Source organism: Pipra filicauda, unplaced genomic scaffold, assembly GCF_003945595.2.
Source record: "Pipra filicauda isolate LSUMZ 115617 unplaced genomic scaffold, ASM394559v2 scaffold342_size772408_pilon, whole genome shotgun sequence".
Lineage (NCBI taxonomy): Eukaryota > Metazoa > Chordata > Aves > Passeriformes > Pipridae > Pipra > Pipra filicauda.
The window spans coordinates 1-109,976 of record NW_024104468.1 but is presented as its reverse complement, the minus strand read 5'-3'; the positions used below and the strand labels follow the sequence as shown (position 1 = coordinate 109,976).

General features: G+C 38.4%; 2 protein-coding genes across 5 annotated transcripts; one reads left to right on the top strand and one right to left on the bottom strand.

Moving 5' to 3' along the window:
* Nucleotides 1-10,719: 10,719 nt before the first annotated feature.
* On the bottom strand, nt 10,720-58,485 carry CNST (consortin, connexin sorting protein). 4 transcript variants are annotated; one of them, XM_027729751.2, is made up of 12 exons: nt 58,372-58,485; nt 56,558-56,654; nt 43,071-43,508; nt 36,704-36,909; nt 33,275-33,305; nt 31,215-31,301; nt 30,628-30,742; nt 28,084-28,105; nt 27,811-27,907; nt 23,599-24,467; nt 16,612-16,747; nt 10,720-15,034 (listed from the first exon to the last, which is right to left on the bottom strand). In XM_027729751.2, exons 3-12 carry the CDS (start codon nt 43,456-43,458, stop codon nt 14,829-14,831), a joined length of 2,157 nt encoding a protein of 718 aa, XP_027585552.1. In that variant the 5' UTR covers nt 43,459-43,508; nt 56,558-56,654; nt 58,372-58,485; the 3' UTR covers nt 10,720-14,828. The 4 variants fall into 4 exon arrangements, with proteins under 4 accessions (XP_027585552.1, XP_027585556.1, XP_039240179.1 ...); XM_027729755.2 differs by lacking the exon at nt 56,558-56,654; XM_039384245.1 differs by lacking the exons at nt 56,558-56,654; nt 58,372-58,485 and adding an exon at nt 46,382-46,468.
* A 132-nt stretch (nt 58,486-58,617) lies between these two features.
* On the top strand, nt 58,618-69,325 carry TFB2M (transcription factor B2, mitochondrial). Its single transcript, XM_027729757.2, has 8 exons — nt 58,618-58,921; nt 59,697-59,785; nt 60,686-60,839; nt 61,247-61,395; nt 63,017-63,106; nt 65,471-65,533; nt 66,770-66,921; nt 68,392-69,325. The coding sequence occupies exons 1-8, from the start codon at nt 58,633-58,635 to the stop codon at nt 68,576-68,578; spliced, it is 1,173 nt and encodes a 390-aa protein (XP_027585558.2). The 5' UTR covers nt 58,618-58,632; the 3' UTR covers nt 68,579-69,325.
* Nucleotides 69,326-109,976: the final 40,651 nt, after the last annotated feature.

Genomic DNA, 109,976 nt, shown 5'->3' with positions numbered 1-109,976 from the left:
TAACTTACTTCCTCCTTGCATTGCCTCTGACGCATCTTAAAGTGCCAAATGTGCAGAAAAAACATGGATCTGTGATCTTACACTTACCTACATTTTACTGATGGACAAGAAGGGAGAGGACATCTCCTCAGTTTGATGTGGCAACATATTACCAAGAACTCATTTTGATTCTGCACAATATCTTTCATAAATTGGAAGCACAATTTCTTGCTTGCAAATAACTAAGAAGTCGTCCTTTGTGCATGGCATTTATCTTCCTCAGATCCTCCAAGTGGAGGAACTCCCACAAAGACTTTGGGGTTAGGGTTGGTTGCAAAACATCTTAATAACCTCTTAAGCTTTGCAGTATCTGTTTTGCTGGCTAAGAGATTGATTCAACACTGTTTTATGTATATAAACAACTAGTATCTGTGTACACTCTAATGGACAATATTACTGACCCTGAAATATTAGAGTACAATGAATAGTTAATAAAAACAATCTAGTGAAGATGAGGTTTTTATATTTTACTTTCAGTTTCTGAGGCTTCAATCTTCTTAAAATATTTCTTTCTCCATAGCCACAAGGGACAGAAGTTTTTATATTAAAAAATGCAGACTCTAGTAAGAATACAGACCCATTAGCTGAGACTACAAAACCACTGTTGGATCTGGGATAAAACACAAAGGCTTGAAAACACAACAGAGGAGGCCCTTAGCTCTGATTATCAGTCTCCTAGAAAAAACTGATTCTATAAAATGCCTGAAATCTCAACTAACATATTGTATAATGGCTTAGCAGCAGGTAAGGATTCTGGACTGCATAGAGGATATCCCTAAATGACCCTTACAACTAAGGCCCATGAGGAGTTTCTCCCTCATTCAAATCCAAAAGCTGTGGCTGTAATGTTTTCAGTTTTATTCCCTCCCATTCCCCTGGGCCCTTTTGCTTTCTCCCAAGCTGAGCTAGCTTCACTATTAAATGTAGCTGCATCTCTCCCTCACTCATATAATTCCCTATGGCAGACAGAAACAGAATGGCAAAGGAGTCTGGTAGGTATGGATGGCACAAAGGTCTCCATGGACTGTTTCTAAATCCATGCTTAGAATGGAAAACAGCAGAAACATTTATAGTGACCGTATTATTACAGACTTCAGCATCAATCACGGAGCAGCTCCAGGAATGTTGCTCTGTGGAACCTGCCACCCTAGAAACCTGGAGTGCCTGGAGGCACTTTGGGAATTTGTCCAAGATTCCATCAAGTTTCTGGCCAAGCAGCAAAACCTTGGACCTGCATCCAAATCTAAACTGTAGTCAAAAAAAAAGAACTTACCTTAGGTCCACTGGAAATTATAATTAGCAACAATTGCATTTTCCTTACCTACACCAGAGGTTTATGTTGACTTAAGCTGTCCAGGAAATGAGTCATTCACTGATGGAACTAGGACAAATTCCCATTCTAGGTGGAACCAAAAAAAGTTGTAGTCATCACCCTCACAGCTGCAACCTTTTCTCCAAGGTCAGTCAGATTCAGCTCCTCCCCAAAACCTGTCAGAAGTCAGAAAAAATTGCCAAAAAGCTTTGAGAGAACTGATTGCTCCTCCCAGGACTGCCAAAGTGAGAGTAAGCAAGCGAGAATCAGTCACCTACAGGGGATGGCAGGACCAGCAGGGAGCTAGCAAGAATCACTCGGATAACCTGCTTTTTAACCTGCTTTTCTGTCTTCTTCCACTTTTGAAAAGGGTCACTCATTCTGTGCAGTGTAGCAGAACCAATTACACAACATGGGTTTCCAACCTCTAATTACAGCGGCTGCTTCTGCCTCAATATCGCTGGAGGGAAACATTCATGCAATGAAGCCACATCATGTGCTATGCTGATCAAATACTAGTTCATGACTAAATTTGAGTGTCACCCTTCCTGGTGGTAATTACACCTTACAATTAAAAAAAAAGAATTATCTAGGCTGTGTACAAAGAAAATGTTTTCACATGAAACAAGAACCTCAATAAGAAAAATATTGTAACATTTATTAATAATCTATAGCATATATTTTTTAAAAGTCTAATTATTTTAAGGGCCAAAAGATGAAGCTTCTGTGATAATGAATAGTCTAATTTTTCGTAACTGGAACTAGGTCAACAACAAATTAAATTACCCAGACAGCATGAAAAAGATGAATTGCAGGAAAATAAAATCTGCCATTAAAATATATTTCCAGACTCTCTTGTTAACCAGGAAGGAAAAAACCGGTAATATCAGGATGTAGTGTCATGAAAAGGAATTAGGCAGTGTCATGAAAAGGAAAAAGTCATGCTGCTTTCCAGTTTATGAAGTGCAGTGTTAGAAGAAGCAAAGAGATAAAATTTACACCAGGATAGTAAGATATAGAAACAACAGGAAAGTGGTAGCAGACAGTTATGGGATTCTTTCAGTATGTCTTTTATTGAAAAAATATGAGATAGGTAGCTTGAAATTAAATCCTATTGGTGTCAAATCATAACAGTAAGATCTTTTTCATTTTTTTAACAGTTTTTATTTTTTTAAAGTCAAGAATGTCTCAAAGCATTTTAGTAATTTTAGGTATGTGTCAAATGTACTTGAAATCAAATTCCTCTGTGGGGTTCGCAGAAAGAGTGGGAGGGAAATTAAGCACCCTTACACCCCAGGCATGTCCTGTCAAAGTATGGGGCAGAAGTGCAGTGTCTGGGGAGCTAGGCTGCCTTTACAGTGCTATTCCCTGTAGGCAAGTACAGCATATCTAGGGGATGGAAGGAGGTCTGTCTGTGTACTCAGCGCCCCTAGTTTGGGGAGATACAGACATATACTAGAAGTAAAGCATATACAGAACCCTCATGATACCAGGACCTGTGCATTGCCAAGTAGTATGACACATACTGTGTTTTAAATGCTAATTACAATAGTAATAAAATACATACCTCCAAGATTCAAAGACCAATGACAACTCTGTACAAGAATATCTGTGCAAGAACACTTGTGAGAGTATACAGTTCTGGCTTTGTTCTAGCTAGAAATGATGTTGCAAGACTATCAAAAAGCCTTTTTCCATTTTGCTATGATTTTGTTCTGGAAGAAAATAGCCTAATAGAGTGTTCTGATTTTGATGGAGCTACATATTTTAAAGTAATGCAGCTCTGTTGCTGCTTCTCTGAAGAGCACAGTTTATTCAGATTGTAAAGTCAATGCCTCAAATCCCAGAAATAAGACAGCTTGGACTTTGTGATTTGGGCTTTTGGTACTTACGTATTATGATGTTGTCTTTAATTACATTAACATATCCTGTTGTTTCTAGGATTCCTGTTCATGTAGTCACTGGGAAGCTATTCAGTATTCCTTTTGCCTTCCTTACTCAATGAGAGGATTCAGGTCTTAGTTGAAATGCCTCCTCCACATCAGGTTCTGTTTAAGAAACTATTCATTTGAAGTGATGGATTAGCACTAATTTAACTACAGTGTTTGAAGGCTTTCTTGTAAACATTGGGAAATTACCTTACAAAGATAGAAGACTTGATCTGTGCCAACAATTTTGCATAATTTAAGAGAAGGCTGCTCTACAATTCACATTAAACTAGTGCAATTTGAGCCAAATACAGATATCATGCATGGGCCATGGGCTGGTTTGAAGTGATTTTGAAATTCAAAGGTAGTTACACTGGAAATTTGCAGTACACCTAAATAAAATTCTTCTTCCAAAGGAGAAAAACTCAAAAGGAAGCAAGTAACTTACTGTAATGACCGTATGCAGCTCTGGTGACATTTCCAGCATAGTCTATCAGTAATTAAAAAAACAGTGCTTCTCACAGTAACAGAAGCAGCAGCAGGAGTCTGTGAATTTTTTTTGTAGAATGAGATATTTGAGGTCGAGAGACAATGAGAAACAAGAAATAGCCTGAAGAAAGGACAATAGTCACATCCCTTGCTCCTCTCTCCCTCCCCAGTTTGAATAAATTGGCAGCAATGAGTATTTCATCACAAGGAAAATCCCAGTCATGTGACCTATTTTCATCTAATTACATGACCTACCTTTCCCCTCCCCCTCCTGAAGATTTTTTTACCATTTACTCACGTGTGCCTCGGAAATCATGACTGCTGAAAAGCCGCACCTCGGTGAGATGTGCTGAGATAAGTACCCCAGCCCACAAAGGCTAACAATGAATTTTAATAGGTGCTGATAAGATTATTCATCTAATGTCCATTTCTGGTTTTCCTGTGTGACACAGGGATAGATAGCATTAAATAGTGGCTTCTCTCTATTTAGTACTCCCAGAATCAACTGAAAAGAATAGGATATGCATGGATTTGAAAAATGTGTCCACAGAAATGTACCAATAGCACCAAAAAATGAGTGCTACCTGCGGTGATCATTATCTTTTTCTATTTCTGTAAGAGATTATGATAACATCACTCTTCTCTGCCACCACCTGGGTACATATTTGGAAGAAAATGGGCAAAAGCTATAACCTCTACCTTCTGCACAAAAACCTACAAGGAAGTCTCTTCTAAAAGGGAAAAAACCCACAGAGCCAGCAGGCAAGATGCACAAATTTCTCTGCAGTCAAGAGCAGTTTCCATAGCTAATACCTGTGACAGAAGGATGCTTCTGGAGGTGGCTGCACTAGGGAATTTCTAGGTTGTGTTTGTACCAGAAGGTGTAACTTAATTTGGCTCATTTCTTCCTTTATGTGAGCCTCCCCACATTATTTTCAAGATTTCCAGCGAATAGCTTGTGATGAGCAATTTCTCAGTGAACTTGAGATCTAAATCACTAAATTTATCTAAATCACTAAATCCCAACTAATCCTGACACTCCAGTGAGTCACAAAGTAGCAAAAAGCTTAATTGCTATAAATGCGAATAGTATGGGGGACAGACTTTCAGATTCTCTCTTAAAGCTTTTATTATGAACACTTTAAAAAACAGCCTGATCATTATTTTCCAGTCTGTTTCTGCCCACACCCCCCCCTCCACACATCTCAGAGACCACTGATAATATTAAGACCATTAATAGCATAAAGTGGGAAGGACCAACAAGTCTATGCTCCGCAGATACCAGAGTCTGAAGTCCATCAAGTAACTGGCTTTACCCCTCACTCCCATAGGACAATGCTAGGATGCAAAACCAGTTTTACACCTAGCTTAAAATTAGCTGTAAAATCTCACAGTATATGTGAGATGCTAAAGCCATCCCCCCAAAAAATTAAAACATTAAAACCTGTTGCAATTTCTTCACCTGATGGCACAGCACAAAAACTGGCAGGAATACTAAAGTGTATCTCTCTATTTTTCAATACTTCCGTCCTACAGCCACTCTCAAGCAGCTATCATATTCATCAGCAAGTTCCTGATACTGCTTAAAGTGTTTTACTTCTGAAATTACCATGACTCCAGTCACTATAAGGATCATTAGAATGTGTATTGCTACATAAGCCACAGGGAGCATTAAAGGAGAATTGTCCCCGTTACATGGACAGGGTACTGAAATACAGGAGAATTATGTGATGTGCTTAGGACCATATAGAAAATTTGTGGGAGAGCTAACAATTAAATGAAACTCTCCCAAATTCCAGTTTTGTGTTCTTATCACTTAATCAACTCTCTCTCCCAATTACTTCAAACCTACTTCAGCCTTTCTCAGCCACAGCCTTTTTCTTCTCTGGCCGTATCAAGAAAACACTGAACCAATTAGTTAAATGGGATGTTGTTCAGGGGCAGAAATAAAGATTTGAGGAAAATAAAATAGAAAAGAATATAAGGGCAGACCTAGAAAGAAAGTGATCTTCTATGTAACACTGCAGTTCAGAGCAGAGACAGAAAAAAATAGTTTTAAACTTGCCCTGTCTGTGTCCTAGTGTAAGCTGTTAAACCATATTTGAATTCATGATTGTGATGCCAAGTGCTCTGTGATGGTAAGTGCTACAGAATGTAGCATTTTTTCCTTAAGAAACTATTTGAAGTCTGTCCTTGATCCTATTTGAATGATATTGAAATCCCGAGGCAGTCTCAGCAGCACTCTTTCCATTCAGAACTTTCTGCAAGTATTTTCAGGGTTGCCATGATGTTCCTGTTCAGGGATCCTAAAGCCTTCAGTCCTCATACTACATATTTCTACTTGTGGAAGATCAGCAGGTTTAGATTCTTATAACATTTTTGGGAGCGCTTGGGATAGCGCTTTGAAATACTCCTGAAAGGACCACAGGACACAGTGTACAGTCTCTTCTATGCTGAACTGTAGGCAAACCAATTTCAGGCTCAGATCCTGAAGAAGAACATTTGATCTGCAGTTTTGGAGTTTCATGACTGAAACTCCAGATGTCTTTACAGATGACTCTACTGTTCCATTTGGCTTTGAGAGATCTGCAGCTGCTGGCCATCTCTGTGATCAAAGGAGCAAAGGGAAGAATACTTGCCTCCCTGGTTGCTCTGTACTGGGACAATGGTAGCTGCGAAAAGTCCCAGTACAAAGACAAACAAACTGCCAGACTGAGCTGGCAGTGCGGGTGGGCTGTGCAAGGCTTGCTCTCCATTGCAAAATTCAGCTAATTCCCTGAAAATAGTTTCGTCATCCTACTGCATGAGACAGTGGGGATGGTTCCTTTTAATGGAGCTGTTTTATAATACATGAGTCATTTATTGCTAATGGCCATCTATTTTGCCTTTGCAGGTAAACCATGGGCTATTACCCAGTGAATTGACTCAGAAAAGTAATGCTGTATTTATAGAAAAATATAAGAGAGAGTACATGCCAAAAAAAAACCCAACCCAAAACATTGTGTAATTTTCTTCTTTGCCTTCAACTAAGAGAAAGCTTTCAGCAATACAAAAATTGAAATGAAAAAAGGGTTATTAAAGGCATTTTGAGGGACACCAAGAACATTTGAAATTATTTTCATCTTTCACATTTGCAGACAGTGATGACAACATCCAGTTCATGGTCAAAACATTCCTGTGTCTCACAAGAACTTTATTTCTTCTGGGCTGGGAGGCAGGGTCGGGTGACTGTGACTTCTTTCCACATCGCTTTGTTTCCTCACTCTTGGCACAGGGATAGGTATTGTGTGAAGCCCAGCAGAGTTGCAAGATTGTGGCCTGATTAGGATTCTCAGCAGGGCTCATTCTGCTGAGCATTGTTACTTTCCTGGTACTTAACAGAGTAAGGGTTAGATGGTGAAACATGAAGTGACTACAGACAGCTTGAGCCTCATTTTCTGATAATAGGAGTTGCCATTATACTTTGTGTTCCCATGTGGTCTGTTGATACCATTTGCTTTAATACACATAAATAGCAACCAGCTACCATGGCTATGATGATATCAAGTACTAAAAATATGCTAAAAAGGCATTTAGACTTAGTGCTGCATACTAGAGAGGAAATTCATCCCTTGAATAAAATTGATTCCTTAAGATCACCACAAAATTTATGAGAATATAAAAATATCTTAAAGTCTTAAAAAATACCATGACCAAAAGGTACTCATTTATCTTCCCTAATTTGTGTTGTCCTAGAGGGAACTGGTAACAGACAAAAGATCAGAAGATAGGATTTATAAGCTCTGGTCCTACTCTGCTTCTTCCTGCTACATGACCTTGTACAAACCACTTTACTTGCTCCTAAGGAGTCCTACAAAGAATTCAGCAATATTTTAACCCTTAGTCCTTTTTCTTCCCCGATGTCATTAAACAATTGTGTATTTTTTTCCATTTCTGTAAAATCTCATGAAAAAAACCCCATCACTGATGGGGGGTTTCATTATCAGAAATATTTTTTAACCTTTACAAAAAAAAAATTACCATATTTGATCTAAGGTTGTTATTATATAATTTCTGCAGCCCTTTTAGCCATAAGATACTTGGTATTTACCTTTGTACAACCTTGAGAAGTTGTTTCCCCTTATTTAACTTACTAACTTCTACATAAAAGTCTCAATCTTCGAAAAGTCAGTGAGAAACCTCAGTATAATTTTTTTTTTCTTTATAACTCTTTTCAAATATAACCTTTTCTATTATTTATGGTGGGTCTTTTTGAACCAAGCTTGCCAGTTTCTCTGATGGTAGATTGAAATTGACTGTACAGATCTTTAGTGATTCAAACGTTTTGCTCCCTTTTTTTGCTGCAAGTCCTTTCTATAGTGCACTGAATTCAGCTAGCTCAGGAAAAGTAGTGTGAAAATATTCTTGCTACTCTCATAGCCTCAGAGACTATCTACCAATTTCATTAGAAATTCTGGCAGAAAAGCTGTACAAGCATGAGGATTCTCAGCATCACGTGGCAAGATGTATATTTTCTCTGGCATAAAACCCATTAATTCCTATTTCTGGGGAAGAAACAGAGGAATTGGCTTAATGCTGTCTTTCTCTAAGAAAAAGATATGAAAAAACCCTGATGAATGGTTCCTAGATGAAAGGGGTTTTTTAAAAGAAAGTATATTTTTAGATGAAAGGTTTACACGGAAGTAACAATATCCTCATGCTGCTCAACTTCTAGCGCATATATGCTTTCACCACTTCTGATCCAGCCACTACCTTCTTGTGCAAGGCTGCCAGCTCAGGAGAACAGACTGACTTCTGGCCAGCTTAATGCACTACTGGAACCACTGCACGAGCTTCCATGCATTGCAAACAGCAGTTGTGGAATCTGGACATGTTTTAGCAAAACTGGGAAAACCGGTCAAGTTTTCTCATCACAGTACTTGGCACATGGCACTTTCTGAAAAACATACAGCTCTCACTCTGAAAGTTGTTTCTGGTAACAGCTTTAAATTTGATCAGTCTATGAAAGCACAATGGTGGGGCTTAAACTCATTTTCACTGCCAGGCAATGAAATGGGACACAATCATTAACTGTCACTTGACAGAAGTGCTACTGGAAACTTCCCAACAGCCTAACAAATGAGTCCTACATCAGGGGCCCAACTTGGATAAAAGATGACACTTTGCCAGACAGTTCCTTGGCAAAAAGCAGAGGGAGAAAGCTGATGGATCTGTTGTCATGTGAAGATGAATTCAAACTTGTTTTCAAGAAAGAGCAGCCTAACAATTTTAGATTAATGAAGGACTTTGGTCTAGTATTGAACATGCCTTAGAAATGTTGGATGTGCTTCAGTGCTGTCTCTACATTTTTTATTTTAGAATATTTGGCATATTAAAAGTTCAAGCTGAACCCAAGTGCACAATTTTTGCTGAAATTCACTGGTATCAATTCTGTAATAGCTGTCAGAACATGCATCTACTCCCCATCATCATTTTTTTCAAGAGATAACCAAAATTTTTGGACATTACTGAATGCAGTAAACCCTGGGGTCATGTTATGACAAACAAGAATTACCATGAGATTTAATTCAAAGTAATACAAATCACAAATAATATAAAGGAGCCTTAAAAAACCTCAAAGTCTAAAAAATTCATTTTTAAAAAAGGACTTTATACTTAAATATTTTAGGCTTCCTTGGGTAGCTGTTTTAGAGAAAAATATTTAGATGATTTCATTAAGGCACAAGGATGTCAGCATGTGATCCTTTAAATACCAGCTATTTAAGAGTAGTACGAGAATCAGCAGAAATTCTGAAATCCCTGCTATACACTAATGAACCAGTGATAGTCATCAATAGTTTTTAATGAATAGTAGTTGTACTTGCTATTTCAGTTTTGCCTGTGGCCTCATTTCTGATTTCTAAAACTTAATATTGAATTTGAGAGTGTAAGGTGAAAGAGGAAAGGGAGAAGCATAGAGGATCCCTATTCTAATAGAAGAACACTGGATCCCTTTAGGAAAGAAGAATCTGTGGACAAGAAAGTGAGAAGGATCAGAGGGACAGTGTTAGAAAACACAGTGTATAGCCTGGAGAAGGGATTGCTTTTATGAAGATGTTACTAAGAAGCTTTCTCACAGCAGTGTGTATCAGAAGAATGAGAGACAACATACTGAAAGAGAGATTAGACAGGGTATAAAGAACAACTTTTTCACTCTGAGGACAGCCAAGCAGAAGAATATGCCCAGGGAGGTTGTACAATCTCCATCCTTGGAGGGTTTCAAGACCCGACTGGATAAAGCCCTGAGCAATTTGGTTTGATCTCAGTTGACCCTGCCTTGTGTAGAAGGTTGGACAAGAGACTTTCTGAGGTCCCTTCCTAACTCAATTACCTTATGGTCCAGTGAATGATTAAACACATGCTATTTCATACTGGGAAAGAAATGGTAAAGGGGAAGGGAGACCGAAGGAATAAAAGCGGGTGGAGGAGTGTTGCAGAACGTAACATTGGCATGCTCCCGTTCAAATCATAGGCTTCTGGGTTGGGTTGCATTGCAACCGTTTGGGTTTTTATTTATTTAATTGAGCTCAGAGGTCAGAATGTCCTGTGACCACTATTCAGGTCACCCCCTAATTACTAGGAATTCTGAAACTTACCACCTGTCCATTTGTTTTTATGATGATGCAGTAAGGCAACATTTTAGTACTTGAAACCCACCTGTCTAGAGGAACAAGGCTCTGTGAGGAAGCTAGGTTTTCATTTAACTATTGAAACAAAGACAAATCAACCAACCCAGGAAAACTACACCAAAAACCAGACCAAACCTTACATGTTTTATCCTCATTTTCCATTCTGGTTTAGGCTTGACCATTAAATTCTTACTGGAGGTACTGCTCATTTACTTCAATTTCACAGAAAATCTTCTCAGTCTTTCTTGACATTTAGTAATCACAGTATCCAAAAAGGTTAATGTATTTTCTTTGGGACAGTTTTTATTTTTTTTGCTACAGTATTTAAATTACAAGCTTGGGTGATGATTTCAAAGACAATTACTTACTCCTTTTGCTAAAGGAAGCTTAAATTAAATTTGTTACAAATAGTTTTGATTCCTTTCAGATGTTCTTGGTTTTACATTACAGTACAAAGCAAGCAAACATTCCTTTAGGAGGGTAACATCCCTTTAAGTTATTAAGTGGAACAGTACCCAGTCACACAAGAATCTGGACTTCCAATGTACTCTGCTTATGTGATAGTTCAAACTTGCCCTTTAATACCGAAAACCCTAAACAAAAGTTTCCCTTTTCGTTACACTACTTCTTACTGCTTGTCACCAGGGCTATGCATTTTGCAAGTATGAAAGCAAAGATAATGAAAAAAAATTAAAACACAGGCTGTGTCTAGATCACAGACTTCTGCTGGCATATCTGGGCTATGGAATCTCTGCTTTCTTACACTATCTTGAAAACAAGCCTGTAGTATAGTGTGGCTATGCTACATCACAGTGCTTTTTTTTTGGTGTAGTCTAGGCTGTTTGGGGTGAGTGCCTTACTTCTCTTGTCAAAAAGCTCTTTTTTGGCAGCATGTGCTGAATCTACATCAAAAGTCTTATTGTTTTTTCTTTATCACAAGAATCTCTTCAAAATAATTATGGTCAAAGAATAAACAGGAAGGTGGGGGTTTCTAGTAGAGTTCTGCAGGTGATTAAGTGGCCACAACTTCTCTGAAGGTACTAGCAGCCTAAAATCCAGTCATATTTTAAGAAATTACTTTTAACTACTGTCAAGTACAGAACCATTCTCTGAATTTTCCTACCAACTACAAATGGTTTTATGCCAGCATAGTATGTTTCTCCTACTGCCAAGCAGAGCAGCATGAAGACAGTGTCAGGGAAGGAAACAGAACAAATAAGAATTTGTACACAAAAGGCTTTTAAATGCACCAAGTACGCGTGAGGGAGAAGTCTTTTTCCTCTGTTTTCTTCTTCCTTAAACAATCTCAGCTGTTGCTTGCTATTATTTTACCTCAAAATACTCAGAAAAGAGGAATAACTGCTCAAATCCACTATTCCTTTTCACTTGGATTTACTTGACTGTAAGATTCTAAGCCCTGAGGTCACCCAGGTGGAAGCAATGTCACCAGTAGTCTGAAGGACAGAGTATATAGGAAGGCCAATATCAGGCCTACCCACACACTCTTTGGAGTTCCAATGCAAAGCAAATTTTGTTGTGTTGGTAAGTACAAGTTTGATAATGTACTATAAACCATGCAATCTATTTGCTCCAACAGAATTGTCACACGAACCAACAATTTATATCATCAGCTTTTTATAAAGGAATGCCAACAGAAACTGGATACTTGGTTGCAACTGAGAAGTGAGCAGCTCAGATAAGGAGCTGGACAGCCTATGTGTGTGTGCCATTTCTGCTCCTCCAAATCCTGAGAGACTTTGCAGGTGTGGTACCTTGGCATAGGTTGGGAAGGTTGGAGAGGTTCTCCAAGTAACAAGTATAAGGTAGCTAAGTTACACAGAACACCTGGTCACTCATTTTTCAAGGGGCACATGTTGGTAAAGTGGTGCCCAACCTCCTCATGATCTTCTCGGAGGCAGTTCTGCTGATATTACTGACTGTGCAAGGAATATAGCACAAAGCGAACATACCAGGATTTGGACTACTGATTTGAAACTGAAATGCTTATTAAAAATTGCTTTGACTTTAAATAGCTTTAGAGTTTTAAATAAAATAATTATTTTAAAATAGTTTTAATTAAATGAACCTAGAAGTAGAGGATCCTTGGCCTCCATGTCTGATAAATTTTTGAATAAATAGATATATATATACTTCTTGATCTTTTTGGTGATGAAATGCACAAAAAGTTTAAAAGACTTTTTTACCCTGAAATCAACAGTTGTCTCCTTAGGAATAAACTTAATATCCTGAAACACTCAATGCAAAGTTACAGAACCCAAAATACATTCTAATTACATAATCACTATAAATACATATTTTAACTGAATGCATGCATTTTAATTACTCTGTAAGTAAATTACCAAAAAAGAAAATTAAGATTCTCTTTAAAAGATGAACTAAATAAATAAACAAACAAACCCAGAATTCAAATAATAAACTGAACCAGCCAGTAACACTTTAAAATACAAAAGTGTCTTTCCCTTTCTCCTTGAGATAGCCCAGCATTATAATACTCTGAGGACAACAAACAAAAAAATATATCAAACTACTGTTCTCAAGTTTCATTCTGAAAGCAAAAGTTTTCATTACTTTGGGCATTTTAAATTTGCTAGCTTAATATAAAGCTGCACGCGAGGCTCCGTAGGGTATAAATAAACTAAGCCTTCACAGTGAAAACAAAAAGAGAAATCATACATGCAGTTTATTCTAGAAAAAACATGATTTTAAATTTCACTTTAAAAACCCGTTAAGTGTAACAGTGCGTTAGGAACAATCAAGCTCACTAGAGGGACAATTTACTTGCGAATGCCAGAAAGCATGATCATTTAACGTTATAATTCTGAGTAGCATTTTGAAGATTTCACTTCATAGCATTTTACAAAACAATATCCTAAACCTGAACACACTGCATCATACAATGTCAGTAAGCATGAAATCACGGAGTGGAGTGAAGCGGATCCCTCAAAAATGCTGTTTCCTGAGGTGTAAAGGAATTGTTTCACACTTCAGCAGGGCTAGACCATTATGCTCTGTGCAAGGAGAGTTGCCACATTTTGACCAGCGTGTAGGCCAAAGGCCTGTGTATCTAATTCTCACCTTCACTGTCCTGTCAGTGTTTCTTTCACATACCACCACGCAGGGAGGGCTGAGCACCAAGCAATAGAAATACCCATTTAAAATGACTCTTTGTATTGATCTAAATTTGTTTGTATAGCTAATAGAAAAAGATCAGATTTTACAGTACAGGTCTCAGAACTGCAGGGCAAATAGATGCAAATGTGCTTTATCTGCTGGAACAAGTGCCCTAGACCACTAACATACTCACCACATCTGTGGTGAGCCTCTGAATCTTTTCTGTTGGATCAGTCGCACTTTACATAACATTCATTCATTGAGAGAGGCTGCAGCCACACAGTTCTGTGATTCTGTGCACTCATTTGGGATGAATCAGACATGAGCCCTAATTGCAATAAATATTCATAGACAAAGGCAAGGATCATTATTCCCCATTTATGGAGGAGAAATTGAGGCACAAAGTGATTACTCAAAGTCAGTGACATGGCTGGACAGAAAAGCCAGTTAGCCCCACACCTTCTACCAGGTGCTTTAAAATTGGCCAAAGACACTTGACTATTTAATATGAATAATTTACTAAACATCCTACTTTTGTTTCTCTGTTTAGTGAAACTACTGATTTCTTTTTTAACCCTCCATTTCTAAATCAACCCATACAATACTGAGAGTAGAGGTCCAGGAAATTTAGTGAAATCTGCCAGCAGATTTATCCCACTCATGATATTCACTGTAAGCTATAGATACAAGGTCAGCCTGGTAATCACCAAATGAGGGCTCCATGAATGCTGCTGCAGTCTTCTCACTCCACCAAATAATTACATGGCTCACCAGGAGAAAAAATACGGAGAAAAACAGTAAGACTTAGAAGAAAAATAACGTTTCCATAAAACACAGACTTATTGCATGATAGCTGGAGGCAACACCTTTGCACAAACAGCTGTAAATTAAAGCTGTCCTTTTGCTAAGCTTCCAGAGATTGCTTACACAATGTGTGGCAATGGGAGAGAATACAGAAGATAGTTAATTTTCTTCTTTCTTCTTCACTTGCTCAACTTGATGAAAAGCGACTTGCCTACTCTCAAAAGGGTGAAGGTATGCTCCCATACCACACTGCTACAATTGTGAACAGATGTGAACATTTTGCCACCTGATTGCTAAACTAAAATTTTCTTGATTTCTAAGTAAAAGTGAAAGTATATCAACAAATACACATCACCCACAGGTGGCAAGTGTTAGAGAACTTGAAATCACAATTTTTTTCTACCCTCTCCAGTAACCATTGGTGAGCTCTTGATGTGCTGTCCCTGCTCATTTCAACTATGAGAAGGCTATCCAGTGTTTAAGTTCTTCCATACGCTGCAATATCTGTGTATAATAGAAATCCATGTTGGCAGCAAAGTCAGTACACACAGGGGATTCCATGTCACCAAAGGTACAGTACAATGCAGTTCCTCCAATGCTAAGGAAAACAGTTGCTATGCACAGCAGGATCAGCAAAATACAGGAGCCACCAGATACTTCATCTGTAAATAAGAGCAGAAAAGGTGAAAAAGGATGAAATACAAAGCAATACAAACACATGCGAGAAAATCTGAGAAAAGTTTTTACCACAAATGGGTCAGGAGGTAAACACACTTAATAATGCTCAAAATACAGAGCAGTAATTGTATGTTTCTCAGCCTTTTCAGAAACCTAATTATATAGCTTCGTTTCTGCAGTCTGTGTACCTGTCCTTGATCATATCACTTGTGGACTCGTTCCACACAGAAGCAAAATGCACTCACCTATGAGAATGCCACACTGCCAAAGCCTTCCTTCATGGAAATAGTTGAAATGAAATGAAAGCTTTGAAACTAAAACAAATAGAAACACTCTTGCTTAATTTGTAATGACACTGACTGTGCTACCATGAACTGCTTGTGTTTCCTCTCACATTTTGGCTGTAAGGATAGAGACAAAACCTTCAGGGTAATGTGAAGGGTTATTTTACATTTCAGTTATTCTCTGCTACCTCTTTCCATGATTGTTTATTACAGAGTAAGAGCAATACCAGAGGTTGCAGAGATGCTGCTACATCCTCACAACCTCATAATTTTACTTTGGGGTCAGATTACTTTGGTAGTCTGCACGTAAAAACAACATCTGCATCTTCTGTTAGATTGATGTGGCTCTACGAAAATTTCTGAACTCCCTTCACTCTACATCAGGGAGAAGAAACAGTGCAAAAGAAGAAAAAAAGAAGAAAGATTCATGTGCTTTTTTGTGCGTTTGAAATCAGATTTGAAATAATAGCAATAGTAGTATAAAACAACTTTCCTTTTGAATCACTAAATCCTTGGGGAAAAAATCATAGAAGAAATTCTAATTGAAATTTTATTTAAAACATAAATACTTTTAAAATAATTTCAAGGAAAAGAAATTTAGTGGCTGGCATACACGGTAGATATAGAAAGTACTATCATTAGCAACCAAAAGTATTTTTCTTAATATCTCTTTAGTTTGAATAATAGAGAGCTTAAACTCCAAGAAAAGCAGAAGAAAACAACATACTGTATTTCTCATGAGGCTATTCAGCCCATCAAAAAGGTGGTAGGGTGTAAAGCCAAATTTAATGATGGCTAGCAAATATGTATGGATATTAAATTATAAAGCAAGGTTAAAATCCTGGTCTACTAGAAAGGGTTGGAAAGCTACTGGTGGAAGAAGGACAACACATTGTTTCTTCTGCATCCCTCTTTACCCACAGGGTAAATGGATTTATGGAGAAAGCCTACACCTCCCACCCTCTAAGCAATAAACATTAATGAAAGAACTTCCATTAGCTGCCACTTGCAAATCATTCAGTCAGATGAAAAAAACTGGGACTTCATTCTCAGACAAGCTTTAAAATGGAAGTGTGCTTATTGTATCCTTCTGTAGTCTTGTTACCCAAACCTGGTAGAGATTAATAATCTTTGATCAATCACCTTTACTTATTAATTAAGTTGGAAAAAACCAAGACAGTATGTTCAATGAATGCCTGCTTTACTCTTGTGAACAAAAAGATCGACATCATTTGCACCTCAAGAGTGCAATCCATGAATTAACAGCTTTAAATTACCTTGATCCAATGTGTCCTCCATTTCTTGGAATCGCACTCTTCTCTTTGTTTGTCTTTGCTGGACTTGAGAAATTGTTTTACCATCTCTGTCATCTCTCTTCTTTAGTATAGACACCAATCCTTCCGCTGGAGCAATCTATCAAGAAAGTCAGCGAGTGGCACAACAGATGTGAGAAATTGAAGCATGAGCTCTATTTAACAATGACTTAGGGAAGAAATGAGCTAAACGGTTAATAAATGTTTTCCACTCTACTTTTCTTAAACATTGCAGCACTCGTGAAACCTCCTTCTTGAAAACATCAATTCCTTAACACACAGGACAGCTGCAGTATCATTCCACTGTTCACTGACGCTGTTTGCCCTTAAGTGTTACCAAAGTTAAATACACACACATTTACTATTTGGATCATCCTTTGTGTTCACTGCAACAGTTCCTTTGTAAGCTCACATGGGTTGGGGCAGTGATGAGGCAGATTTGTGTCAAAAACACTATCATCAGAGGGCAATAAGAAGTCAATGACACACTGCTGCTGCCTCTCCAAAGATATAATCCTGCAGAGACCATCAAATACTTATTGCAAGATTAATTTTCCAGCTCTGCAATTGGTTCCCCAGAGTGGACAAGCAGCTACAGTGGAGCTACAAAACCAAACAGAGAGAACAACAGGGAAAAAGAAAGCTTCAACGCTCTGGATAGATTCCAGCTCCACATTGTAATAAGCTCTCTGGATACAGCAGCAGTTCAAAAATCCTTCTCTACAGGCTGGTCATCCAAACAACGTGCACGAACAGCAATACAGTCAACAAGTCAATAAACCATAACTTCTCTTTTGTTTGCTATAGCATTTGGACTAGTTGCAAGAGTATATGCTAAGCCATACTGGCATGAATGAGCAGTCTGTAACTTCCTAGTTATTAGAGAAATGAAAGTAGGTGAAGTATCAGGAGACAAATGCTTTCCTAAGCAAGTAGTTCCCGCTGGGCTAGAAATAAAAAGAAATTAAAATAAGAAGCATGTTTAGACATGCTCTTTTTTTATCTTGTGAGCATCTTTAACTTAAAAAAAAAATTAATAATTTCTTCCTAGAACTCAGTAGGGCTTTTTAAAACTCATTCTGTAGATCAGCAATAACATTTGTTAAATTGAAAAGTAATATGTATTCATTTGTGCCACAGATGAAACATCACATTTACAACTGAGTTTGCAACTCCTCTATAAGGAGATGACCCCAAACGCCTATAATTTTCACAAATACTCAAAAAACTCCAACTTTCCAAGTAACACCGTAGTTGCAGAAAACTGACTGCTTAACTCTACCTGTAACAGAATTAAGTTAGAAGAGCACCCATAAAAACTTGTTTGCATTGCAATTCCAAGAGCTGTAGAAAAACTGAAAAAAAGTGACTTCATAACTTATGCCCTTAAACATGCTTCATCCTATGAGCTTATATAATGCATTGATGCTTGCTGTAGTAAGACTGGACTGAACACAGCAAGAGACAGAGCACAATCCAACAGGCACCAACTTTGGTATTTGCAACATTTTAACTGATAAATTCAGCAATTACACATACAAGTCTGTAGTCTGGCAGTACTTTGTAGCCCTCAAACGGACAAATGAGGTTACCCTGCACAACTTACAGAGCTGGATACTGTGGGTGTATGCCTACACGTCTAATAATTTCTCCCAAAATTCCAACTGAGAGGATAAAATTGATCTCTGCCACACTACCACTTTTGATACCCACTTTCCTTTTTGATTATCTTCTCAAGAGCCTGAATGGATTATTTAATGAATATTTAGTGAAAGTGTGGAGGTGGCAGAAATAAAGTCAGTCAACATACAGAGGACCAGTATTTGGCACAAATGAACCAAAAATAATGGTCTGCAAGAGTCTCATCACAACAGACAAGCACACTGAGCTGAGGCTTCTACAGGTAATGTCAAATTAGCCTTGCAGAACCACTACAAAAATTTAAGAGGCCAGCAGGAAAAGCAACACTCAAACTTCCTTGTTGTGACAATGAAGGGGGATCATGTAGGAGTGCTTTAATTTGATTTATTTATTTGGGAGGGTGAAGATGAAATGATGTCCTTTAGAAGAGTAGATTATTTTAAGCTTCTGCTTACATAAAGAGGATCAATGGCTCCTCCCACACCACCCACACAGCAGGCTAGCTGTCGCCTGGCACGCTTGTTCCCAAGTGGCTCGGACTGCACTAGGTGGGAATGTCACCCAGGGACAGCAGGGCATTCATACCAGTCTGCCCTAAGACTAGATGTGACGGTCTAGTCGTCATTTCAGACTAAGGCACTTCATTTCATCTGTTGGCTCGTGGTAGTTTCTGAATTGCTGTGTCACTAACTCGGTCTTCTCCAAGCTTAAAACCAGAGGACTATCCTTGACAGGATTATGTGGAAATGTGTTTCAGTGATTACAGTTACATAAAAGGCTTGTGGAGGAAAGTCTTGCTACAATGAGGTTCATTTACTTTTCCTGTCAGCCTACATGGCTATGTTTCAGAATTTACTTTAAATGTATAAAGAACTAATTGACACAGCGCAGGTTCCTCTATTCTGAACATTTTCTTTTGCTTAAAAAAGGGGAGCAAGTGCTTTTGATTTTGCAATAAACAGAGCGAGGTTAGTGTTACTCTCCTACCCCAGCAAAAACCATAGGCTGTATTTTGAAAAATGGCCCCTTTACATGATATGTACTTCATACCTAGAATACAATCATAGAATATTCTGAGTTGGAAGGATCATCAAATTCCAGCTCTTGGCCTTGCACAGGACCATCCCCAAGAGTCTCACCATGTGACTGAGAGCATTGTCCAAATGCTTCTTGTACTCTGTCAGGGTTGGTGCTGTGGCCACTTCCCTGGGGAGCCTGTTCCAGTGCCTGACCACCCTCTGGGTGAAGCACTTTTTCCTCATATCTAACCTAAACCTCCTCTGACTCAGCTTCATGCCATAAATATACTTCATCTGCCTTTGAATTTCATGAGTCATGTAATTAAGGTTTTTTTGTTTTGTTCTGCAATATACAAAGTGATTATATTAGATCCATCTCCCATTAATTAAACATCCAAGGAGAGGGACTTAGCTGCCACACAAGACGAAGTTTTAAATCCCAGTCTTTAGGAGGCAGGAGGAATTTAAAAAGACAGAGTATATTATGTAAATTGAAGTTAACAAGGGAACTGTGGTTAATACAGTTGACCACAAATCAAGCCTCTTCTTGACTTGAACTACGGGAGGAAAAATGTAGACCTGCACAAGACTGCACTGAAAACATCTCTTACATGAAAGAACTGCATAAAGGACCTATTGAAACATAAGATATGTTCTTAATTCTAAGCTAGTTAATTAACAAAAGATGGTCTTGGAGCATCTGTGTAACTGAGCTTACTCTCTCAGCTCTGCTGGCCTTCACAAAATCTTCTGACTTTTATAATTACTGTACAGAAACTGAAAATGGCATATGGGTGTGTGGTGGCATTTTGACCAACAGTAAAAAGGAAAGCAGCAATGACTGTTGGTTAATTGAAACTCTTTTAAATATTTTAGCTTTTTGTTTTTTACCACCATTAACAGAAAGTAATTCTGCTTCAATGAAAAGTTTTACACTTTTTGGACAAAGTTTAATAACCAGGTTGCAAAATTAGAAAAAATAAGCTTTATTTAAACTACCTGTCTCTTCTCTGTTTAAAACAGTATTTGCTAATAAAATATTAAAAAGCTTCTTGCACTGTACATATATTCAAAAAATATGATGTATACATTTATATATTTATAAACATACTGGACAAAACTAGTAAGGCCTTGTGCTTCAAGCTCTTAGAGAAAACAGATTGCACCTCACTATTAGAATTATTTGTACCATATAGATATAAATAAAAACCCAAAAGGGAGGCACTGCAAACTGGGAACTAGAAAAAAAAGTTCACTGTATAAAGTATTTTGGTCTGAATGCAGAGAACTACTCAAGAAGCTGTTTTGTTTGTGTATTCTCCCGTGGACTGTATTCCTTATTCAGTTACTTGGCAAAGGACTACAGTTTCATTACTAGCAAAAGCAGATTTTTTAAAGCAGTAATCCACAACTGTATGACAAACTGACAAAAACCAAGACTACCCTGGGTTACAATAAAACCAGCAGACAAACCCTTTTGCTAACAAAATAAATTTAATACATGAATAATTTGAGTTGAAAAGGAGCTAACTTAGCAGATTCAGTATTATACCACAGTAACAGATTTTAACTATTTTTTCTGCTGATATACTTGCCATGAAAGTACCAGGGCTCCTTTACATAGCAACAAATAGCTCAGATACCACATAAGCATTTCAAGCAGAAGTGTAGTTCTTGCAAACTCAAAACTACAGGACCCAAGCTATAAAAGAGAACAGGGAATCCGAAACATTTTCTCCAAACCTAGTACAGACAGGTGGAGACTTCATTTCTTGGTGTATAAACAGTGCCAACCAAAAGCTGTATGTTGTGGTTGACAATCTCTTTATCTTTGCTTTATAAAAATAAATTTCAAATTATAATTTTCTAATCAGAAAAAGCAGTAGGATTTTACTCATTTCCCTAATTGTCACTCACATAAGAAGTTTGTGTTATAAATTTTTACTTTATACAGCAAAATGAAACTGATATTATTAAGGTCACAATTTGTTTCACTGTTGCTGTGTCATTTCATGCTCACAGAAATGATAGCAAAGATATCTAAGAAGAGGCTATACACTTCTGATATCTGTTGCTGCCAACTGCTGACTGTGCTTCAAAGCTCCTTGTTAGCTGTATGAATCTTGTTTCTATAAAATGACAGTGATTTTCCATCATTTGCACGTTGTTGTACATAGTTTGTACTAGTGATGAAATACGCAGTATAAGGGACTGTACAATATGCAAAGTACTATTTGACTTTTGCAATTTTTTAAAGTCAGAGTCAGAATTTGGTGGATTTTCACTCTTGGAATGAGTTATTGTAAATGACAGACTAAAAGCAAGCGACAAACTATCTAAATTAGAAAACTAGAGGAGATGATTCTTGGATCTCAATATGGGGTCAAACAAGACTTCCTAACTGTAAATACATGCACAACTATTTACCTTTCCCATTATCAATAAATTAGTATTACATGTCCATTGAAGAACATTAATGAAATTTTGTTCTACCATATCATTTTTGTATCTAGGTTATTTCAAAATTATCTTTACTTCTGCCTTCCATTCTAATTTGTTTGTGGCAGGTTTGTAAATATTCACTCCATGACAAGTTTTATCACAGTCAAATTGATTTTTTTTTTCTTTTTTACTGCCACATTGGTACATTTCATGTGACTCATTTCATTCATGAGGCTACCAATGCATTTTCTAAATATTTCATTAACAGCTACTGTATGAAAACACTGTTATCTTCTTAGGTTGCCATAGTCTGAACAATGCAATTTCAATGGCTTCAAAAGGACAAGAAAGGAAGAAGTCTTACAGTTACAAAGATCTGGTTACAAAGATCAGTCTGCTTGTCAAAACATCAGTGCAATCTTATTTTAGCACTAAAACAAAATCAACGAACACAAGTTAACAATGCTGCTTTCTCAGGGGTGGCAAACTCTTAATGTATCTCCCAGGAAAGCTGTAGGTGCTCACCACTTCTGAAATGAAACCCCAAGGCCAGTGATGGGTGGTAAGATTAATTGGAAAAACAAAATATAAGAGTATAATGAAACAGTACAAGCTGGTGTGCTGTCCTTAACTCACCCTGCTGCATCTAAAAATTTCATGTATTGCAGAACAACCCCAGGTGCTGCATATTACAAACTTTAACTGTTATTGAAGTTAATCCTTCTTCTCTTTTCCAATTTAAACCCATTGCCTCACACACAACTCAGGCCTTTTGTTAAGAATGATTCAAATGGACTCCCACCAGTGCAGCCAACATTAAGCCTTATATGGCCAGAAAAAGTACTGTGGAAAAACTAAAGGTACTTTTTCCTCTGCAGAGGCTCAACTCTGCCATCAGAGTACTGGCAGTCCCAGCATCAGAGGAGCAAACTAGAAATGAAATTAGATTCCCAGTAAAGCATCATCACTGGTCACAGAGACAATAAGTCTTTTGCTAAGCCCATATACATGTATAACAGAAGAGTAATTTAAACATCATCCCTCAGCATTAGATTTCTTTTGAGCTCACTGAAAGTTCAGCATTTTAACAGAGGTGTACTGTTCTATTTCACATAGATAAATCGTAAATTAATCCTATTGTGACTATTTTTAAATTGCTCTTAAGGTCCCATGGATGCAAAATCAGAAAAGAAATAAAGCAAAGATGTCGTCATGCACTTTCCAAAAAAGTCCCAAAGCAATAAATCTTCTCTATTTTCAGAAGAGCAACCTAGCTTATGAAGCACTCACTCTTGTTGTGGCCTATCAGCAGTGCTTCAGAAAGGTGGGTTCAGGATCAGAAGCTTTCTTAGCTTTGGTCGAACAACAAAGCTATATAAACTTGGCAAAATTAGAAGCCCATACAGTCATATACAGAATTTATACATATGTAGTTCTCACCTCTACAGAATAGGCATAAAAAAGAAAATTTTGTTTTTTTGAATAGAAATGAATCACATTACATCATAGGTATTATGTACATCTCTGACATGAAACTTGATTTAACAGGAATTATGAGAACACCTCCTAACAGTCTCTGTCAGAATAAAAAAGTTAAAAAACACCAGCTGTTCATACTCATATGTAAAAATCAATCTAATTTTTAGAAACACTGTGTGGTGCTGGTCAAGAAGGAGACAAACAGGCAAACCCAAACTTTTTTCTCTAAATAACTCAGAACAATTAAATATGTATAGATTTCAGATTTGAAAGTGATATATTAAGGAATATTTAACACATTTTGGAGTTGGAAATATCTAAAATATTTTGAGACAAACATGAAAGATTTTATAGAATTCATAATCTTTACCTCAGCAATCTCTATCCTTCTTGCAAGTTCATCAAGAGAAGAAAAGCTGTCATCTAGTGATAAAGCTTCCAGTGAGTTATAAGATGCTCGTTCAGGTGAAATATCTGGAACAGTGTCTGAGTCCTCTTGGTTTTCTAAGATTGATTCCTCAGTGTCTATTATGTTACCATTTAAAAATCTGAGAAATAAATCTTCTTGTTCTTCATTATTTACCTTCTCCTCCTGTCCTGCTGCTCTCTGTATTTCCTTGCACACCTGTGAATGGGCAGTACTCTCATGCTCAGACACTTTATGGCACCCAGAGCATACATCTGATGCAGTTCTGTCCCGTGAAGACTTTTCATCATCGTCATCAGGCTGTATCTGTTGCTGCTTTAAATCATTATTTTCAAGCTGGGCACTAGCAATTTCTGAAGAGCCAGCAGCATGTTTTGATCTGAGCAGATTTCTATCAGCTTGCACATCTTTATCAGAAGGAACCAAATCAGTAGGCATATAGTCACCATCTGTTAAAACTGAAGCATCTACCATTGGCTCAAGAGGGAGTTTCACTCCAGGCTCCCCAGTCCCTTCTGTTTTTTCTGCATCCTTTGAGAGCTGTCTTTCTCTCAGCTGCAAATTGTTATCTTTACCGGCATCCCCAGATGATAAACAGCCCGAAGAAGGCCTGCCCACTGTCCCTGTGGACTGGGTGTGTGGCTCCAATGTTGATTCAGCACTGCAGTGCTGCTCCTCCATGTGGTCCTTTCCTGCAGCTACCCAAAGACTTCCTGCCTCTATCTGTCTCTCAGTTTTGTTTTCATCTGGGGAAACAGTGCTCAGCTGTTTATCTTCTTTCTTTGGTCCAATGCCAGGACAAGTTTCAGTACCTAAGTGCAATAGGAAAAACAGTTTCAGAGTTTTTAAATGATTCAAAGCATCAGCCCAGGGGGGAAAGAGTATACTGTGATTTGATAACATTGTAACCTAATGCTTCAAAATGCACTCCCATAAAGGGTAGGTATTTTATGCACCAGTCAGAATAACTTTTATTAGTAGTCTCTGACTCCTGATTCAGAAGAAAAAAAAAGTATCTGCAAACATTCTTGAAGGCAAAGCACATGACTCACTGCCCTTCTGACAAGAGTTACTCCCTATATGTATGTAAATATCTTTCTGAACAGCCCCTTTTCTTCTAAAGGATATTTTATGTGAGTGCATCTCATGAAGGTCTGGAATTCAGACAAATGCACTTAATTACACAAAACTATTTTGATGCTGGTGTATCTGTCGCACAGGAAGATATCTGAATTTCCTTTAAAGAAGCTGAAATAATGCTAATTTAATAAATATTAAATTTGCAGGTCACTAGCTCCTTTGGTTAATGCTAAATGAAATATCCACTATTTAATGTCCCATAAAGGATAGCATAAAAAATGCTGCTTTTTGGATACATAAGTTAGTTTACATATTAAAAATGCAATTTGTTTCAGCTTATTTCTGTATTCACATTTACAATACATATGAAAATTATTTTTTCTTATCTAAAATTTCAGAGAGAAACATGAGGAATTTTGCATAGCTTGTGAATTCATCTACTACTGACATGATCTGCTGATGAAGGAGTAGATGGTTAGCCCAAATTGTCAATAAAATCACTAGATATTAGCCATTACAAGAAGCTCAAAGCCAAACTCCGTTCTAGGCTTATGAAGAGAGAAAAGGATGTTAAGAATTAGAATAAAAAAGTAAGCTAGCTATGACAGAAACTGCCTTTTATTCCATACTTGAATAAAAACTAAGTTACGACTATGTTATAATAGGACTACTGTTACAGTAATAGTAATAACCTCAAAGAACAAATTAATACCTCTAGAAAACACTTGTTTGCATTTTTTGTTCATAGCAAAGAGCAGAAAGGTTTTATGATCAGATTAAGGAAAATATCAAACAATGCACTTATTAACTGTATGAGTTCTTACAAGAACAACTGAAGATCTCTACGCAAATTTTATCCTTCCTCCCTTGTTAAAACCTCACTTAAAATCTGAGGAATTTCCTGAATTTGTTACATGAAATAGGGTCACATTCATTAAAACAAATGTTTGCATTAATTCATTGTATTGAACAATTTTATTAAATTCCAAACTATCCCCCTTTAAATGGATAATGAAATACAAGGTAGTACAGAAAAGACAGGCTTGGAAATTGAAAAAGAGAATATCCAAGCAAACCAAAACATGGAAAAAATATCAGAATGATGTTAACAGATAGAAAGGGTACAAGGAACCTAACTTCTGTAAAGCACTGAAAGAAGAAATAGGTGTGACACAGGGTCTTTTTGAAAATTAGACACAGATGAGTTGACAGCTCAAGGGATTTGTAACGGGATACTGAGCCCTTCACATATAGGTCATGAGTTCAAACACAGCCTGGATTATTGGTACAAGATTTTGTTACCATCTGTCAATTTTTCCTAGTGGATACATCCCATTACAACAGGCATCTTTGTTGGCAGCCCCAACTGTAACAAAGATTAAATGGAATTGGAAATTAAATCAAACTCTTTACTGTGAAAGGTGGCCCCTTGAGCTCAGGGCTCTGTTCCTAAGAAAGTAATAAATGATCCTAGCACTGTTATCTAACCACAGATGTACAGGAACTGAGATGCAATTATCATTGTTACATTCCACATCAAGTTTTCAGCAGTGTTCAGTATTTTTTTTACACCTACTTCAGACAGCCCCTTCCCACCACAAACTAAAGGGAAGTTAAGACAAACACTCGAACACTTAATTAGAAAAGATGCCTTTGCTTACTAAGTTAAATGAAGACATACCCACCCGTGGCAGTAATTTTTAGCTGACTGATAGAAATACAATAAAGTGCCTACTGAAAATTTTTTAGCAACAAAAAAACTTATGGTAATTTAAGAAATGCTTTTTCCCCTGACTGAGTTGCTTTAAAATAAACACTTGTTTTGTTCCTCCCAGAAACCACAGCCTCCACTTTATCCTGTTAATCCATGACAATCTAGCAGACAGAGTACTGATCTACAGTAATCTACCAATAGGGAATTCACACTTCTCCATCTCTGCAATTCTTGCCAACTGATAACAAATCCCATAGAACCTGAAAGAAAACAGGGTATAAGGAATTCCTCCCCACCTTGGAAACAGGTCTACATGTACACGCTGCAAACTTATGTTAAGGGGCTTATTAAATTCTATTAAATTCAGTATTTCATTAGAAAAGTTTTCATGAAACACATTAATCTTTAGTTTACACTAAGGCTATTAAGGCTTTCAGTCAGAAACGGAAGAAATTCATGGGTACAGGATGTATCAAACCTCATCTTTTAATATACACACACATAGCTGTAAGGGCTCAGTTCTCTCTGCTGGAAGACTCAGAGTGAAAATCTGTCAGAAAGGAAAATGTAGTAGAACAGACCATTCACAACCTTTGCAGAAGGGCAGAAAACTAATTCAGTGACTGTCCTGGGAACCCTGACTGGCTGACTACTTATAAAGCTGTTTCTCGGTCACTGTATCCCCACGATACAGGAATTGTGAATTCTTAGGATCAACTGCCTACAGAGCCTCAAACTAAGTTCCCAAATGTCTTCAGCAAGTTAATGCAGTAATTTTTGCTTTAGATTACTAAAGAAGTTTTATTTTACTTCAAAGATGCTACCATAGTACAGTGCAACAATCTTTACAATGTAATATAGCTACCTCTACAATGGATTATACATATTCTTATTGATAATTGGAAATTATCTGTGCTGTTTCAGAAAAATGCATCTCAAAATCCGTACATTGCATGTAACTTAAAATAGTTACTAATACTGTTTACTATATTGAATTGCCACACCTCAGAATATTTATTATCAGATTGTTTACCTTGTATTTTACACACACCAATTATGTATCTTATCTCTAGTTTCATACAATTTTGTAGTTTATGTAAGTTGCTATAAATGCATGCACATTTAAGACTTTTTTGATGGAGGTTAGAATTACTTTACAATTCTGAATATCAATAACTAATTAAAATTGCATAGTACATCCATTGTGCAGTCATGAAAAAAAACCCAGCTTAATCCATTTGTGGAAATCCAATAAATGCTGTAGATTCAAATGAAATAGTTTCACTGCATTTATAGGAATTTATCATTATAGTGTAACATTTCAAAAAAATGTATGCACATGTAAATGCATACACACATACCTGATTTAAAAGCAGCAGCTTCTCTTTCCTTTAGATTTTTGGATTCCATTAACTGAGGCAAACAACTGCTTTCCCATGTATTTTCTGCAGCTAATAACTGTAAAATATGATAGTATTTCCTGTAATTTTTGGAATTAAACAGGAATGTTGTGACTTTTTGAGACATTCAAACTTTAAACAGCTTCAAAACTTGAAAGATTTTATCAAATAATTTTTGAAATATATTTATTACCAATCTTTGACAAAGCAGAATTCAATTAAACAGCTGCTTACCTTATTTTTGGATGACTGTGGCCTGCAGGAATAAAGAAAAAAGAATAAATTAACCTAGTAGCAACTTTCTTAATAATAAATGTAATTGAAATCTTATAAACTTTTTACTCTGCTCTAAAATTAGCACAGAATTTTTCTTACACTGAGACAGTGTTAGCATGCTAGCATACATCTGTACTTGTGTGAATATCATCAGAAGACCAACTTGCCCAAACATTGCTCCACCTAATCGAGAAGGCGTCAGAAAAAAATTTACCACAACTTATCAGGAAATGTAAATCCCTGTAAAAGTTTATGCTCAGAAGGAACTCTACCAACTTTAAAAATCATTTCAGGACTTGATATCTATTTATACAGATAGTATATTTAATAGTATATTTAATATACTATTAAAAATACTGATCACTATAGCAGAGATTGAAGAATGGAAAAAAATCCCCACAAAACATATTTCCCTTTTCACAGACTGGGACACAATTTCTGGGTACTGTAAGGTACAGCAGCTCCCACTGATTCCACTCAGATTCAGAGGTGGATCAGCACTGCTAACAGTCAGTGTGGACTTGGCAAACTGTGTGGAGATTCATGCACACTGTAATCTATCACACACAGTCTATCTTGCAGTCTTTCATACAGCAATGAAGATAAAATGCAGAGCCTTTTATTTAAATCTACTGAAAAAAATAAGAGAGAGATAAGGGAAAAGTACTGATGTTCATACTCTAACAAAAACTTTTAAAAGGTACATTGACTTTTAAATTTTACCATTTAAACTTCAAATAAGGGACACTCAAAACTATCTTTAAAGAATAAACATGTCCAGTATGTAGCTGTAAATGCTGACTATCAGAAAAATTACTTTCAATTACAAAAGCAAAATGTTCATATTTTCCAAGACCTGCATGTTATTCATTCAATATTAAAGTGTAATTTTAATTAAAAAATAAATTGAGTTTAAAGCTTACGAAAAAAACCCCATATGAAACAACAAAACCAATCAGGTTTTTGCCTAGAGAGTTTCAAAGAGTAATAATATTAAAACCAGAATACTAATCATGGCAAATGAACACAAGTCTTAAATTTTATCAAATTGCACTTCAAATCAGGGACACTCAAAACTATCTTTAAAGAATAAACATGTCCAGTATGTAGCTGTAAATGCTGACTATCAGAAAAATTACTTTCAATTACAAAAGCAAAATGTTCATATTTTCCAAGCAACAGACTTGAATCTTAAATCTTTCTGTGGGTTTGCAAAGTCACATGTAAGGAAACGTAGGCTGAGGAAGCCTGCAGGCACTCTGAGTGCAATCTCACAGTGGCAGCACACTGTGGGTGTAAACATGCAACCACGGTGCTCGACCTGCCTCCTCTTCCTGCGGAAGCTCAGGAGTGCGCTTCCAAGGGGCTCCCGCCCAAAGGCATTCAGACTACAAATAAACAACATCACATCCCTGCCTGAGTTCTGGCAATCAGCCTGGGTGTTTTCAAACTTCACTATCATCACCCAGAATAAAAAATGTGATAGCCAAATCATACTCTCTATGAAAAACAGGAGCATTTTGGCTTTTGTTATATCCAGATTGACTAAGTCAGTGCAAATGTACTTGAAAATGTTTTCTCTCCCCATCTGATTGAGAGCATCTCTCTTGTCACTGGCAGGTCTTTTCACAGTCTTTGAATGTGGTTAGTTTCCTTATGGTCATTGGCTGATCATTTTTCAGTGGCAGCTCGCATAATTTTTTCCATTTGTCCCTTAAAATCAATGTCTAGGTGGTAGGGCATTCACCCATGACATAATAGATCTTCTCCTTCCTGACAGGTATAATCCCATGTTACTATCCAGAAATGCACCCTAGGCACTGCCACAAGTTTGTTATACTGTGATGTGCTAATTCAGGAGGCTGATGCATCAGGCAAAGCAGGTATGAACTAAGATTTCACAACTTTTCAGAATACTGTACAGAATTGCTGCTTCATAATGTTAATGCAACCTATATGAAATTAACATAGAAGATAACAAGAAGTACTTATAGCATTAAGGAATTGTCCTAAAATGTGGGAAAATTGAGAATAAAATCGAGGGAAAAGCACTGGGTTAATAAGGGTACTGAAGGCAGAGATGCTAGGCAATTGCACTTTAAAACAGTGATTAGAACAGTAGGTATTAGACAAGAACATCCATCATCACGAACACCCATCATCAGTTCTACAGCCTCTCTTCCTAAATTAACACTATTCAGATTTTTTTACCTTGGCTGAACTACTAAAACTCAAAACTCCATTTCTGGAAAACTAGTGATTTGCTGAAAACATTTAAAATCTAGTCCCCATAGATTCCTCAAGCCATATTAAAACAATTGATGGTAACAAAAATATTTTAGTTACATATCAAAAAGAACCATGACTTTATAACTAAATTCAAGTCAGTGCAACACAACTTTTATTTTGACACTGACTATTTTAAAACACCTATACCAGCAAGGAGACAACAGCTGCACTAACACTAGTACTTGGAAAGTAATAATATGTTCTAATACTTACTGTAGATGCAAAGAGCAAACTCTAGTAAGCTTTTCCAGCTCTTGGCCGCTCAGTTCTTTCGCTGAATTCCTCAGTGTTGTAACGGGACTAGGAACTGCTGTTTTCCATTTTCTTTCTAAATGAAATCAAAATAATTGTTACTCAAAATATTATAAAAGTAGTATTTGCTTAACATAAAACATATAGTGGAAACTAATTAATTGAGAAATATTGACAACTTTTCTGTGTATGCTCTACAATCTTGTAACAGAATACGCAAAATGGCATCCTATTCTTTCACAACACACTTTATTTTCATCATATCAGACTCACCAACCCTAACCCAAAAATAAGCTCAAAACAACTGTGGATCAAAGTTTTAATTAATAAAATAAAGAATTACAAACTAATTGCACCTTTACCATAAAATATGTGCAAACAAATCCAAAACAGGAATATTTTTCTTGTAACAACCTCAAAGAAATTCTGATAGAAATACTGCTTTTGCTATGTAACTTTTTTAATCTGGCAATATGTATACTCTCTTGTTCAGAAGTACAAACTAAATTAACTCTTTCTTCTACCATATTAGTTTAGCTGGTACTCACCCCACTGCTCCTGTATGGAAGAAAGATTTGCAAGCAGCCGCTCATGATACAGTCGTTCAAGCTGAATGAACTTCATTGCCTTCTCATCTGAATGGAAGGTTAAAGAAAAATGGACACATCTGTGGATGTGTTATGGTTTATTTAAATTTAGCATCATATTTGAAAGGGAGGTCATTATGCACTCGATATTTGAAATAAGTGAATCAAAATGAATAATGGCTAGCATCTAGATATCTGTGCAAGAAAGAAAAAAGCAGCAGACATGAAAACAGCAGGTAAGAAGTAAAATAAGTTGAGAAAAGTTCCAAAAATGAAAATCCTATTCTTTTCAGCAGCTACCTCTTCCCACATGCCCTAAGACCAACAAATGATTTTTCTAGAAACAAATTAAATGTTATTATGCTGATAACGCTTACAAAAAAAAATGAAATCTCTGGGAAATGAAAAGCAAAACAATTACACAAATACCAGCAAGTATATCTCAAGAAATACAATTATATGCCAATAACCATGTCTAGCTGAAAATATAGCTCCTCTCTACTGACCAGCTGGAGACAATATTAAAAAAAATTTCTCCAGCTTAAATTTCCGAAAAATAGCCGCCCCCTTTTCAACCATTGGATACAACACTGTTGCACTGCTGAGTTTACCTTTAGTCTTCCTGAAGATTCTGCTTACTTTTCTTCTATATGAAGAAGTCTTTCCCCTCCCTTTGGGTTATCAATATATTCACAAAGGTATACTGATAGTCACATATTTTATAATACTCAGGATAATTCTAGCTCCGCCAAGCCTAAGTTGTTAGTTGTGCTCTTTAAAGCTGTTTTACCAGCTATTCCAAACGAAATTCTACAATACAATGAGGATAGAGGTACAGTGAATGATGTTCTTAGTCACACAAAAAAACTACTTTCCATTATTCATGCTAATTAAAATAGTGGAGTAATTATTACAAAAACACAACCAGTACTTGTTATTCTTGTTAGCCTCATGCAACATATAAATAGCATGGCTTATGAACAACAATATTAATGGAAAGAATATTCCCTGCCTTCAAGAAATCTGTTATTAGAAACAGAATTACAGATCAGAGAGATAGCCTTAGAGGATCACAGCAACAAACCCTGAATTATTGTTAATATGAAGTTCCATGCTGGATGAATTAAAATGTCTGTCATGGATAATTAATACAGTGCAACATGATCAAGTGAGTTCTTTATTAACCTCAGGAAACTGATGGCTGCAAGTACAGAGGAGATATCCTTCATAAATATGTATTATATAGTGGTGTTGAATTCCACACATCAAGTGTACATTGCATTAAAAAATACTTTTTTTATCAGCTTTAAATACAGTGTCCTTCAATTAAAGCAACTTTGATGAAAGAGGAACTGTCTTTCTATCATGCTTTTTAAATTTTAAATTTACTGTATTTGCCCCTGCATTGCCATAATTTACAACAGAATTTTTCCATGCCTTTATCTCGAGCAGTGCATTTTGGATTTTCTGATGGATGCTTTAGAATTAGGATGACCAAGACAAAAGTGTAGTCTTCTAAGACAGTGATGGATACTGTATTTAAATATTGCTCTTATAATACTGCAACAGTTAGTTCTCTGGTTTTGTACTACAGGCTAAGATAATTTGCCTTGTTATTTAGCCATTACAATTGCCTATTTGTCATATTGTGTATGCAACAAATTGCATAATAAAGAAATAATCTGTATGCACAAATTCTGTAATTTATGATGGATCTTAATGAATCACATATACCTTAAGGGCTTACCACTCTTGCTGCTTCTTTTTATAGCCTGATCATTTTCCCTTAAAAGCAAAGAGGAAATCCCAGTCCACTTTTTATAAAACTGTAATTTAACTTTAATGGTTAATATGATTATTCTCTCCCAAAATTACTGAAATATATCAGAGTAATTATCAGAGGTTTAACTATTAAAACTTTTACCAAACATGTGAGTCAACAGTAAAGCATTTGTCTTTTATGCGTTATCATGCCACATAATTTTAGTATTGTATAACAATTTCTACAAGTAAAAGGATACATTCCTCCTCTTGAAAATAAGTCTCGGCTATCTGCAAAGATAAAAAAAATAAATTAGGAATCTATAATTTTCATGAGAGTGCTAAGGATCTTATGTGAATTTTTTTATCATAGTTTTAAATATCTGGTGTGCAGGTTCATATTTAGTTTAGGTAACATTTGAATGCTCAGACAAAATACATGTATTCTTATTCTAGGAAAAATGTTTTAAAAGAGTATCAAAAAACAACGAAATATTAAGTCCTCTCACATAAATGGGTTTGCTCCAATGTTAGTGAGTTTTATGTTGCTACAACAAGAAAAATTATTTCAGAAACGTTTTTAGTTATCATATTAAAAAGCTTTAAAATGACATAGCACAAAAGTACTGTGTTTAGTGATACGAGTTCAAGAGTTTATATTCTGTCACTTCCTTATCTTTGACCAAATTAAGATCATTGCTGTGCTCTCCTGAGCATTACATTGAAATGCATTAAAATGGAAAAATGGAGGTTTCCTGATCGATGAGAAAAGAACATCTTTGGATAAAAGACACTAAAAATATTGCCTATCACCGCATCAGAAACATAACAATGAGTTTCCCGTTTATATCCTTTTTACAATAGATAATTACAACAAATATTTCAAATTCTGTGTAAAATAGGAATATTTGAAATTAATGAGATAAATATAAAAGCACTCAAGTTCTGAACTTTTTTCTGTATTACTCCTAGCCTAGCCACAGGAGCCAGGTAATACCACTGCAGCAGCCTTGTGCCACTTCCTTTCCTGAAGCTGCTCTACTGTGTGAAAAAAAAACTTGAAGATCCTCTACCTCATGTCACTAAGTTCATGCAACCAGCTCAGAGAAAGCAAGCATCCACAAGCAGTCAGAAAATTAATATATTTTTAATCAGAATTTCACTTTGACACTGGTGGGGAGTATCATAGAAAAGTTAGAACTGATTCCTGGAAAGAAAAAGATGTAACACTGTATGGAAAAGCTAACGTAGTAACTGAAACTTTTTTCTTCCAATTCCTCCCTCTAGACAAATAATTTTTGAGAATTGCAACAACAACTTATTTGTGCTTGCTAGAAAACTGTGCAGGCTTTCACAGGAAGCTGAGGAATACTGACAGCTTTGTTTGTGCATGCAATGAAATACAAAAAATATAAACTTCAGAGGTAAAAATATTTTATTCTACATAACTCTACACTATCGGTGATCTTTATAAGCAACTAATCAGTCTTCCGGGACAGTGAATGTTGGCAATCTTCATGTTTGCCATGCATGGTGAGGCAAGGGCCATGCTAGCAAAATGTGTCCAGAAATTGCAGGCACCCTGAGACCAGAATGTTCTGGCTGAGGCACCTCATAGATGATACTCCAATGACTTCCATGGGAGCACACAAAAATTCAGTCTCAAAATTTTTGGGATGTCAATTTAGATAATCATAATATGAAGAGCTTAACAAGTAGGCACTTTTGTAAAAGTCTAAAGGTGATTGCTCAAAAAATACAGTAACTTGATAGAGGAATCTAGGTTACAAATTGTATTTTCCTGCCTCTCAGCCTTATTACTAACCACTAGACCATTCTGAGCCTGGTACCTTCAAACGAGAATTGGTAAGTGATTTCTAAGATTCTTTATTTGTACATTTTGTCTGCATTCCACAGTAGTCTTCTAAGGATTTCTGGAACCGTCAAAGCTCTTTTTCTATGTTTTATATATAAATCAGATTCTGTAACAAATGCTAAACGAATCAAATTAATCTCATTCAAGACAGGAAAAAAAAAAATCACATCCTATTTTAATTAAAAGTTAAACCTTAGAACAGTCCCTAATATCCCGCAGCCTTTAAATACTCAATACAGGCTTCCCACTAACACCACAGATTGTTAATACTCCAGAACATCCAACACAGCTCTTGATTTTACATTGAATTTTATCATAGAATAAAACCAGAATGTGATAGAGTATTTGCTAGACTTGGCATAAAAAAAGTTACTGGCAGGTTGTATTAACAATCTAAAAAAAAAAAAAAGACTGAAGATGACAGGTTAATTCACTAGAAAAGGAAAAAAAATTCTTAATAGATTCACTTTACGTGAATGCTAAATTTAAAATCCTTTCCCCCTCTGCCCTCCCCACAATTAAAAAAACATGTTATGATCCTTATAAGTTCTGCTAGCTTTCTTTCAAACAGTCCATTCAAAATGCTTGGTATTTCTTAGGAAAAAAAAAGATGGTGCTTGAGTATATGTTTGAATCTGGAAATGCAGATTCTGTCACAGTTCCTGTATGACTTTCAAAATGTTGTTACCCTTAGGGTGTGGCTTAGTCATCTAAAACCAACAAACAAGATTTCACCTCCATCGCATTCGATGACACTCCGCGGTGTCTGTAAAGTGTTTTGAAGTTTTTGCCCTGTGTTGTTTTCCAAAAATGCCCTTTGTACTAACTCATGAATGATCCCCAAATTCAACGTGTCTAAAAGTACAAATTGTTAACCCGAAAGCCAAGTTTCACATAAGTTAAGGAACAGTATCAAATACCTTTGCTGAAGCACAGATTAGAAAAAAATAATTTAAAATTCTATGTCAAATGTAAATTATCTATAACATGCAACAACTGAAGAGAAACCTCTTTCTCAAATATAATCACTTATTTGTATCAAAGAGAATAAGAATGCAGGACTGTCACTGCAGTTTAGAAATTTAAAATATCAAAATCATCCAATTTTCCAAAATAAAGATAATCCAACTAAGTCAAATCAGGCATGTGTAATATCTACATATTGCCCATATTAGACATCACAGCCAAACGAAAACTCTTCCAGTCCATTCTTAGTCTGACACAGCTGTGCTATAAATTAATACTGCATTAAGTCCTATCCACATAATTCTTCTGCATCATAACCTCCAGAAAAAAACCCTACACACTGGCCAGTTAATAAAAAGATTGTTTTTGAAACCACACTGTTTTTCCTTTGATCTTGCAGGTTTGGCAACTGTGCTTATATAAAGTTATACACTTGGAATCCTAGCATTCATGCATGAAAGAAGTCTGCAACAGTAAAAACAACTCCAGGTTTAAAATGTTATTTACATATTTGCTCTCTTGTACCTATACCAGCATCTTACAAATCATATTTAATTTATACTGAAGAGTGATTTTCCTAAATTCCTGCCAAACTAGAATTTCATCATTTAGGGAATTAGAAAACCCATCCTTAAGAGTTTCCTTTAACCCGAGAATATACTTACAAGGCAATTTATAATTTAACAAATATTACAAGACCTTAGAGGAGATATTTGCCTTGACCATCTGTTATACATCAAAATATCCAGTCCATGGTATTTGTTGCATTTATTGCCTTTTTTCCTTACGAATAAAGTCTCAAATAAAACCAAAATTTGGTGCAGCAACCCATAATCACAGGAAGTACCTGATGTAGACACAGGGGCAGTATCTTTGAATCCATCTGCTCAACCTCTTCACGGAGCAAAGAGAAAAGAGACTGCAACATTTGGTTTTGTTCCTTTGGGTGAAAGTTTTCCGTTGCTTCAACAGCCCCTTCAGCCTGCACAGAATCTGTATCTGTAATAGGAGTATTTTCCTCCTTGATTGCTGCAGTTCCTGCTGTAGAAACTCCTTTAAAAAGGACAAGTACTTGGGTTAGGATTCAAAAAAATACAACAAGTTAGGGTTTTTTTTTTGGGGGAAATTTCAATATAAAAGCCAATAATAAAAACCTAGCATCTTAAATAACATCCCTGCAAGTAAACAAAATACTGTCCTTGTCAAAATTAATTGTGACAGGTCTGTCTCACTGCCAGCTCACCTACCTGAACGAATACAGTAACAGACATCAGATATTTTTGTACACTTCTAACTGGGACCCTGCTTTAACTTAAGGGAGAAAAAAGCCAAACCAAAACACTTAGACTAAAAGTGTTCCACAGAGTTATTAATAAGAGACCAGGATGATGTAAAAAGATATTGTGTTGTGACTGGCGTTGCACTTTTAGCTAAAAAATCAATACTCAGATCCAAGTGGTCAAATTTCTACATTAAGACTCAATTGTAGTACAGCAGAGACAGAAAGTAGAGTTGTTTACAACAGAGTTTTGCTCAAAAAGGGCAAAAGGCAGATAGGTGAAGACAGTGTGAATGAGGTTCTCAGTTTGTCTCTTTACTCGTACCAAGGACCTTGTATAAGGAGGTGTCCTGAGGATGGACAGATGCATGGAAGAAAGGAAAATTCGACCAGTTCCTGTTCTGATGATAACACAGTGACAAGATCTTAAAGGATAGAAAGAAGCAAATGATGATAGTGGGGGATTCTAGTGGGGGGGAAGAGATGTCCAGGGGGACTGTCCAGCTGAGTGAAAAGGAAGACCCCCCCTAGACAGCTGGACAGTTTGTTTGAGAGTCCAGGGAAGGAGCCAGTAGTGCTCATCTATGTTGGTAACAATGACATCTAAACTGAATTTAGATTCCAGACCTTCTTGCTAGACAGAAAACTCGGCTCTCAGTGGTACATTCCCTGGCAGTTCACTCTTGCCTGTCTTCAATTTTATAGAAGTCAAAAAAGTCAAACAAGCAAGTGGAGGATATATGAAGGATAATTTAAAGCAAAACAGTATAAAAATATTGCAGGAAAAATTTCCTGGGTGCAAATCCCATATTTTATTGTTAGAAATGTAATATTTGTAGTGTAGTTCTGATCATTAATAAGATAGTTATGAGAAAATGTTAAATGAGATTAAGGAAGAAGTGTAGAGTATTAGTAGTGACAGTAGTAGTGGGAGAAATCCTACCCACATACTGACTGGATCAGTTTCTCACGAAGATCAGGGAACACCTATAAGGTTCCTATAACACCCAGTCTATGAGCAACCAGAAAACTATAGCTGATTCCACCAATGAAAGAACACTTTTTTTCCCCAGTAAACAATATTGAATTTGATACACTTACATGGAACTGCACTTTTAAAAAAATCCCATAATTTTTAAAAACAATTTAGAGAAGTTGGCCACAGAAATGTGCACAATAAGCTTTTATAAACTCAAGTTATGATGAGTATGTTATTGTTCCCCAGCTATATCCTTTTTCTGAAAATCATGTTATCATTTAAAAGCAGGACAGGTGGGGGCACTGTTTCAAGTAACCACCACACTTTGTGTCTACAGCTTGGGTACTGGGTTTCAGACCCCCCTGTGTTTATTGCAACTGAGACCCTATAGTGATGATTCAGGTTTAAGATTTAGGGCAGTAGAAAGGCATTAGCTTGTCCACTGAAGGCTCCACTGTTTTACTTTTGGTTATTTTAAACTCTTTACTAAGTAAACTACCCAGGCCAGGAGTACTTATAATCTCTGTGTGTGGCTATTTTCACAGGGCTTCCTGCCAGAAAAAATATGGGTGTAACTTAATGTTGCTTTTTCAATATTAATGCACATCTCTGATTTTCCGGTATTTATTTGGGCTTCCTGTGGGCCAGAAGCAAAAGAGACAAAAGTAGATGCAAGATACAAGCCAGGAAATACTTCTGGAGATGGAATTAGGGCTGTCTTTAAAAATATAGCCTCCTGTTCAACACATGATCATGAAACCAAAAAAAACAGTCCACATGTTCTGGGAAACTCAAAACATCTCAGAAAAACAAATAAAGAAACCAAATGTCACTTCAAACTGCACTTCATTAAGCACTTAATAATCACCTGTCATATCAAAACATGAACATTGACTGAAACATGCTCAATAGCAACGGTAAAGAAAAACCTTAATTATAATGTTATCACGATACTGTTGCTAACACATAGTTTATAAACTGTATCTATAGTTGAGCTGTCACTCACTTGGAATCAAATTTTGCCCTCGAATTACTTTGTGATTCTGAAAACAAGACCTTACAGTCATTCAAGTTAATTCTACCTCGTATGATTTTAATACAAGACAACATTTGTGCCTTAGTAGCACTATAACAAAGAACTTTTATTGTAACACTTAATAATGCTATTTCACCATAAAGGTGTGATGGGCTAAGATCCCTATTTATTTTTTCTCCCTCTTCTTGAAAACAATGCTACTTTTTTCTGGAATCATGCAAACTAAAGTAGATTAATTTTTTTTTTTTTTTTACTAAAAACTGGTATCTTACATATATTTCTGATTTTTTAATAAGGAAGGATTAACTTTCTCACTTTATAAAGCATTGATATTTACTCCATAGTAGAAGGGAAGCAAAACTTTTATGAAAATACATGTGAAAATACACAGAAGGTACCAGTGGCCAGAGCATTCACTAGGCATGAGACAGAGAGCTGGGTTCAAGTTTTGCTCTGCCAGGCTCACAGATGTTTCAACTGACAACTTCTATGCCCAGTTGAGTGTGCCAATGTTTCCTAAGACATCGGGAGAAGCAAGTTTTCTTACAATTTCCCCAAGAATTCACAGAAGCAGCCCCACGTTTGCAAAAAGGTCAAATTTTGTGAATAAAAATGACAAACACATACTGCAATATGCCTCAGATTTTTTTTATTTATCAGTACTGCAAGTATATGAATAAGGTGTGCTTGCCACCTGCCTGACAATCAGAGGTACAAGTACGAGGCATTTCCTGTCAAAATACAATTATGGATATTGTCCTCTGTTTTTCAATTGAATTTTAATTTTCACATTCAGAAGCATTAACTCAAGTCACCAGTAACAGAAGTTTCTAGTACAGAAAACATTTGGCAATCTCTTTTTTTAAACATTCTTTGGTACTCAGTATCAGAAAGCTGGTTCAGACTGATTCATTCAAGAACTATTTTAAAAAAAACCCCACCAACAAGTATTTAAAACCCATTCATTTTTAAGAAAAGAGATTTTAAGACAAAAGTGTTGGTGTTAAAGATATAGCTTTAATTGAGCAAACCCCAAATTTTGTTTAGTGTGGCACAGAACCCTGAACAAAATATCATTGCTTGAATTTTCATATAATTTGACTAACTTATATTCATATATTTAATTTGCTTCAACACCAAATCCATCCCAACCATACCACTTCCTTCCTTCCTCCACCTTCAAGCTGCTTCAAGAAATAAATTGAATAATTTATAGGAAAAGTGTATGTTGCGGAATTTAACTTGGGGAAAAAAGACTCAGTGCAAGTTACCATGCTATAGTACGTTAAGGAATTACACACTGGTTTTACAATATTAAGTTACTAGTTAAGCCAGGGTCGATGTTTTTAAAAAAGATGACCTTATTTTCAGAGAACAGGGATAATTTCAAGTCCACATTTACAAAAATACATTGAAGCAGATGACACTTCATGAATCACTATCTCTACCGCACTTAAGTTAGTACGGTTCATTACAAGGAATCACAGTATGAATAATCACCAAATTTAAATTAGTCAATTTAAATTTACATCAGTTCTTTGATCACCAGTCCTCCTTAAACATAGATAATCATAGTATATATTCAAAACTATAATTAGGATACAAAAGAATGTGAGAAAAAATGGGACGTAGAAGCTACAGACTTGTCAATTTACTCTAATAATTCTATTGCAGAATCAAGAGAGCTAAAAGGAGGTGCTTCTTCAAACTATAAATAAAGGTAAATCTTTGAACTACTTACTCTAGGACACCAAAATGGATGCAAGAAACCAACTGTAAGTCAGGTGACAAATTCACTCTAAGGTATTACAGTCTATCAATTCCCACTTGGTAAAGTCCTGAATGAATAATTGTAGATTGCAGATGTCAAGCAGAACATGCAAACAAATCACTACATCTCTGCCTTGTCCTTATACTCTCACCTACACATCCCCTATTGGCCACTGTCAGAGGAAATACTGAACCATAATACATGCAATGCAATAACTTAGTTTGAGATTCCAGCTTGCATGTCTGGTGCTCTGCTGTCACTCACTCGGGAATCTTCCCCTCTAGTTTGATTATTCTCTCCTTTAAGTCTGAGTTAGTACAAAGACACGTACCAACTAGTACCAAAACTAGTACTAGAACCAAAGCTAGTTTGGTTCTTTTACATAGAGGGATACTCAGGAATCCTTTAAAAAAGCTGGTATTGGAAATGAAATGGAAGACTGTCACTAAAATAAAGACATTTGCAACATTAAGAAATCATGACACAGTCACTGCATTGTGTGAAAACAGAAGAACCATCACAGGAGAGTATCTAAAAAGCTAAATGGATATTAGACCATAAACAATGGGAGATACAAAGTAATTTTATATTTTGATCTTCCTCTACAACAATCAAGGTCCTTTATTAATAAAGTAGTAAGAGTTTATTCATAACAATTCAACAAAACTCTAAATAATTTTGCAGGTAGGATGTTCTCTTGTGGGGTATTTTACATTGCTGGATTTTTCCATGGAATTTTCTATTATTTCAGAAATCTGTTTTTTGTCTTAAAACTTCATTCTACTGTGGACAGCTCATTTTGTGGTATTTCTGCATCAGTTCATTGTATTTATCAACAAGAATACAAACTAACGGAGAGAGAGATTACAAGCAAAGTTCAACTTTCAGTGTTTAGGTGAGGTTTTTTCCTTTTCTTCCTCTCACTGTGAATCAGATACCTCTGTCCACACGCATGTATAACTTTTCATCAACTTGGTTTTTGTTATTCCCATCATACAGATGATTGATTCTCAATTACTTCTGCTAATCTCATTTTAAATATTTTATGCTATTATTAAACCTTAATTCTACAGATTAAGTAAATACTTATTAAATGGTGCAGAAAGGTATTGAGAAATTATTCTCCCTGTTATGACAGATTTCAAAATGCTCTTATCTCCACAAGAAAATATAATTTTTCTTTTCTAGATTTTGTCTATATGTACAAGATATGGAATGCAAGGCTTCCTTCTTTTCCCATCTTTACCTATTTTATCATCTGTTAAAATCATAATCAGTTTTCAGATTAGGTTACAAAAGACTTGCCATTTATAAGGAAAATTGTAATCTATTTTAAAATACATGGGGGGAAAAAAAGCAGGCACGAATCAGTTTTTCCAAGTAGCTTTCAAAGAAACCTATGCATGAAACATGCTGATTTTAATCAACGTATTTACAGCACTATGACATATAAGCTTTAGGATGGATGGCAAAAACCTAATATAATAAAACATTCTGTTACAAGAAATCCTACTCCTTCAAAAAGGGAAGAAGAATCTCACCTAAAGACATATAATAAACATCACAGTTTCCTTATCCAATTCATATCCAAAATCTCTAACGAAAAAGTAACATCAAAAATTGGTAGGAACACATTTTTTAACAGTATTACCCAAAACACACATCCTAGGACTATCTGTTAAGCTTTGAAAAATGTAAGTAAATTTTGACAACAGCAGGCCAAGATCAAACTATTTGGTACTCGTAACGAAATTTCAAATCTTGACACTGGATCAAGACACAGAAATCTTGCACTTGATCACAATGTTCAAATGAATAAAACCATATTACTTGAATTTCTGTCTATTTGGATTTGGAAGTCAGCCCTATTTCCATATTGAAACCGTGTACCTCCCTCTACTCCTGTTTACTTGATGTGTTAAACTTTCTACATAGCCACTGTTTAAATACAGAAGGTGAAAACATCTACATCTGAAGCTGACTAAAAAACTATTAGCACTTCTGGGAAAAAAAGTAAACCCAAACCTTTAGTGAAATGCTAAAAAAAAGTAGTATGACAACTAAAATATAATTTTCTTATTAGCTCACAGATTTAAACTGCAGTGTTATTTTTTAAGTAAACAAAACAAGAACTTTTTAAATAAAGTACCTTTAGACTTTTTACTGGAGCTTCTTTTGCTTCTTGGACTTCTTTTTCCACCTGGCTGTTTTTCTGTAATAGGCTTTTCCTCCAGCTGAGGGTCCATATGGACATTTACAGATCTCCTCTCAGTCTCACTTTCTGTACAGCTTGGGGTACAGTCTCCACTGTCCATATTCTCATTATTATTGATGTTATCCTGTTCACCTTTATCCTGTCGTCCCATAGCAATGCTGCTACTGGTCAGAACTTCATTTCCATCACTGTCAAGTTGATTTTCATTTTCGTCAGCTGAAGGAAACAAATGAGATGCCAAACTTTCTACCCTACAGTTAGCAGTAAGACTGTCCTTTGAGTCTATTTGCAGATCATTTGGTGGAAATTCGCTGTCATCCATTAGAGCGTTACTTGTTGAACCCCTTAATCTCTCTCCAGATATTTTTAAACCTAAAATATAGAACCACAAGAAGCATTTATAATATATATAATAGCCAAACAACTTCAGCCAATGACAACCAATAAAGAATCACAAGTGATTCAGTTTAAAAGTGTGAGGAATTTCTTTCATACAGTAATGCACTGAGTCGTTTAAAATCTTAAAGCGAAGGATATAAATATTTTTGTATTGCATACAAAAAACCCCTATAAAGTCATATTTTTACCCAATTATAATTGGTTCCAGTTACCTATTCAATAGTACAGCTGATATTTACAGCAATGCTCACAGTGTTACAGCTGAGGTAATGAGAAAAACAAAAAGATAAACAGAATCCACCCTATTGCCCCTTCCCCCCCCATTTTAAATCCATGGCTAAACCAAAAGCATTCTTGTCACATAAGATCACAGGTTACCTGAAATAAAAATAAACTAGGGAGGAATAAAAGTAGAACAACATTTAATTCTGCCAGTGATGGTTATCGGATCAAACTTGAAGACAGATTAACTCTGTTTCAAGAATTAAATGCAAGTAGAACCTGTTTATTGACTCAAATTGTCACACTATTTTCAAGAAAACATTCAACATGTCTTCAGTATACACAGAAGCAGATGGTTTGATAATAAAAAACCTAATCCCCCACCTACTCTCAGCAGGAGTCAATTTTCCCTTTTTGTGAACATGCAACTATAATCAATGCTGCAACTAAACACATTCATGAACAAAAAAGGGTAACTTAGCAGAAGAGCTACATGTTACTTGTATAGGACTGTTATTGTATCAGTTCCTATCTTTAGCCTTTAGAAGCACGGCAATACCGCTGCTTCAACTCAGCAATTACATACATGAAACACAGCTCCATTATGTACATCTCACTAGATTTATCTCACTTGTTTTAAATAGTGAAGCCAGCAATCAGCAAGCGCTTCTGTATTATAGAAGAGCTTAGATAAGCCTCCTACAGCAGCTTCCTATGCTTTCCTTTACATGAAAAAACATTTCAGGATACCTGTCTTCACCAGTCTTTCCTAACTCTTATGACCTGGTATACACAACTGAAGCAAACGAAATACACACTTGCTAAATACGCAAGATAATGTTTCATTTTACTTGCTAGAAGAATTTAAACTGTAGAAAAATTGAAAAAAAAAGTCCTAAAGAATAAGTAGATTTTCCTTCATACATAGAAACATGTCTCTGATAAAGATTACTAAAACCATTTTCCCCAAATTATTTATCTACCATCTTAATAGTTGCTAAAAGGACTGGGAGGAAAAAAAAAAAAGAAACATCACTCCTATCTTAGAGAGGGACAAGAAGGAGGATTCAGAGAGCTACACGCTGCTCTACTTCACCTCAGTCCTTTGAAGGTGACACAGCAAGTTATCCCAGAAACCATTTTCAAACACACAAAGGACATCAAGAGTAGTCAGCATGGATTTATGATGGGTGAGTGACGCTTAACCAACTTGATAGGCTTCTACAGAAAAGTGGCTTGCTCAACAGAGGAGGGGAGAATAATGGATGCTGTTTACCTTGACTTTGGTAGGGCTTTTGACACTGTCTCCAATAACATCATAGAATCATAGAATCATAGAATCAGTCGGGTTGGAAAGGACCTCTGAGATCATCAAGTACAACCCTTGATCCAACACCACGGTGGTTACTAGACCATGGCACTAAATGCCACATCCAGTCTCATCTTAAAAACCTCCAGGGACAGAGAATCCGCCACTTCCCTGGGCAGCCCATTCCAATGCCTGATTACCCTCTCTGCAAAGAATTTCTTCCTAATATCTAACCTAAATCTCCCTTGGCACAGCTTAAGACCATGCCCTCTTGTCTTACTGCTGGTTGCCTGGGAGAAGAGATCAACCCCCACCTGGCTACAACCTCCTTTCAGGGAGTTGTAGAGAGTGATGAGGTCTCCCCTGAGCCTCCTCTTCTCCAGGCTGAACAACCCCAGCTCCCTCAGCCTCTCCTCACAGGACTTGTGCTTGAGTCCCTTCACCAGCCTTGTTGCTCTTCTCTGGACCTGCTCCAGCACCTCAATATCCTTCCTGAACTGAGGGGCCCAGAACTGGACACTCAAGGTGTGGCCTCACCAGCGCTAAGTCTAGGGGAAGAATCACTTCCCTGGACCTGTTGGCCACACTGTTCCTGATACACCCCAGATGTCACTGGCCTTCTTGGCCACCTGGGCACACTGTTGGCTCATGTTCAGCTTCCTGTTGATTAGAACCCCCAAGTCTCTCTCCGCCTGGCTGCTCTCCAGCCACTCTGTCCCCAGCCTGTAGTGCTGCAGGGGGTTGTTGTGACCAAAGTGCAGGACCAGGCACTTGACCTTGTTGAACCTCATCCTGCTGGAATCAGCCCAACTCTCCAGCCTGTCCAGGTCCCTCTGCAGAGCCCTCCTGCCTTCCAGCTGATTGACACTCCCCCTCAGCTTGGTGTCATCTGCAAATTTGCTGATGGTGGACTAAATCCCCTCATCTAAATCATCAATAAAGATATTAAACAGAACTGGGCCCAACACTGATCCCTGGGAGACACCACTAGTGACCGGTCGCCAACTGGATGCAGCCCCGTTCACCACCACTCTCTGGGCCTGGCCCTCCAGCCAGTTCCTGACCCAGCACAGAGGGCCCCTGTCCAAGCCATGGGCTGCCAGCTTTTTCAGGGGAATGCTATGGGAGACAGTGTCAAAGGCTTTGCTGAAACCAGGTAGACTACATCCACAGCCCTCCCCTCATCTGCCAGGCGGGTCACCTGGTCATAAAAGGAAAGGTTGGTCACACAGGACCTGCCCTTCCTAAACGTGTGCTGGCAGGGTCTGATCCCTTGTCTGTCCTGTAGGTGCTGTGTGACTGCTCTTAGACTTATCTGCTCCATAATGTTGCCAGGCACTGAGGCCAGGCTGACAGGCCTGGAGTTTCCCAGGTCCTCCTTCTGGCCCTTTTTGTGGATTGGTGTGACATTCTCCAACTTCCAATCATCTGGGACCTCCCCAGTGAGCCAGAACTGTTGGCAGATGATGGAGAGCAGCTTGGCAAGCTCTTCCGCCAGCTCCCTCATCACCCTGGGATGGATCCCATCTGGTCCCATAGACTTGTGAGGATCCAAGTGGCTCAGCAGGCTGCTGTTTCCTCCTGGATTACAGGGGGGGCTATTCAGCTTCTTATCTCCGTCTACAAGAGACAACCCCACAGACAATTATACAAAGTACAGTCTAGAATACACAGACAGTGGGGAGTTCCAGGGAAGCATGTAGAGGGCAAAAAGCCATCACCAGCTGGACAACACAAAAGCAAAAGTCAGCACCACCCAGGACAACTTCACCTCTGCTTCCAACCTGAAGAACTTGCTAACCGTTTCCAGACATACCAGTCTAACAAAAAATATTGTCTATCCTATAACATATAAGGTGCATGAGAGCAGGTTTAGACTGGACATTAGGAAGCATTTCTTTACTGAGAGTGTGGTCAAACGCTGGAACAGGCTTCCTAAAGAGGAAGTCAATGTCCCAAGTCTGTTTAAGAGGCATTTGGACAATGTCCTTTACAACAGCCTTTAACTTTTGGTCAGCCCTGAATTGCTCAGGCAGTTGGACTGGTGATCACTGTAGGTCCCTTACAAAGGAAATATTCTATCCTAGTCTAGAATAATGAATTGTATATTAGAGATGCAAGTTGTATTTTCCTTTGGCAGCCATATAATTGGTTTTCCTTGAACACCAGAAAGACAAAGAAGGGAACTCTAGAGAAGATACGTATCCGGCGAATGCATCTGTTTGTTAGGAGGATGCTCCTTTAACCAAGCCATTTTCTCTCAAAGATAGTTAAACACCAAATGAAAGGTTAAGAGGAGGACAGAACTTCAATCAGATCAGAAAGAATCAGAACTAGAAGATATTTTTACAGACACCCACACTTTAGTTATATTGATTTAATGATAACTGTTCTAAAGCATTAAAAATAAATCCCAAACATGATGTTAAACTTGAAAGGTTCACTTCTTACTCTTACTACCATATGAAATAATAAATACTGCTGTCCTCGCCAGCTCATAGATTAAATTAAACAAATGCTGAAATGCATTAAACAAAAGGCTGAAGTAAGTTGCCCAAAGCCAACAAGGAATTAGTTTTAACAGCAATAACTAAAAATCAGGATGTCCTATCACCACTGTCTTGCTTCTATCTGTAGACAACAGTTTATCTGTACAACAGCCAGCACAGAGAAACAGAAATATGAATGCAGTTGAACAAGGTGTTTCCTATTAGATTGTGCAAAAAGAGAAAAGATGTTTTTGACAAGTGACATTTTCTATAGAGGAAGCTAACATTTTGATAGAAAATGTTAACTCATTTCCTTTGAACATCTGGCTAAAATGATAGTCCCTCACTAGCTGAGAGGCTGGAGAGCACAAAATTTCTTGGTGTATTGCTTGAAACTCAGTATTTCTGCAAATAAAAGTAGTTCTGAAAATCTATTCCTTTCTACAACCTTTAGGACTCCTTAGAGAATGAAAATCCAAAAAGAGCTAGTTTAAAGAATTTAGAACAGTCTTGGCCTTGATCTTTTAAAAGCATTTTTCCACCTCCCAGATGAAACTTTTTTCTTGCCTGGTTTTCAATGCTTCTATTTCCAGTTCCTTTCTAGTTCACCAAGGCACCAGGTAGGTATCATAGCAAAGCTAAATCCTCTGAGAACAAACTTTAGCTCTGTCTAAAAACACAGAACATTTATTTATAAACAAAAATGGAATTAAAATCCATCACGATTTGAACTATATTTAACAGACGATTAACATGCAGTTCCTGTATTTACTGATTTGCTATTGAAATGAATTGTACACACAAACCAACATGCTAATAAAAAAAATGTTTGTTTCTTCCTAGACCCATCTTTCCTCCTTTCATTGGTTGTCCAAAACTGAAACAAAAGCTAACACTGATTAAAACTGTGCTGACCTCTGTTAAAAGGTGCCAGTGAATGAAAGTGCTTCAGTTCCAATTGCCACACAGATTCGTATAATTGGCACATGTAATCATGCTGATTATAGCATAAATGAAAAATAAAATGGAAAACATTTGCCAAGCTGCTAAAAGACAAAGTGTGTATTGAAGGAATTAGTTTGATGTTTGTTTGCTTTAGGACAAACAATATGTACATTAGATAAATATCATGACCCTCGCTTCTATTTTAGGTCAATTTCTATTTTAAAAAGCCCAAGGTCATCAGTGGTCTCTTTCATGTAATTCATACAACTTAATGGAATTCCAACAACTTTCTTAGTTACTCCCTTTTGTGTGTGTATAAAGCCTTTTTTCCATCTATCCTTACTATGGAAATATAACCTTAAATACAGCTGTTTGGATTGTGTTTTGAATTAAAAAAAAAATAAAAATCAGTAAGAACTGGGATCATTCCTGACCTGGCACAGATGAAACTTGAAGAGAGCATTAAAAACAGAACAAAACAAAACCACAAGCAAAACCACCACCACCCCTAAACTTTTGTACTAATACAGCTCCTCTTTCCTGTAAAGCTGGTGGGTTTTGTGAATGTTTACTGAGCACACAGTCGAGTATTTCATTTACTGATCTCAGAAGTATCCTGGAGAACAGACCAACATCACAATATCATGTCTTCTAACATTCAAAATGTTTATGTCAAATTGGTTTTTTATCCCATTTGACTGCCTTCATATAGCTCCTCTGCCAAAACCACTATTTTCTCTCTCTCATTCTCATGCCACTTAATTATTCTATGTTAATTAAAGGTACTTAAGACTTTTAATTCTTTGAAAGTCAGTTTTCCTCATTATATCACCTACACTGTGCTATTCAAAATGAACAGGCGTTCCAGATTGGTTCCCAGTGTTGCTTCTATGCAATCTTTTAATTAACTGTAATGATAAAACACAATAGCTGTATCAAATCTGCAGTTAGAAGCAGTCATAAGCATTTTTAAGGATTTAATTCAAAATTAATTGTAGCAATAAGTGCTCCAGAAGGAGTAACATGAAATTCATTAAGAAAACAGAATATCCTGTATCTTTTGGAGAAATGAAGCACACCTATGTGAAATAGGGATTAACCAGTTGTTTTGTTCTGATGAAAAGCATCTCATAAAGAGATACCAAACCAAAAATTGACCAAGAGTCCAAGTGGTTTTTTTCTCCTGAGATATAATACAGTAAGTGTTACACGGCACAAGAGAATTCATTGTGTCCTACTAGACACTAATGAATTACAATCATGTATTTTTGTTTTGTGCCCAATATACAAGGAACAAGCTGTACACAAAGAAGAGAACCTGGATCACAGCAAGGTAAGAGTTTTAGAGAGGAAGGGACAGCACTACATGTGGCAACAACTATTCAGTCTAGAAAAGGTTGCTACATAAACAACCAAACAGGCTGTCTAGAGATGTTGTGGAATCCCCATCCTTTTAAAAAAGAAATCAAGCAAGTCTCAGGTTCAAGGACAGGTAAAAAATAGTACCTAGGATTTCAATTTTCTTTATTGTTGCACTGGTTATGTTATTTTCCCCCCCCTTTTTTATTTCAATATAAGCAGCTTTACAAGTCCTAGAGAAAAAAACCCCAAACTGATTCTGTGAAAACGAAACAAGTATTTTTAAAAATCATTATGTTTACAGAGCTGTTGCTTCTACCATTAAAAAAAAAAAGTAAAACTGTGGAAACACTAAAATTACTAAAATTTAAAGAATGACTAAACCTATGCCACATATTTCTCAAAACAAATAAATCTTAAAACAATAAAATTTGTTGATTTTTCTGATAGCTGGTGTGAAGATATATTACAAGAGCATATTTAAATGTTAGTATCCCCTTTCATATTGATAAATAATCTTCTACAAATTAATACAAACCAATGTAAAAACTATCATGGCCATACACAATCAAAACGTACTACAAATTCTTATTACTGCCCATTAATGTCCACATAGAGGGAAGAAGACTGACCGTATTTTATGACTAATTATATTTACTACCAAAATGAAGATTCAGCAATGGAGAGGAAACTCTAAATGACACAGTAGCTACATGACACTATGTAAAAACTACATACAACATAGCATTACAAGTTCATTAGCTTGCAAGGAAAAAGGACATTATGGGAGCTAATAAACAAAAAGCCCACGTGTTCTTTAGAGAAGTGCATGTGCAATTTCTCTATAACTGTTAGCTTCTTTGTCTGATGTGGAAACCAAGATATACCTAAAGAAACCTAGAATATTATCGCCAGAGTGCCCTTGCCTCACCACAACCAAGAAAAGTACTAGTTGCTGAAGATGTACTTGAGCATCACAGAATTTGCTGCAGAAGGAGAGACAGCAGACAAAGGTGGTAGGTATTTCATCTAGCTCTAATCATCTCACAAAGCCAGACCACTTCCAGCTAGCAGAATTCTGCTCTGCATTGTGTTTTATGTGCAATACAATAGTTAGAATGCTGCTGTTGCTAAAGAAAGGGAAACAAAAATATTTGTATGCTTCCATTATCCAACCTGACATCTCTGCAGAAAAAAAAAGAATATGTTCTTGTGCTGTCTTACAGCATGGACTCATTAGTAGTTTATTGTTTCACAAGATAGTCTTACATACAATCCCATTACTGGATAGCCTCGCTATGAGAGAATCTCATTAAATCCTCCTAACTGTTCAGTTTGCCCTATGTTTGGCTTTGAAAAAAGTGTACTAGGGGTAAAAAAAATAAAATATCTTTATACATGTTTTCTGCTTCTCTGTCAGATACACAGGTTAGGAGGTCTATTTCTTCATATGTGTTAAGTCTGCTGTCCTCCAAGAAGTATCCAGACACAGGAATGGTTTATCTAATTTCACTGAATTCACAAAAATATCTGAGCATGAACTGTTTGGTAGTTTGGCACTTTCCAGCATTTCTCAAGTGTCAGTGGCATTTAAAAGCATGATGATCTTCATATCTATAAACAGCAGGAATAGTGAGGTTTAGAGAGGAAGTTCCACATGCTATTTTCAACTTCTAAGCTTCCTAGTCATACCGCTTATTCACAGCTTTAATAAACAATGATAAACATATACTGCCAGGCATAATCTACTATTCCACATTTAACATTACTATAAAAACATGTTTCAGTCAGCAGCCAAATACAAGAGGTTTGTCTGGGAAGAAATAGCAGCTTTTAGTAGAACATATGACAGAGTTCTATCAAAAATTTCACACAAACAAACTCTTTGTCAGCATTCAAAACACACAGTGATCAGTCCCCCAAGTGCCTGAGAAGTTTTGGGTTTCAAGCTTCACTAGAACAAACTTCATTGAATGTTATAAGAACAAAAGGTGACCTCACCATTCAATGTGTTCATTTTTTGTTTTTGTCTGCAACAAAACACTAGAATGTATCTTGGGCAGGGGTAGAAAAGCAGTAGAATAGACTGCTTTAGGAGAATGGAGAACTCATCCCCGCAGCTATTTTATAAACAGTTTAGGCAAACATTGGTCAGGAATAACCTATGAGTAACTGGTCTTGCCTTGGGATGCATGAATCTCCTTTTAAGTCTTATGAGAAGTAGCAATTTGCCTTTTTTTGATTTCTGTATTTTCCTTCTAATTGAAGAATGCCCAGATTTTTGTCACGCTACAGAACATGTGCACAAGTTTGATTACAAAGCATAACAAAAATTAAAGACTTCCTACAAGACAAATTTATGCATGTTTTCTAGGATAGGTACCATTTTTCTTACAGGAAAAAAAAAAATTAAAAAGTCCTGCAAATCCACACAGACTATATTTGTGAGAACTAATCAGCTCAACTCACTTTTATCTTTACAAGGACCTGAGAAAGCTGACAGATCCTACCACCTCGTAAGAGGTTGCTAAAAAACATACAATGATATAAAATCTCTCATGATCTCGTGAAAAAACTTTAAACATATATGAAAAGGCAGAGATGACAGAACAGAGTCCCTTGAAATGGAGATGCAAGAAGAATGAGGCAGTTATCTAAAAGCTGTCCCACTGAAGAAATAAGTGTTAAAGACTTTCTGACAGTTGAATTTCATAATGACATTGAATTCCATAATTTTTATGTATTGATGAGGGATGAGCAAGTTATATAGCCCCCATCAATACAAAGAAAACTAGCATTGTCAAAATATTGTGAGGTCCTAAATCACATCAAGGCCAGAAGAAATCACAAATAAAATGGAAAGCTATCCATAAAAGTTATTAAATATTATAAATTACTCCTGTCCATAAGTATTACATACCTGCAGTCCCTTTGTTATCAAGTCTGCAGGTCCAGCCAGAAGGTTAAGAACAGAGCTAATTGCTGGAGCTTCCATAATTGTCACCATTAGAAAATCAGAATATCCAGGAGCTCTTCCAAAATCTCGCATCAGTCTGTTTTATATTTCTGAAGGGAAGGATGGTCTAATTTCTACATTATTCAGTGCCAGATACGAATGACCGAGATCAAATCCCTTCTTTGCTCTGAACCTCCTCCATGAAGTCAGTCACACCGACCTTTTTTTTTTTTTTGCCCTTGAATGGGATGAGCGAGAACTCAACCACATATAAACCAGAAGAGACCTATGTTAAGCAAATCACAACCCCCCAAAAAATTAATCACTGGTGTAACTTGACTGAAGTTAATGAAGCTGAAACAACTTAAACCCAGTGGTGAATTTAGCCTGAAGTGCTGTTTCAACTCTCTGCTTTCCAACAGGAAGTTATTAAGGTAAATTCATTTCAGCTCTAATTGTGTAAATAAATGCTGGGCTATATGAGCTGTCTCTCACAATTTACACATACTTTTGATTAATAGATTGTGGAGAGGTTTTCTGAAGCAGATGGTTATCAGTTTCTCTTTCAGAATTTGAATGTATGCTTGCAATACCTGAGCCTGTAAACAGAGATCTAATTTGTTTTAGATCAGTTTTTCAGAAAACTCCTATTATCAAGGCCACTTTAAGGAGTTTCCCTTAAAAAACTTTTCATTACAAAATCCCAAGTACCACAAACATTAACAAAACCTAGCATTAGTACTGTAAGATGGTAAAAACTATTTTCAATTGAAACCCAAAGTAAGACAGTTTCAGTGACATCATGACAGGAGTTTTACAGCCTATAGAGACATTGAGTGATTATTATTTCTCTTTGTGTTAATGATGTCATATTTCAGTGTTAAAATAGTAGACTTTAACAGTCTTCCATGAGTAAAAGAGAAATCCAGATAAGAAACTAATCAGCTACCAAAACAATATTGGATAAAGGGTAATTTTTTATGCCAACTGTCATAAAATTCCCCTGGGACCAAATGTGTAAGCTCTGCACCGTGCATGTTGCTTTATTTTATAAACACATGAATCTGAGCCAAGGAAGGTGCCAAACTATTACCAAACAATTTACAAACTTGTAAGTTCAGGACAGATGCACCCCAGTTTGTTTATTTTGCCATTAGTCAACTGTAACACTGTAACGACAGAATGAACAGCACCTGGACTGTGATGTAGGTCCAGCTGAAATGTTGGTCTAATGCGATAAAGACCATCATGCCCTCCCTTTCAGCCAAAAAGCACAGAAAATTCCAAATTTAAACCATTAGGAAAGCACTTCCAATGGATATTATGAATGTCCATGTGATTTCAATACCATATTCACCAAGTAAACCTAAAAATCTTCCTAACATGCTCATATAACAAAGACAAAACAAATACTAAAATTAAGTCTGGGTTCTTTTCTTTTTTAAAAACAAAGTTATTTTGAACTAATCTGAATTTGCTCTGCAGTGTAATATTAATGTTCCAAACAACATACAACAAGAAAATTAAATTAATCGCACAGACAGAGAAAAGCAGCGTTAAAGCTCACATTCTAAGGCCACACATTAGCAATTCAGTTGGGAGAGGTGGAACAGTGTATTGGAACAACAGTACAAAAAACTTCACACTCCTAAGCAACTCTGTTCCTGAAAAGCAAGCACACAGCACGCTAAAATTTGTCTACAGAAATATTTGACACTAACATCACTAAAACCTCTACCCTTTCCTTATCAGTTAGCCAGACATTTTCACAAGACACCACAGTTATACCGCAAGTAGATTAATAAGTAAAAAATACTATGAAAATCGTTAGCATGTCAAGCTCTTGAGCAAGGTAACACTGCAAAAACCTTCAGAATAAAGACTTATGACAAAAACGTGCTGAGTGAATTTGAGTCAGCAGAATATGCTCATCAGAATTAAATGAAGAGGAATTCTGGGAGAAAGAAACAGAAAAAGCACCTATTTGAATGTTTTTGCTCCTGTCTGCAAAGGTTTAATGGGACTTTTTTTCTGCTTGCACACAAAAAGCATTTGCAGTAAATTTAGTGCTGATGAAAGATGCCAGATTGATAGCCCTAGGGACTGAATTTCTCTGTATACACAGAACAGATAAAGCACAGAGTGAGAAAGTTTGTACCCCTGCCAAAATGCCTTACAATACACAGCTTATGCAACCATCTTCACACTACAGAACCCTTTGCCTCTCCGCTGAAAATGTCAAAAATATTGCTGCTTAGTGTTCATTATAAGGGGAATAAAACATGGACAGTGTTTTTAGCATTGCTAGGGACAGAATTCAAGGCATCTGCTCATTTAAAAATGTTTATTTTTGTGCTGAATGGCTCTTTTGTCAGCTCTGAACTTTGCTGCACTGTTTGTAAGGCTGCAAAGTCAATCTGCACCTGGTATGAAAATGCTTTCCTACTAAACAGCATGTTATTACATGCGGAAAATAGCAAAGGAGGAGTGGTTTAACTTTTTTTTCAAATAACCTTACATTAACATACATGACCATACACCTAACGCTCAGAAATTATCTCAAAGGAGAACTAACTTGATTGTTTCACTTAATTGGCACCCAGGCCCTCACTCTCCAGTGATCTGCACAATTGATCTAACTGACTTGTAATGGACAGTAACTCCCTATTAATCAGGTTTTCAGCGTTAGGCTGGAAGCTACACTGTCACATGGAGCAGGCAGGCTTCCAAGGAACCTTGGATTCTTATTTCCCTTACTACTAATAGCTTGGCCAAACAGCAAAAAGCCTCCCCCCACTCCCTGGCCCCTGTCCCCATCCAAACGTCAAGCCATTTTTAGTTGTCAACAGATGACATGTAGGAAAGCAATAAGTTAAGGTTTATAGTCCATAATGGCTCTAAATACAAAATTGCTGACCTCATTACAAAGACTGACTTTCACTTCAAAGGAAGATGTCCGATATAACCCACAGGTTGCAAATTCACTCGATCTCAAACCAGGTGCAGGATTGAGGCATAGGATTAAATGCTACTTCAGTTCTTGGGAGATTTCCTTTGTGTATGTATGGGTTTGGAGTGGAGGACAGTGATGACAAGAAAATATGGCAAAAAAGTAAATATACTCTCCGATTGATTTTTAAAAAATAATTATTTATAGAGACTATTTTCCTGAGTGTGCAGTGTTTACAGCACTTTTAAAGAAATCTCCTATCACTCTTTTTACTATTTGTAAATATTTGCTATGGCTAAATGGTTAATACATAGCAAAATAATACTAAAAGACTAGTGCTTTAATATTAACTTGAAAAATAAGAGTTAAATTGAGCCAAATAAAAGTAAATGCAAGAAGTATTTAGAACCACTGAAAAGAAAAATATCTCCTTACTATCTTTTTGACCCATACAACTAAGGAGCTCTTTTGGTGCAAGCATAGACTGGAATCCAAACAAACAGGTAGCCCTTTTGATTACCTCTGATTTATTTCAGAAAACAATAATTAGGAGGAAACAATAATTTCAGCACACCCAACAATGAATGTAAATTACAAAGACATAAGGCTCTATGAGGTAAGACTGTAAATTCAAATATTTTCATGTGCAGATAGCTGGATTAAACTAGAAAATATATGGCACAATCAGCCATTAACATAAAAATAACTGTTCAAATGTCCTTGTGATACACTTTAACGTATTCAACAACTTTCTGCATTGTATTTTCTAAACAAAAAATGTACATAACTTACCATTTTCCTAGGGTTTCAATAGTTTTTCAAAGATAATGACCAGGTCATAAAGAGGTAGTCCTTTATGCATGCAAGATTCAGTATATATCTGGCAGTTCTAGTAGGTGGAAAAAAATCCAAAACATAAGTTTAGCCTATAGAGATCCGTGGTTCAATCCAGGCAATTGCTAATCTAAAGTAAATAAAAATATGAGGAAAAGTGTGTCATTTCTAGTGTATGAAGAATTGTTAGGGCATTTTGCCTTTGATTCCTCCAAAACACTCCTCTGAATAATCTCAATTAGTCTGAATACTCCATTCAAAGTACTCCTGAGTGCTCTGACTGGCAACAAAAAATTTCCAAAATTAATTAATTAAGCTTAAAACTATACCTAATTTTTTTGTGGCCATAGCTGTCATAAACTCTGATAAGGAATGCTGAATTAGGACATGACTAAACACTTACTCTAAGAAAATCAAATTATGCTTGATGTTCTAAAAGTCCTACAGATTACTGAATTATCAGACTAATTAGTAAGAGAGGGAAAAAGCTATTAAAAACATAAAGTCCAGTTTAAAAATGGATTGAGGTCTATCCCATCATCCAGCTGAACAGCCTGTCCATTTCCCTTAAGGCTCAGGGAAAACTATTACAGCACTCAGTGTAAAAAAGCAGAGTACGTAAATTTCAGTTATGAAGAACTCGTGCATTTGACAAGGCATTTACAATCTTTTCTAAATTCAGCCCGACCCCTCTTCATGCCGCATGCAGATCCGCCAAAAAGAGAAAAACAAAGCCACAATTTTCTGTCCCAGTTTCTGTTTAAGAGAGATATGTCAAACAAAATGACTTTGTTTGGTAAGTAAGCACGTGTTAATCTCTCACTTCACAACCAGAGAAATGAGATATAAGAAATAAGGCAATTTTCACAAATTCAAACATAAAGTCTACTTTTGAACCATTAATTTGGAGACCAGTATACAGTGTGATTGCTAGATCTCTCTTGCCTTCTGCACAAATTAGACAGGGAGCAGGAAAACACGTTTGGGAGGATTCTCTCTTCCTTTCACCATCGCACTGTGGCCGCTCACCTGCCACTGACAGGTTTTAGCACAGGTATCCCTGAAGGACGAACTCCAGTTTTGCAGAACTTGATAACGTTTTGAAGATGTTCTTAAAAGTTATTTCTCGTTAGGGCATTAGAGACATTGCAGAAAGGACAACGTCCCTGCTATTGAATTACTGGTTTGACCTAAAGCGCGATTGCAACAAGGCATCGAGCAGAAACGAACCAACAGGGACTGATACCGGAGCTCCGCCGGAGCAGGATCCTGCACCTGCTGAGGGCGGCAGGGCGATACAAACACCCGAGTCCCGAAGTGACTGTTTAGCTGAAGACGCGGAGATCAAAGTCTCTCGTGAAACACCCTGGCAAACCTCAAACTAAATACGTAGCTCCTGGGACTTCACCCGCACACCGAGCGCACACATCGCTGCACGGGGCGACCGGCATAGCGTTTCTGGCCGGCCCCAGCCTCCCCCTCCCGAGCCACCGCCACCCGCCTCAGCCCTCCGCCTGCTCTGCTCCAGGGACACCGCGCCGGGGGAAGGAGCCGCAGCGCCGGCGCCCGCCCATGCCGGCTCGGGCGGGCAGGGCGCTCAGCCCCACCGGGACCGGCACCGGGACCGGCACCTTCCCGCTGCCCGCCCGGCGGCCCTGGCCCGACCCTAGAGCTCCCGGCGGCGCCGGGACGAGCAGGAGGCGGCGGCAGCGCGCGGCACCGGGGGAAGCATCTCCCCTTCCCCTCCTGCGGACGAGCCGCTGTCAGCTCACCTCAGCTCCGCGGCGGCTCTGGCGGCCGGGACCCGCCGCCCGGCATGGCGTGAAGGCGCGGGAGCTGGTGTCGCCGCGCTGCCGCAGGCTGGCGGCGGTGCGGGGCGGGCACCATAAACAGGGAGGGAGGGAAGGAGGGAGGAGAGCTCTCGCCGGCGGGGCGGAAGCGCGCTGGCGAGGCCGGGCAGCGGAGGAAGTGACGCTCCGGTTGCCGCGGCGATCGCGCACCCGGTGCTGGCGGCGCGGCGCGGGCGGCGGGCAATGCTGGCGGGACAGGCCCCGCCGGGCGCCGCGGGCTGCGGCCGCCTCCTGGCAGCGGCGCTGCGGCCGCTGCTGTGCGGGCTGTCGCCGTGCTGGGTGGCGGGGCGGCAGTGCCGGGGCCTGCGGGTAGCGGAGGCGGCGACGGAGGAGGCGCAGGTGGTGCAGCGGGAGCATCGTGGCGGCGTGCCGGTGCGCCGCTACATCGCCTGCCCGCGGCTGGCGCGCACCGTGCAGCAATGCCTGCAGCGAGGGGCCGGCCCCCAGCCCCTCCTGCTCGAGTTCGCGCCCGGTGAGCTATTCCGGGGCTCCGGCCGTGCTCCCGGCGGGGGGCTCCGCCGGGGTGCGGCGCTGGTCGGCGCCACGGTGACCTTGCGGGGTCAGGGCGGGCTGCCGCCCTCGCCGCCGGCGGTACCAGCCCTCCGAAGGGATGGTGGTGCTCAGGGAAGGACGCGGGGCCTGGCTTCTCCCGTGATTTCGGGCGGGAGTGGCGGCTTCTTTGCGTTAGGGCGCTGCCCGGGACAGGATCCGTACAGGGGGTTGTCCCAGCCCGCCGCCCCGGCGGGTCACTGCTGTTCAAACTGTGCTATAGAGTAAGCAGAGATGTAAGCGTCTCTCAGGTAATATTGTGGTTTTGTGAGTGAACTTTGTCAGTAAAAGCACACCCAAGACAGGTAGCCCTTTGCAGTTACTTAATGTCTGTGGTTTTTTTATTTCTGCAGAGTGTTATTTTATCTGTAGAGATAATGTGGGTACGATTTCAAAGTATATTTCAGTTGGCAGAAGAAAAAGTAGAAGTATTTGAAACGTTATCTCCAGTGTTCCTAAGTATCTCATTGTAATGCCGTGCTTAGTGTAATTCAATGAGCAATCTCAGGCAGGCTGCCTGTAAATGGTTTTTCTATTTCTTGTTTTGAAGTGTGTTTAAACAAATACAGGCTCTCCCATATTGAAGGTGAAATGTCCCAAACGTTGTGTTGAGAAAATCACTAAAGAACGTTACTTAGAAATAGAAATGCACTTTTAAAATTTTTATTTTTATTTTTTTTTTTATTTTCCCACTTCAGGTCCTGGAATCTTGACTCAAACTCTGCTCAATGCAGGTATTAGAGTGGTAGCTCTGGAAAGTAACTTAGCTTATCTTCCAAACTTACAGGTACACTTTTGATTCAGTTGCATATTTCTAAAACCTAATTAAAGGGAAAATAAGAAATTAACTTACAATTTGTAATAGCTGTTGGATCAAAAAGGAATTAGACAGTAATTGTTACTTGTAACATCTGACATAATGGCTAATAACAGTAAGTATTGTTTGGTATTATACATTACATATGTAGAATATTTTTTAATTAGTTGATTTGACGTTTTGTGTATGCAGGAATTCAAGTTCGTACATAGTCTTTCTATGAATAGTTTCATGCATAAATTTGAAAGTAATATTAATCAGAGTCATTGTATTTGTGTATGTTTAAGCAAGAGGTCCATATGTAGCTTTAAGAAATCTGTAAAAATACTTTTAGTTATTCTGCTTATCTCGCAGTGTTATTTAATGTGTTTTCCTGTAATTGACACTTACATATTAAGACACGTGTTGTACTCTCCTGCTCACCTGGGCTTTTCATGGAAGCTGTACTAGAAGGATGGTGTTATAGTGCTGGTTTGGAACCAACAACTCACCCTCTGACTTAAAATGTGTATAAAAGGCATTCTCTCTGCATATATGAAGAATTCTAGTTGTAAATCATTAAATGAAGTTGTTTGTTTAGTTAAGTATAGTTTAGGATTTTTTTAAGGAAAAACATTGCAGAACATCGTAGTAATTTAAGAATTGTTTTAATGGCACTCAAGTTGCACAGCACAAAAAATGTCAAAATGCCCAGCACAATGAAGGAGGCAATTCTTTTTATCAGCTGTAAGAAGCAGCTCTGAGATTTGACTCTTGTTGACTGGGTAACAATTTTAAGTAATGCTTGAATATATTTTTCGTTTGGGTGGGATGTTTTGTGAGACCAGTTACTATATCCAGATTTCTTCAACTGAAGCTGATTTTATTCAGTCCCTAGAGAATAGCCTGGATGGACAATTAAAGGTCATTTATGGTGACTTCTGCAGACTGGATCCTTTGGTGAGTGGAACACTGAAACCACCTGCCGTGTGCTCTGAGAAGCTTTTTGAAACCATGGGTGTAGCAGCAGTTCCTTGGAAGGCAGGTATATGTATATGATCACACATGTTACAAATACATTTGAAGGGTGCATAGGCAGTTTGGCAAAATCTTTGGGATTTGCTTGAGGTATATGTTCTGTTTAATATATGTGCTCGATTAATGGATACTATTTTCTACACTTCAGCTTTACTTAGACTCATGATAGCTTCAAAAAATACCCCATGTGGCAATATGGGATATCAAGTATTTTCTTGTCTGTTAAAGGTTTAGTCTAACACAAACTAATCTGGGTTTAACTTTGACTAAGGCTTGAATTGTATTCATTCTTGAACAACATGAGCTCACAGACTTTCTTCTCTTAATTATTTGTAGTTTAGACATTAGAATTAATGAGATTGTCTAATATGTATTGCAAAATTTTAAAAATACCTTTACATGTTATTGAAACAGATGTACCTCTGAGAATTTTTGGAATCATGCCACACACGTTGGAAAGAAACAGACTTTGGAGGCTTCTTTTTGGCCTATATGAATGCAATTCCATATACAGATACGGAAGAGTAGAACTCAACCTCTTTATAAGTGAAAAAGAATACATGGTATGTGCGAGGTATTTTACAGGTAATGAAGATGTAGTGCTTTGCAGAACACAAACCCTTTTATATTGTATGCTTAATGTTTTTGCTGGTGAATTTTTTTCTACCAGAATTTTCAAGTCTTGTCTGTTTCCCACTTGTTCTCTTTATGCAGTGATAGCACTATCAAGAAACGTTCTCTTGTCATATAACCACAAATCTTACAAATGTGAAGACTGGTCCTTGAGAAGAATATGCAGCAGCAGACTAGCTGCTTTCCATTGTAAATTGTGAGGTGCTTAAATTCTGTAACATGCTTTTGCAACAAAATTGTTTACTAGTTGTATGTAACAGTCAACGAAGACTGAATTCAAAATGCAACTGAAAAGGATTTGGGTAGAGGATTCCAAGTTACTAAATACCATAATTAGTGAGATTCACTTGTCCTGTTGAGTTGCTTTTGTATGCAGTACTGAAAAGAACTGAGCCAAAATGTAATGATTTACGTACCTTTTTATTAATATTCTGTACACTAAGGCACAGAGCTGCTTTCTGGGTTTTCTAATGTTCCTAATTTACGCTGTCTGGAAGCTCTAGAACTGTACTTATACTTCAAGGATACCTTTTTTTCCGAGAAACTGGGAGGTTCATACAGAGCCATAAACCTTTAATTACTTGTAATCCTTTGAGGTCTGCTTACACAACCTGTGCTGTGTCTAACACCTCACTGAAAAAAAATTAAAAGTCTTAAGTATATTCTGTGAAATGACAAGTTGGACACCACTGAAATACCAACTTGCATGGCATGTTTTTAATGGCCAGATTTTTGAGTAAATACAGGGCAGCTCATTCTTTTTATGCAGTCGCTGTGTTTTTTTTTTTTTTTTTAAATTAAGTTTTATGGCTTTATTGTGAACCCTGTTAAATGAGAGTTGTGTAGTAAAAGCTGTTGGAACCTTCTTTTAGTGGGCATTGTTAGTTCCTTTTTGTTGGTTGTTTTGGTTTGGTTTCTTATTATATGACAAGGCTGTGTAAATCTATTATGACAAGTTAAATCTCCTTGCTACAATCTACTTCTTTCCTGGCCCTGTTTGAGAATAATCACAAGCTTTTCTTTGTTTCTTGTCCTGAGAGTTGTTTGATCTCTAATATTGATCAGGATGATGACTGAGCAAGTTGCTTAATGTTCAGTGAGGTCACCTGATGTTTTACTCTGCTTGCATGTCTTCTTGGGAATATTACTTTGTCAGTGCAAGCTGATAACTCTGACAAAGTTACGGTTTTTATATGTAATATGATCCCTGCTTCTCTTCTGTGTGAAACTTCTCTGCCTTAAAAGGGACCAGAAACTATGTGCTGGAGATTGATGCACAGTTCAGTTATCCAAATAAGTGCTGTGAAGAAATACTTAGCCTGTTATAATGTCTTCTAGTTGCGTCTTCTGATAAGATGTACTTAAATATCACAAAGTATGTATTTGAGGCCTAATGGAACTCTACTTTGGAATTTTAGACTTAACTGAATTTCTTTGACTTAACTGAGTTTTTTACTGCTTGTATTTATATATATTTGAATGAGGATTTTGCTTAGATAAAGAAACAGTCTTTGTTTTTGCAACAAAAAACTCTTTCTCTGCCATTTTTAGGTATTAAGAGCAAAGCCTGGGGAAGTATGGGCTTATCAAGCACTTAGTGTACTTGCACAAATAGGATGTGAAATTGAACTACTGCACAAGGTAAGTGTTTTGTACCAGCTGATATGGCCTAATGCTATGGACATGATTTTAGAAAAGAGTTTATAGTGATTTGCTATCCTAAACTAATTGGAAGCTAATTTAATGTTTAAATTAGTTGAAGAACTGTTGAAAACTTTTGTAGAAAGTATTGATGTAAAAAGCTGAAACACTCATGTTTTGTGTAAAACTCTCCATTAAGCAGCATCGTGATTCACTATGATGTCAGTATTCTTATTGCAAGCCACTGTCCTCTGAATTTTGCCATCCTATATGCTTAGGACTTCCTAAGCTGTATTCAGTAGAAATTTTTTTTTTGAGTCCTGGTGCTTTCATGTTCCAAGCATACCTGCTTCTCCTGCTACTCAGTACTTATCTTACCTTGTCAAACATAATATGATTTAGTTTTAAAAATTGTTTATGTTTTTCCCCCACCTCCACATGAACACATGGCCATCAACTTTCACTTAGTTTATGCTTTTCAGATTTACCTTTCTTTGTCCTCTCTTTTTCTAGGAACCTACCTTCATGGTTTTAAGTGTTTTTCTAGTCTAAAATTAAGTTTCGTTATCTACTGTCTTCCAAATACCTTATATCATGGGGTATATATTAAGGAGTTGAAGAATGATACTCTTTGAAGATGGTCATCTGACTAACAGGGATGAAGTGGAGGCATTTAATGTGTTTTTTGCCTCAGTCTTTAGTAATACTGATACACCTTGGACTGCCTGGTCTCCTGAGCCTGGAGGACCACGGGTGTGGGAACAGTGACTTTCCATTTGCAGACACTGAAATTGTAAGGGACCAGCTGTATCAGCTGAATGTTCACAAGTCCATGGGGCCTGATGGGATTCAATCCAGACTACTGAGGAGCAAGTGGAAACTATGGCAGGACCCCTCTCAGTTAGCTACCAAAGGTCTCAGGAGTCTAGGGAGGTTCCTGCTGACTGGCAGCTGGCCAGTGTTATTCCAATCTACGAAAAGAGTGTGAGGGAAGAGCCAGTGAACTACAGACCTGTCAATCTAACCTCAGTACCTGGAAAAATTGTGGAGAAGATTCTACTGGGTACAATTGATAGGCATTTGAAAAATAATGCAATCATCAGGCACAGTCAACATGGGTTCACAAAGGAAAGTCCTGTTTAACTCATTTGACACCCTTTTATGATAAGGTCACCTGCCCAGTGGATGAAGAGGTGGTGGGTGTCCTCTTTCTGGATTTCAGTGAGGCTTTTGACACTGCCCCTCACAGCATCTTTCTGGAGAAGTTGTCCAGCTGTACAATGAGAGAGTTCATGGTGTTCTGGGTGATGAACTGGCTGAAGGGCAGAGCTCAGAGGGATGCACTGAATGGGGCTACACCTGGCTGACCACTGGTTCAATTTGAGAGCCAATATATTGTTCAATATATTTGCCAACAATCTGGATGCAGGAGTTGAATGAACCATTAGCAGATTTCCTGATGACACCACACTGGGAGGTGCTGTTTGCTCTCTTGAGGGACAAGATGCCTTGCAGAAGGGTCTAAGCAGATTGAAGCATTGGGCAATGATTAACAGGATGAAATGAAACAAGTAAAAATGCTGGATTCTGCACCTAGCATAGAGTAACACCGAATACAAGTAGTAATTGGGAGAGAGGTGGCTGGAGAGCAGCCCTGCAGAAAGGAACTTGAGGGTGCTGGTTGGCAGCAGTTCAGTATGAGTCATCAGTGTGTTCCCTGGCAGCCAGTAGGGCAAACTGCATCCTGGGGTGCATCAAACATGGCATCATCTGCTGGTCAGTAATTGTTCCACTGAATTTAGAGTTGGTGCAGCCTTACCTTGAATATTTGGGCAGTTCTAGGTCCCACAACTTAAGAAGGTTGTGAAGATCCCTGAATGCATCTAGAGGACGGCAACAAAGCCAGTGAAAGGGCTGGAAGGAGTGTTATATGAGGAGCAGCTGAGGCCTTTGGGTTTGGCTTTTTTGGAGCAAAGGAAGCTGAGGAGGGGTGACCTCATTACTCTCTACAATTTCCTGAGGAGAGGGAGGCTAAAGGGAGATACTGAGCTCTTTTCCCTAGTATCCAGTGATAGGACACATTGGAATGGTTCAAAGCTGTGCCAGGGGAGGTTTAGACTGGACAGTAGGAAGCATTTCTTTACCAAGAGGGTGGTCAAATACTGGAACAGGCTTCCTAGAGAGGTGGTCGATGCCCCAAGAGGTATTTGGACAGTGCCCTTAACAAAATGCTTTAACTTTGTCAGCCCTGAACTGCTCAGGCAGTTGGACTAGACGATTGTTGTAGGTCCCTGCCAACTGAAATAGTCTATTCTATTATAACAAAATGCTTTAATTCTGTAATATATTTGCTTCCTCCCATAGGAGCCTTGGTCATCATTTGCAACTGATTTGAAAAATGGGAGCTTGGCAATACCAAAATCTAAGGTAAGATTGTAGTGTACACTTTTCTTCTTTTAAAGATGTAGTTAAACCACTTTTTATTAAAGGTTAAAATAACTTTATAGCAACATTTATAAATGTATTTTTTAAGAAGTGTTCTAATTAAAATTTACAAGCAGCATGTAGATTCATCAAAAAGTGACTGAAGAATTGCTATGCACTTAGAAACTGAAATAAACTATTATCCTTAGTGTCTATGATAGAAAAAATATGGTGAATAAATAGCATAAAGGAATGTTAAGAGGTATTTTTCAGAAAAAGTTACTGACAGGGAAACATCTACTTGCTTAAACAAAACAAATAGTACCACAGTTAATAACACAATCAGTATCCTGCTGGTTTTGATTAAAATGGTAACTCATATCTCCATTATAGATTTCATGTGATAGCTAATTGCTGAAAAGCATGAGTCTCAAAGCTTAAATTTGAGAAGTGCAAAAATACCTTGTGTAAACTTGTTTACTTTTCTCTTTTAAAGAAGTAATGATGTTCCTTTGTGTAAAAGAAGAATATCCCTATTTAATTCTGATAATATAAAAGCATGTTTACTTAATATTTGGTTTTACCCTCTCAGAAAACTGCTATGGTTTGAGTGTTGTTTGCAATGTTTCTTTAAGATATAAGTGAATGTAAATGACTGGGTGTGCCTTACGTGCTTAGCTGTGTTGCTGAAAAACTGTGTAGAGAGGCATATCAGGTGGATTATGCAAGATGTATTGTGATAGCTTTAGGAGAAGTACAAATGTGAGATCTACTGGACAATATATCCATTGCTGCTAATACAGAAGTACATTTATTTCAGTTAAAGACTCCATCCCAATTTCATAAAATTTTCGAGTTGCAATATTGTCTTAGTGTTACACTCAATTCCATCTTTATATACAGAAGGCAGATAGTTGAAGTGATCTGATGCCTTGCATAGTATAGGAATACTATAGCCCATATAATAGCTTGAAAGCTCACATCAAGCCTGTGTTGTCTATTTCAACTAAGAAAGTTCAGTCTTAAAATGTAAAACCAAACCTAAGTGATAGTACGTTTCTTTTGTTTTCTATTTCCTTTCCTGTTTGGGGCACGGCAGAGGTAAAGCCTGATCTTCCAATGAAATCATCAAGTTAAGACTTCTAATAAGAAATGTTAGTGGTGGTGAAAATGAAACTCTTAGCTAAAGACAGACACTGTCTATCATCTTTTCAGTGATTTATTTTGTTTTTCTTGCAGTGGCTGCCAAATGACCATTTATGTTTGGTACGACTGACTCCTCAGCAAAATCTATTTACAGGAGGCTTGAAGCCCACAAATGCAACTACCTTTATTTTCATGGTGAAACAGTGTCTTGCTAAACCTACGTCTAGACTTAGTGCCAGACTAAAGTAAGTAAGAAAGAATTACAGTTTTTATACTTTTTTCACAGAAATATAGGAAAATATTAACATATGTTCTCAAAGAGGTATTTATTTGCAGATGAAATACTGTGCTTTTTTAAAATTAATTATCTACATGTAGAATAGAAGATTTCATTTGTGCAGCCCACAATACAGTATTTTGGGGACTGTTCCTGGCCCGTATTTACAGATAATAAAAACTTGAGGTTTGACAGAAAGGTCGACAAGTATTTAGAATGTCATCATCATGGCTAGGCTTCGCGAACGAAGATTTGGGATGTATATGTGCAGTAATTCTCTGTACCTCCAATGGAGGTGAGGTCCTGTATCTACAAGAAGTTTTCACTTACTTTACAGACATAATAATAAAGCCGCCAAGACTTTTGCAGGTATAGAAATTAAAAGCTGAAAAAGTTTCAGTTTATAACAGACATCAAAGTCATGCTAATGAAAACAGCTGAAGGTTATTGAACGTGGAATGGGGATGTCCTCAAATGGCTGTTATCTAATTCAAAAATTAGGCTTTAGACTTATTTACTAATTATGAAACTGTAATTATTTTTTTTGGTATTACATTGGAGCTATTCATCTTTGTTTTATGATCAGTAGATTTCCATTTCCCAAAAATGGAAGGTGTTTACGGTCTGGAAAGCATTGACTTCTACTTGCTGATGAAAATAATGAATATACTTCTCACTTGTTGATAATAGCTTATGAAAGTTAATTTCCAGAAAGAGGAAAGAAGAAAAAGCTACTAAATTCCAGTAACTCTCTTAGCAAAGAAAGTGCAAAGAGCCTTAATGGATTTCTCTCTTAAAGCTCAGTGGTGTCCCTCATTTCAACTCAGTCCTTCAACCAGGAAGTTGAAGGCTTCTAATGTGAATCTTCTGTGTATTTATACACCCTTTTCCTGTCTGGGAAATAGTTTAATGTATGTGCACATTTATAAAGGTCTAGCTTTCATACATAGCAATGATGTAGATGGAGAGAGAGTGGATACATCTGTTTATATATAGAAGAAAATACCTGGGAGGTGTAAGTCACTAATTCATGCTATACTGAGTCATCTTGAGGATTACCTTGGCTTTAATTTCCCAGGCACTGAAGAATAACCCCTTTTTATGCTGTAATGCCTGTTACTGACTTACGCATTTCAGGTGGATGAGGGAGGGAGGGCAGGCGCCTATTCTGTAATGAGGAGGCCACCCACCCTGTAATGAAGAGACTTATGTGGCTGGCATTGTCTGTGTCTGCTGGGGGCTTTATTTGGTATTTATGTGTCTTATTAGCAGATGTTTCTTCCTGTTTGCAGTATGAATTGAAAATAACTTATGTTGTAGGAAGAGGTTGACTTCTAGAAGTTGTGAAAGAGTGAAATGGACCTTCAGATAATGTTTCTTGCTTTTTAATTTTTCACAGAAAGGAATGCTCCATTAAGACTTTGTTTGTTTGTTTCAGTTCATGGAGCTTGGACAACGGTGGCAAATTACTGAAAGCGCTAGAAATTCCAGAAAATGCTGTAATGCGTGACTTGTATCCAGAAGACTACAGGCGTCTTTTTGAGGCTTTACAAAATTCTAGTATGTTTACTGAAACCTGGTTCTATGATGAAGTCTTGGAAACTGTAAGGACCATAAACTTATAAAACTAAAGCTTTTGGAAGATCACCTTAGCTTCTGAAAGATTACTTTGATGAGAAACGGTTTAAATAAAATTACAGTTAGCTAGATGATTTCCTGTTCAAACAGGAAAATAAATTCAGCAAGTAACAAGAGCCCTTCTGTACAGGATGAAAGTAATGGATTCACAGTTATTTGAGCACAATCCTATCTGGAATGGACAAACTTTGCAACTTTTCTGGGAACTTACTAGTCACTTGCTGCTTTTGGATGTACGACTTAAATGGAACTTTTTGTTACACTGCTGTATATTTACAACATTTAAAAAAAGTTAACAGACCAAATAATGATTATTTGTCTGGTTGGTATTTTAGTTCTTAGTGATTTGAATGCCTTTTGGACAGATTACCAAAATACATAGGTCTTTACAACCACTGAGTCTGCTATATTGTCTCGTTATCTAAAAACCTTGCAGTCTCAAGTCAGCAATATATTAATAAATAATTAGCGGTGTGTTACTATAAGACAAGGTAATGACTGCATGATAAAACAGTAACTGGGAGTTGCTTTAAGTAAAGATTGTAATATCTGTGGGAAAAAGTTGTAACAGTTCTTTCTTTTGAAAATAACACAGGACAGTCTGTACTGGTTTTCAATACACAAACAGCTATATGTGTATGGGGATTATTTTAGGTCCAAAGGTCACCAGAATATTCAGTGCTGTATAAACAATTTGGAAAAATGAAAATAAAATCATTTTATTTGAAACCGTTGCCCATGTTTTTGTTTAATGTGTAATACATGTACAAAAAATTTACTTAGCCATAGTACTCCATAACACAACCTGTTCCTAATTTCTCTTCCTATCTTACCATGTAACTGTTCTGTTGTCCAATAAGGCTGAGAGGCTGTACTGGTTCTGTGCTCTATACTGTACCCTCTAGGAAGCACTGTGGCCAAAAATACGCCTCTTTAGCAAAGTACAAGTTAATAAAATGCCTTTGGTGAAGGCTGAGCTATTTTCAGACTTTGGAAAACAGCAGTGCCCAAAACACTGCAAACACAGAATTGTATTTCTTAAACAGAGTGTGAAGTACAGATGTGACAAACATTCATCTTGGTCTTCTGCAGAGGGAAAACTGAGCAGCCTCAGTTGCCTCTGCTAGGTAGGCCATAGCTCTCTTGAAGCTGCTGGTAAGCTTTTCTGATGTTATGATGAAACTCCTGGAAAGGCTGAGGCGTAATTTGCAGTCTCTCTCTGAGTGTTGCTGGTGTTACAGTGTAAGCCATGAAGGTTTTAGGCTTGCTTTCTGTTCATGTCTCTGTTTCGGATAACTTGCATTGTAAATTGACCATGAATGGCAAACTTGCATTAACAGAAGCAATTCCACCTTTTTCAGTCTCATTAGATGGTAACTGTCTTACCTACTGTTCTGTGAGAGTTCTTGTCTCCTAGGCTGATCACCCACAGACACTTTGAATCAAAATATCTCCCTGTTGTTGCAGAAAGATGTCATACCACCATACTAGGAGAAGTATTCAATGCATAAAATGTAAGACCACCACTGTCTAAATAAACATCTTTAACTGTGTGCTGATAACATTTCAAACATGAACTGAAAAAAAATTGTTTTATTTTGATGCTGTTAGAAAGCAGCATTTACTTAGCCAGTGCAGAGACTCCCACTGTAACAGCAGGAGTCTGTAAGTGGAGGGAATATTGCGTAACTGTGGACTTAAAAGGAGGAGATTTAATGGTCACCAGAAATCTGCCATTAAGGTTAAGTGTAAGCAATGTTTAGCCCTGAACACAAATGTGAAGTGTGTCAGCGGAGGGGCTTGGAACAGATTGCTCACAGACCAATATGATCGACAAAATGTCCGCTTTATTACAAAAGGATACTCGTTATATACTGTTACTACACCCCTACATGTGATCACCTCTTCTACAGTATTGGATACATAAAAGAAACATACTCTGTTGTCCAGTGCTATATTGGACTATAACAGGTGTCCATATGAGCTGAGGGCACACGTTTACCTTTCAAGACTCCTCCTTAACCTTGGCACTGATCCTCCTTTGTTGTAGCTTCAGAGGCTGAAGCCATGTTAACTACACAGCAGTTTTTACTGTCTGCACCCAGCCGTGCCAAGGCCTACAGAAATGCAGAAAAAATTGTTCATACAAGCTTTATTCTCCTAACAGAAGTGGAGAAATGTCATTATAAAAATGGTTTTGGTATTCATGGAAGAGATGGAAAAAGTGAAAATTACTGTTGTACGTGAATAAATACATGGGTAGTGAAAATTAATTAGGTCCGTGGATTTGATTAATTGATGCTATTCACTCTACTTTCTACTGTTGCAGGATTACAGCTTTTGTAGGATAACGTTGACTGTAAACTTTCACTTCACTTTCAAGTTTTAAACTGTATATAAAGGTTTGTCATACATTCTTGTTATGATTTTTAACCAACCCTCTACCACTTGTATTCCTTTCCTTTGCATAACTCTCTTTGCCATATTCCTCTGTACGTTTATGGAAAATTGAGGCAGCCATCTCTTCAGTTACTTTTGATTCACATAAATACAAGGGCAGAACTTGAAACTAGGAAAACAGTATATAAATTCAGGTTAACATATACAGTTCTATAACCATCAAAAAAGCTTTTCAAAGAGAAAACTGCAATTTCACTCAAAATTTAACATGACAGACTTTCTCAGAAGAGATGATCTTCATGCTAAGGTTTACAGGAACCATTTTCTATCATGGTGGGAGAGAAAAGTTTCCCATTTCTGAAAGTGCATTAATTTGTGAGTTACTGTGCCAGATACAGTAAATCAGAAATAGTATTTTGAAATAGGCACTGACATTTGAAAATGTTGCACAATTCAGTTGTTCTGAATATCTTAAATATAAGATATTTAAGATATGTTTAAGATATATCTATTTAAGATATAAAGTAATAGATTTTTTAAATTACACTGATTAGCTGAAAAATTTTGGGCAAATTTATTTTTTCCTATGTTTTTCTGTCTTCAAATCTGTGATCTTGGATGAGATGGAGATTACAACATTCATACGCATACTTCAGGGAAGGTCCACAGTATACCTAGTCCTTTCAATTATTTCCAAACTGCGGGGTTGTGGTTGCTTTTTTTATTTTCCCTTTTCTCCCAAGACCAATGTAATACACAAACCTCTGAAACGTGAACCACACATGACACAGCTACTCGGTAAAACGCTTTTTTTTAAGTGTTGCACCTGCTCTTCCAATACTGTTTCATAGAGGAGCTACCAAAAATGGCTTTTGGCATCCCATATTAAAGCACCCATATATCATAGTTTCTATGTTGATGATAACTTTAGAGATGCTAAGTCTTTTCCAATGGTGCTCATCATTTGTACCATCCACCTGCCTGTGGAAGAAAATTACACGACTGTGATGGCAATTGCCTAATTTTTTTACTATTAACTATATTAAAATCATAACAAACACAAATAGAAACAGAAGTAAACTTAGTCCTTATGGTGTCCAGTTAATAAGAAATTTTGCCAATAAGAAATTTGGAATTAGAAGATCAGTCAAGTTGAATTCTATAGTCAGTTCACTTTTGATCCAGAGGAAGAGTTTGTGACCTTGTAGTAATTAACACAGTAGATGCGGTTGTAAGGGGTTGTTAAGGTGGAATGTGTATATACTGGCTACTAGACCTGTTCAGCATTGAACATTTTAATAATTAGAGCTCAGCCTTGCAGGTAGTAATGATAATGTTGATAGAAATACCAACATAAAACTCGAGAAACAGATTGTGTGGTGTAGTTTAAGACATTCAAGTGCGACAGGAAGAACCTGAGGCTTCCTGAGAAACATGTTGAATTAATTGGTTTGTCAGGCTGAACGCAGTCTGTGGGGCTGCATATTGAAAATTCCAACCTGAGCTTTGCAAGCCTTTAATTAGCAAACCTGTATCTTTCTTTTGTAAACGTTGAGAAAATGGAAATAACAAGCAACTTTTCCAGAAAGAACAAGAAGTCAGTGGGAGATGTTTATTCACTCACGTTGTATCCTTTCTCAACAGCTACTGCGTCTTTCCCTGTGTGGGCTGTTTTAACGTCACTGCTAAAATTAGGAACGCTGGCTGTCCCCAGCTGATAGAACGCAACATGCAGCAAACACATGAAGCCCAAGGGAAATTAGGAGTAGTTAAGAAACACCAAATGAAACAGTCAATTACTCATAATGTAAGCAAGTCTTCAACCCTTGATGTAGTTGGTTCTATTGATAAGACCCCAAATAGGCGAAACAGCTAAGAACTGTGTAAGCGTGCCTCTGTCGTTTGAAGGAAATTGAGGCAGGGAAGACACAAATAACAGTGGAATGGTTTTGTAAAGTTCCTAGTAAAAAAAAAATCAGCAGATAAAATCTGTTGCTGTGAGTGAAATTTATTATGACTTTGTGCTTAAAATGCTTCTGCAGTGATTTTTAATTTTACATTCTAGAATCAATTTTTTATTAGCACACCAACACTGAAAGTGAAGAGACCTCTTCAAGAGACACATGCTCATAAAAGATTTCTCTGTGCTTACAAGATTTCAACTCATTATTTGATAGCTATTCTAAGTCACTTGATAGCTATTCTAGGCCATTAGTAACACAGATTTTGTACAATCCAGAATTTAACATTTTGTGTTTTGAGCCATATTTTGCTCCCAGAAAAATTCCCATTCTGTGTTGTTTGGAATGGGTATTGCACATTTATGACTAAAGAGCAGAATGTGAATTATTTCATTATTGCAATTGTTTCTCTAAATTCATGTTGTAAAACATGCTGTCTTGAGATAGAAGAGCTAAACTTCCACTACATTGTTTCCTGGCTGCAAGGAAGTATGACTAATTCAGCAGCATCAGCCACAATTAAGTGGTATTTCCCACAAAAGTGCCCTCATTACATGCCTTGAGAGCTGCTTCTGTCCAGAATGTGTCATGCACTTCAAATAGCTCTTGAGAAGTCTGACCTGTTTAGGTCCAGTGTATGACTCGGTCATATAAAACCACCATACTGATAACAGGGAATAACTTCAACTACATATAGTCAGGGGCTAAATAACCACTTATTGGAATATATAGCCTGAGTATCATTATGCTTCTCAGAAAATTCTCATTGATATTCCCAAATACATCCAAATTGGGCATTCCACTGATCACCATTGCTTAAAGACTGTGTTGAATGGCCCTCCTAGGCAGACCAGCCTATACTATGTAGATGTAGATATCCAGAATCAGCTCGTTGTACAGAAGTCAAAATATCCAACACTGCAATGAAAATGTTTCTGATGTGTTAAAAGCTTACCCACACTAAAAAAACTCTATTACTACAATTACGCTTTTGCATCACTTGAAATGCAATGTCAGCTAAAAGCTGATCTTGGGCTTCTGTGGCTTATTTTACTTACGCCAAACTGATGGAAGTCCCTTCAGCTATTCATACTTTGGTTTTGCTAGAGTAGCTGGGCTCTTCAAGGTTGTGGTTTTCATTTTGTTTGTGTGTGAGAGAGACAATAGACTGTCATTCCCTCAGATATGTTTCTGCACTTTGCGAGAACTTGTTGTGTTATGGGACATGTGAGTGAGAAAACCTGACATGGAAAACTGAGAAAATAATGAAAATTACTTCTGGTAATGTATATTCATATTAGCTCTTCCCTGAGTGCACCTTTTGCAGTTCGCAGGTAAGACTTTAAGTTCATGCTTTTTGCATATTGAGTATTCATTTGTTAAATTTATGCACTAATAGGTATAGATGCTACCTTCTGCTATTACTGGGTTTGTTTTTTTCACAGTTTTTGGGCAATGTCTGCTTAGAAACTCGATAAAACAGCATAGACAGGGAAATGCAGATCACATAGGTGAAGGAGTAAAGCATACAAGCCAAATACAGAGCTAGTCATCTAATATTTTAGTAACTGCTAAGGATAATTCTTGAGAACCTCACACTACCACCGTAATTGAACACTTTTAAAAAATTTGCTAGGAGGGCTAAAGATAAACATCGTAATGTGCATAATGATTTCACTGACAGCCAGATTGCTGTCAGTTCTTTTGGTAATGAATTACATCATTGCAGCATTTAAATGAATGTTAAAATAAATTTTTCTGTGAAAATCTTGTGACTTGATTCTTCCCAATAGCAGTATTTTGGATATTTATACTGTCATTCCTGATTACTTTGTTGCAACTTGGAGGGAAACAATCGCGAACTGAAATAATCATTACTGAGAACACAACTTGAGTGTGTTTTAGCAATGCACACCTGTTTTGCAGAGCTGTTAGGTCGTCTTCTCGTTGTGCTTTGACAGGATGACTCAACTGCCTTTTCCAAAACACAAGCCCTACCTCCCTCTATAGGCATAATGAGGAAAACCAGACTAAGTCAATTTGCATCACAGTGTGTAATCTCATAAATGAACAAAAGCTATGTAGACCCACAGAGAAAGAATTTATCATCTCATGGGCTTTGAGCATCAACATTTCAGATTAGTTGTCTTAGTTAATCCAGCAAGTGTTTTTCTTTTCCCCTTGTCGTTTATCTGGTCCCTGTAACCGATGGCTCTGCCAAGAAGTAATCTGGTGTATGGGGTGCATTGTCAGTGACAAACACTGCCAGAGATTAGGTACCCAGCAGTTTCTGGCCCAGCCATACTTCTTTGTATTCAGATCACAATGAGATCCAGAAATACATTCAGATGCTAGTTCATAAATAAAATGTCCTGTTTTGGGGTGTTTTTTGACAGAATCATTTTCATATCTCTTCCTTTGTGAACCAAACTGTTTAATATTTTGATCAAGATAATGAACTGAAAGGTGTATAATTTGCAACAAATGGGTATGCACATGATGAAGCCCCTGTCTCAGATCTGACTCTTTTATGCTGGTTTCAATGCTGCATCAGTGAAGAAAACTCACAGAGAAACCCTTGTGTGCCAAGACAAAAATAGCATGATTTCCCCTTTGCAGCACATTGAAGGATGAAGAAGAGTTGTTGCATTAACATGCATCAGCTGCCTGGCTTGAGGGGCTCTCTGATTGCCTGCGGCCCCTTGGAGGACATGGGCCTGGGCTGGGGCTGAGTAGGACCTGGAGAAGTTCCCTCCATTACATACAAAGCTGCAGGGATGCAACCTCCAAGTGTCCTCATTTGTGGTTTTTTGCACTTCCATGTCAGCATTGAAGCTGGGTGGGTACAGGAAAGAATCAGGAATGGTGCTGGACAAGGCTAATGTGGCTGCTGGGACTTCCTATCGCTACAGGTTCCTTCTGAGGCTGACCTGCAGCAGCTGTGAGGTGTCTGCATCACAAGGGCTCCCTGTATTGTGCTTAACAAGATTTACTATTATACATTTCATGACTGCCCCTCATTCCCTTTAAAAACAAACCAACCAACCCACAAAGTCCTACAGCAACTGAAGAAACTCCAGAATACTGTTTGTAGTTGGCCATGGAAACACTGACAGCCACTGCAGTTGGTATCACAGGGTGATGTGTTAATTGAAATTCTCTTATGAGGAAAGGCTAAGAGAGCTGAGCTTGTTCAGCCTTGAGAAGAAATGAGTAAGAGGAGACCTCACTAATGTGTATAAATATCTGAAGGGAGAGTGCCAAGAGGATGGAGCCAGGCTCTTCTCAGCGGGGCCAAGCAATAGGACGAGAGCCAACAGGCAGATGCACAGGAAGTTCCACCTGAACACGAGGAAGAACTTCTTTACTGTGTGGGTGACTGCACACTGGAACAGATTGTCCAGAGAGGTTGTGGAGTCTCCCTCACTGGAGATATTCAAGAACTGCCTGTACACAAACCTGTGCAATGTGCTCTAGGCTGACCCTGCTTGAGCAGGGAGGTTGGACCAGATGACCCACTGTTGTCCCTTCTAACCTTACCCATTCTGGGATTCTGTTAAATGTATTATTAACCCCCTCTTCGGTCAAAGGGCTGCCCTCTGCCCCACGGCCTTTCAGTGCAGCTGTCCTGTCCAGTCCTGTGCCACGACACAGGAGTACGAATAACCTCCTCAGCTCAACCTCTGCAGTCCCACCCGGCCTTGGCCCTGACTTAAGATGGCGGTGGCAGCACCGCGTCACGTGCCGGCGGGCGGGGCCGCCCGCGCTCCCCTCTCCCCGTGGCGGCGCGCGCGGAAGGATGGAGTCGGCGGTGCTGGAGCGGTTCCCAAGCCCGGGCAAGGGTAGCGGCCTCCGCTCCCGCCGGCGGGTGCGGCCCGGCGAGCTGCTCTACCGCGCCGAGCCCTTCGCCTACGTCCTCACTAAGGAGCAGCTGGGCAGCCTATGCGAACGCTGCTTGCGCAGGTACCTGCGGGACGGCACGGCCGCCCTTCCCCCGCCCCGCCCGGGCAGCGCCGCCCCTTCCGCCGGGGCGGGGCAGTGCCGGGCCGGGCCGGGCAGTGCGGCGGGGGATGGGGGGGTCTATTCCCCGGAAAGGAGCCGGCTGTACCGTGCGGGATGGGGGTCTCTCTCCTGGGGAGGAGGAGGCTGTGCCGGGTCTCGGCGGCCAGGTGCCGCCGGGGCTGAGGGGTGCGACTTGCTGCTTCCCGCCGCTCCTTTAAGTCGTGGCTTTTTTTTTTTTTAAAGGCTTTTTTGCGCATTCGCTTCTTCCCGGACGCCCGGAATTTGGTGGCAGTTTCCCGGGCTGGTCGGAGCCGGCAGTGCCGGCGCGGCTCGGTGCGGTGCCGCTGCGCCGCGGCGTTTTCCCGTGGGGCTGGCGGTACCTGGAGGCTCCGGTTTTCCCTTAGGTGTTCCTGAGCCGGGCGGGGACAAAACGGAACTCTGCCCTGGGCTTTCGCAGAGGTGACGAGGCGCCAGCCTTCATGAAATAGGCATTGAGCTTCTTGTCGACCGCGCAGATTTATCCCGTTTAAGGAGCACGTGGTTTTGAGACATGCGTTAAATAAACGTGTTCCGTCTTCCCCCACATCCTTACGGGTGGAAACTGACAAACTCACGTAACCTTTCTGTGGTTGTTTAGAAACAAACAAGCAAACCTGTTTTCTAACCTTTAGCAATTTCCCAGCAAGCCAGACTGTGATGGGTTGTTTGTAGATCTGTGTATTAAGACCTGAAACATATTGGTAGGTAATCCAAACCCATATATAATTGCCAAGAAATGAAGAAAAGAGGAGAAAATCCAATACTGCTAGCTTTTTGTTTGTTTGTTTTATTTCTGGTTTATTTTATTTTTAAAATACTTTAAGTTTTGTTTGTTGAAACAATCGCTGTGATTTGCTCTGTGTCCTTTTTTTTCTCAGGACACCTTAGCTTCTGGTTTAAGATAATGTGTCCTCGTTTTCTCAGAGAAAAGTTTGACGATGTATTCCAAGTCATGCTTTCATCTCGCCTCATCATACTCAGACAAACCGCAAGCAAACACCGAAGTCAAAACCAGATTTTTAGCTAATATATTTATGAAGTTTGACTGGTGACATCAGAGTCCTTCAGGGTGGCGACTGTCTGTATCTTTTCAATTTGAAGTTGTGAGAGGCTGCAGACTTTGGAAGATGGGTTGAATGCAGCAACAGGTGGAATAAAAATCAATCTGAAGTGTTTGGATGTAGATGCATAACCAGGGCATGTTTTGTTGGCAGAAATAGTAGTGTTACCAACTTGTTATATCGTGAAAGGTTATCTATTCTTTTTTTTCCTAAATGGTGATATAATTAAATTAAAAAAGTTAAATAAGGAAGTTAAAAATATTTTTCCACCAGTCGTCTTCCTTTTTTGAAATATACTGTGGCTAGACAGAGTTTATAGATAAGACTGTCCAAAGGGACTTTCTTAAAGGCAGTGGCTTTCTATTGAATGGACTTAGTTAAATTAGTGAGTGATACATAAATCCATACATGATCCATACACAGATCTCAATTTTTTTTTTTTTTTGTAATGGACGGAAATTAGAGAAACGGTGAAGTATTGCTAAACTGGAATGTGGAATTGAACTTTTTCATGAATCTGGTTTTGATCTGGTTGAATCTGGAGTGATCTTCGTTCAAAACAAGGTATCAGAAAAATCATTACTGCTCATTTTCAGGACTACTGATAAAAGTCGTGTTGTCCACTTCTGTTCCTGTTTTTCAATCTGATCTTTAGGTGGCAGTACAGGAATGCAAATAAAAAAGAAAGTCTCGTTCTTTACATTGATTTAGCATGTTAGCAATCTTATATATGCAATTAATGTTTGAGGCTTTACACTGTGAAGTGTAATTCTAAACTTGCTTTTGTCTGTCAGCATGTAGTAGTAAATGTTGTTTGATGCAGCTTTTGACTGTGTGACAAGTGTTGGCTGAGGCAGAAGATAGGTAATGATGTGCAGAATATTTTCTTTCTGGACAGCTTGCTGAGAGGCAGCAAGGTCTCACCAGGATTTGGGGTCATAGGCTTATTACAGTGCTGACTTTGTGACCTTGGCCGAGTCTTACAGCAAGGGTCTGAGATATCAATGCAGGGTAAGGATGGCTGTTGGGGGCAGTTTTCTGCTCTGTTTCAGAGAGGAAAGCTCAGACAGTGCAGAAGTTCTGCTTAGTCATACCTCAGTTAAAGTGAATGTTATTATGGATTTAAAATACTGAAATGTTTATATATATGTGTGTATATACATATATAGTTAATGCATCTAATGGTAGAAAAACTAACAACCCTTCCTTACCTTATTGGAACTGTTTTCATAGTGAAATTAAAAGTTTTGGTCAGTGTTATTAGATTTATGTTATATGCAGATCAGATGGTAGGTTTTTGTAACTTTCTCCCCTTCTGTGAATTCTTCTTCAAATGTATATAAATAGAAAATATATTTTCCAATGAAGAGGTTCATGTTGTTTTCTATACAAGGCTGGGCTAAAATACTTTACTATAGCTGATTTAATATGATAGCATAGCTGTTTGAATTATATTCCTTTAGCAATTAAACAAATACTATCCTGAAGTAGGATACATAGTAAAGATTTGCTCTGAAATACAAATTTTGATAAAGAAGAGTGTCTGTCGACAGTGTGTATTTCTATGGAAGCAGTGCCTTGAGAGAACACATAACGTTGTGTTGCATGATGGTACATTTTTTGCAAGGGTATCTGTAGTGTTAGGGTCAGTGCCTTTCTGGAAACATGCTGGTTTTGCTTTGTGGAAGTTTGACAAGATTTGAATGGCCAGCATCTATTCCCAGCAATTTACTGGGGAAAGCAACAGAAAAGATTCTTCCTCTCCTATTAACTAAAAATTTTCCATACAGCTTTTTCCATGCTTCAATACTTCTTTAATGTGGGGTCAGTGGCAGTACAGCTCAGTACAGGTTTATGTAGTGGTACTGAAGGGTAAAGCAAGCTGTTCTGTTTACAAATTTAGGGGATTTGGCTGTACTTTCCATTCTGTTGCAAGTTGATAAAAGTGGTGAATAAATCTAACTGCTAGTGATCCCCAGAGGCTTCCATCACCCTTCTCTGTTCTGGAAAGCAACTATGGTACCTTAGTTTTTCTTCTCTATCCTTTACCCAGCTCTCAGGCTATAAAATGACCTTTCTTCCATTCCTTGACAATTTAGCTTAATTAAGCCTTTTCACAATTACATTATGTTCAGTGGACTCCTTTTATTTGTTTGTGAGTTGACACTTTCGTAGAATTTGGGCAAGTTAGAAAAGTAGGCTGTCCTTTTGCGGGAGCTGTGCTTGCTCTGTGTTTGTAGATTTTATTAATCCAGGTGACTAATGATTTCATTCTTGATTATAGTCTCTATTGTCTTCCCTGGGTCAGAAAACTAGGCTTGCAGTTTGCATAGTCAGCTGAGTGTGATGACTGAATTTTTTTTTCATTTCCTTAAAAAAGCAAATTAACTGCAAACACTGGAGTTAATTATATGTTTAGAGCTCTTCTGTTAATGTTACATGAGATTATGGAAGATTCCAGAATAAATCAGGAAATAGTGATATTCTCAAATTTCTACGCAAAATTTTAAGGTTAAAGGAAAGACTTATCCCTTTTTCTGCCTTTAATTGGTACTATTTTTAATTTCACTTTTAAAAAAAAATTTATAGTGTATTAGAATTTGCTTTTGTATAGTTGATCAGATTAGAAGTTCCATTAAAATCTGGATATAGCGAGTTACTTCTTGATATAACAAAATAGTCCTAAATCAGTATTGACTTTTAATGGTGGACAGTTTAACATTGCAAAGTTTGCTTGCATATGCTGATTTATCAGGCTGTTTGCTTTACCTGTGGTGTTGCTCAGTTTGCTCAGCTTGTTATATCTTTACATGGCCTGTAAAGACGTGCTTTGTCTGATAAGTGAATGCAGAAGTAGCATCTTAGTGCCTGGCAGTTCTCTTCTTCTGCATACTCAATGTTCTATTGGCCATTAATCCCCACTGATTGAGTTTTCTGCAAGGTAGTGATGGTATTGCTTGGTCTGACTTTCAGATTTTGAATTGAAAATATATCCAGTCTGTTATAGATGGGAGTCAAAATGAGGTGAAAGTCAATTATGCCTTGCTTTTCACAGAACATTTTTGTGATGGGTTGTAGTTACAGGAATCCGCTGCAAGAAAATTTAAGTCCTCGTTGATACTTAGGAGCAAACCAACAAACTTTCTAGAATCTGAGTCTCAGAGAAAGTAGGAAAAAGAGGTCACGCTAGTATATTTCAAAATGCTATACCACTTATACCTTTAAAGGAAAGAAACACTTAAGAAAAGTGAATATTTGAGAATAGGTAATGAACAACATTATGTATAGACTACAAAATAAAAGGCGTGTTTCTTATTTGGGTAAGGTCAGAGGTTCAGACTCTGGTAACAGATTAAGAGGAAGTAGGAATGTGGTTTTGAATGACTACAAGTTTTCTAAACATATTTAGAAAGAGGAAAACCATTTAAACTGGGAGTGGTGGTAAGCTAGATATTATTGCAGTATGGGAAATATAACCAAGAATTTACCAAATAGTTGGGTGATTACAAAGTGCTAAACACAGGCCAGCAATTGTATGCTCCTTACTTGATTTCATCTGACTTAAAAATAGCTAAATGGAAACACCTTTACATTCAGGACTGTGTCTTCAGCATTGACACACTCTTAAATTAGCTGCTAGTTAATTTATCATTATTGTTTTAAGTAGTAATTAATAATAATGTTACACTTGTTATTATCATTATCATAAAAGTTGACGTACCACTGTTACAGTGTGGAGTGCCTAAGTTAATGGCATCCTGAAGGTACAAAAATACTGTTAAGTTATAACCATGGTATGGAATTTTTTAAGTAGAGAGAAGCAGAGTTTGAGTCAGAAAGAGCATATGTCAAGGAGGATGGTTGTGATTGTGTGATCCTTTGTACCACTGTGACCCTGGCTTGGAGTAGTGCAGTTCTGCCTGAGGACAACTAGTCTTCAAGTGTATCCCTTTCACACTGCAATAGGGAGGTCGAGAGAGGAGCTCCTTATTTTGGCTCTGTAACAATGAGAGTTTCTCCATGAAGGTGCTGTCACTCACCAGTAAACCTAAAATGCTTCCTTAAGCACCAAAGAGAACATCTCTCTCATATCAGAGCACCGGAGTTCTGCTGCTTCCAGTTTTGCTGGGTGATTAGGTGCGAGCTAAGGGATGCTCTTTCTTTTTGTGAATTGAAGGTTAGCCTCTATGAGACTTCCAGTAATGCATGAGGTTATAAAATCTACATGATCTCCTGATTTATATCTGAAAAATACTTCTGTTGCTGCTTAATACAGAAATAGCTTTAAACCTATGCTAGTTTCTTGAAAATATCCTGTTTTGTTGCTCTAGGTGCTCCTAGTAAACTTGTATTTTGTATTTTGTTCTACTGGAATTCTAAAATATGGAAAACTAGTATTTGATGATACATGCTTTGATTTTTTTTTAACTTTCCATCAATTCTCATCAAATGAAGATAATTATTATATTTTTTTGAGATAGAGAACAAAATAAATGTTTTGTAGTTTGCTTGTATAGAAAGGGTTTTTTTCCCCTCTAGAGTATTGTAGTTTCATGATTGTTTATACAATGGAATAGCAAGGTTTTAAAAATTCCTCAAACATATATAAAAAAATAATTCTTGCCACATAAAACTTGCCACACAAATGAATTAAAGCATGACTTGGTGCCATGTCAGTAAGTCAATAACATTTTTAAGATATGAGAAGTATAGCATGTTTCATGTTCCTTCAGCGAGAGTCAAAGTCCTAGACAGATTTTCAGTAGTTTTCAAGCTGTATAACCTTCCATGAAGTACAGGAATATAAAAAAATATCTTATTAGTGTTCCATTGCAGTGTGGAAACAGGATGAGTATTAGGAGCAGGTATGTTTTGTGCTTCCAAGGTAGGATAATCCTGGGAGTTATATGCTGTAACTTGATGCAGCGTTCTGACAGGTAGGAGTGCAATTGCAGCACTGTCTCTTAATATAAGTGATTTAGTGTGAAATAGGAGCAAAGGATGTGAAAGAAAATTGTATGTGAGATGTGCTATACGAAGTATCATAATTTCAGGTTCTATGTAAATTTGTGAGAATGTTTCTCAAGACCTCAGAAATCACACATCACCACCAACAGAAATGTTTCTATCTGTAGCTGAATGACTAATAGCCTAAAAAAAGGCAGCATTTTCCTGAGAAGAGACTTTCACTCCGCCACGTCATCTTACCACCACAGTGTTGAAGTACTTTACAAAAAGCAGGACAGAAATGCTTTTTTCTACCCTCATGCCAGCGTGAGCCATAGAAGTGGTTTTCAGGCTGCTGTCCCATGCTGCCAGGAAAATCTGCAAGAGTGAAGAAAATAGACCATAGACTCTTCTTTCCTGCAGTGTCTCATTTAGAGAAGGCCTGTAGCAGAAATTCCGCTTACACACTCCATCTCCCTTTCCTTCTGTTCAGAATCAGGTTGAAGGCAGGGAAAAGGGAGCTCTGGAATTCAGGATATCATTAATAATAAGTTGTCTTAATCTGCCCATTGATTTGGTTTATCTCCCTCGCAGCACCCTTTAGAGTGGTCAGGATTTTCCCGTGTTGCTGTTAGGAATATCCCTTGGTAGGTGTTTTCGACCAACAGTTTGGTTATCTTGGAGACTTGTTTTGGGAGTGTAATTGAGATTCTGTTTGCTATAAACCCTTCTTTCCATTGCACAGTATTTCGGTCTTCGCTCAGTGCCTCCTTACTGCTTTGAATGCTCTGGTTTTGCTTCAGGTAAGGTCTGGGTCACTGCTTATCTCTTTCTTCCCTTGCTCCGCTGTCTTGTGGTCTTGAGACTGTTGTTCATTTCTTCAGCTGCCAACCTGGCTCTGCTCCTGTTAATAATAGGAAAAACAGAAAAGGGAGAGGCACTGTTAAGAGTAAATTCTCCCAGGTTAAGAGTTTTTATTGCCATGCTTGTCATTTATGGAAAATGAAAATTTAAGTTTAGCCATGCTTTAAAGAGCCCTAAAGCTATTATCTTGTTGTGATTTTGTGTTTACAATTTCCATGCTCATACTGCTCTGTAATTTGAAAGGTATTATGTCAAAAATGTTGTCCTGTCAAACTGTGACTGACAATTTAAGTTGTAGTGATCTTGAAGATTCTACTCAATTTAGGCTTTACTGTGTATCTGCAGTACACACCTGATATTATATTTCTGTTCTGCATAGTGCAGTTTATAATATTAATGTTTAAAAATATTAATAAGCTCTGCATAAATATTCTTTGCCTGTGGTTATTGATAAAACCATGAAAACAAGTTTGTGAATTGGACTGTCTTTAGTATGCATTTTCTTAGGGTAAATTGTAATTGTACAAGTACAAAATTATAATTAGCACTACAAGGGAAAACATGAGTTATTAAAATAAGGGTAATTTCTAGCTAATGTAGTGACACAATTAGTTTCAGATATCTCCCATAGAGAGTTTTTAATTATGTGTAAGTTGTTCAAAGTTTTACACTGCATTTATTGTTTAAATTGTTTAGAAAGTGTTAATGATGTCTTGTCCATCAGCATTGGAATTCATTAACTGTTAGTGATTGCTTCCATTGTGGCTATACTCAAAAGCCACTGTGCTTTTGGCTGTATCGTGTATAGAATGATGCTGTTTTCCCTCGAAGAATCTAGTCTTCTTCAGAACCAGTTGCAACAGCTGTTTTGAATTATCCAAAATTATATGGGGGAGGCCAGTAGAATTTTCTGCATGTCTCTCTGCCACACCTCTTCATGTTTGGAAGTGGGGTATGGATCTGCATGACAACTTACCCAATGTGTCAGCTAGGAGCTGCTGAAAGGGCAGGTAGTCTTACTGCTCTCCCAAGTCCTTGCTCTCCTTCCTACATGCACCTTCTGTTTCTCCTTCAGCACTTTACTTCTTGTATGACCCATGATATACTGATGCAGAGAGATAAACTGGCAGAAAACGTACTTCATCAAAATATAAAAATCTTAATGCGCTTGAATCAACTTATTGCTGGGGGAAGAAAGGAGCTGAAGTGCCACTGAAGGGGTGGGTCAAGGTCGCATGATCAGGGCTGTGCCTTCTGGTAGTAGCTGGCCTTTAATCTGCTCTAGCTAAAAATGCAGTCTTAAAAGGACAGTTAGGGAGATTGCTGAGGTCTTATGGGTGTCTTTAGGAGAAGCATGGCTTTCAGGTGTGCAGGATTGACTGGCTTGTTAGTGTGGAGGATGATATTTTTTTGCCTTTTCCAGCCTAGTCCTGGGCCATCAGGCCCTACCTTCATTCCTTTACCAAGTTGTGTTTAGGCCATATTTTACTTCCCCAGAAGTATTTCCTAGCATTTGCTTCACTGCAGACATTTGTCATAGAATATCCTGAATTGGAAGGGATTTGTAAGTGTTTCTTACTACAAAGAAAATGTTTTCTCTTTGATTGAGTTCTTGGTTACAAAAGGAATGTCTTGACTTTTCTGACTTAATATTTGACATTGGTTTTACTTATTTTGAGACCTGCACTTAATTCCTGCAGTCACAATTCTCACAGCACCTCTGTGACTGCATGGGATATTTTCTTTAGAGGCCAAGTTAAAGTTTTGTATCATTCCCAGAGGTGTCCTGATGATTGTAGGGTTGGCACCAATTGGCACAACTGATTGAACACCAGTAATTCCTATGCTGACTCAAGCTGTAATCCCCTATTCATGCAATATTTAGCTTTCCTGTTTATCATCTTAGCTGCTAGCTGCCTTCACCTTAGGGCTTGTTATGCTATTAGCTTGGTTGCTCAAGCCTAAGTGAAATTGAAGACTGAATATTTTTTTAAATTATCTTCTTGGGTTCTGAGTACCTGATCCTGGAGTCAGTAGGTAGGAAACACAACTTCTGGTTTCACTTGGGGAGGGCTTCCCCCAGGCGTTCATGTAGAGTTTGTGTGCTGCCTATGTAATCAGGTTTAAGCATTCAAAGGAAAAAAGCCAGCAAGTGTGTTGAGAAGGACTACTTGTGAGGCTGTGGTTAGGAGTGGTTGTGATGTAGAAATGCAGAGAATGAATAAAAGATCATCATCAAGAAACAAGAGGGAGTGAAAACAGTCTTATCAGCTATAAACTCTATCTTACAATTCACACAAATATGGCTCATTCATACAATTTAATTCAAATGGCTCATTCAACTGCTAGGAGTGTGCACTAATGACCTGAAAAGACAACTTCTGTGGTGATGGCATTCTTGGTAGTGGGAAGGTAGAACTGGGAGAGAGAAGTTGAGACAAGATATTTGGTGAAGCATTGTCCTCAAAGAGGAGAGACTTGTCTCAGGAAATGTTGAGGACAAAATAAACGATGTCTGTTTCCTATGTATGTAAAATCTTTGTTCAGTGTATTTTGGCCTTCTCTGGGCAGAAACTGGTTTTTATTTATTTGTCAAGAAAAACTTAAAAGCAACTATTGTCTTTGGGTGTTTTTGTTGTTGCTATTTCTTTGTTTTAAGTACTACTTCTCCCTGGCAAGATAAACTATTAACACCTCTTCTTGCTGTGGCCTGGCTGCTATTTTCCATCACAGAAATAGAGCTTGCAACTCCTTCTGAGATAAGTGGTGTACCAAGGAAGACTTGCTGTGTATAAAAGTATATCTCTTAAATTTTACCTCCTCCATTTCTAGGTACCTTGTCTGTGAGAAATAAATTCAAGTACCACTTGGCAGATCATTGTGTTAGAAATCTTTATTGAATATTGTATGGAATGAAAAAGCTTGTGCCAGACTAGTGCATACAGTTTAATTTCCTCTGAAAAAAAAGATTGAGTTTTTTTAGTCAAACTCTGGATACAGTTATTTTAAGCATTGAGTGAAAGTTGATGTGAGCCTGTCCTTTGTGTAGTTGGCTTTGATTTCTGTGGTGTATTGACTCTTAAGTCCTCCAGCTGTTGAAAGTATCTTAGTCCAGATTTCTCAAAAACCAAAAACAGACTGAAAGATTAAGAAGAAAAATTGTAGTGGGATAGAAAACCACTTCAGAGATTTAGGTTCATAAATTTCTGTGTTGTTTTAGCAAATGAGACAGGCTACTTAGCTATTTATGAATTTTATCCTCTTGTCATATTAAAACAATCTTAGTAGTTAAAATAACTGTACAACAGATGGAATAGCCATGGAAACAGTTTCTTGAAACACTATATGAAACTCAACATGTGATGATTGATTTATCTGAAGTCTTTGCCCCAGGAAAAAGAGGCTGTGCAGTAATCCACACAAGATATGTATAATATCAGGTGTAAAACAGATAAAGCAACAAAATGTATTTTATCTTTGATAAAATCTTTTGCAGTATTATGTTTTTTTGGGCTTTTTTTAAGTTTTGGTTTTATTCCACAAAATAAGCAGATGATAGTATCTCTTACTCTAAAAATGTCCTTTTCTGTGGCTAAGACAGTAGGTGACTTGTGCTGATGAGCACTAAGAAGACTGACAGATCAGGCATAAATAACAGTGGGAAAGTTAAAAAGGCTCTCAGTTAGCAACTCAATTGCTGAAACAAGTTAATCTTTCCACTTCTAATGGATACCTAGTATTTTATTAGACTTGTGGTCAGTCTGTATGTTGCTTATATATGGGTTTTGCTACCATTTAATAGCCTTCGCTGCTTTGACAGTCACTTTGATTAAATTACACTGACTGCTTTATGTGGTTAGTGCTTTATTCTGTGTTCTGCTGAGTCAAAACTACTTAAATTAGGTTTTTACTGAAACTTCATAAGGAGTGCAGACTTGCTGAGCATTGTATGCAAAACAATTAGACCCCTCTAAAGACTTCATGAAAATTTTGGTGCAGGGTTGTTTTACTGGATTCACCTTTCTACTGAAAAGTGGACTGACATGAGAATCCTGTTGCATGTATATAAAATATGACACAGGCTGGATTCACTTGTGCTGAATTAATGCCCCTTGTGGAATTTAGGATAATAAATAAATGTGTGGAATGTGGTATGTGTGTGCTGAATTAGATATTCAACTAATTTTGCATTGACTAGGAAGTTATTGGATTTGTCAAGATTTTATTTTGATGGTACTTGTTTTATTCAGTATTTCAGGAAACATTTGCCCTTCTGGTGGTATTCAGTGCATTTCTAGAAATTTCCTTTGCAATAATACTTGTCACTTATGTTTTTATCTGAAGAGGCTATTGTAAGGATTCTCACCTGTAAGGACCAGTTGTCATTTTTCTGCCTTTCTGCCACCAGATGAAGCCTTCATGGACAGTCTTTGAACACAACTTGGGGCAAGGGGGCAATCCAATCAAAAAATGGTAGTAATCACCTCTTTTTAATTTGTCTTGCTCATGTATAAAACTGAAGATATTCTCAGGTGATGTGTATATTTTAATGCATGTATGAGAAGCACAACAGGTGTAGTTCAGATACATAATTGGAGGATTAGAGTCCTTCTTTTGTCTGTTAAATTTAATAAGGTCTTTCCTTGATTACCTATTTGAGAGAGATTTGAAGTTTATTGCATTCACCCATATATTTAGCAGTTGTTGATAGCATGTAAAATAGAAAATATTTTAATTATGTGTTTTATATCACCTTAAGGGCAATATTTGACCTTAACTCAATGGAACATCTTAAAAGTGATTATTGGCAGCAGAAAGCATATCTGCTATAAATTTAATAGTACTACTAGGAAAAAGTTCAACACCAACAGGTTTATACGTATACTTAGAATTAACATGGCTGTTTAAATTTCCTAAAATACATCCTAATTCTGCCATGCAAAACTTTTTCAAAAGCTGTGAGACTTGCTTGTCCTTGGGCCAAGAAAAAAGTGTACGTGTGAAAAAAAGCAGCCTAACTGATACCATACAAGGAGCAGAAAAGGGGCCAGTGGAATGTGAATTACAACAGACTAAAGAAAATGTCAGTGTGAAAAATTGTTTACCTGAGATGGACTCAGGAGACGTAACCTGGAGAGCTGCTCTTAGAAGAAGGGATATTAAATCTTTCTGGGAAAAACTGATCATAAAGGAAGAACATGACAGTTTTTTTAAAGTACTGGTCTTCTGTGGAAGATACTGTGGAAGATCAATTACCAATTAAAGAATTTAGCAGATGGAAGCTTAAGTTAACAATGTATGTATGGTATGAAGAGTTATGAAATATGCTTTCTGATTTTTGCATGTATGTATAAAAATCTCAGGGAGATTTGGAAAGGTGAGACCTGCAGTCCTAGTTTTCCCTGGAAAGTTACAAGACTGTGGCCCTCTGTGTGATTTGTGAGAACATTTAAAAGAATGAAGAGGAAAATATGGAACTGGGAAGACATTCATATTTGCTGTACAAGATTTGAATTTCCTGAAGTTGGAAAGCATCTTAAGGAGAGGGTAGAAATGTTTTAAGTGGACAGGATTTTTTAATTGAAAAGGTCTGTAGGCATCTTGTAAGCAAACTAGTGTGGAGGGTACTGGATTTTGAGCTGGACAGTAGCAAGTTTTGTCTTTGTATTTGGTCAGGAGAGCAGTGAGATGAAAGCACCAGTGCTAAACACATGGCTGGAAAGCCTGTGGCTGTTTGCATCCTGGTGCAAGGCTGGATATGCTGCCTGGTGGTAGAAGAGCGTACAAGTATCACAGTCCATACCAGTGAACATGGATGTTACCTGCAATTCTGAATATCCTGCTTCAGAGTTGTTTTTAGCCTCTTATCTTGTTTCTGAGTCTCAGGAGGAGTTGAATTATTAAAGGACATTTTGTCTTTGAACAGGTAGCTCTCAGCAATGTCAGTGTTTGGTGTGCACAGAATAGAGTATGTTTGGCTTTCTGCTGGGGGGAGCTGATGTAGGGCTCTGGTCACTTCTGCAGTGTTCCTTCCCCTAATCTGCTTTGAGGCAGATGAAATAATTCACAGAACCTCCCAAGTGCTTCAGAAAAGATTATGGAGCCAAAGATCTTGCTTTAGAGGTTGCCTTGGTAGTTGTGACTTTAGGAATACGTCTGTTCACAACAACTGTACTGTAGACTTATTAATTTTTAATTTTCATATCTTCTTTTTAACCTTCCCCCATGGAGTCTTACAGGCCGTAACTGTCAGTACACATACTATTTTATGACCCTTGTAGTTAGGGCTGCTTGCAAAGCACGTATTTGGTACTTTTTCTTATAGGCCTTAATAATAAAATTAATTTCCATTAAAAAGTCCTAATAGCTGTTTGTTATTAATTGAATTGCTTTTCTGCTTATAGCACATAAAAATTCAGTATTGGTTTTAAAATCTGCATTTGTTGGGACATGTCAGTGTTGATCTATTTTACAGCTGGAAGGTAACGGCATTTTTAAATGTTCATTTTATTTTCCAGATACAAAGTCACCTGCGCTGTGTGTTTACCTCTCTCCCTTTTGCTGTAAATTCTTTGAGGCATGAAATAGCTTGCCAGTTGTCTCTTATGCTTAGAAGTTAATGAATAGTTTATCAGTTTATTGCAGATAATAACTTAGCTACAAACTGCAATGCATGCATAAGCTCATTGTGTAGAATTTTTGCCTTAAGACAATGTTTAATCGGTGGTTGTAGGTTTAAGAATGTCATTCCAGGCTGTGCTTTCCCCCAGGACTCCAGAACAGAAATTTTCTCTTCCTCTGCCATCCTGCCCCATTCTACAAGCAAAACTTTTCTCAGATTTGAAATGCTTCCAATTTTGCCACAAATTTTTAGCAGCTTTTAATAGAGCAGGTGTTTTATCTTGTCATGAGTCTGTAGTATACATTCTGGTTGGTGAAAATGAATGACCTCCAGTTTTTCCCAGGTTTGTACCTATGAAATAAAGTCTGTCCTTGACATGTGTACATCTTGTTTACTGCTGTTGGGGATGTGAGTTCACAGTAAGGAACAAAAAAATCTCTGTGGACTCGTTCCTGCAATTATCTTCTATCAGAATTTCTAATAAAGACAGGAAAAGGTTTTAATTTTTTTCAGCTTGTATGGTTCCTAGAATTTGTAATTTCCAAAAGTGCATTTTTTTGTGTTCAGGTGTGTTTTCTTTTTATGCATATATGTGCTGCTTATGCAATAAGAATTTCTAGATGAATTTTAAATGGAAGAATTATGTTCTCTTAAACTTACCTTGTAGCTGAAATAAATAAATTATGTTTTAACAGTCTTTAATCTAGTTCTTATTTCTGCAAAGTTATTTCCCAACCAATTTTAGATTAAATTTATTTTAAAAATGCATTAATTCCTTCTTCTTGATTTTTTTTTTAAAGTTACTGAGGATATATTTAACACATAAATATGGTTTGCATTTGAGGAAACAAGTTATATTAGAGCAGTAGTTACTGCTGGCAAACTGATAGTTTGGTTTTGTTTTCTAGGCAGTTGGAGTACACTTGTGTGTCTCTTTCCAAGAGAATAGGAGCTGGTGCTCTTCAGCACTAATTTTGATTGGTGCCTTCCATGTGCTTCAGCTAATCTGAAATTTTAAATTAGACTGATGTTTTTGCAGTTGCAAGCAGATTTCTCAGTGAGCATTAGGTTTGTAGCTCTGTTTTCTCAGTGAACATAAAGTTTGACCTTAGGAGGTGTTTAGGTGTACCCACTCCAATTGAAGTGAATAGACATTAGACATAAGGTGCAGGACATGGGTCGTCTTGTGGGATTGAGCTGTTTCATTTCATTTGTAACCTAATCAGTATTTGAACACAAGTTTCAGGAAATGAGTGCTTACTGTTGCCATTTCATTTCTGTAAAACACTGTGGTGAATTAGAAAATTCAAGAGTACATGAGAACTCAGAACATCTGTTCAGCACTAGTGAAATGTGCATTTCACGTGCCTAGCGCAAGAAAAATGAATGCTTTAGATCCCCATATATTTTGGAGTTGCTTTTTTATTTAACCCCTTTAATGTTTTTCCTTTCCCTCTTGAATTCTTCCTCTATTATTTGCAGAAGACCTAAAAGAGTAAGCCTGCAGCATTTTTCAGGACTGTAGGATTTATAAATAATTAATTTGCTAAAGTTATGTGTGGTTAAAACTTAGACTGTGAATTTGAATTTTGTTTAGAAAATCAAGATTGAATTTTAAAGCCTGATTTATATACAGTGTATGTACAAGAAATGTGTACTTGTTTTGTCTTTTTTTTCTTTAGCGGTGTTTTGGTTTTTTTTTCCCCCTGCTTTTGTGAACTATTCTGTATAACGTTTTTGATACAAAATGTGAATCCCTCTTGGTACCAAAAGACATTATTTAGACTGTTTCTCTGAGTGTTGGTGTATTAAATAGCCTAATGCTGAGAAGTTTTCAGTAATAGAAGAGATGATTTACATCTTCAGATATGCCTCCCCTTTTTTTTCTTTTCTAATAGCAAGTGAAGATTTTGATAAATTTGTCTTTGTTATTGTTGATGCAGTTATGTTTAAATACCTTTGCTCCTTCCTCATGTTTGATCCCATCCTATGACACTGGATGGATGACGTTTTTCTGGAGATTAACTCTGCAGGATTACTCAAAAAAACACAACCCACCTGGGAAAGAAGCAGAAATTTCAAAACAGAAAGATGAGGAGGGAGTCCAATCATCCTGATTGTTTAAGCTGGGGTTAGTTCCTTGTATTCAGACAGACTGGCTTTAATCTGCAGGTTCTCCCTGAAATGTACCCTCAGTACTAATCACAGAATATGCCAAGTTGGAAGGGACTCACAAGGATCATTGAATCCAACTCAGCTGTGCACAGGACCATCCCCAAGAATCACACCACATGCCTGAGAGTATCAGCCAAACACTTCTTGAACTCTGTCAGGCTTGGTGCTGTGACCACTTCCCTGGGGAACCTGTTCCAGCGCCCAAACACCCTCTGGGTGAAGAACCCTTTTCTAATATCCAACCGAAACCTCCCCAGATGCAGTTTCAGGCCAATCCCTCAGGTCCTGTCACTGGTCACCACAGAGAAGAGATCAGTGTCTGTCTCTCCTCTTCCCCTCTCAAGGAAGTTGTAGACAGCCATGAGGTCTCCCCTCAGTCTCCTCTTCTCTGGGCTGAACAGACCAAGTGACCTCAGCCGCTCCTCATACGGCTTCCCCTCAAGGCCCTTCACCATCTTCATCGCCCTCCTTTGGACTACTCCCTAGCTACAATCTAGTAGCTTAATATCTTTCCTATATTGCAGTGACCAAAACTGCACACAATATACAAGGTAAAGCCTCACAGTGCAGAGCAGAGCGGGACAATTCCTTCCCTCAACCAACTGGTGATGCTTTGCCTGATGCCCCCCAGGACACGGTTGGCCCTCCTGGCTGCCAGGGCACTGCTGACTCATATTCAACTTGCCATCAACCAGGACCCCCAGGTCCCATTCCATGGCACTGCTTTCCAGCATCTCATTCCCCAGTCTGCATGTACATCTGGTTGCCCCATCCCAGGTGCAGAATCCGACACTTTCCCTTCTTGAACTTCATATGGTTGGTGATTACCCAGTTCTCTGATTTGTCGAAGTCTCCCTGCAGGGCCTCCCTGCCTTCGAGGGATTCAACAGCTCCTCCCAGTTTTGTGTCATCTCAAACTTGCTTAGTATCTCCTCCAGTCCTGCATCCAAATCATTTTTGAGGATGTTGAAGAGCACAGGGCCTAAGATGGAGCCCTGTGAAACCCCACTAGTGACAGTCTGATGTTCCCCCATTCACTGTTACCCTCTGCGCTCAACCCGTGAGCCAATTGCTCACCCACCACATGATGTGTTTATCTAGCTGTGTGCTGAACATTTTGTCTAGGAGGATACTAATATGGTTATCTTTCTGGCAGATAAGAAGGCACATTCAGCGTTGAAATGCAAAGTTATCTTCAAATGATTGATCTGTTTTATTGGGAATTGTCTAGCAGAATGTGAACAATGAATATGGGTCACTCTGTGACTAGAAGATACTCAGTTTTTGAGGTTTTAAATCGGGAACCAGCCTCTTACAGCGCTGAAGTGTTTAAAGCTACTTCTGTAGATACTGGCTATAATCTAAAACTCTGTACTTGTCTAAGACATAATTACTTGCTTGTTCTGGCTATTGTTGCTTGATGATTTGATGATTATTCTGCCAGCTAAGAAATGAATTTGCTAATGAGAAACAAAATGACTATGAAGAACTGATATTATGAAGGTTGAGTCAGGCTCTGAAAAAGCTATGCTGATTCTACTTTAAAAAAACTCCCTCCATTTTGAATATATGATATGGGATATAAAACTTACATATGCTGTTGCTATATGGAATGAATAACAAGTGACCTGAGACTTCAAAAAAACAGAATTGTGGATTTTATTAAGAAAATATGAGGTGGTATTGTAGTCTTCCTTGTTCAGTTGTAACAGGCTGTGCACAAAATCCATATATATCGGCTGTGGCTGCTGTCAATAACTGAGCATGTTTTAAATTATTCGTCTTTATGTGATCACTCCTGTGATCATAGAATTTTCTGTGAAATGATTTTGCTGGCTCAGAATTAATTTAAAGCATACAGAGTATAGTGGAGCAGTTAGGTGATCATGTGACACACTTGTGTGAGGTAAGATTTATTTGATAAAAAAAGACTTTGCCAGCTGTTTTTCTTTCTGCCGACAGATACCTTATATGAGTAGGGATTTTAAGGCAGTTGAATGTTACAGGAGTTCTGTCTTAACTTCTGCCAGAGTCAATTCAGTGTCATTTCTAGTTAAAAGATGTTTTTTCTTCATGGTTGTTATACATATCAGATGAAAAGAAAATAATAAATTGTTAGTATGCCATAGAGAAGAACAGAGCTTTTATTTAGCTTTGGTTTTGCAATTCAGAACTATTTGTCCTCAGAGTAGTTTGAGATGACTTGACATCATGTATTCTTCAGCTGTCCTGTGGTAACAAAATTACAAAAAAACCTGGTAACAATTCTGGTGAGGGAGGTGTGTTGCTAAGCAGTAAGTTGTAAGGGGGAGAGTATTGCTCAACTCTAATTAGTTACATTTTGTATGTGTAGTGGAAACTAGGTTAAAATAATGCAGGAACAATCACATTTGTGAGCAAAATGAAATGTAGTTTTAAAAGAGAATGTGCCTGGCATCTTAAGGTAATGGTTTTTTGTGGGGCAGTGATCCGCAGAAGGGTGAGCTCAAGAACTGAAAGCTAAGAGGGGAATCATGTGATGGGTAATGCTGTTATTGCCTCTGTAGAGGGTAGTTGAGCTTGTTTTCTGATTATCAAGAGAGTGGATCAATTTTAGTAATCAATGGAATCTTACCCCATGTGGAGCTGTCATAATGTCCCCCCTAACATGCTGCCTAGTGGCACCCCAGATCACGTGCTGTTTAAAAAACTGAAACAAAACACAAAAGAGACCCAAAAAGGGAGAATGCATTACTGACCTCCTGCTGTACTATGTGTCCTTCTCTTTCATCCGTCCTTTAAAGGGGTGCCTTAGAGAGGCACAAACCTCCCTCCCTTCCACACCCCACTAATATCTCGGTTGGAAGTTGCAGGACTGCAGCTTATTCTTCAGCCATGTGCCATTCCACTGTGCTGAGTTATTTCAGGATTGGGTGCCTGACAGGGGAAGGCTAATTCTGCTGCTTGTCTTTCAGAAGAACAGTGTGAACATTGCATCTGTCTTGGCGCACTGCACCAATTTCCAGTTGCCTGTAACTGCATCCAGAAATGTTTGGGAAGTAGAGCAGCTGATGAAGTTAAGGTAGACTGTGCATACCAACCCATTCTCCTCAGCAGCCCAGCTGTAGTATCCTGAAATAGGAAGTTTCAGCTGGCCTTCAAGAGTAAAACTGGGAAAAAGATGCATTGCTGTAGGTGATTGCAGAAATGACACAAAGGGAATGGTAGCAGGGAGGTCTAAGGAGAACTGTTTTGTTGATTGGGTGGTAACTAACTGGAGCTACAGAACTAGGATAAGCATCATGGCTGCGACTTTGCAGCCTGGCAGCAGCTGGTGGCCCAAAGGCAGGATGACACTGATGGCTGTGTTCTGCTCATTCTACTGCCTGTTCCCATCAGGTGCAGTGTGGTTAAAAGCCCCAAGCTCTCCCCTTTTATTCAGAAACTTTGTGTTGCTAATGTTAAAAACCAACCCAGAGCAAACCGTGCTTTGTTTCTTGGAGTTTACTTCAGTTAGATGTTGGATCTAAGCTGCATCATATGCAAATTGTCCTGGGTCTGTTTGTTAATTTATGCTTATTTTACAACTTCCTTAACTGTATCCAGTGTTACATGGATCCCATTTTCCAAGAGTCAGTTATGAATTTTTATGGTAATTTTTATATAAATTTTTGTGGTAATTCATGCATGTCTTATTTTAAACATAGTAGAATTATTATCCAAGATGATGCTATGGTTGTCCTCTTCTATAGAACAAACCAAATCAATGACAATATGTGCAAATTTATTCAAAGATTACAGGGAGCCTTCCTAGACATGTTTATAGCTGCAAGTCATCTGTATTCATAGTCTATCACATGCAGTGTTTATGCTGATCTGAACTATGGGAACTATGCCACTAGAGGAGACAATTTTGATTTCAAAACCATGTGAGGAGCAAGCTCACTCTTTCTTGTATTCCTGTTATGAGTAAGTGGGTTTCCTCATGAGAAATAAGCAGGGTATTGTTTTGGTAAGGGGTCAGCGATGAGGCTACACTGCTCACTGGGTGCCTGCAGTACAGCACTTAACGGGGTGTTTGGGTGCTTCTGCAGGTGCAGAATTGCAATGAATTGCTGGATTATGGTTTCCAATTATTATTTGATATTGGGTTTATGTAACAAACAGTTGAAAATAAAGATTAGGTTTCAAACTTTGTTTGAATTATTAAATTTGTATTAGGTATTTATGTTAGAAGTTTGCTTCTGAGCAAAATCAATAACTTTTAAATGCATACAAATATATGTGTGCATTTTCAGGTTTGCTCAAAACTCAGAATGTTCTGGAAACTGAAGATAAGACAAACTGGTAGATATGAACTTTAGATCTATGCCTAAGGTGTGCATTTTGAGCTTGAAAACCGAATTGGTTTGGTTCCAAAAGGGACAAAAGACAAAGAGTGAAGTAGTTTTAGCGGAATAAAGCTCAGAATTCTAATAGCGTTGTGACCAAAAGTGTGACTATGCCAAGAATAACATTTCTTTTAAAGTTGCAATTAACCTTTTGGTGCTGTTAGGAAGTTCACTTCTAGCTGTTAAATTGCAGGGTTTTCGTCCCTCAGATGCCAAATCATTTGTCATGTGCTCATGCAGTGATGCAGCTTCTGAGGTGGTAGTCGCTGGGTTGCATATCTGTGGCCCTTAGAGCAGTGAGTGATGGCTGGCGGGGTTTGGAGTCCCACAAATATTTTCTGTTTTAGAAAGGATGGCTTTAGTTTTCCTGAGTAAACTTTGGTATCCAAATATTAGAATTTCTTTTGTTGTGCAACTGATATTTCGAATATAGCACTTCATTAGAAAACAGACTTCAAACTGTGGTTTCTGATGAAAAGCCTTCTATGACTACAAATGGCGACATTTTCAAGGGTATACTTATAATAGTAGGAAAAAAAGATAATTCTGTTTCAAGTTAATGCACATTAATCCTGTGCATAAATTTATTCAGTTTGAATATTCCTGTAATTTATTTAATTAAGGAAAACTGTCTTTGTGAGAACATGATTGACTTTAATTGATGTGAAATATCTAGAATTCTTTCACTGAAGCAGCATTTTTCCATCAAAAGCAGATTTAAACTTGTAATCAGTCTTTAGAATATGTAAAATACAAAATAGACTATAAATGAGAAAGTTTGACGGACTCTTTCTAGGCATCCCACAACTGCTGCCATCATTGTGTAAGCTCTTCCAAATAAATGGATAAAATTCCAAGATTCATACATAGTCTGAAATATTTGTATACTCTTTTAAAGATTGTAGTGCTGGTCGTATGCAGACACTGTGTACTTTTTCTGCTATATGGTTTCAGCTTATTTTAGGAGATGTATTTTATTTTTTATTTTGATTGAGGTAGTAAGTTTTGTGTAGATATTAAATATTTTGTGTGACAGAGGCCTGGTAGCAGTGTATTTTATAAGTGCAATTAATAAATATGCTCTCTGAGGCAGATTTAAAATGAGAATCGAAGTTGTATTTTTTGTTTGTTTGATTTTAAAGTATGCTAGATAACTGTTGCAGGTATTTTTTTTAAGAATGATCTATTGATGATACTTAAAACAATTAGAAGATATGCAAATATGCAAGTTTTCTCTACCTTTACTGTAGGATTTAGACAGGTAAGTTTTGGATTCATAAAGCTACAGTGAAACAAGCCTGGTTGTGGGATGCATCTTGACTTTTAGTGGTCAGGGCGATGGTGGTAAAGGTAATCACATGGTTAATGAATGGTGGATTTTTCTATAATCTCAGGGAGATTGATTATTCTCTGATTAAAATTAGAGTGTAGCTAATGCATTTAATGGAAGGGCTTATCAATTTAAAACAAACCAGCAGAGGGTCCTGCTGTTATGATAGTGATGTCAGTTCTGTTGTATTTGCAAGTTTTCTAACCTATGCATTGTAGGTACATCATTCATGTGGTTGGTACTTTTCAAAGTGTTCCTTCGCTTAACTCTTCCAGGGGTTCTAAGTTGGTATCTAGTTCAAGTGTTTAAAGTATCTTACTCTTTGAAATCTTACTATCTTTGCATGGCTTCAAATTTTTTCCAAAATTCATTTAAACTAGCGATGGTTAAATGTTTTTGGTTTTGATGTAGTCTGCTTATTTCCTGTGCTTTGTGTTATATTGCCCTTCTGTTTTCCATATGCATAAGCATTCCTGAGAATGGTCCCATCCTGACTTTTACAATCTTCATTATAACCTCCTGAACTTTTAGTATGGTTATGTTCAATTGTTCTCTTATTTCTATGAAATAACTCATAGCTGATGTGTTTCTTGCTTTCATTGTCCTATGTATTACAGGATGACATTTGGCTAATTAAATTTATCTGCTTTTTTCTCTATGTGCGTACTTCTCGTCATTTGATAATTATTTTCAACAGATTTTAATAAAACTTTCATAATTATGAGAGTAATTTCTATACATAAAGCTACTCAGATCCTTTTTTGTAGGAGGATTTAAACTGTAGAAATTTAGGAGTAAAATGATAATCATGAAAAAGAAATACCTGAAGTTCAATTAGTGCTTTTGTTGTACCAGTGTTCTGTGTTATGAGATATGTTATGAAGATTTTAGGTTGTTGGTCAGTTCCAACATCTTAAAAATGCGAGCTAAGCTGAAGAGTTGAATGGTGCTAAATATTTATAGCTGAGGAAAGTCAACGATTTTAAGAAAATGAAGGATTGTGGGCTCTTTCCTTGAAGTTTCCAAGTCTCTGAAAAAGAGTTAACCCAGAAAGTCAACGATTTTAAGAAAATGAAGGATTGTGGGCTCTTTCCTTGAAGTTTCCAAGTCTCTGAAAAAGAGTTAACCCAGATATTTAAAGTTGCTAATAAATAGCGTATGCTTTCTCAATGAAATAATCACTTTTGCTCCTATTAGGAACTTTTAAATTCAGTGAAAGTAATGCTTTTTGCTATGGATAAACTTCAGAACAGTTACATTTGCATGCTATATTAGTTGTTTATGATTTTTTTTTGGCTGGATAATGGTACTTTCTGAAAGAGCAATATTTACACAAAACTTTTTTTTCTAGTTTTCCAGTTTTTAAATTAGAGATTTAGAACGTCTTTTTTTTTTTTTTTTTTTCTTTTTAAACAGCCATCTCAGAACCTCATCTATTTTATAGTTTATTGAGTTAGGCTAAAACAAAATGCCTATACATAAATCAGTCTCTCTGCTCTTGATTATTGCGGGCAGTGATGCAGGGACCAATTCTAATAGAATTTGCAGGGAAGAAGTCAATTGAGTTTCGACAGGGGTCACGTAAGATCCATAAACTCCCACGGGGCAGTTATCAAAGATGTAACTGTATGCAATGGAGCATAGCAGAGCTAATGCCTTTTACTCACTGATTCTTGATTGGACAATTAGTTTGACAGTGGTCACCATGCACTTTGCCCTTATTAGATAGGTTTGATAGTACAAACAATCTTACAAGACGTTTATAAGCTTCAAGGTGATTTTCAGTTCACAGGTAATTCCCCCAAAACACTAGTTAGGTATCGATTATCAGAGACTTTACTTTTGCTTTCCAGGGTTTAGTTCATACTCAGTGTTTGTTCTTGATATTATCACTGTTTTATAAAAAACCCAAATTATGAGTTTGCCGAATGTCATTTTGAATCTTTATTTTAATTGATTAGCTGGGCTGCTGCCACGTGACCCCTAGAAAAGGATGAAGAAGAAAAAAGACCATGCATATTCATGTCTGTGTGTGTGTTTATTTTTGAACAAAAATTATCCTACGACTTACTCATTTTTGGTAAACAAGGAAAAATATTCAGGTTATAATTAATAGGCATATCCCTTGAACTAACATCTCTTGTAATTTTTTTAAATGATTAAAAAATAATTGCCAGTTTATTTTGGGGGTATTTGCCTTAGCTATTTATGCCTGCAATTAATGTTTACAAATTATAATACTTTTATGATGAGAACATTACTGTGTTAGTAATCCTCAGGGGAAAAATAGAGTATAATACAAAGCTTTTATTCTGTACAGTATAACTCCTGTTGAACTTGTTTAATCTAAATTTACAAGTGTGATAATAATGTGTCTTATTCAATGTTTATGTTTCTAACCCATATTGTCTGTCTCATGTTTAGATTGGGAAATAGGCAGGAAAACTGGAAGTTGTGTGCCATTTCCAATGGAAGCTTCAACAGATTGCCTTTTAAATTGTTTTTATAGCTTTTACATGTATAAAGTATTTCTGGCCAAGCATGGTTGGATGGTAAATATTTGAGAGATTCTGGTATGTGCATATGTTAAAATATTAAATATTAAAAAATATTCCATGAAACAAAGTAACTTTAGTCAGATACACATCCGGGTATATGTTCAAATAATAATTTTCTCTTCTTTTTGGAGTAGGATGTAATTATTCTGATACAGTTCTTATATAGCAGCTGAGTACTTAATTTAGTTGCATTCAAAGCTCAATTTAGTTGCAAATTATTCCTATCCTCTACAAAATAGTCAAATTATCAACATTTCTTCTTCTGACAGAAATTTGGGTTTTGTCACCTGCAGTTGTTGACTCATCACCAGCTTCTGTGAAATCCAAATATATACATACATTTGAAGAAAACTGTACATTAAAAAAAAAAATCAAAGATGATTAAAGTGAAACAAAACCTCTGCAGAATAAAAATAGACTGTCAGGGCAACCTGTTTCATAGTTAAGGCAGCTGAACTATCATTCTCCCACTTGAGAGCAGCACTGCTGAACCCTACCCGTAAGGAGGACCTTGCCTGCAAACAGAGGTGTATGTGAGCACATGGACAGATGGGAAAGATGTTGGAATTGTGTGCATAATAAAAAGCCAAATACCCTTTCAAAACCACAGGAGTGAAGGTCAGTGCTTCTACCTGAGGCCAGTTTCTGTTTGTTCATTGAGTGGCCACAGAAGGTTTGGCAGTATTTTGCTGCACCAGGATGGTGCCACTCCCGTCCCTTTCTCTTTTCTTTCCATGTGCCCATCCCCTTTTTATGGAGATGCTCATAGGTCTGAGCTGTGACCTCTGTGCAAGCTGGTGCCCCTTCATGTCAGTCTCCTTTGTGCTCACTTGCCATGGGCTGTGGGACATCTTGTTTCATGGCACCTTCCAGACAGCTTTCTGATACCCAGTGCTACTTAAATGGTATTTCCAGAAATGGTAACAAATACACTGAGTGTATATACGGTGTAGGAAGCAGTAAAAATCACATTTATATCTACCGGGGTTGTTCGAAGACACTCCTTTTTTTCCCAACCCAAATTTTAAGGTAAGAGTGGTGAACCATCTAAAAAATTAAATGACAAGGTGTAGTGTAGCGGTGTGTGAAATCAATTCTTCTGTATTATTGCCGCTTTGCCTGTTATGGGGGACATTTTTGGCTTCTGGGTCATGGTAAATTGTTGTACACTAATTGAATAATGTGGAGATAGCAGTGATATGTGTAACATTTCTCTGTCCCTGTGATCTTAAATTTAAAATTTTCTTTATATTGTTTATGATTATTAGTAATCTGGTTGCTAAATTAAGGTTATCTTTGAGAACTCTTGCATTCAACCCTGTATGCATAAGCAGTAAATACCCACTTCTCTCTTCTATTTGACTAGAGAGAGCAAAGAAATTTTATTATGGATTAATTCTTGGTATCATTGATAGCAAATGGTTGAATGCAGACCCAGAATCTATGATAATAAGGTAATCTGTTTCCATTTGCAAGAGGCTTTTATTATTTATTCTTTGTAAATCATTTAGCAGGAAGTATGGGCTAACATTGATTAGTCCATAATTAGTGCTCGCAGGCAGTATGGTTGGAGCTATGTTGGAGGGGAAAATTTATCAGTTACTAAAAACCACATGACTTGTGTAGAAGAACCGAAGTGCAGACTCTAAAATGTATTAAATTGCCAAGTTTATCATCTACCTAAATGCTATTGTCAGTTCTCCAACTGCTTTATGTGCAACTGTTCCTCAAAGTGAGGCAGCTATGCATTTTATTTGTAACAGATTGAACATGAGGCAATTATCAGTAAGCCATTTGATGGTGAAGCTTATTCCCCAAGTCAGGAAACTAGAAACAGGTATTCTGTAACAGATTGGAAAAGGGCTTTTCAAAATGACCACATCATCTGTGCAGATGCCCAGTGGAGCATCTGTGCAACCTTCAGGCAGTAATTTATATACATTAGTGAGAGCATCAGTCTTTGTGTGACTCCTGTGGGGCATGCAAACACAGCTCAACTGTTATTTTGTTGGAAGATTTTCTTGCCAAATGTTATTAAAGTACGTCATGGGGTAACATACGAATGGAGATGAGATGAAATGCCTAAAAAGCCTATCTGCGAGTCTGTGTTACTGTTCTGGCTCGTGTTTATTCTAGAGTTTGTCTTCTATTAAGTATCAAACCTTCACAGGTTGCTTTGTCTTCCTTTAAATCAGTCCCCCAAGTAGCACTAAATTTAGTGAAGCTGCCTACTGTGTAATGCCAGTGCCACTGGCAGGTCTTGGTGATACTGTTGGTGTTTGAGCTCATGGAAGCCTCCAGCATACAAAAGAATTTTGTGGCAGCAGAGTGGTTCAAGAGAAATTGGGGTGCTCCAAATTGTACCTCCAAATTACCAAGGCAGTATGTCCTTGGCAAGCAGGGTGCATGTGTTCACCTGTGCTGTTGTGCATATTTCTGCTGGTATTTGCAGACTAAACGGTGGAAAGGCAAGGGGCTGAAGATGGTGTCGCTCTGAGTCTGGCCAGTTCACTTTTTTCTGCAAACGTTGGTCTGCTGCCAGGGTGGGTGACCAAAGCTGTGGCTCTTCCCCTAAAACACTGCCCGTGGGCTCTTCTGAACTTGGATTTTTTACAGTTGCTTGGTTTTCTTGTCTGCTTTGCCTCATTCCTTGCATTCTGCTTGACATTTTTAGTGTTTCCTATTTTATTCTCTGTTTTGTTGCTCTCCAAACAAATAAAAGTTAAATTCCTACTGTTAATATGAGTTCAGAATTGATACCGATGCCCCAGTACCTAAACATTTTCAAGATGCCAGCTTTGTGGAAAATAACCAGTTGCACAGAACTCAAAACAATGAAGTGATTGAAATTCATTGATACCTGTTTGTTTAGAGCTTCAATTGAACCTGTGAGTGAGAGGGGAGAAAATAAAGAATTCCCCCTCACCCCCTGCAAAGTGAGGGGTGGAGGAGGATTTGGGCAGAAAGCTGCAATACTTGCAAATACTGTGTCAGAAAAGATAGCCATTAATGCAAGAATGCTAGATAATTGCAAGAATGTTACATTTGTATCCTAAATGTAGTAAGCTTCCTGGCTATGTAACAAAAAATTATGCAATTTATAGATTCTGAATTTTTTTTTAATAAATAGGTACACTAATTTTTTCATAATGAGCATTAGATGTACTTTTAGTTACCACTTTTTCTATCTGTTTTTCCTCAACAATGTAATTCTTAAATGTGTGGATATGTAAAGTAATCTTTTTCCTTTGCTGCCTTTTTTTTTTTCATGATTGTTGTAGATTAGGAAATCAGGGGAATTTTCCTTCCCCCTGCCCCACTCCAAGGTAAAGAAACAGTGAGCGGGGGGGAAGGGAGGTTATTAGCATTACTAAAGATGTAGCTAGCCTGGGTTGATTGCCCACTTAGGAGAAAGAAAAGGCTGGGCGGGGAAGCGGAGCAGGGGGAGCCCTGGCCGGGAAGGTGAGAGGGGTGGTGTGTGGCTGTCTCGCTGGGTGCAGACAGGCAGTTTGTTGGGGAGGGGGACTGGAGGTTTAGTTCCCTTTTTGGCTGTTGATCCTGGGGAGTTCGACCTCTTGTCCTGTCGGCTTTGACCTGCCTGACTGTCCCGCCCGCCGGAGCTGCTGTGTTTCATCGGAGAGTTTTGCTTGCCTGCGGGAGAGGAGTTTTGGAGACACCACCGCTTGAGACTGCAGTGAGTTCTTGCCACTCGAGACAGCGGTGAGTTCCCGTGGGAGTGGGCGGCCTGCCTTCCTTTTTGTCCCCACGGAGACGAGGACCCCCCATCTCCTCGGCTTCCCCCACGCGGCCCGGGACCACCCCTCCGGTCCCCTTTCTCCCGCGGGTGACTGCCGGAGCCCACAGCGCCCCTGCCGACCACGACCGGGTACTGCAGGTCCTGCACCTTCCAGCGGCCCAACAGCGCCCCCTGCCGACCACGACCGGGTACTGCAGGTCCTACAGCTTCAGCGGCCCAACAGCACCCCCTGCCGACCGCAATTAGGACCGTGTTAAAGGACAGAGGAGTATTCTTTTAGACTTGTTGTTGTGGTTGTTGTTGCTGGTGTTGTTGTGTTTTGTGTTACTTTTTTTTTTTCTTCTTTTTTTTTTCTTTTTTTCTTTCTCTTTTGTACCAACATTTATATATTTCTTAATAAAGGGTTGTTATTTCTCCTGTTTTTTTTTCCACATTTTCCTCGAGTAAAGCCCCTTAAATTGACATTACAATTGCAGAGAGAGAGGAGTTTGGTCTACCTCACAACTCATCCTCTTTAGCAAGCAGTCCAGTCTTTTCAGACTGAGACATTTTTGGCGCCCAACGTGGGGCCTGGAAAGAGGAAAGGTGGAAAAAGAATAACTACCCTTTGTGTGAGTTACGCGCTCGTGTGATTGACCCGCGTTTTTTGAACTTGTAGGCACCATGATGTTAGGGGTTGTTGCTTTCCTCTGGCATATAACCATGCCAAGATACCTGTCCCACCTGTCAACGTGTTTCAGTTCGGATACTAGTACTTACATTGCAATAAGTACCTTCGAGATTGTGCATTTGATATATGACACGGCAAACTCAGCACCTGTGGTTTTCATCCGGAACATATCCTCAAGGATGCGCTACTGCTCTAGCCTAAGCTGTTTTCTCTGGGGTTTTGAGGATAATAGTACCCATTCTTATGGGGACACACAGGGGAATGCACGCGCCCAACCCTTTATTCAGTTCCCTTTTGGATACAATACAATGGTCTCTGGGAAGTTTAAATCATTTTTAGATATCCGAGACATTTCAGTGGTTGGGCTTTTCATCCTAAATTGTGCCACTATAGCATACCTGATATACCAAACCAAGGCCAAGAGTTACCGAGAAGGCGTTCAGGAGCCTGACCCAGGGGTGGAAAACCTCGAATGGCGTGGGTTATGGGAGGACATGGGTAAATTCCTAGAAAGTTGCTCAGCTCCCATGACATGGAAGCTTACCCTTGAACAACTCCTGAACCCTATAAAAATAATGAAAGCTGTGAGGGAGAGGTGTTGTGATGGATCCATGGAGAAGCAGGTGGTAGCTGCATGTGGGGCCTTAGCCATTGCCTACAGGAAGTTGCTTGGTATGGTGCAGCATTCCCAGGGGAAAGGAAAAGATAAGGACAAGACGCCTAATACCAAGGCGACTCAGGATAAGGCAGAAACTAAGGGGCAGACTAAACCAACGGAGGTTGCCACTATCCACAGGAAGAAATGTAAAGCCAAATCAGTTCGCCCAGTTGACGATGATGGAGAGGCAGGGTCCTCACAAGCGGCTGCTCCAGAGCCAGAAATCATCACTGAGTCTTTATCGTATAATAACCTCCGGAATTTACGGGCAGACGTTGCTCGTCGTCCGAGTGAGCCCGTTCTGGCCTGGATGATCCGAGTTTGGGACTCTACAGGTGATGCAGTAAACCTTGATGGCGGTGAAGCGAGGTTCCTGAGATCCATTGCCCAAGATGTGGGTATTGAGGAGGTGTTTGTGAGGGAATCGAAACCCCTGTCTCTCTGGGCACGGCTCGTGGATGGTGTGAGAGAGAGGTTCATTTACAGAGATTCCTTGCAGGCAGATCATTACACCAAGAGTTGGAAGACCATCGAAGAAGAATCCTACGGCTGAGAGAAATGGCATTGCTAGAAGTACTGTTTGGGGGGGATGGGCAACCTACCAACGATCCTGACAAGGTTAAGTGTACACCACAGATGTGGTGGAGCTTTACACGTATGGGGCTGTCTATACATAAAGGTTACCTGACATCATTAGAGGCTGGGGAGAAGCGGGAACCAGTGATGTCTGTAATAAATAAACTTCGGTTGTACGACAGTATGATCGAAGGACCGATACAGGCCCGCATCTCCTCTGTAGAGACAATAGTTAATGAACTCAAGGAATTAACTACAGGGTTGAAAGAGAGGATTGAGAGAAACAATCTCCATATGGCCCCAGTGAGAACCAGACGCCCCCCAGCTAGAGAGAGCAGACAGACTTCACGAACTGAGTTGTGGTACTTCCTAAGTGACCATGGAGAAGACATGAGCCGGTGGGACAGGAAACCTACTCGGGCCCTAGCAGCCCGAGTACAAGAGTTGAAAGAGAAAGAAAAGGGGAAGTCTGCGAAAGTGAGTGCCGTACCAGTATCCTGCGGGCAGGGATCTGACTCGCTAGAGGGCACCTCCCGTCGACATTCGCAAGAGGGAAACAATGACTGGCAGGATGGAGACGAATGTTAGGGGGGCCCTGCCTCTAGCCAGGTAGAGGCACGGGACAACCGTGTCTATTGGACTGTGTGGATCAGATGGCCTGGCACGTCAGACCCACAGAAATATCAGGCTTTGGTTGATACTGGCGCTCAGTGTACGTTAATGCCCTCGGGACATGTGGGACCAGAGACTATTTCCATTTCTGGGGTGACTGGAGGATCTCAAGAGTTGACCATAGTGGAAGCTGAAGTGAGCTTGACCGGGAAAGACTGGCAGAAACACCCCATTGTGACTGGTCCAGATGCCCCATGTATCCTGGGCATTGACTATCTCAAGAACGGGTACTTCAAGGACCCCAAGGGACATAGATGGGCTTTTGGAATAGCTGCTGTGGAGACCGAAGCGGCTAAACAGTTGAACTCGCTGCCCGGCCTCTCGGAGAGCCCTTCGGCTGTAGGGTTGCTGAAAGTCGAGGAACAGCAAGTGCCAACCGCCACTACAATAGTGCATCGCCGGCAGTACCGGACGAACCGAGACTCTGTGATCCCCATCCATAAGATGATCCGTGAGCTGGAGAGCCAAGGGGTGGTCAGCAAGACCCATTCACCTTTCAACAGTCCCATCTGGCCTGTGCGTAAGTCTAACGGAGAATGGAGATTGACTGTGGACTACCGTGGCCTGAATGAAGTCACCCCACCGCTGAGCGCTGCTGTTCCAGACATGTTGGAACTCCAGTATGAGCTGGAGTCCAAGACAGCGAAGTGGTATGCCACTATTGACATCACAAACGCATTCTTCTCCATTCCCTTAGCAGCAGAGTGTAGGCCGCAGTTCGCTTTCACCTGGAGGGGCGTGCAGTACACTTGGAACCGACTGCCCCAGGGGTGGAAACACAGCCCCACCATCTGCCATGGACTGATCCAGGCCACATTAGAGAAGGGTGAGGCTCCAGAACACCTGCAATACATTGATGACATCATCATATGGGGGGACACAGCAGAGGAGGTTTCCAAGAAAGGGAAGAAAATCATCCAGATCCTCCTGGGAGCTGGTTTCGCCATAAAGAAGAGTAAAGTTAAGGGACCTACCCGAGAAATCCAGTTCCTGGGGGTGAAATGGCAAGATGGGCGTCGTCAGATCCCGACAGAAGTCATCGATAAGATCACAGCCATGGCCCCACCAACCAGCAAGAAGGAAACGCAAGCTTTTCTGGGTGCCATAGGTTTCTGGAGGATGCATATCCCGGAGTACAGTCAAATTGTAAGCCCTCTCTATCTAGTTACCCGAAAAAAGAATGATTTCCAGTGGGGCCCTGAACAGCAACAGGCATTCGAACAGATTAAACGAGAGATTGCACATGCTGTAGCCCTTGGGCCAGTCAGGACAGGGACAGATGTGAAAAATGTACTCTATTCTGCAGCTGGGAATAGAGGTCTCTCCTGGAGCCTCTGGCAAAAGGTGCCTGGTGAGACTCGAGGTCGCCCACTTGGGTTCTGGAGCCGAAGCTACAGAGGATCTGAAGCCAATTACACCCCAACAGAGAAGGAGATCCTAGCGGCTTATGAAGGAGTACAAGCTGCCTCTGAGGTGATTGGCACAGAAGAACAGCTGCTCTTGGCACCTCGACTACCAGTGCTGAACTGGATGTTTAAGGGAAAGGCACCCACCACGCATCATGCCACTGATGCCACATGGAGTAAGTGGATCGCTCTGCTCACACAGCGTGCCCGTATTGGAAATCTGAATTGCCCTGGGATCCTAGAAGTCATCACAAATTGGCCGGAAGGCGAGAGTTTTGGTCTAGCAGATGAGGAAGCAGAAGAGCAGGCGGTACGGGCTGAAGAAGCTCCAGAATTCGATAAACTACCGAAAGAAGAAACACGCTACGCCCTCTTCACTGACGGTTCCTGTCGCCTTGTAGGAACGAAGCGCAAATGGAAAGCAGCTGTATGGAGTCCCACCCGACAAGTTTCAGAAGCTACTGAAGGGGAAGGAGAATCGAGTCAATTCGCAGAGCTCAAAGCTGTCCAGCTGGCATTGGACATTGCTGAACGGGAGAAGTGGCCAAAGCTTTACATCTACACTGACTCGTGGATGGTAGCTAATGCTCTGTGGGGATAGTTGGACAGATGGAAGAAGGCCAATTGAAAACGCGGGGGAAAACACATCTGGGCTGCTGATACGTGGCAAGACATCGCTACCCGAACAGAGAAGCTCACTGTGAGGGTCCGCCACGTAGACGCCCATGTGCGCAAAGGCCGAGCCGATGAGGAGCATCGCAACAATGAACAGGCAGACAGAGCTGCACGAGTCAAGGTGTCACAGGTGGACTTAGACTGGCAGCACAAAGGAGAGTTGTTCCTAGCACGGTGGGCCCATGATGCCTCAGGCCATCAGGGCAGAGATGCCACCCATAGATGGGCACGAGACCGAGGGGTGGACTTAACCAAGGACATTATTTCCCAGGTTATTCATGACTGTGAGACCTGCGCTGCCATTAAACAGGCTAAGAGACGCAAGCCCCTATGGTATGGTGGACGTTGGAGTAAGTACAGGTATGGGGAGGCCTGGCAAGTCGATTACATCACACTGCCACGAACCCGCCAAGGTAAGCGCTATGTGCTTACTATGGTGGAAGCCACCACTGGATGGCTGGAGACGTATCCGGTGCCTCACGCTACTGCCCGGAATACCATCCTGGGCCTCGAAAAGCAAGTCCTGTGGCGACATGGTACCCCAGAGCGCATTGAATCAGATAATGGAACTCATTTCAAAAACAGCTTAGTTGCCACCTGGGCAGGGGAACATGGCATCAAGTGGGTGTACCACATCCCGTA

Excerpts from the sequence above, each read along its gene's own strand:
- CNST (XM_027729751.2), bottom strand. The coding sequence starts at position 43,458 with ATGGATGACAGCGAATTTCCACCAAATGATCTGCAAATAGACTCAAAG. Across the intron at positions 33,306-36,703 it reads TGCCCCTGTGTCTACATCAG|ATAGCCGAGACTTATTTTCA; the intron begins GTACTTCCTGTG and ends TTATCTTTGCAG. Across the intron at positions 16,748-23,598 it reads GAAGGATAGAGATTGCTGAG|ATTGCTCCAGCGGAAGGATT; the intron begins GTAAAGATTATG and ends CTTTCTTGATAG.
- TFB2M (XM_027729757.2), top strand. The coding sequence starts at position 58,633 with ATGCTGGCGGGACAGGCCCCGCCGGGCGCCGCGGGCTGCGGCCGCCTC. Across the intron at positions 59,786-60,685 it reads CTTATCTTCCAAACTTACAG|TCCCTAGAGAATAGCCTGGA; the intron begins GTACACTTTTGA and ends GATTTTATTCAG. Across the intron at positions 60,840-61,246 it reads AGCAGTTCCTTGGAAGGCAG|ATGTACCTCTGAGAATTTTT; the intron begins GTATATGTATAT and ends TTATTGAAACAG.